The following is a 144,179-nucleotide window of genomic DNA, read 5'->3' as shown; positions in this document are numbered from 1 at the left end:
GCTTCCTTCTTTGGCAACGTTTTGGAGATTCTCCCAGTTCCCCTGCATTTAAAATAGAAAATGTTATTTTGGATACATCTGTGTTTTCCCTCTTCTACTGTACTGTTGCTTCTTCCTTGCCTAAACCATAATGATGGGTTTTCATACCTCCTCAATATGCCAGGTCACACTGTATACCAGTTCATATTTTCTATTGATTTATTAAATTTGCTGTTTTAATTTTTGGACACATAAGCCCAGCAAATTTAGGAATACTCATCTCTGGGTCTTACCTGTCCTCCACATCTTGTATTGTGTCGGGTAGGGGTGAGCCAAGTGTTTCTGGTAGAAATATTGCAACCACCCCACTTAGGATTGGAGCTGCTCCATAGATTAAACCTGGTAGCCAAGCTATATAGTCCCCAGTGAGAAGCACCATGGGTGCCACCATGGCCCCTACGCGAGCCGTCATGGACACCCAACCCATGCCATTCTGTCTGTTGAACAAAAAGAAAGCCATACCATAAAAAAACAGGAACGGCCAAACCATAACATTCTTCAGGATCGATGCTCATAGAATATCAATGTCAGTCAATAGAAGTGGAGAGATTAATAATTTAGTGTGTGAAAACATTCATTCTCTTTTGTCTAATTTTCAATAGATTTGAATACAGATGCCCTCAGATGAAATCAATAGTAACCATACCACAGGAAGTCCAAGAGCCTATCAAGTCTCTGAAATTGATTCAGTCCCTATTTTTTTTTCTTCTGTTATTCAAGAAACAATAAGCACAACATCTTTCCTAAAGGTCAGTATCAACAGTCATATCAAACAACCCCAATATATACAACAGGTCATAGAGGCATGTCCCTAAAAGTAGTTAGCTTAAAAATGCTGTCTATCCAATCGAATTGAAAATCACAACCAAACTTCACAATGTGAACCCAAGAATTTACATAGAAACAATTCATTACATCCCTCCTTGTTCTGCTCTTTAGAGAAAAGACTTACCGAATGACGGTTGGGAACAGTTCCCCAGAGTACAGATAGCAGCAGCTGAAGGAGGCAGCAAGGCAACCTTTACCCATCACAGCTAGACAGGTGCGCACAGTGTGTTGGTCTGCACAGTAATGAAACATCTATCTCAGACCACTCCACCGCTGCAGCAGTATAACACTATAGTGGTATGGTAATCATACTGTGTGCTGTGTAGTCTTCACTGGTATCATACATACCAGAGGGCACCAGCAGGTTGGTTAGAATAGTGACTCCAGACAGGATGAGTGCACCACTTTGTGAAAGCCGCCGCCCAACAAAACTCATAGACACAGTGACGACTACTTTAGCAGGGATATCAACCGCTCCGAAGATCACTTGGATTAAGTAGATGTCCACTCCAAACTTTTGCAGATCCATGGCAAGACCATAGTAGGCAAAACTGGTTGATAACCTATAATTAGGAACATACAGATGTTACTCATTTAGTTTTGCAGTACTGCTGCCACAGTGGGACTTTTATTATGCAGGGAGCTTTTATTAAGGACAAAGAAAACATTTAAATAACCAAAGCCCCCACGTGTACCTGTGAAACTAAATGGGTAACATCTGTATCAAAGCTATTTATGGTGTAATGTGATACATACTAAATGAGTAACATCTGTATCAAAGCTATTTATGGTGTAATTTGATACACTAGGCATCTCGCGCGCTACGTGCGCTCGATTCCTAGGCTCACCGGCTGTGCGGCCTCGCCTGTCCTGCAGTTCGCATACGCAGCTCGGCCGCTGCGCGGCCTCACAGCTCAGCTGTTTCGTGGCCTATGGTGTCATTTGATACATACAGAGTAACATCTGTATCAAAGCAATTTATGGTGTCATTTTATACATACTACTACTAAACTCTCCCATAGTACAGTTCATCGTCACTGAGTTCTAGCACAAAAGCAGGGAATCTACCAGACAGCACTGAGACAGATGGTCATCTTCCTCATGGTGGGGGTGCGGAGCAGGTCCAAGATGGAGTAGTTTCCCTTTGAACAGGACATCTCTTTCTTCATGGACTCCTGCAGCATCTATACAGGAAGACAGATCATTGTCAGTCCAAATTCATTTTTAGACATAACTGTGTACGCAGATAGCTGTTGCGATGACAGAAACACACACTGCACCGCCTTACTTCAATGTCAATTTTATCTCCTTCTTCATGGCGTCCATTCACCCTGGCCACATATTTAAGGGCTTTAACGGCTTGCTCAGACTTATTGTTCAGGACTAACCATCTGGCAGATTCAAGAAACCACCTGTAAGACAAATTTGCTTAGTTCTTTAAGACTCTGACTTTTTAAATTCAAATAATCTTACATTACGCAAGCTGCTAGAAAACTGCTTTGTGTTTGTGTTTGTTTTGGTAACGCAACTTTTCAGTGAAGTTCAGTGCTCAACAAACATCTCACCATGCGTAGAGGAAGGAGACATAGTAGGGCAAAGACACAGCCAAGGTTAACCACCTCCAGTCCCGAATGAAGTAGGCTACAGCTGCCAGGAACAACTGTCCCAATGTGTAACAGTAACCTGTCCCTGTGCCCACCACTGTTCGCACACGAGTGGGAATCCACTCCACAACTTGATATGAGAGAATCACAGAACAAGAGATATTTCAGAGGTCTTCATATTGTTTATTACTGTGACTGTAGCATGTGTTGGGATTAGCTGATTGGCCTATTGACCTAATTCCAATGAGGGGCGTAGTGGGGGTGGGGGACGGGGAAGGGGGGGGGGGGGGGTTGGTAAACACCCAAGTAAACTCAGGGGCCCTTTACACGAGGACAGTTTCTGAAAGAAACGACACAATAGCGTTTCCTTCACACCTTTTCCTTCACACCTTCTCCCTGTTTACATGAGCGCTGTTGAATTTTTAAAACGCCGTAATGTACATGCCAGGTCGCTAGGTGGCAGTGTGATCACCTTATTCTTTGCCCATACAAGGACGCTTACTGCATGACGTAATTTCGCTTTAAACGCGGAAGTAGAGTACACTTTCCGCAGTCATTTAGACTTGCCAAAAAGCTTTTTTCAAGCTAAAAAAAACCCCAAAACTGTTAAAGTTTTAATATTTGTCGGGTGAGAATGTAACATATATGTGACCAGTTTATCAGAATAACGCCTATTGGAAATCTTTAACGAGCAGCGAGGACCGGGAGCGCTGACTGTGATCTGTCACCCTACTGCTACTGGCAGTGAGAAAACACTGTCGACGTGCTTTGTAACTATAACGTTAAATGCCGACCGGGTACAGCCATCGGCTCCTCGCAGCAGTAACGTTATGAACATGTAACTGAAGTTGGCCGCAGTGTAGCTTAATTCTGAATGTTGCCAAACTTAATTCATACTGACGTTTTATTTGGTTGCCAACTCGCGCACGGCATCGCGTGTGTCGCCTGTGCAGGCACGTCAGAGTTTCTGAAATGTGCCGTTCCAAAGTGATTACATGGAGCGCTCAGCGGGGAGCGTCACCAAGAATTTCACTCTGGAGGGTGGTTTTAAAATGTGTCGTTTCCTAAGCGCGAATTCGCCGTCGTCGTCTAAAAGGGAGGCACTAACGATAAAATAATTCCCCGTTTCCATAGGAAACCGTCCTCGTGTAAAGTGCCCCTCAGTGTACCCACCTGTATGAAATAAGGCTGAGAGTTTACCAATCTATTTTCAGATCAACTGTATCAATCAATAAGGGGAGGAACACCTTGAGGGAATTTCTTCAAATTTGGGTCAAACATTCACTTGGCCTCAAGGATAAACTGATTAGATTTTGGTGGTCAAAGGTCAAATTCAAGGTCACTGTGACCACATGTCCATCCGCTCCATCAAGGAAGGGGGGTGGGGCTAGGTAAAAGTGGCCATAGGTATGGATAGGCAGGCCATAGAGAGTTTGGATTCGAGGGGTGGCTAGGGAGAGTGGCTAGGGGGTGTGGTCAGGGTAAGGGTGGGGCTAGGGAAAAGAGGCCATAGCTAGGGATAGGAAGGTCATAGAGAGTCGGGGTTCAAGGGGTGGGTAGAGAGAGTGGCTAGGGGGATTTGGTTGGTGGGAGGGGGGTGTGATCAGTAAGGGGCAGTGTTGGGGGTAACTCATTACAAAAGTAATATATTACATGTAATATATTACTTTTAGCAGTAACTCAGTAATATAACTTATTACCAATAGGATTTCAGTAATATTATACCAGTTACTTTGTCAAGTAACAAGTTACAAATTGAGTTACATTTTCCTACTCAAATTGTGTGTGTTTTATGCAAGTAACTAACCTTGCTTGCAAGATGGATAACCTCGCGAGATCAAAAGAGATTCTCTCGACGTAATCCATCTTGTCATGCACAGGCAGTTAGGATGATTGGCCGAACCATGCCGGCTCGACGAATCAGCGGCAGCCTTAGGCGGGCTTTCTGTGTGTAGTGAGTACATGGTCTTTGTAGTTCTTTTCACTCGTCAACATGGCTGCCGCCGCGGAAGTGACAGGCAGTCTGAATGAAATTGAATGTAACGTTCCCAATTCTATGTATTAAATTCTAAAAAACGACCCTCAACATTTGGGAAGGCTAAGCCACACTTCTAGTTCGTTATAATCTAACGTCATGCTTCGAAGGCGACTTTACGACGATGAGGACGGTGAGAACTCAATCATAGACTACCACGGAGATCTCTTACAGGCACAGGCACAGGCACCTTCCTCCGGTCGCAAACGTGACGTCAGAGGCATGGCGATCTGATTGGTTGAAGCTAACACGCACCAGCGTTGATAGACAGATGAGTCATCCAATCACCTGCCAAGTAGCTTGGAAAAAGTGCCCGCCTCCGTCAGCGCGTTGGATTACTGCATTGCCAGATGGACTGGTTTAGTGAAACGTAATGTGAAGCTAACCATCCATCTGGCAGCGTCAGGTTAGCAAATAACCACTATAGATGACAATATCAAAGGAAAAGGATAATGTTTAGAATGTTGGACCGTTTACAGACACTGACTTCAAGACGGTTTAAATTATTTTTCAGGATGGTTCTGGGGCAGCGATGTCATTCTGCTACTGCAGTTTTTCTGTTGAAAGTAATGCAAAAGTAGTGTAATAAGTGACAAGTTACTCTACACAGACAGTAATATTGTAAAGTAACTTTCAAATGAAAGTAACTAGTAATATGTAGTATATTACATTTTGAAAGTAATTTGCCCAACACTGGCAGGGCTAGGGAAAAATGTGCCATAGCTAGGGATAGGAATGAAGGTCGTAGAGAGTCGGGGTTCAAGGGGTGGGTAGGGGGGTAGCTGGGGGGATGTGGGTGGTTTAGGGGTAGGGGGGTAGCTGGGGGGATGTGGGTGGTTTAGGGGTAGGGGGGTAGCTGGGGGGATGTGGGTGGTTTAGGGGTAGGGGTAGGGGTAGGGGTAGGATAATTTCCTATGTTGACAACTATTAGCTATGTTGTTGAGGTATCCCCAAACATTGCCTAAAGTGCCATAATGCTGAATGGCCACACCACTGCACCGTGGGCTTCAAGGTATTTGTGCTTGTCTGAGTCTGGGCAGCCATGCATGTAGACTGCTTGTTGGCGGAGGTATACAACCGCAAGCCGGTTATTTCTAGTTCACAATACTGTACAATGCTGACTGCTGTCCCTCCCACTAACTTACTGAGGGAGAAGGTGTTGAGCCCCATGCCAGACAGAGCCATGCCACAAGCAAACCGGAACAGGCAGAAGAGGGAGAAGCGGGTAGAGAAGGCAGCACAGGTCCCCCCCACTGCCATGAGCAGGTTAGCGATTAGCAGACAATATCGGCGGCCATATCTAGGAGCCAGGTGCATTTGTAAAGTCAGGTTAGAGCGGTCATATTAATGATAATTGCTGTCACAATATATTTGGACTGTTACATAACATGAACAAGCTGGGACCTGCAGAACCTGCACCAACAAAATAAAATAAATTCTACTTGTCAAAGATGCAACAGAAAATGTAAAAAAAGAAAGAAGTAATAGTGATACATGGCTGTTTTATAAATAACATAGGCCTACTCTAAATGTAAAAACAGTAGTATCTTGGATGTTACCTGTCTGACAGACTTCCAAAGACAAGAGCTCCCACAAGCACACCTCCCATGTAGATGGTCTGTCCCATCTCCTTCAAAGGGCGCTGATCACACACCAAATGCCACTGACACCAAATTAAATAGAAAAGACAAAAGAAGGAAACCGAACATTTAAACGCCTGCACCGTGTCAAATGATGACTCCAAAGCTTTGAAGGGAGAAAAAAAATACGCATAATAGTCCTACGTCGGATATTATTGTGGTAGTCATCTCAGTCATATTGTATGACCATCCATCTGTGCATCCTTGCAGGTCAATATCCAAACCATCCTCAGCGTCTCTCTCCCCCTCTGGGCTGGAGGTCCCGTTCTTATCCAGGAGGTGCCACTGTGGAGCAACGTAACGCTGGCACCTCTCCAGCTTCCCGCTCTTGTCTAGAGGCACTGTGATCAGCAGTGCATCCTGTGGGCTCAGCAGGGGGCCAGACAGGTTCCTGTGTGCGCTGCAGTAGTGAGGGGGCACACTGGCCACAAAGTTCTGCAGCAGGTTGTGACTGGCCATCATGAGGACCGGCATGCAGAGGAGGGAGACATGCATGACCTGGAAGCGGCCCGTGCTGCCCACCTGCTCCAGGAGGTCACCAAAAGCCATAGCAGCGTACAAGCAGATGTCACCAGGGAGACTTGATACTAACGTCACTAGATCCTATATCCTGTTGTGCTCAGGTCCCTTTCAAACACTGCAGAGTTCCAGGGGATGAAAACAACGTATGTTGTTCTAATGGCGATGGATTTCTGATAAACACCTGTGAAAACATTGAGGCAAACACATTAAATGCAAGAGCTGTCTAACGAGCATATTTCCATCATGCATTTATAGTTTTTTTTAAGTAATTTCCATATTTGATAGACTTACCTGCTGGAATATTCCTCTCTCATGATATAAAAATGTACAAAAAAGGAAGAGAAGAAGGCTGGCTCACAAAGTGCAACACTTTCAGAAAAAGAAGCAAAACATCATAGCATCCATGCAAAGTGCTTTAGCAAAGTTCCAGCCAAGCCGAGGTTTTGAAAAAGAAGCAAAGGTGGTCTTTTGCTGGAGCGAGTAATCAGCTCTCAAATTCCAAAGGCTTTTCTGCACTTTGGATTGTTGTTGTAATACCTCTTGGTCTTAGCAGCTCGTTTCATTAGCAGTTTGTTTCATTGAGCACTGAGGTAGAATGTGAGTCCTTGCTGCGAAGCAATAGTGCCTGGTTTGAAGTCTTTCAGTGCAAATGAACTCTGACATCAACACCATGCACATAAGTACACTAGACTTGTTCTCCCTTTGGATGAAGAGATACTCCCACTCTTTCTTGGTTACTCAGTATGAAGGACAGGGTGGTAGGGCAGTGTGTGTGAGTGTGTGTGTGTGTGTGTGTGTGTGTGTGTGTGTGTGTGTGTGTGTGTGTGTGTGTGTGTGTGTGTGTGTGTGTGTGTGTGTGTGTGTGTGTGTGTGTGTGAGAGAGAGAAAGAGAGGGGGGAAGGTAATTTTATTTTGTGTGTCTCAATTAACAACCTTTTTCAATATTTTGGAAATATTATTTGTCTGTTTTTGTTTTCCATGCCAATTTTCAAAATAGTCTACCTCATAACAGGACAAGCGCACCATTTAAGCGGTTCTGTCCATGTTTGTATCCACCAACATGGCTTGGTTTATTGGTTGACTAATAAACAGAGAACAGAGACAAATAAGCCACTGAGAGGAAAGACAAAGACAATGATTAAGCATTTGTGATGTAGTGAGATGCTGACCAATATTCAACCACTGGTGCACTGGCGCCTTTCTGTTGACTTGTTCTTATCTGCTGTCACCTTACGTTGTAAAACAGATTTTGTGGTCAATGAGTGACCATGCAATGTCTGGCCCACAGTCTCCTTCATGAACTCACTTAATGTTTGAAATTTGGAGTGGAGTGATTCAGCAAGCTCTTGGCACTCTGAAAGGAAAAGACTAATCGTCACATTAAGAGGGAATCATAATGACAGCTGGGGTGGGGGGGGGGGAGTAAAAACAATCAAATAGTTTTCAACTATTTCATACACGTTATCCAAATCATAATTATAAGCATTAGGCCTACATGTGTACTGTACATTCCTTTGTATGGGGATGCTGGAGAACATGTGCCTAAAATAGAATGGCTTTAGCCTGTTTTTGTCCTGGTGATTGGTCTTGAGGAATGTGTGCTGCCTGTGTAAGGACCAGCATGAGATGTCAGGCCCAATGAAGCTGCAGGTGCAACGAGAGTCAAGCAAAGCAACCTTTCTTTTTTCTCACACGGCAATCACGAAAACATTGTTCCATTCTACTCCTTCAGGTTATTTTGGAACTTGGGAGCCACAAAGTAAGGCATGCATACAGGAAACATCCAGAATATGGGAAACAAGCATTTTTTTTAAGTCACAGTGAATGATAACCTTGATCCCAGGCATTTAAACTGTTTCTATGCTGATGGAAATCGTCTCTGGGTGACCATACCAAAAACGATGTGAACCATTCTCTGTCTTGGTCGCTAAATCTCAGCTCTCAACGCATTGGAGACTTGCAGGAGATTCGGAAGAGAAATAGTGGTTTCCTTTACTATTAAAACTATGAAAATAAACATAAACATAAATAAATAAAATAAAACAATGAAAGTTTCTCAAAAAAGAAGGGTCACATTCTTCCAAGAGATCTTCGGAGAGATGTAGAATCATACGTTGACGTTCTTTATTTCAGCCGGTATCCAGAGCGGTTTGATACTTGATGCATGCAAGTTTGGACTTTAGACCAATAAGACTCTATGACATATATTCTGTAAATTGGACTTATCTTAATGCACCAGTTAACCCTCAGTAAAACACAGCAGTCATGTGGGCAACAGTGACCTACATGTTCTGTTACAAGCAAAGCAAAGAGATAAAACCTGTACCCTTGTGTGTCAGTGCACAACCAGGAATGTGACAAGGGGTGATGTTTATGTTTTGATGTGTGTCAGGGGTGAAAGGCTTTACAAATCACAGTTCAATAACTTTAGCTGCTGGGCTACAAGCTGCCAAGCTTGGAAATAGCCAAAGTTACAGCTTCAAAAACTCTTATTTTTAATTGCATAAATTGGACAATACCCATTTTGAATGACAATTTCACCAGTGATGACAAAGTACTTAAACTATTAGCATGTTTTTTTTTCCTTTCTTTCCCCACCCAAAAATATTTCCAGGGCATCCTGAACTGAAATACAGTATGTAATGTCTTCTTCTTCTTTCGGCTGAGTGGATCATCTGTTTCCATCACTTCATGTCCTGAATCTTCCTCTGTGGTGCCAACCACCTGCATGTTCTCCCTCACCACATCCATAAACCTCCTCTTTGACCTTCCTCTTCTCCTCTTGCCAGGCAGCTCCATGTTCAGCATTCTTCTCCCGACATAACCAGCATCTCTCCTCTGCACGTGTCCAAACCATCTCAATCTGGCCTCTCTCACCTTGTCCCCAAACCGTCCAACATGAGCTGTCCCTCTGATGTACTCATTCCTTATTCTGTCCATCCTCGTCACTCCCAATGAAAATCTTAGCATCTTCAACTCTGCCACCTCCAGCTGTGCCTCCTGTCTTTTCATCAGTGCCACTGCCTCCAAACCATACAACATAGCTGGTCTCACTACCGTCTTGTAGACCTTCCCTTTCACTCTTGCTGAAAACCTTCTGTCCCAAATCCCTTCTGACACTCTTCTCCACCCATCCCATCCTGCCTGCACTCTCTTCTTCACCACTCTTCCGCACTCCCCCTCACTTTGGAAAGTTGACCCCAAGTATTTAAACTCGTCCACCTTCGCCACCTCAACTCCTTGCATCCTCACCATTCCGCTGTCCTTCTCAGACAGGCACATGTATTCCGTCTTGTTCCTACTGACTTTCATTCCTCTTCTCTCCAGTGCATACCTCCACCTCTCCAGGCTCTCCTCAACCTGCTCCCTATTCTCACTACAGATCACAATGTCATCCGCGAACATCATAGTCCATGGAGACTCCTGCCTGGTCTCGTCCGTCAACCTGTCCATCACCATTGCAAACAAGAAAGGTCTCAGAGCCGATCCTTGATGTAATCACACCTCCACCTTGAACCCATCCGTCACTCCGACTGCACACCTCACCGCTGTCACACTGTCCTCATATTCTGCACCACTCTTACATACTTCTCTGCCACTCCTGACTTCAATATACAGTACAGTATGAATAATACAATAATACTATACTACTAATAATATAATATGTAATGTAGGTTTATTATGTTATATTGTATTGTATTGTATTTTATTGTATAGATTAGAGTTAGGTTAGATCAATTTAAATACAATACCCATGAGGCAATTGGACCTGCAGCAAGTAGTAATGGCATACATGGAAGAAAAATACATGAGGCTAGAATACAGAAAATGGTGTAAATCACTAAACCGACAAGTAGAAATGTATGAATGAAAATGTGTGTGTGTGTGTGAGAGAGAGAGAGAGAGAGAGAGAGAGAGCGAGAGAGAGAGGATGTTTGTAGCAACAGAATTTACTGAGACTGTAACATTTCATTAAGTCAATATATAACAAGAGGCATATGGGAGGGAGTATGACAAAAGACTATGTGAAAGATTACATAGCAATAGAGTGTACAGACTCAGCACAATGTGCTCTTGAGTGCCATGTGAGGTGACTAGGCATGTACTGTAGATGTCCATTGAAAGAATTATACCATGTATAGATTTTTACTTCACTAACAAATGTAGCTAATAAAGAATTTTGTATGTGGTTTAATTTGCTGGATTGTTTAATATGGCTGAAGAAAACCATTGCAGAGGATTGCATGCAGGTCAGGTCCTCATTAATTATCTCCGCCCGAGGCGAAGCCGGGGGGAGATAATGTGTGTGTATTATTATTATCATCATGTCTGTCATAAATAACTGATTCTCGAGTGACTGATGTCTCCTCACTGGGTTGTGATTTTATTATGACATCATCAGTGTCTGTCATAAATAACTGATGACATCACAATTCTCAAGTCACATCACTGATCTCTATCATTGCTGATGCTGTCACAATGGCTCTGTGAGAAGGCCTTAAACATTGCTGTAGTGCCCCCCTACCTGGCGGGGGTCTGCACTCTACTGAGTGCGTGCACTTTTTCTAGTTAAATTACTACTTTAAATTAAACTGGAAGAAAAAGGAAGCCAAGAAGGAACCCTGCAGGTTGAGCTTCACTTCTTGCTCTGATCTTACAATGGACATGTGCATATAACCTACTGTACCGATACGCCTGCTATAGACTAAACATTTATGTGAGGTTTTTGTTTCAACCACAGGACTAAAAATCTTGATACAGATCATCTTAAAAACAATCATGGTTGTCTATCATTTTATGTTGGCCATGTGTGTGCTGAATAAAAGTACCTGAAACTGTTATGTATTTAAGACAAAATTTATTCAGAATGGGTCTGAGTGGAAATACAAGAGTTTATATTTTTGAATAAAAAAAATATCACCAGTAAACTGCACAAAACCCACCACAGCTCTTCTGTCCACTTCCATGGGAGCAAATTAGCCATTACTAACAATAACTAGAGCTTTCCCATTAACCCCAGGCTTTAACTTGGCTATTGTGGGCGTGAGCTTGGCCAATCCAAGAGTGTGTATGAGGCAATGTAGTTATGCAAGCAACAATCCAAACTAAAGCCGGTGGACATGATGGGGCTGATTGTCACCAAACACAGATCTATTGGCATGGAAGGATTGGGTGTGAGCTGTTGGGCGGAGGGATTGTTTAATGGCTAACAATGTCATCGGGGGCAGGGATCTTCTCCAGGGAGGGCTCCATACCCCAGATCTCATGAGCGTACTGGGCAATGGTGCGGTCACTGGAGAACTTGCCACATCCGGCAATGTTGTAGATCACCTTCTTGGTCCATTCCTTGGGGTTCTGATGCGAAGAGGAGAAAGGTTGATAAGAAATTGATAAGAGCCTTCTTATTGCCTCAGACTCCACCTTCATAATGATCTCATAAACTTTCGGTACATACATGAGAATGACCTTTACACCCAGAGCGTCCTCACAAAGTCCTGTGTACCTACCTTGTACAGAGCATTGACTTTCTCCTGGCTTTTAATGTAGTCTTCATAGTCAGCAAACGTCTTGTATCTGTGCAGAAAATACTGCAGTTTACTTACTGAAGAAATGCAAAGTGATGCAGGGAAGATATGTCAACATTTCATTTTATAAACATGACAGGTGCACACTTCTGGCTAGAAGACTTGTACTCCTTAAATGGAAAGACAAGTTTCCTCCAACTTTCAATCACTGGGTCAGAGATCTTATGTATCATCTAACCCTAGAAAAAATCTGATACGCTACAAGGGGTTGTGCTCTCGACTTTTATACCATCTGGCAGCCAGTCCTGGACCAGGTAGATAAAATGGACGCTTCAAGCTTTTCAAATGTATAGATTTACCCCCCCCCCCTCTCTCTCATATTTATTTTCATTCATCTGTTTTTGTTGTTGTTGTTGTTGTTTTTTGTTTTTTTGTTTTTCTTTCTTTTCTTTTTTATGTGTCTTTGTGTACTGATATACTGTGATGTATGACATGATGTATGTGGTGTAATAGGCTAGGGGTTCTCATGGGATGGGTTTTTGTTTAAAAGTGTCAAGTGTATTTAAATCTGTATTTTGTATGATATACAGAAAACTAATAAAACTTTGAAAAAAAAAAAAAAACATGACAGGTGCACCTTTGTGTGTGTGTGTGTGTGTGTGTGTGTCTGTGTGTGTGTGTGTGTGTGTGTGTGTGTGTGTGTGTGTGTGCGTGTGCATGCACGTGTTGATGTTGTTTGTTTGTATGTATGTACTGTATGTATGTATGTATGTATGTATGTTTGTATGTATGTATGTATGTATGTATGTATGTATGTATGTATGTATGTATGTTGTGGTGTGCAGTATGTGTGCAGAGTTTGTTTGTGTACATGCACGTGTGTGAGATTTGTTCATTATAATATTCCAGCTAACACTCCTAATAATTGATTGGATTTATATAGCGCCTTTCTAGATACTCAAAGTGCTTCACATATCAAGGGAGGGAGGGGAGGGAACTCAACTCATCCACCACCGATGTGTAGCACCCACCTGGGTCCTGATGTTGTTGTAGTCAATGAAAATCACAGAGAGGGGTTCATCCTAGAGGTTGGCTGTACCTTTGACCACAGCCTAGAGGAGGCCTTTCTGACCAAGATGTTAAAGTATCAACAGCTGAAGTAGACCATTTCGCAGCTGGGCTACAGTTGTAAGTTTTTAGTTTTCATATTTGGTAGCCAGGGTCATGTTTACAAACTGGTTGTGAGAGGCCTCCAGATGGCTGGACTACCTAAGAGAAGGGCCAAACAGGGTGTCCACCCGCTATGCCGACCACCCGCAATGCCGACCTTAGGTTTAGGCGTGGGGGGTGGGAGAGGTTAGGTTTTGGGTTAGGGTCTGGGGGAGGTTAGGTTTAGGCATGGGGGGAGGTTAGGTTTGGCGTGGGGGCTGGGAGAGGTTAGGTTTTGGGTTAGGGTCTGGGGGAGGTTAGGTTTAGGCATGGGGGGAGGTTAGGTTTGGCATGGGGGCTGGGAGAGGTTAGCTCCACCGACACGCTGCACGCCGCCTCGCTCAGCTGGTTCTGCTTGTGGGCTATCGGCATTGCGGCCTGTCGGTACATAGACGCGGCACCCCAAACAGCTAGCAAGGTATTGCTCAGTCTCTGCTATTATTGGTAGCCACTCAATATGGAGAAGGCGTTGCTTTTTGTATCCTTGAAGTGGATACTAACCAAGCTTCAGTTCTCCATGGCTTTGGCGTATGGTGTGTTTGGCCACTAAATGGGTGAGTTATCCACCTTATTTCTAGCTGCCATGATGGTTAGTTGTTTATAACGTGACTATATTTATAACGTACTCCAGTTTCCGGTTTATAATTCGGGTCTGAATACAGCCGAGTATAACAAAGGAAATGGCAAGCTGCAACAATCAAGTCACGTTAAACCGGACCTTGTACCCATAATTATTTTACAGTGGGGCATTCAAAAATAAGGTGGATTTAAAAATGCACCCTCTGTACAGTTGTTATGAAAGATTAAATTACCTAGGGGATGTCTTTACCTGTCATGGTGCATCGTTTGCCTCAGTTTGTTCGTGTTTGATGTGTCTTTACCTGTCATGTGTAACAGTCACTTTGGTTGCAATTACATGTTGGTCCCCTGTCTGGCGCTCCTTGTTATTGTATTGGCTTTACGGCAACAACTTACTTTACGTCTCACTTCTCCAGTCTGCCTCCATGCAAGACGCAAGTCAGACTCTTCTCTGTGACAACTTGGGGTGTGCGAACTACTCTGTATTTGAGCATCTACATGTGTGTAGAAACATAGCGCCGTAGAGACCAGGCTTAAAATAGGGTCAAATAAAAAACAGTCTGTGTGAAATCCCACAACTGCCGTGGTTTGAGTCTGTCATGTTAGCTGGCTATCCAGGAGGCTAACAGAAGCTACACAACACCCCCAAACGTGTTACACATGGTGCATTGTTTGCCTCAGTTTGTTCATGTTTGATGTGTCTTTACCTGTCATGGTGCATTGTTTGTCTCAGTTTGTTCATGTTTGATGTGTCTTCACTCTTTACCTGTCATTGTGCATCAACATGTTGACAATTTCCTTAAACATGTCAGGCTGCTTTGGGCTAAAGAACCCTCCAGCAATCTGGTCAATAGCTTGTTTCAGCTCAGGCAGGCGCTGGTAGTACTCCTCAGCACAGTATCTAAGCAAGACAAGAAAAAAACAATCTGGTCAATAGCTTGTTTCAGCTCAGGCAGGCACTGGTAGTACTCCTCAGCACAGTATCTAATAAGACAAGACACAAATATAAAATAAAAATAAACATTAGAATCGGCACTTCCAGAAAAAAGGCACAACCTTCTCACTGTAGTAACCTGTGCATTCACATGGGAGTATTATTCAAAGGTCTAGCTAGCCAGTTGTCTAAACAGGTTACCCTTGGTCAAAGCATTGTACCTGAAAGCTGCTTGGATGGATAGTACAGTAGCAGTTCTCTTCACCCAGGCTACATGGATGGGAAGAGTGCGGTTAAGACAAGTGGTGACTGCCAACACTCTGAGGCCGCAGAGCTGCAGTATACCCCAGGGCATGCAGTGTTTACCGCATTAATTACAGTTGCACCATCTCGCCAGATGGACCTGGTAAAAGGACATAACACTGTGTCCTCATATGCAAAGATAACACATAGTGGCATATAAAAACAGACAAGGAGTGACAGACAGTCTCCTTTCCTTTCCTCCCTTTGATGTGCCCCAATGGGATTGAATCAGGGTTATATTGTTTGTTTTTTTGCCTTTATTTGAGAGGACAGTAGGCAGACAGGAAAGGTGGGGAGAGAGAGAGAGAGAGGGGGGATGACATGCGGCAAAGGACCACGGGTTGGATTCGAACCCGGGTCGGCCACGTGAAGGACTAAGCCTTTGTGGTACCCACTCTAACAGGTGAGCCACCAGGATGCTCCCAATTGAGCTCAAAGCTCATGGAAATTTTTTTAGATTTCTAGTTGTATATGAACTTATTTAGATGTGTGCACATATAAATTCAAATATGTGTGAATCCGGGGGGAAATTATTTCAATAATTCAATATAATTTTTGAATGAACAAGTAAAAAAAATTAAAAGAAAAAACATCAAATGTGTGATTGTATGAACCGCTTTCAACAGAGATCAAATTTGTGAATGTGTGAGAACAGGTTTAGTTGCACTTCTACCTCTGTGAATAGGTAAAAAGGAAAGTTAACACAAAACTCAGTTCAGACTATTTGTGGGTCCAGGAATTTTGACCCTTACTTTGTGTCATCTGATGAACCAGTGGGGATGCTCAGATGAACATGTTATTTATTTGCCTATGCAGTCGGGGAGCGAGTGGAGACATCTACAACAACATTTGTCGCTGCCAAGAAGTGATTGCCTGGGCATGTCTTCACAACCGCATGTATTTCAGATGAAACTATCTCAAAGCCCTAACTGTGCATTATGCCCTCTGGCCACCCCTGGTACCTTTTACATGGTCTGGGAATGCTCGGCCGTTTCTTTATTTTGGAGAGAAGTTGCCAGGAAGTTGTCCGTAGTGTTGGGAGACACTGTTCCTTGCTCTCCTGTTATTTTGATGTTGAATGATTTTACTCGGCTGAATTTATCCTTGAGGCAGAGGCATCTGTCTTTTCATTGCTGAGTGGTGGAGACTGTAAAAATGTTCTAATCTTTGTTTGTTTGCGGGGGGGGGGGGGGGGGGGGGGTATCCTGCGTGGAGGGGGATTCTTTTCTGAGTGGATCTGTTTGGGGATGTGTATGTATTGGTTTCTGTAGATGTTTGTGGTTTATATGTTTTGTTTTGTGTGTTTTTAAGGTGTTTTTTTCAATAATTTGTTTTATCAAAAAACAAACAACACGATGCAACAAGTAAACACTTCTCGAACAAGTTTAATTCCAAGATATTATGGTAGCACTGTCTTGCATTAAACTTGTTCAAACAGTTGGTTTGTTTTTTACATCTTATTTGTCCCATATGCCCCCTCCAACCTTGGACTAGCAGTGGCCACACACCCGGTTGTGATAAATGGACAATTAATTAATTACTAGGGGATGAGAGAATGTATAACCTGTAGGGCAGATGCACATCTATTTTGCCTTCAAATGAAAACAACTTGCCATATAACCTGTCTCTAGTCCATGGCAGGTTCTCTTTCTGTGAGACAGGGATCTGCTGCTTGGAGCTCATATAACCTGTCTCTAGTCCATAACAGGCAACTCATATAACCTGTCTCTAGTCCATAACAGGCAGCTCATATAACCTGTCTCTAGTGCATGGCAGGCAGCTCATATAACCTGTCTCTAGTGCATGGCAGGCAGCTCATATAACTTGTCTCTAGTGCATGGCAGGGAGCTCATATAACCTGTCTCTAGTCCATGGCAGGCAGGTCAGTACATTTAACCTGTCTCTAGTCCATGGCAGGCAGCTCATATAACCTGTCTCTAGTCCATGGCAGGCAGCTCAGTACATATAACCTGTCTCTAGTCCATGGCAGGCAGCTCAGTACAAATAACCTGTCTCTAGTCCATGGCAGGCAGCTCATATAACCTGTCTCTAGTCCATGGCAGGCAGCTCAGTACATATAACCTGTCTCTAGTCCATGGCAGGCAGCTCATATAAAATGTCTCTAGTCCATGGCGGGCAGCTCATATAAAATGTCTCTAGTCCATGGCAGGCAGCTCATATAACCTGTCTCTAGTCCATGGCAGGCAGCTCAGTACATTTAACCTGTCTCTAGTCCATGTCAGGCAGCTCATATAACATGTCTCTAGTCCATGGCAGGCAGCTCAGTACATTTAACCTGTCTCTAGTCCATGGCAGGCAGCTCAGTACATTTAACCTGTCTCTAGTCCATGGCAGGCAGCTCAGTACATTTAACCTGTCTCTAGTCCATGGCAGGCAGCTCAGTACATTTAACCTGTCTCTAGTCCATGGCAGGCAGCTCAATACATTTAACCTGTCTCTAGTCCATGGCGGGCAGCTCAGTACATATAACCTGTCTCTAGTCCATGGCAGGCAGCTCATATAACCTGTCTCTAGTCCATGGCAGGCAGCTCATATAACCTGTCTCTAGTCTATGGCAGGCAGCTCAGTACATTTAACCTGTCTCTAGTCCATGTCAGGCAGCTCATATAACATGTCTCTAGTCCATGGCGGGCAGCTCAGTACATATAACCTGTCTCTAGTCCATGGCAGGCAGCTCATATAACCTGTCTCTAGTCCATGGCAGGCAGCTCATATAACCTGTCTCTAGTCCATGGCAGGCAGCTCAGTACATATAACCTGTCTCTAGTCCATGGCAGGCAGCTCAGTACATATAACCTGTCTCTAGTCCATGGCAGGCAGCTCATATAACCTGTCTCTAGTCCATGGCAGGCAGCTCAGTACATTTAACCTGTCTCTAGTCCATGGCAGGCAGCTCATATAACCTGTCTGTAGTCCATGGCAGGCAGCTCATATAACCTGTCTCTAGTCCATGGCAGGCAGCTCATATAACCTGTCTCTAGTCCATGGCAGGCAGCTCATATAACCTGTCTCTAGTCCATGGCAGGCATCTCAGTACATATAACCTGTCTCTAGTCCATGGCAGGCAGCTCATATAACCTGTCTCTAGTCCATGGCAGGCAGCTCATATAACCTGTCTCTAGTCCATGGCAGGCAGCTCATATAACCTGTCTCTAATCCATGGCAGGCAGCTCATATAACCTGTCTCTAGTCCATGGCAGGCAGCTCATATAACCTGTCTCTAGTCCATGGCAGGCATCTCAGTACATATAACCTGTCTCTAGTCCATGGCAGGCAGTTCATATAATCTGTCTCTAGTCCATGGCAGGCAGCTCAGTACATATAACCTGTCTCTAGTCCATGGCAGGCAGCTCATAAAACCTGTATCTAGTCCATGGCAGGCAGCTCATATAACCTGTCTCTAGTCCATGGCAGGCATCTCAGTACATATAACCTGTCTCTAGTCCATGGCAGGCAGCTCATATAACATGTCTCTAGTCCATGGCAGGCATCTCAGTACATATAACCTGTCTCTAGTCCATGGCAGGCAGCTCATATAATCTGTCTCTAGTCCATGGCAGGCAGCTCATATAACCTGTCTCTAGTCCATGGCAGGCAGCTCAGTACATATAACCTGTCTCTAGTCCATGGCAGGCAGCTCATATAACCTGTCTCTAGTCCATGGCAGGCAGCTCAGTAAATATAATCTGTCTCTAGTCCATGGCAGGCAGCTCATTTAACCTGTCTCTAGTCCATGGCAGGCAGCTCATATACTGTAACCTGTCTCTAGTCCATGGCAGGCAGCTCAGTACATATAACCTGTCTCTAGTGCATGGCAGGCAGCTCATATAACCTGTCTCTAGTCCATAGCAGGCAGCTCATATAATCTGTCTCAGTCCATAGCAGGCAGCTCATATAACCTGTTTCTAGTCCATGGCAGGCAGCTCATATAATCTGTCTCTAGTCCATGGCAGGCAGCTCATAGAACCTGTCTCTAGTCCATGGCAGGCAGCTCAGTCCGTTTCAGAGTTCCGACTTTACTCAATTATGCACATTCATAATGGGTCCATGTTTCTGGCTGCCAGGCTACCAGGTCAAGCACAGAAAGAGACAAATAGGCTTCTGTGTGTTTCCCTGTCCTAACTGTCTGTTCATAAAGACGTTTGCTGAAGTACAGGCCAACATTTATTTGTACTTTGTCTTTCTTCTGGTTAAAACTCATTTCGAGTGAAAGGTTGTGTTCCTCTTATGTAAGAAGATAAACTTCAAAACAATGGCCAACAATTCCCATCATAGTCATGCCATGGGTAAAAGCAGCTTATTAAAATAAAGGTATGGTCATTTCTGTTTGCATTATGGTAATAATCCTACAGACCAGTTGCCTCTGCATATTAAGCTCTCAGACCAAGATACTGAAACGATAAGTACATCATAATTTAAAAATGAAAAATATTTAACTATGTGTTTAATAAAAAAGTAATTGTCAGGTTTTGATCACAGGATTTCAGCTGAAGTGACTTCACTTGTGCACAGTGAACAGTTGGCATGGTTTATCTTCTACTTATGGTTTTGGAAATGACATGTAGACTACCATGTACAAATACAATGATGTGGTGGTAACCGGTAAATAAAAAGGTGCATAAACTATGACATCCAGTCAGTGATCATCATACTGTAAGGCAAACCAATACCACCATAATAAGCAAAATAATCAATTATATCTTCATAGAAGCATTGCATTGTGTTTGTTTCCTACATCAGTTATCATGTGCACTGTGAATTTAGCTCCTAAAGATTTAGGTCAGCCTACAAATGTGGAAATTCAGGAATATAGCCTACTCAAATAAAACCCCTATCATTTCTTGGCCAGGTTTTAGAGCTAGCCAAATAGTACACAATAGTCTACACATCTCCAATATGTATGTGTCTGCTGGTGCCATGTGAGCCACCACTCCGCATCTCATGTCATGTCTGAGGCTGATCGGTGTTGACATGTCAGGGCCTGTCTCTCATCGAGGCTGGTTTGTCACGTTTAACTCTGGACTAGTTGTAGGACCTTGGGTGACCTACATTCGTGGTGGTGTATTGTTACAGTAGCAGAAAGTGTTTCTAGGCGTCTGGGTAGTGTAGAGGTGAACGCACTCGCCTACCACCGCAGAAACCATCGTTATAAACCAATACCACCATAATGCCGGCACCATCATGCCGGTTCAATTCTCAGCAGCGGTATTTCCAGCTTGGTCTGATGTTCTTACAGACACAGACACAGAGACACTTGGCTGTGTCTGCGAGTGGGAAGCTGGTGGGGGGGGGGGGGTAGCATGATCCTCCCACGCCACACGCTACGTCCTGCCGGTGAAACTCCTCTCTGTCTGGCGACTGCACATGTACTGTATCGCAGGAAGCATAATGCTACAGTACTCTACTCTTTCACACCGGCCTTGAAAGCCGAAAAATGCACGGAAAATAGGATTAGCGCCTCCGATGTGAAAGTCGTGAATGCGCTTTGGTGGACAATTGTTTTACGCCTTTTGTCCCGCGACGGTAGGTAGTAACAGCGCCGGGTTACCTGGCAACCCGCCTCCACTTGAAAGGTCGTCGCAGCGAGCCGGAAAAGGTGCGAATGGTCTGCTCATTCATAAAAAAAATTACAGGGGAAATCACCTCATGTAGCCTATCAAGAAAGTGCACGAGTGAAAGTAAAAAAAGTAGCCTATACAATCATGACTGCAGGGACGCCAGGAGGAATGCTCCGTGCGGTTAGGCTTTATGCCCAAACGATGTTGACATTAGTAGGAAGGCTACAATTAACGGATATAATAATAAGCTTCAGAGGGCTATAGCTGTCTGTGGCGAGTTGGTCTGAGGTTATTCCCTCTCAAAATCAGCTCTGTGCATTCCCTTACAAAAACTACTAACGGTAAGTAGTCATGTGCATTTATAGCCTATACTATTCCCCCCGACGAACGTTATGCAGACTGCAGCTGTTTGATATGCGGGCGGTCGTGTATCGTTCCAATTTTAGTAGGACACCATATCGATCTGCCCGCCCACCATGCGAGTGCACCTATCCTCCCTGCTCAGCGGACTAGGAGGGAAGTCTTGTTGAATTAATTCGTTCATCATACAGTAGCCTAGGCTACACTAACCTATGAAAATATTAATTTGGGCTAGGAGGAGCAGGGAATCCCTCCGCTCGCCTTTCAATCCGGGATCAGGGGATTTCACCTGAAAGTACACGCAGCACGGTAATGTGGCCGTGCTGCTTGGCTCTGTGTGAAAGCAATTTCTGTGGCGAGGCGGCTGGCTTTACGGGACTCCTAAACGGCAATTTTTGCGCGATCTGTGTATGAAAGAGCCCCAGAGAAAATGGGAGAGTTTTCACCCCTTTCAAATGGCCTATTGCTTGGACTGAAAACCAGTAGGTCTACAAAATCTATCTTCAAGTAATTTAATTTAAATTTTAAAACCATGGCAATTTAATTTTAATTTTAAAACCAATTAGTTCTCAAAACGGCTGTTTCTCTCCAGAAACACTGCTGAGCTGTACAAAGTGACAATGTTTGTTTGTGTCCCTGCCAGCTCAAAGGTTTGTTTCTGAAACAGTGTTGCTCTGCTGCGTGGGGAGGGACCCATGAGCTCTCCTGCTGCGTGGGGAGGGACCCATGAGCTCTCCTGCTGCGTGGGGACCCATGAGCTCTCCTGCTGCGTGGGGACCCATGAGCTCTCCTGCTGTGCAAATCCCTATTGACCCAGCTGCAGGAAGAAAACCCGCTTCCTTTCAGGCTTCAATTGTAAATATCACTTGTTTGAAGAGGCTGTTAGACTCAGGCCATTTTCACACTTTTGCTCTTTTTTTCAAGCTGCCAGCACTTATTTTACATACAAGTCAATGAGAAGCAGCTGCGAGGCGGAGAGAGAGTGGCCACATTGGGAAAAGTACTTCTCCTGGCTTCTTTTTAGGCAGAGCAGGCTGCTTTCTAAAGTTGAGAAATGTCTTTTACGTGGAACGCACATGGTCACATGGCGTCGATGGCTTTTCTTATGAGCTGACCAATCACAATGAAGAGGTGAGGTTTGACTGTATACAAGCCAGCTAACAGTTTACGACAACATGCATAAACGAGAATGAAAGAGCCAGTTGAGTCAGTTGACCGTGTTGTGGGAGTGTCTGCTTAGTGTCTGGGAGTTGTACCGTTTGCTGATAGTGCAGTTACAGTGCACTGCAAATACTGTATTTTTTTATTGCTAAACCTGGAGTTGAGGCATTGCTTTTTCTACAAAAGTATCAAAGTCAAAGGGCCCTATCGTCGTATGGCGCTATCGTTTGCGCTGCCTCTTATGCTATCTTCCCAGCGTCTTAAGCTATTGTCTGCCTCCAGTTAGCGCTGGAATCTAAGTGCAAACACAGGTGTAGGCATGGCCCAGGCGTGCCCGTGCACCTCTTAGCCTATCATCTGCCTCCCGTAAGTGTCATTTTGCGCTCTGGCGAAGATACCATCGCCATGTTCCGAGCGTAAACACAGGCTTGGGCGTTGCCCGTGCCAAAATAGGCGTTCCAGCGCAATGTGTTAGAAAAAAGGGCCTTTGGTGCTCTCAATTTTAACGCCACGTAATAGCAGGTCATAGCGCAAAAAAACCCCACTACGCCAGGCGTATGCCTGAGCGCACACAGTATTCTCCTCGCAGTGCAGGAAATCCTCGCTTGGATACATTACGCACGGCATGGATGTCTATTTCTCTAGTCTGGGCACCTTTCACCCCGCTGTTTGTCATGGGGGCGTAAACCACGGAACCAGAATGAACACCGGAAGGAAGTGCGCCAAAAAACGTCTTTGTTGCCGTTAGCTTGACGTGTCTTTCCTCGATTAATTGTCTGATGCAAAGCTCCTGTATTGGCTTAAAAGATGTGAGATTGTGAATCCGCAATGTTTCTAAAATAACTTCTTCAAAAACTTCGTTCGGTACGTCCATCTTTTGTTTTGTTGTTTGCCGTTCTGATACTTGGGTAAAATTGTCAAGTTAACGTAAAAGTTGACAAGCTAGAAACGCTGCCCATCCGGTCTAGGGCGGGCTCTAGGCCGGAACCAGGTAGGGTGACAAAATCAATTGTGAGCGGAAGCCAGGCTCTTTCTCGCCGAGAAGAGCCTGGTGATGCGAGGTTACTATTTCTCTCTCTCCAACACCTCACGCTCGCACACAATCTTCCCTCCTCAGAATGACACATTGATTTTAAACTATAGCCTACATTGCAGAAAAAACACACACCTTGATTTAAAAATGAGAATTTGTTTGTCATGGTTTTATTAGGCTACATAATTCCCGACCATACAGGTCTGTGGTGTTAGGTAACAGTAGATTACTTTAGGTAGGAGCCCTCTCTCTTTCTCTCTCTCACTCTGTCCCGCTGCTTTTAAGGGGGATGGACATAATCATGATCACACCTGCAAACACACTTTTGGGCATAAACACGCCTATATGGAGGTTTGCACCGAGATGACGCGAAGAGCAGCGGGCCGACACGCCCACAATTAGGGCTTTGCACGGCACTATTCCAGCGCAAAACGGGCGCTAACGCAAAATTACCGCCTTTGCGATGATAGGGCCCAAAGTGTTTTTATTTGTCAAATGCACAGTATAACACAAGGTTGAGCAATGAAATTCTTAGGACAAGGCAAGCAACAACTATGCAATAGGCATAAAAAATAAATCAAATATTAAATTGTTAAAAAGAATCACAAATAAGGTCAAGAATAGCAAAAATATATTATTGCCAACATGATCATAGAGGCCACACCTTTTCAAAATTAAAAGTGTACTTGTTGGCCCCTGCTTAGACAATGTATGAAGGGTGCATGCCAGATGAGAGCAGGAATTGACTGTCACTCACTGGCCTTTGATTTGGATCCATGCTTTAGTACATTTTGTACTGTAGGCATTTTACTCACAAACATGGCATGAACTCAAGCTTTCCGCTTATACAATGATCTATTTGTATCTCTTGCTTACGCAGCCAGAGGCAGATGGCTGTCTGCAACTTCTGTCTCATTGTATTGTATTGTTGTTTCCAAAGCCTGTAGCAACAAAAATGACAGTTCTACTGGAGGTATGGCCGAATGCAAAACCGAATGTAAGGTCACATTAACAGGATGGTTTTATCAGACTATCATTACATAATTTATGACAGACTTCCATCAACCTCTATCAGTGATCATTATTATGATCATTTTGTGCTCTAGGACAGTAAAGTCTTAGCTAATGCACCTTTAATTGCCCGTTTAATGGCACTCATATAGCCCTGTGTCTGGGGCCATAAGAGTGCAAGCTAGTCTCATACTGCTGTGTTTCTTGGGAAGTGATTGTAAAGTCTCCTGTTTACACACTGTGGCAATCTTGCCATCCAAATGGAATTAGTTAGTTCATGAGTTTAATGACACCTGAGTGAGGGGAGAGCTGCACAAAGGCATTTCGTCCCTCCAATACGATGAAAGGGTTGAAGTGCAGGGACGAGCTTAGTGAATAGACCTGCACGTGACCCATTCAATAGTCTCAAGGGGGCTAAAATGGTAAAGACTTCAACCCTTGTGTGAAGCCACTTTTCCACTGTCATACTGTGCACTGTGCCTCACTTCTCTCCAAATGTAATGTTTAACCACAATGAACCCAAAGGTCAAGTCAAGGTTTAACAACATTACCTAGGCTAACCTGTAATTATCACAATTGAATGAGTGTTTGTGAGTAGACATTTCGAAGTAGCTCTGACTTCACGAAGACGAAGGGGGGCACGGTGCCAGTGGTAGCGCTGTCGCCTCACAGCTAGAAGGTTCTGGGTTCGATTCCCGTCTGGGACGCTGTGAGCGCTGAAGGTGTGTTCCCCCCATGTCTTCAGTGCCCACTGTCCAGGTGGGCTATCTCGTCGAAAGGTTTGCATGTTCTCCCCGTGCTCCCTGTGGTTCCTCCATATATATAACCCCCTACTAAAACATGCAGAAGATCGTCGTCTGACAAGTGGCGGTTAGAACAAGTTGGTCCCCGGGTGCTTCAGTGCAGCTGCCCACCACTCCTGGCCTGAACCATGGAGGAGGACGAGCCAGGATGGGTCAAACGCGGAAGACAAATGTCATGGCACCTCCAAAGCATGTGTGTGTGTGGACTGGCTGTGTGCATGCCACGATGGTGTTTGTGACAAAATAAAGACGGGGTATGTCCGTCCAGATTAATTCATTTAACCTTGTAAGTCTTCAATAAGTAACTCTCTTTACCAGAGGAAATGCTTGTTTTCAGTCTAAGTATCACAAATCTAAACTGTAGTAGAGGATATTCATTGCATCTGGTCCTCTTTCCACGTCCATAACATTTCTTACCCTTTCCTGTCGAGCGCATCAACGTCGTCCACCCTCATGCCGAAGATGAAGAGGTTGTCCTCACCAGCCTCCTCAGCCATCTCCACATTGGCTCCATCCATGGTACCGATGGTCAGAGCACCATTCAACATGAACTTCATGTTGCCGGTGCCAGAGGCCTCTGTGCCTGCTGTGGAGATCTGCTGCGACAGGTCTGCTGCAGGGATGGCTGGAGGGAGGCAGAAACAAATGGTTCATGACTCTAGTAACAGTTTTTTGTTTGTTTGTTTGTTTGTTTGTTTGTTTTTTACCTTTATTCATACAGGTCTCTTTTTCAATAGCACCCTGTTCACATTCAAACACACATTCACACCTGGAAGCTGACCACTACAACTACAGTCTGATCTGTTGGCCACTGAGCAGCTCCACTGGAGCAGTTGGGGTTAATAAGGGCCTTGCTCAAGGGCACCTCAGTGGTGATAATGAGGGAGGGGCAAGCGCTGCTTTTTTACTTTCCCCATCCAGATTTATCCTGCCGGTCCGGGGATTGAACCGACGACCTTCTGGTCACAAGCTCGCTTTTCTAACGGTTAGGGAAGCTTCCCACTCAGGAAAACTGCATTTAGCCAGACTGTCTTCTCCTTCAGAGCATCCCATCAATGGAATTCACTCCCACAATCAGTTAGAGCAGGGGTTCCCAAACTTTTCCGACCAAGTACCACTACGTACCAAACCAAATTTCCCAGGGACCACTTCCACTGCGTATATCCCCCCCATAAAATGAAATTTGCTGATTTAACCATGCAATAGCAGCAAAAAGGCTAAATAACAATATAAGGCTACTAGCTGGTTCTCACTCACACACATACACACACACACACACACACACACACACACACACACACACACACACACACACACACACACACACACACACACACACACACACACACACACACACACACACCTGTCAACATTAGGCTGTGAAAAAGAGGGCCCCTTTGAAAAAGTTGCCAAATGTAGCGTAAATTTGGAGTGTTATTTAGCTACCTTCCTGACAAGCTAGCATGACATGGTTGGTACAAATCGATTCCTTAAGTCTTCTAGTTTCATATGATACCAGAAACTTCACTCTGGCTTTAAAACTGAGCCTGCTGCAGCCTCTGAAAGTAAATGTTCAAAATTGTGATCTTTCCCAAATATCGCGATATTTCAAAAAATCGGCCCAATCTGGCAACTGCTCAGGGTTAATGTGTATGTAAAAACTGTTGTCTGTAAAAAAAAACTTCTCTGGCGGACCACCAGACGGAGCCCGCACCACAGTTTGGGAACCAATGAGTTAGAGAATCTCCATAATTTTATTCATTTGAAAATATAACGTTAAGAAATGGCTTACTGAGAACAATGTCAATACTGATGCTGTTTTAACCACCAAGAACCAACAATGTCAACACTGATGCTGTTTTAACCACCAAGAACCAACAATCTCAACACTGATGCTGTTTTAACCACCAAGAACCAACAATGTCAACACTGATGCTGTTTTAACCACCAATAACCAACAATGTCAACACTGATGCTGTTTTAACCACCAAGAACCAACAATGTCAACACTGATGCTGTTTTAACCACCAATAACCAACAATGTCAACACTGATGCTGTTTTAACCACCAATAACCAACAATGTCAACACTGATGCTGTTTTAACCACCAATAACCAACAATGTCAACACTGATGCTGTTTTAACCACCATGAACCAACAATGTCAACACTGATGCTGTTTTAACCACCAAGAACCAACAATGTCAACACTGATGCTGTTTTAACCACCATGAACCAACAATGTCAACACTGATGCTGTTTTCAGCAGGGGGCACGGTGGCTCAGTGGTAGAGCTGTCGCCTCGCAGTCAGAAGGTCCTGAGTTCGATTCTCGCCTGGGACACTGTGGGCGCTGTGGTTGTGTTCCCCCCCATATCTTCAGTGCCTACTGCCCAGGTGGGGTATCTCGTCGTAAGGGCCTTTCTGTCTGTGTGGAGTTTGCATGTTCTCCCCGTGCTCCCCCAGGGGGGTTCCTCCGTATATAACCCCCCCCCCCCCCCCATTACAAACATGCAGAAGATCAGATCATCATCGTCATCCGACCAGTGACGACAACATCCGAAGTTGGTCCCTGGGCGCTGTACGAGAAAGCGACCACTGCTCCTGGCCTGCCCCCCGGGGGAAAGGACAAGCCAGGATGGGTTAAATGCAGAGGACAAATTTCACCGGCCACCGTCAGCATGTGTGTGTTTGTGGCCGTCCGTGCATGTGTTGATGTGTAATCGTGTGACAATAAAAACGGGCTTGTCCGTCTGAAATCGTGTTTAATCGTTTAACCACCATGAACCAACAATGTCAACACTGATGCTGTTTTAACCACCAAGAACCAACAATGTCAACACTGATGCTGTTTTAACCATCAAGAATGAACAATGTCAACACTGATGCTGTTTTAACCACCATGAACCAACAATGTCACCACTGATGCTGTTTCTAACCACCATGAACCAACAATGTCAACACTGATGCTGTTTTAACCACCATGAACCAACAATGTCAACACTGATGCTGTTTTAACCTAACCTTGCTTGCAAGATGGATAACCTCGCGAGATCAAAAGAGATTCTCTCGACGTACCCATCTTGTCATGCACAGGCAGTTAAGATGATTGGTCGAGCCATGCCGGCCCGACGAATCAGCGGCAGCCGTAGGCGGGCTCAGGCTCGTCTGGGCAAGTAGTGGGTACATGGTCTTTGTAGTTCTTTTCACTCGTCAACATGGCTGCCGCCGCGGAAGTGGCAGGCAGTCTGAATGAAATTGAATGTAACGTTCCCAATTCTATGTATTAAATTCTAAAAAACGACCCCCAACATTTGGGAAGGCTAAGCCACACAACTAGTTCGTTATAATCTAACTAAATGCTTCGAAGGTGACTTTACGACCGTGAGGACTCAATCAATGAATAACCACGGAGATCAGGCACAAGCACCTTCGGCGATCTGATTGGTTGAAGTTAACACCCACCAGCGGTGATAGACAGATGGGTCATCCAATCACCTGCCAAGTAGCTCGGAAAAAGTGGCCGCCTCCGTCAGCGGGTCTGGTTACTCCATTCCCAGATCGACTGGTTTAGTGAAATGTATGTGGAGCTATACCGTCCATCTGGCAGCGTCAGGTTAGTTTTAACCATCAACAACCAACAATGTCAACACTGATGCTGTTTTAACCATCAAGAACCAACAATGTCAACACTGATGCTGTTTTAACCATCAAGAACCAACAATGTCAACACTGATGCTGTTTTAACCATCAAGAACCAACAATGTCAACACTGATGCTGTTTTAACCATCAAGAACCAACAATGTCAACACTGATGCTGTTTTAACCATCAAGAACCAACAATGTCAACAGTGATGCTGTTTTAACCACCAAGAACCAACAATGTCAACACTGATGCTGTTTTAACCATCAAGAACCAACAATGTCAACACTGATGCTGTTTTAACCACCATGAACCAACAATGTCAACACTGATGCTGTTTTAACCATCAAGAACCAACAATGTCAACACTGATGCTGTTTTAACCACCATGAACCAACAATGTCAACACTGATGCTGTTTTAACCATCAAGAACCAACAATGTCAACACTGATGCTGTTTTAACCACCATGAACCAACAATGTCAACACTGATGCTGTTTTAACCATCAAGAACCAACAATGTCAACACTGATGCTGTTTTAACCATCAAGAACCAACAATGTCAACACTGATGCTGTTTTAACCACCATGAACCAACAATGTCAACACTGATGCTGTTTTAACCACCAAGAACCAACAATGTCAACACTGATGCTGTTTTAACCATCAAGAACCAACAATGTCAACACTGATGCTGCTTTAATCACCTTCATTCCTCATTTCTCGCTCATGCTGTTTGTGTTTTTAACTATTGCATGTTTTATTATTTGAGGATGCCTATCAACACCAGGCAAAGAGACTCCCGATGACAACTAGCCTTTTTGACTAACTCGCGTACATTTACATTTGTTTGAATGTTGATGAATGTACATTGTCCCTTTACAAATTGATTGATTGATTGATTGATTGATTGATTGGCCCTGCTCTAACCTTTATGCCATCACTGCCGAGATTTATGCCGTCCATCATATAGCCTCATAGCGGATATTAAAGTTTTCTAAACAATCCTCTGCAGCAGAGGAGCGGAAGAGCAGAGGGGGCAGAGGAGTAGTGAATGGTCATTACCTTTCTCAGCCAGCGTGACTCTGTAGTTCTCCAGAAAGATGACTTTGAGACGGTCTCCAACCACTGGGTCATTGTTGACCACCTCGCCAATAGCTGTGATCATACGGATGATCATCTTGGCAGTGTGGTAGCCGGGGGCGGCCTGCAAGAAAGGCACAGGTCTACTGTATGAGTTTCACAACTGTAATGGATTACAGTAAAGTGTACAGTCATGAAGGTGAGGTGTTTTTCTGTAAAACCAAGTCAGTTACAAACCTTTCCACCGATCATGACTGTTCTTGGGGTCCACTGCTTGTTGGGCTCCTTCTTGATGCCTGGATGAAATAGCAAGAGGTTACACTACTGACGTGTACGTGTGTGTGTGTGTGTGTGTGTGTGTGTGTGTGTGTGTGTGTGTGTGTGTGTGCGTGCGCGTGCGTGCGTGCGTGCATGCATGCATGTGCGTGTGTCTGTGTGTCAGTGTGTGTGTGTGTCCGTGCGTGCCTTGGGCATGTTCACAGATTTTATATTAACTCATTCCCCGGCAGAGGTTCAAAGGAAAAGTCGCCAGCCACCGCCAGTGTTTCTGATCATTTTCACTAATTTTCCAAGACCCACAGAATATTTTCTTCTATGACTATGTAAACACTGAATATCCCAAAAGAAAGAAGAGAGCCTCTACTTTCAAAAAAAGTTTGATTCTACCTTCATCTGTTCTTTAGTTATTGACACTTGAATGTAGGTAGTGTTCACTGAAAACTTCCGTCTCTCCACAAAAAGTTGAGAAAAAGCCTTTTCTTGTTAATGAAGTCACCTTCATGGGTCCTGAACCGAATAAATGTCTCTGGCGGATACTGGCCGGTGTTACACTCAACTATGAACCCCAGAATGATTTGGTTTTCCCTTCCGGTCAAACACGCCATGGGCCCAGCTGTAACACCAGTGTGAGAAAGAGATTCACCCTGCTATTGAGAGAGGGGAGCCCGGTCACGCGTTTGTTTTGCGCGGGGGGCGACTGGTTGTCTGTGTATGTCAGGAGCAATCTACCAGTTGAAATGTACATGGTGTGAGAGTTTAGGAACTGGATTACTAATCCCTGAGGACAAGTGACTTGTGGACGTGTTGTCAGGGCTTGGTGAAAACAAAATCCTTCACGTTTGAGTGACAGGCTGCCCCCCGCTGTAATGGAGTCTGAGCCCGCGTCGATAAAAGCTGCCGGACCAGCATTTGAGCAGTGCCTGGAGCTGTGTTATGGACCTGACGCGAGATTGTTGCTTTTCTCTGCTTCCTGGTTTTGTTCCTGTACGTCCCATGGCGTCAATGGTGGGGAAGCGTTGTGTGTTAAAAGACATTCAAAGATGCCAATGGCGGGGAATGAGTTAAGGACCTATCCAATACGGCTACATTATTGGCAAAGTCTTGCAGTGGGAAAGGCAATCTTTAAATAATTTTGAACATCTGAAATATTTTTGATTTGAGTAATTCATAACATAGAGGATTTAAAATGTGAGGATTTCAAAGTGTGACATACTTACGGTTATAGTAGGTGATAATGTGCAGACAGTTGAGCAGCTGTCTCTTGTATTCATGGATTCTCTTAACCTGAATGTCGAACATGGAGTTGGGGTTTATCTTCACCTTGTAGTGCTCCTCCAGGTGCACAGCAAACTTCAGCTTGTTCTCCTATATTAGCAAAAGACACACTTTGTTACAAATAGTAACATGTCACAGTATGTTCAGTTTCAACTTAATTGTATGTACTGTATATAATATAGATACACATTCATATTTGAGCAGAGCAATGCTAAATCACAATAAGATACAGCAGAGGAAGACAGAACATGTTTAAATCAATGGACAGTGGCAGCGATCTTCAGTTGGTGCCAGCCGAAGGCTCTTGGGCTACCAGCTGGCTGCCATACCAAAGAACGGAACTTTGCTTTAGAGAAACTAATGATATCTATATTGTTTATTAAGCGGTTGAATTGGTTTAAGTTATGATAAGTTAAGTTAAATTTCTGTGTTATCTTTGTTTTAATCTGCCAAGGACCTGTCAGGGACCTGCCAAGGACATGTCAAGGACCTGTCAAGGGGCTGTCAAGGACCTGTCAAGGGGCTGTCAAGGACCTGTCATGTCCCAGATGCCAATTGAAGATCGCTGCATCTATAACAGTGCTGCTCTGAGAGTTTAAAGTGCCACATTTATGACAAGTGCTAGAGTGTCATATACAGTAAGCGGATTCAGAATAGGGATCAAAATGGGGCAGAAGCTGCTATAAAAACCATTAAATGGGGGCTTTGATAGATTGTACCAACTCCCTGGTCACAGAGGAACCGAACCACCTCTGTAAGGTGCCTAAGGTTTAACAAGAGCTATTGAGCACTTTATGGAATGGTACCTGTACAGTATATGTTCTACGTCACTGAGAGATCGATTACTTTGATTATACATCTCTCTCTCCAGCCGCTTGTGTGCTGAGTAGTTGGATTTACATACCAATCTGTAATAGAGCAAGTTCAAATACTCTCTGTCATCTCTTTCCTGCAGGTTTTGGGTTTATTCCAAATTAAAAAATGAACAATCAATTAGTTACGTCACCTGCTTGACTTTGGCCACGTCACGAATGAACGCTTCATCGTTGATGTAATTCAGGAGACCCTTCAGCTGGTCCAGGTCACGGATGAAGTCCTCACCAATTCTCTAATAGGAAAAACGTGAAAGTGAGAAATTAGAATAAATCGCTTTTTGACAGTAGTGTGTGTGTGTGTGTGTGTGTGTGTGTGTGTGTGTGTGTGTGTGTGTGTGTGTGTGTGTGTGTGTGTGTGCATAAAATACTGCCAACCTCAGCGATGACCTCAGCCAGGCCAGGGTTGCACATCACCAGCCAGCGGCGTGGAGTGATGCCATTGGTCTTGTTCTGGAACTTGTTTGGTTCCATTTCATAGAAGTCCTTGAAACTGCAAGCAGAGTGAAGCATCACATATATCAGAACACACAGATGATGCAGCAGCCCATGAAGCTGGGGATTTGTGAAATAGCCAAATATCAGATAACTTATGATTGCAGTACATACATGCATGCAGTTTTGCATTAACTGTGATTTAAACAAGAAGAAATTCAGGCAGCTGTGTTTATTTTAGGGACATACATTGTAGCTTTGAGGATGTCAGAGTGTATCTGGGCCACGCCGTTGACAGCATGGGAGCCCACAATGCACAAATGGGCCATGTTGATCCTCTTCTGTCCACCTTCCTCAATGAGGGACATGCGGCGCATACGGTCATGATCACCAGGGAACTTAGCAGCAACATTCTGGGCAAATAAAGGAAAAATTCAATAAAAGGATATGTTAAGAGTTCTAACTTCCACAATTTTGTTGTTTTAATTGTCAATTATTATTATTATTATTATTATTAGGGGTCCAAGCACGAAGTGCGTGGATCCCTATTGTATCTGTTCCGTTTATTATTATTTTTCATATTCTCCGCTAAAACAGTATGCACGGCAAAAACTGTAAGGGCTACAGTAGCCAGACTTTGCACATAGGTTGGAAATGTGCCCCACTACTCAGAGACAAAAAATTAGCCATATTGACCAGATGGTGGCGCTATAACAGACCATTTCACGTATTGGACCATAACTGCTGAACCGTGAGGCGTAGAATCAAAATTCCACATCTGCTGGATTCCCTGGATCAATACGCATCTATCCATATAGACCACGCCCATTTAAGTCTGCTAGATTTTCCGCCATCTTGGACTTTCTCAAAAAAAAAAAAAACGAACTCGTCCTAGGCCATCTGCCCGAATGAGCGCAAACTTTTTGTGTGTCATCTCTGGACTTCCCTGATTAAAAATCTTAGAAAGAATTTGGATACGTGAAACCGTCTTGAAATGATAAATGTTTAAACTTTTGTGTATTTACTTTTGTTCTTTTCCTGCCCTAAAAGTGTGTGGATCTCAGAAACCATACACCCCCCATCACCCAAACTTTCCACACAGGTTCACGACATCACCCACTACTCAGAGTAAAAAAATTACACCAATCCACCAGATGGTGGCGCTATAACAGCCAACCACCACTACTACTGCCGCTGCTGCTACTACTACTACTACTATTCTTAGTACTTCTGCTGCTACTATTGCTACCACTCCCACTACTACCAACACTACTACTATTACTACTACTGCTACTACTACTACTACTAGTACTGCTTGGAAACCGTCAGGTCACCGGATCTACACACACACACACACACACACACACACACACACACACACGCGCACACACACACACACACGCGCACACACACACACACGTACACACACGCACACACATATACACCACACCTGCACCTAATTCTGGACTGATCACCACACACCTGCACTTAAGATGCTAATCAGCCTCTACACTCAGTGTGTGTCCGTTACTGCAGTAGAGGCTGTGTTGGTGTTTCAGTTGGTGTTTATCCTCCCTTCAGATGCATTATTAAGTAAGTTGTAGTTTTGTTAGCCATTGTTGAATTGCCATTCCAAGCCATCCTGATCTTAAAGGTGAATTGCATATGTTTTTCTCTTTAGCCATGGTTAAAATATATTGTTTATTGTTTGTTTGATTGTTATATTGTTTTTTATTGCTAAACATACTACTTCCTATGACTATTTTGTCTGTTTGCACACGCACACGCGCACACACACGCGCACACGCACACGCACACGCACACTAAAATGGCCACCACTGGTGTACTTCATCTCCCAGAGTGCTTCACTCACTCACTTGTGGATTGTGCCATGTGGGTGGGGAGATGGGTGGAGCTATGGCTATAAAAGAAGTGCAAAACTTGCCCCAAACCCCAGTCTGCTGCTACAGAGGTGCTGTGAGCCAGTCCAACTCATGCTGACCTTAAAGGTGAATTGCATATGTTTTTTTCTTTAGCATGGTTAAAATATATTGTTTATTGTTGCTTTAATTGATTGTTACATTGTTTGTTTATTGCTAATTTGATGTCATTTGGATTGCTTGTTAACATTGTGTATTTGGGTAAATAATTCTGTTTGTGTTCTTATCCACAGACAACATGCTGATTGCCTCACTGTCACTTTTGATGTTGGGAAAATAAAATCACCCTGCACCTTGTCCTGCTGTGTGCCTGCCATCTTTCCTTGTGGTTTTATCTGGGTCCAGTGCTGAGGGGTCACATTGCCCTCACCTGTTCATAGGTGTGACACGCATTAACCGCTCATCCTGGCTGATATTTTACCACATGTTGAGCAGAGTTGCTTTAACTTAAGAACACATAATTTGATAATTGTAAACCCAGTTCACCAATGTTTACACTGCAAAATGTATCACCAATGTATTTTACATGAAACAGAAGTTGGCGGGCTTGTAATCCTGCAGTGTGACTGACATCAATCTGAGCCAATCAGAGTTGGGCTGTGGTCAAGCTCTGTACCAGGTGCACTGAATCACTGATGAATGGAGATGGTGCAAGACAGTTGGCAGTATAGAGGGAACGTTTTTTAACATCCAATTCAACTTATCTTTGAAACCTGCTGAATGAAACCTCCAAAAGCCAAATCCGTGAGTTTAAAGGGAGGTTTACACAATCTGAAATATATTTTCAATGTTATGTAAAGGGAGGTATGAAGGTAATTTGAAGTGACGGCAATGTGTTGTGATTTGAAATGTATTCCTATCTTGTGTTTTAATTAAAGCCAACTGAGATGTTAGTTTTGGCCTTAAAGGGACACTTTATTTTGCACATCTCGCACATCCGAAAACAGTTTAGCAGGCATTCATTTAGTTTGACACTTATTGAGTTGATTTGTGAAAGGTATAGTTTGGTTTATTTGAAGTGGGGTACTATGCGGTACTTGCATGCAGTCGGTGTACTGGGTAAAGCACTCTGGACGCATCACACACAGAGATAGAACTGTACTCTAACCACAACAGGCACAGAGCTGTCTGCTGAGTGAAGTTGACCATGAGCAAAAACATAGAAAAAACAAATACATAGAATGCTTCCATACTGCTCAGCTGGTGTAATCAAACTCTCCACAAGCCCTGAGATGCCAAGTTGACTTGAAAATGTCATTTACACCCTGATTCTAGCTTAAATGTTCACTGTAGCAAGGTTGTACCTTAGTTGGTGTAATTCAGCCGCTAGCTCCAGTGCACATTGCCACACACATATACACCTATACACACACACACACACACACATATACTCACACATATACACACACATATATATACACACTTACACACATATACACTAACACTACTATTACTACTGCTACTACTGCTTGAACCCGGTCAGGTCACCAAATCTCAACCAAACTTTGTGCACTTGTGCACATACCAACTCTGATTAAATGTGCAATTCAGTGTCTATATTATCTGACATACACCCCCCAAGTCACCGGAAGCTTGGACCCCGCATCGCCGCTTGCGGCTATATTTATTATTATTATTATTATTATTAATAAGATACAACATAAGGAAGACAAGCAACAGTAAATGTGAAGCTGGGAAATGCTTGTAGTTCTGTCTGTGGTTTGGAGGTCCATGGCTACATGAGTCCATCTTATGTAACTCATCAAATAATATAATTTCCCCCATTCACTTGATGCATATTTATAATGACCTGAGCCCTGTACTACGAAGCTAGTTTAACAGATCCGCGATAAGTCCCTTTGATCTGGTTTGACTGAACAGGATCAAAGCTATCTAGTTTAAGGATACTACGACGCTGGTTTTCTAGTCGATAACTGAACCTGGGATCTGCCTGTGCACGCGCATGTTTTTCGCTCGTGCACAGGCGCGCGTCCACGCGAAAGAGGTGCGCTAGCCAATCACATTATGAACAGCTGAGTTGATCCACGCCCACACCCATTTCCACACCCATTTCCTCATTCAGCGCAGCCACAGTGTGATCAGAGATTTTTGCGGATATTTAATGTATCCGCGATTTAATGTCAGAATGAAAATCCGCGTTGGATAGTCTGCTGAAGGGCTGTCTAAAGCAGCAGCTTGTATTCACATCAGTCATTTGATTTACTTTGATCAGCGATTTCTGTCTGATACAGCTGCATTGATACAGGCAGCAGCAACAAATGTAAAAGTGTAATCTCAGTCTATACATTTCCACAATCTGTAAGCCTATTTAGACCATAGATTTAGAAACGCATGCTCAATGAATAATGATCTCTATCACTCATGTGTGTGGTTGCACTGATCGAATAATTCATATATAAAATAGCCTAGTATAAAGCCTAATAGCCTACTATAAAAGAGAAAACTGCTGAACTGAATTGAGACGATGCAGGCATAGTTATCATTGATAAAAACTAGCCTATTTTTGCTCATATATTGGCATACAGCCTACAGGACACAGTTCCAGCTGAAAGATGCAAGAATAGCCTGCATATTTAGTATTGGGGCTATCCCATATTTAAACTAATATCTATATTATATGTATAGGCTTTTCTGGCATGTAGGAGAATATCACCCTCACTCCATTTGAGGGTCCGTTCATGATATGCGCCGCGGTGATTAATAGTGATCATATTTCTCCACGCATGTTGAGCTGTTAAGACATAAAGTGGTAAGTAGGCTTAATTTAATTATGTAGCCTACAGAGCCACGAATGTTTTGCTTGTTCTATTCTCAGTTGACTGCAATCTATTTTTCATATGGCGATCTTATGAATGGTGAGTGACTCCAGAGAGCCGATATTATATGGGTCTCTCATGGATTTTGATCTTATCCTCTGAAGCTAACCTGGTCGCGACCAGGTTAGCTTTGCAGCGTCAGTTGCCATGGTGATTGAAAGTTAACTTGCTTTGTAGTACGGCTAAACCAGGTTTAAACTCAAACTTACTCGGATAAGGCATTAAACTAGCTTCGTAGTACAGGCTACTGGTCTTGTAATCTATATATAAAATTGAGTATGTGGACTTTGTTTCAAGTTCTGTGTTCGGCCACAGCTATGCCGTTTTACATGCGATCGGGCTGAAACCTTCAGGGTGTGTAAAGGGCACCCGTGCGGGTGACCTGACGGAGCCGGATTTTTTAATTAGGCTAATTAGCTAATGATGTGATGTCATCAGTGATGATGTCAAAAGTGATGTGCACACACACACACACACACACACACACACACACACACACACACACACACACACACACACACACACACACACACACACACACACACACATATCATAATGGGGCACACACACAAGGAGGCATTGTGACATCACTGATCCAATAAGATTTAGTGAGCAACACACAGTCACACACACACACGCCAATAGGGCAGGCGAGGCCACGCAGCAGCCGAGCTAGGGGCGCAGCCGCGCAGCCGAGTTTACTTAATATAAGAACAGCTCATGGCAAGCAGTATAGGTACGTCTCTCCAGCTCATGAAGAAAGTCATAATATTGTGCAGGCCTAGCAGACCTATCTTATATATCCTCTAGTCAGAAACATTGCTCCTCCTGCTGGGGTAACTTCAATTTACAGTCAATCAGTTTTTGTTTAATTATGTTTTTTCACCAGATTAAAAGTCAGTCAAAATAATTCTGTTTAGTAATTCATACAAATCCATAGAATTTAGGCACCATACTGAAATTATTTCTGGGTTCTACTCCTTTTCCACTATGGGAATCTAAAAAGTCAGAATTATTGCACTTCTTATTTTTTGGACTTCTTTATTCAATAAATGTCAATAGCTTCCCAAATATCATTGTGCACTCTGTTACACCTAAACAAAGCACTGGCACCAAGCGTGAAGTCAGTGTGAGGCCAATAGGACTACAGAGTCTGTGACCGTATACTGTAAGTGCTTGTCCATCATAGAGGATTAACATTTCTAGCATCATGTGCATGGCAGGGCATCCACAGGAATCAGAATGTGTTGCAGTGTGCACCACTAACCTCCATGTGGCGGCGGTTGATCTCATAGACAATTTCCAGGTGACGGGGCAACAGGTGAGCGAACAGGTCGATGGGCCAGCGCTCCAGAGCCTCAGGAAGAACTGTGTGGTTGGTGTAGGCACAGGTACGAACACAGATGTCCCAGGCCTGACCAGCAGCAAGGGGGAAAATAAACAAACAAACAAATACATAAAAAAAGAAAAAAAAAAGAAAAAAGAAGTAAATAAATAAATAAATGGAAAAAATAAGACTGGACAATCTGCGATTATACTGTGAACAACAGTGATGTGAAAATAATGGGCCCTATTGTCGCAAAGGCGATCATTTTGTGTTAGCGCCCGTTTTGCGCTGGAATAGCGCCGCGCAAAGCCCTAATTGTGGGCGTGTCGGCCCGCTGCTCTTCACGTCATCTCGGTGCAAATCTCCATATAGGCGTGTTTATGCCCAAAAGTATGTTTGCAGGTGTGATCATGATTATGTCCATCCCCCTTAAAAGCCACAGCCTCCTTCTCGCGTGCACAAGCAGAGGGACAGAGTGAGAGAGAGAAAGAGGGTGAGAGAGAAAAGATACTGTAGCCTAATGGTTGGAAAATATCTACATTTGCTTTTTATTTTTTCCTACCCTTTCTCCTACCTAAAGTAATCTACTATTACACCACAGACCTGTACAATAAGTAAGTACAACAATAAGTACAACAATAATCGGCCTCATCACCAACAACGACGAATCACAATACAGGAATACAGTGGACAGCACAGTCAAATGGTGTGCTGACAACAACCTCCAACTGAACACTTCCAAAACCGTAGAAATCACCATCGACTTCAGACGGAAACAAAATACAAAACTCCCGGTCTACATCAACTCCTAGCCAATAACCTCATCGGACTCCTTCAAGTTCCTAGGCACCCATATCTGCAATAACCTCAAATGGCACACCAACACAGACCATATCATTAAAAAAGGACACCAAAGACTCTATTTCCTCCGTCAACTAAAAAAGTTCAGAGTGAACAGACGCCTCCTGGTCCGTTTTTACACAGCCATCATCGAAAGCATCATCACTTCATCTATCACAGTCTGGTACAGAAACACGGACAATCACTCACGGAAAAGACTACAACGCATCGTAAATAAAGCCTCCAAAATCACCAGCTCTGCCCTCCCATCAATCCAATCCATTTACCACCAACGAGTCACAAAATGAGCAAAAAAGATCATCTCTGACCTCTCCCATCCGGCTAACCATCTCTTCCATTCCCTCCCCTCTGGTAGACGACTCAGGTCACTGGCCACCAAATCCACCCGTTTCAAAAACAGTTTTTTCCCCACAGCTATCAGAGCTCTGAACTCAGAACGTTAACACAATGCCTATGTGACTCTATGCACATGTATGTATTGTCTTGGTCTGTCAAAAGGTTGTTGTCTGTCTGTAACTTTGCACTGTCACCGGTCTTGTCTGTATGCACTTAATCGTAATGCACTTTATGTAATGTAACTGAGATGCAGTGTCTTTACACCCTGTACCGAAAACAAATACCACCAGCCCTGGTCGTGTGGCAATTAAAGTTCTATTCTATTCTATTCTATTCTGTATGGTCGGGAATTATGTAGCCTAATAAAACCAGACAAACGAATTGTGTTTTTTCTGCAATGTAGGCTATAGTTAAAAATCAACGTGGCATTTTGAGGAGGGAAGAGTGTCTGCGTGTGCGAGGTGTTGGGGAGAGAGAGAGACATCCATGCCGTGCGTAATGTATCCAAGAGAGGATTTCCTGCACTGCGAGGAGAATACTGTGTGTGCTCAGGCGTACGCCTGGCATAGTGGGGGTTTTTGCGCTAAGACCTGCTATTTAGTGGCGTTAAAATTGAGAGCACCAAAGGCCCAATTTTCTAACACATTGCGCTGGAACACCTATTTTGGCACGGGCCATGCCCAAACCTGTGTTTATGCTCAGAACATGGCGATGGTATCTTCGGCAGAGCGCAAAATGACACTTGCGGGAGGCAGATGATAGGCTAAGAGGTGCACGGACACGCCTGGGTCACGCCTACACCTGTATCTGTGCTTAGATCCCAGCGCAAAACTGGATGGTGGAGGCAGACGATAGCTTAAGACGCAGGGAAGATAGCATAAAAGGCGCGCAAACAGCAGGGCAAACGATAGCGCCGTACGACGATAGGGCCCAATAGTTATTAAAACAGAAATACAACATTTTAGGAATACTGTACATAACAGTATGCAATAGCATCTGACTTTATGGTGGTGGTAAATCTGTTCTAAATCAAACTACACTCAAATTAAATGATCTTTGTTACCCCCTGCTGTTGTTGTCCATGACACACACTACTGCAAAAGGAGCAGTGAAAAATGTGTCATGGTTTAAAATTGCTTATTTTTTTAAACAAAACCACTGAAAAATGTTGAGTTTAATTTAGCTGTTTTTTTCTTCTTCCTCACCTGGTCCCATGGCAGGTTTTCCTGATCAACCAGCACCCTCATCAGCTCAGGAATAGCCATGGCAGGGTGAGTGTCATTCAGCTGGATGGCAACCTGTATGTGCAAGACATTCAGTGACTTATTAAAAGATAACACGATATTGAATTATTATGCCATAAAATAGTTGGCAAGTACATTTCAACCATCTTCATACGATACAGTAAATTAAATCCACCTACTCCTGCTCAACTCACAATTTAACTAAAGCATAGAGTGAACATCAAGGGGAAAATCTTTTAATTTTTGACAGAAACGATGTTGCTTAGTGCTCCTCCTCACCTTGTCAGGCAGTTGGCTGAAGTCTGTGCGAACAATCTCCCTGGAGCCAAACTTAGAGGCCTTGAAACGACGGACGATGTCTTGCAGCGTGGCAGACACCACAAAGTACTCCTGCTTCAGACGCAGCTCCTTGCCCTCAAAGAACTGTGGAGGAAGACACATATTTGTCTGTTTCTGTTCTGCATGCACCCATAAAGAATACTTTCTGTTCATAACATGTTACATTTGGGGCATTATAACTATTATGCTCTCTTCATTTCAATGAAATAAATATTAACCAAGTCAAATATGGAAAGAAAGTAGTGCCACAGGTAGAGCTATACTGTAGATCTAATATCTGTAATATAATAATCAGATAATAATAAGATTTGTAGAAGATAATTATATAATTATTTTGTAGAACAATTATTTTGGCAAATGAAGGCCACATTGCAGATTTCCAACCAGCTTTGTATCATGAGTAAATCGCTAGTATATTCAAATTAATAATGTTTAACTTCCCTCCATCTTGCATGAACCGCATTATCACTATCATTATTGCTCTGTCTACCTTCATTTGCAGTACTTCCCATTTGGTGTGGGAAGTACTGTGAATGAACAGGGACCTCTCAGTCCAGGCAAGATGGTGGGAAGTTAAACATTGTTCATTTGAATATACCACTGGTTTTGTAATGATACCAAACTGGTTGAAAATTGGCAAAGTCGCCCTTTAAATGGAGAGTGGAAATGTGGAAAAAACAACATTTATCAGACAAATATTCAAGAAAATCAAACATCGTGTTGCTTTTGGATTAGAATTCACTTTGTGTATAACTCTTCTCATTGTGACTTCTATAATAATGGGGCAAACTATAATGTACAAGATTCTGATCCGTTAGTGTATTTGTGCATAGCTCAGGCTGAATTCAAACGCCCTTTCATGTCATTTGAGCCATAGCTTCTGAGCCCGCTCTCACTGCACAGAGGAGTATTATCAGAAGTCACTTGAGTTAAAGCTCAAATTAGATGGTTATCTTCCAAATCCTGCTTCTTGAACTATCCCTCGGGAGCTGGCAATTGGTGGTCAGGGCTTATGTCAGATATCAAAGACAGCTTCAGAGGCAGCCGACAAGAACAGACAGTGGCTTTAGCCCAAGACAAAGGACACTAGTTGGGGCCCAAATTATGGAAATCCATTCCTTAACTTACAGTAGCAAAGCTAAGATAGCTGCCTTAATGTCATTATATGATACTATAGCTACTGTATAGGGCAGAGTTAGGAAGCCATACCATCCACAGCTCTTGATAACTCCAATGACATACCTCAAATGTCTCCTCTAAGCCAGGTTCACACTTTGACTTTGGGAGATTCTAATGCAATTTAGGCCCAATTTCTTACATTGTCATTGGGATACAGCACACGGGAGATGTTCTCAGCCAAGTTTCTGTCCAACACTGCCTGAATGTAGCCGCCAACATTGACTGTTAAGGAAAAATAAATACACAATAAAAAACTTTTCAAGCACGTTTTCTCTACTTGAGAACTGTGACATTTGAAAGCCTTGGTGCCAGACACGTACAGTCTTTCAGGTTGAAGTCACAGGGGGCCTTAGCAGACCACAGCCTCATGGTGTTGACAACATTGTTTCTGTAGCCAGGGATAGGAGTGTCATACGGCAGAGCCAGCACCACCTGCCAAAACATTCAGAAGAGGAGACAGAAGCTTCAAACAGCTAATAATATCTAAATCACCTGATGCCATCACCTCTCATAAGACATGTTTATATATACATCCAAAGGTGCACAATTTAATATACAGCGAGAAGAAGAAATACTATTTTTATCTGTGTATAGTCAAATCCTATTGTCACCTGAGTGTCAAGCCATTTCACACCATCAGGGTGATGCTCGGTCCTGCCATAGAAGTGTACTGGACGCATGTACTCAGGGCGAGCCTTCTCCCAGGGGTTGCCATAGCGCAGCCAATCATCAGCCTCCTCAACCTGAATATCATTGATACAGAACAATTCCCTAAGTCACTGGATTTAGCTGAGCTATGAACAGAAAATGATCCAGTAGTAGTGATTGAAGGTGAAACCAAAAATGCAAGCAGCATAATCCAGATGATAGGTGCTATTCTTGCTCAGAGTAAGAAATAGAGTTTATGAATTCAGCAGGGTTACAAATATGAAGGGAGTAGCCATCACTGAAAGTTGATGACATTTCTAACCTGCCAGCCATCGACGATTTTTTGGTTGAAGATACCAAACTCATAGCGGATACCGTAGCCATAGGCAGCCAGACCCAGAGAAGCCATGGAGTCAAGGAAACAGGCTGATGGCCAGGGAGAGGAGATGAAAAAAGTATATCAGCCTTAGACTATCTCAGCTTCTTTATGAAACATTCAAGGATTTAGACAGTCAGACAACAGAGAGAGAGAGAGAAAAAATGGGGAGAAAAGCTACTTACCAGCAAGACGGCCCAGGCCGCCATTACCCAGACCGGCATCTTCCTCCATGTCTTCCAGTTCCTCCATGTCAAGACCCAACTACAGGACAACAGAGGTTAATGCTGAAGCTGAAAGCAGCCTTTTCTACTGTAGTTCAATTATAAGAGGGATAGAGTGCGAGAAAACAGTTATCAACACCCAGTCATGAGCCTTTATACCTGTTTTCACTATAAGAAGCAGATTTGATTGGCACGTTTGAAAGCCTTTGTCTCACCTGGTATGTGGCCTCATCACAGGCGTTCTCCAGCCCGAGGTTGACCATGGTGTTTTGGAGGGCCCGGCCCATGTAGAACTCTAGGGAGATGTAGTACACACGCTGCAGTTGGGGTCGGGGGAGGGAGGGCGGTGGAATATCATGCAATAACAATGAAACAGTGAGTGTCAAACTGAATGAAGAACCATTTAGATTTAATAGCAAAAAGTGCAACATGAACAGTGGTGTAACAGAGATGGTTTTGTGTCGTTAGACAGAATTGAGTTAACATTTACTGTCAGCACAGTTCCCTAGAGTAGCGTGATGGCTACAAAAAAGTAAAAACCTGTGAAATGATCTAGCAAGTGTCATAATAACATCCACAGGGTGTCAAGGAAATCTTTAGGTTTCATGATTTTGCTTCACGGTTGGCAAAGAGGAATGTGCAACCTGAGCCTGGGTTTAACCTTTGCCATTTAGTGTTTTTCTGTTTTGACATGGGAGACACACACACACACATACAGACAGACACGCGTGCGCACGCAAACACAGACACACACACACACACACACACACACACACACACACACACACACACACACACACACACACACACACACACACACACACACACACACACACACACACACACACACACACACACACACACACAGGGGGACACATAGCTTTGGGTATTGCGTAACACCAGCATTTCGGCCGGGGCAAAAATAGCTCCTGTAGAGGTCGCTGTAAAGGGCGACCTGAGCCTGATACCCAGTCATTGTGAAGTCTGGCCTCATAGCGGCTCAGATGGATGTGTAAAATAATAAAAAGTGACAGAGCCATAAAACCACTGGCTATCATGATCTCTTCAGTATTATGTTCCAAGTCTCACCTCGCTTTCACTTAAACCCTTGTATGATCCCGCAATACTGATCAAAAACATATATAGACAATGTGATTAATTTTTTGTGTGGCACCGGGCATAGAGGGTCATTCCTATGCTGGACTATTTTTGTTTTTGAAAATTGTATGTAACACAATCCATTTAATCCATTTATTGTTTTAATCGATCTATTTTATATAAAGCATTTTGGGTTACATTATATTATGAATGGTGCTATATACTGTATATAAATGTATGTATTGTTGTTGTTGTTATTATTATTATTATTATTATTATTATTATTATTATTATTATTATAGTACAGTATTAGTATTATTACTGTACAGAGCTTAGATGTTCTCCTTCCTTTTTCATTTTGACCTTTGAGGGAATCACCTTTAACCTTTCAGTCACCGGAACAAGGTGATAAAGTTAGAAGGTCAGATGGTTTCTGGAGTTTGAGGTTGCATCCCTCACACCACCACACCACTCTGAAACGTCCAATAGTTTTAATCTGTGAGACCAGGCTCTCCCAGCTGAGATGAAAAAATATTCTATATGGCTTTGGCACTAATGTTGTAGAGCAGGGATTCTCTCTCTGTGCCGATTCTCCTCCAACGTTAAGAGAAAAAAAAATCACCGTTATTCAGAAGTTAATAATGATCTTATAAACAAACGCAAGTTGACGCCATTGGGGCCAAGTTTCATTCTGTTTGCTAACCCCTTTTTGTGTGACATTTTCAAGCAATAATGTGGCGTGGTTTGCAATTTTGCTGCTCAGTTTTCTATAGAGGGATATACAGTAGCTGTTAGCGCATCAAAGGTTATCTATTGAAACCAACCACATTTTCAAAAGTTCAATTTGCGCATAGTTATAGCTTATGTGACTCGTTGTTATAGTTTATGTGAGTGTTCTGAACAAGACTGGTTTGAACTTATACACTCAACTCTGATGAGATGCACTGCTCATATGACACAAGTAGGCTACGTGAGTTACTGTACAGTCAGGCAGGATGGGAACAGAAGGTCATGGGGAGTTTTATGTTGCAACCATAGTGCTAAGAAGCAGTTGTGAAGTTTAAATGTCATGCGATGACATTACACTGACATCAGACGGCTCTTATATGAATATAGCTGTGCCACTTGGACCAGTTGTCTAGAGGCAGCCAGTAATCCCCCTACTTGAAAGTGAAGTGGAACACACGCTCTCATGGAAATGGATTGTAGCCATTATCTAATATTTGTTTAATATCGTTAGACTTGTGAGTCGCTCCACGAACAGTTTGGATTCAGGTTGGCCTAAGAGTGAACACTATGTATTGGAAAGGGCATCAAGACCAGAGAATATAGTGCAGTGTGGATGTAACAGACCTCCTTACTGATAAGGTCAAGTATGCTCTTAGGCCATGTTGAGACTAGGAGGCCAAATCTGACTTGTGAACTTTGGTGACCTATTAATGACTTTATCCAGATTGGTTTTATGAGTCTGGACGCTCCAAGTCTGATTTGTGTCACTTGTCCCAAACCACATATGGAGGTAGTTTCCAATTTGCTTTCGACTGATGTGACTTCAGTGCGGACGCGCAGATAAACCAAATCTGATTTGAATGTCACTTGCAACTCGTTATCAAATGCTTCTGCGCAGGGAAACCACTTCACCAACATACGTATTTACTGACGCCCACGTTGTTACCATAGCAACCCATGCAGATAGGCTGTTTAGGTCTGGACACACAGATCCGACTTGAGAATCAGATTTGTGGCAGTGCGGACACACTCCCAAATCAGATTTGGGAAACCAATCAAGATAATGATGATTAATGACTTTATCAGCAAATCCAATTTGCCTGTAATGTGAACATGGCCTTTAAAGAGCAAACATGACTGGAAACAAGATGGGATGTAGAGTATTATGGCAACAATGTTTCCTCTGCATGTGAAAGTATTTGATCTATCTCCTCATAATAGTACACTTGACTGTAGACCTCTTTGTGTGTGGGAGTGGGCAGTTGGTGCTGTTGGGAATGGAACTTACTTTGGGGTCTTTCTCATAGTAGTGCTGCTGGGTTCTGATCCACCTGCCAATCAAGTGGTCGCGAACGGTGTTGGCAAGAGCAAAGTAGTAATCCCTTTTCGTTGCCACATTTCTGTCCTTGACCAGTGTGAAGTGGAGATGCCTGTTGAAATTTAGCTTCAGCTCTGCAACATTTTCAACGCCGGCAAGGCCTCGCACTGAAATCTGTTTCTTCCTCTCGTGGTCTGACAAAGGTTTGGACATGGTGGCACAGGTTGTCTCTGAAACTGGCTACCTAGAATGTAAACAGTGGGACAGCAGGCAGTCCAGACACACAGCAAGAGAAGCACCCACACCACAAGATCATGTTCAGATATTTAAAGGCGTGAGTATGAATATTGAGTAGAGGGAGGAGCATGAGGTATATATTGGGTAGATGGGTGGGGCCTATACTCAGCATAGAGGGCATGATTATTCAATTATGTAACACACGTATACATGCATCTTCGTGTCATGGTTGTTGAGCTACTGAGTTCCTCTCTGTACCTCAGAGAAAATTTTTGGTTTTCATAATTCACATATCTGCTCACTAACCATAGCATCAGGTTGCATAGTTATAGTTAAGCTGTCATTAATATAGTTCAGAAGAAAGAATTGTATTGAATAAAAGGATGGCTTTACCGGTAATCAACCCACTTTGTATCATTAATAATCTCGGTAATATTAGCACATGGGCAGTGATTACCTTCTCTCTCTGTTTTCCTCACAGAGATCTCCCATTTCCTCCTCTGGCAAAGGGCTCCGTTGTGATGCGTTTTACATCACAACGGAGCTGCGGAAGTTCTGCTGGAGAGGCAGAATCTGCTCCGAGGGCGGCTGTTGTTTATTTTTTATTTATGCGCACATCCACGGAGAATCGCATGGATTGCAGCTTTCTGCAGGCAGCAGCGGTTGCATTTTTCTCCGTGAGGTAAACAGAGAGAGAAGGTAAAACACTGCCCATGTGCTTACATTACCGAGATTATATATGATACAAAGTGGGTTGATTACTGGTAAAGCCATCCTTTAATAATGTTAAATTTTTCTATATCTTCTAATTTATTGAGGCAATATGGAAGTTGTGAATCTTGCTATTCAGAAAAATGCGAAATAATTAGCCTCCCCTCCCCCCACCTCCCAATATGCATCATGTGTTTGTATATCCTCTGCCGTTACATTGTACATGTATTTGCCTGCTGTTTACGATTACGGAGCCCTGCTGATTTTCATTTGAGCTGTACAATAGGAACTAATTTACATCAGGGACACCAGATGAATGCAATGAATGATCTGGTAGGATAGAAAAGCAGCCCTACTGTACTCTGCATCACAAGGAGGTTGGAAACACTGGCTTAGAGGAATGAATGAATACAAAATTTACAAAGCTGACAGCAATGATGCATTATTCATTATTCATAATTTTAGACTATTTAATTTAGAATTACTTTAAATAAAATCAGAACTTCCCCCTTTTCTAGTCTCCTTTTGTGGGATGTTATTAATTTTGTGCATAATTATTGAATTACCCAGTGTGCAATATTCCCTGATATGAAATGTGTACCACAATCTGGTGGTGACAATTATATCCGGCAGCTACAGTAGCTAGTTTTCTTGGCAGAGCTGGCAGGACTGCCCTGACCAGCAGATGGCAATGAGATATTACATGTGAGAGATGCATTGATATTAATTTAAATGAATGTGTAAGTTACTGCATTACAGGCCAGTTGCAGTAAGAGTTTTTGTCATTATCAATCTGCCTTTCAGACATTGAAATATGACAATGCATCATTGCCATATAATGCATAATGGCCTGCTGCTGTTCCAGTCAATCATCGGTCATCAGCCTCCTTTGGAACAGAAGACCTTGGCCTGGAAGCAAGACAGTATTGCTCCAATTGACATAGCCATGCTACCACTAATTCATTTGAATCTGACCCTTGAAATGACCCTGTCAGGTAGCTTGAAATGTCCGTAGCTTGCCAGCATCTTTCTAAGAACTAAGTCGTTTTGAACCACTGATCCAGAGTCTGCATCTATTGATTCCATCCCTCCTTGCGTGGCACCAGCCCCTGAATGGCTCTCGCCAGTCCCGCCTACTCAGGAGTAATTTTGCGATTCAGAATAATGAAGTGTAAAATGAAACGGCCATTCAGTCTCAATATCAGGCGGCATCCCTCTAACAGACTGACTGACTGCATAACAGACACAACATCAGCTGAAGAACAGACTGCATAACAGACACAACATCAGCTGAAGAGGTGACTGAAACCCACTCTATTTTCAGTTATCACTCTGGTGAGCCAAACTATCCTGACCTATAAATAGTAACTCTGACCCAGTCCCAAAGGCCATGATATTTGAAAGGCATGTCTTGTTAATGTCAGCAAGAGCCGGCAGACAACACTAGTACAGTATCTTGCTCTGAAGTGAGTGGGACCTGGGCATAAGGGAACAGACAACACTAGTACAGTATCTTGCTCTGAAGTGAGTGGGACCTGGGCATAAGGGAACAGACAACACTAGTACAGTATCTTGCTCTGAAGTGAGTGGGACCTGGGCATAAGGGAACAGACAACACTAGTACAGTATCTTGCTCTGAAGTGAGTGGGACCTGGGCATAAGGGAACAGACAACACTAGTACAGTATCTTGCTCTGAAGTGAGTGGGACCTGGGCGTAAGGGAACAGACAACACTAGTACAGTATCTTGCTCTGAAGTGAGTGGGACCTGGGCGTAAGGGAACAGACAACACTAGTACAGTATCTTGCTCTGAAGTGAGTGGGACCTGGGCGTAAGGGAACAGACAACACTACAGTATCTTGCTATGAAGTGAGTGGGACCTGGGCGTAAGGGAACAGACAACACTAGTACAGTATCTTGCTCTGAAGTGAGTGGGACCTGGGAGTAAGGGAACAGACAACACTAGTACAGTATCTTGCTCTGAAGTGAGTGGGACCTGGGCGTAAGGGAACAGACAACACTAGTACAGTATCTTGCTCTGAAGTGTGTGGGACCTGGGCGTAAGGGAACAGACAACACTAGTACAGTATCTTGCTCTGAAGTGAGTGGGACCTGGGCGTAAGGGAACAGACAACACTAGTACAGTATCTTGCTCTGAAGTGAGTGGGACCTGGGCGTAAGGGAACAGACAACACTAGTACAGTATCTTGCTATGAAGTGAGTGGGACCTGGGCATAAGGGAACAGACAACACTAGTACAGTATCTTGCTATGAAGTGAGTGGGACCTGGGTGTAAGGGAACAGACAACACTAGTACAGTATCTTGCTATGAAGTGAGTGGGACCTGGGTGTAAGGGAACAGACAACACTAGTACAGTATCTTGCTATGAAGTGAGTGGGACCTGGGTGTAAGGGAACAGACAACACTAGTACAGTATCTTGCTCTGAAGTGAGTGGGACCTGGGCGTAAGGGAAAAGGCAGTGTTTGCTGAGCTGTTCCCAGTGGAATGCAGCATTGTGTGCTTATCCATTATCTTGCGGCTGCTGCTTTCGGACTGAGATTGGCTGAAAGCTGGTTGAAATGGTGACTGTTTCCTTGGTGTCAAGATGCATTGGTTTCTTCAATGAATGATGACAGGAAAAGTATTGGGAGTGCAGTTATCATGTCTACCTTAACCATTTTCCGTTCTGCATTGCATGAGTGCACAAAATGCAGCAGGAAGAAATCAAATAATGCTGTTGTCAAGCACAACACGTTAGGCAGGCAGCAAACACAAATCAAATTGCAAGAGGTGTTTGAAGTGTTTGGAGACACGTCTGAGCCGAGCCTGCATCATTTGAAGAAATCGTAGAAGATACATAATTGCTGTCTCTATCCTATCCACCCATGACAGAGATTGAAGTTGACATGCCCCTGATGTGTCCATTATGATGAGCAAATTATGTTCTTACATGTCTAGTGGCTGTTCTGTCAAATGCTAAATCAAAACAATCCAAAGACACTGAATGTAATGCCTGATGGAAAAGACAGCAGTAGCTGTCTAGCAACTGAACTAGCTACAGGTACAACTGCCAGTACAGCGTGACCAGCAGCCTTGCTCATCAAGCTATTGTAAAAACAAAGCAGGACAATGACAGTTGGTATGTGGATAGAGTATGTTTTAGAGTGATGGTGTAGAATTGAACAGTAAGGGGGATGAATTTATTTTTCTGCCTGCCTGCCTGTCTGTCTGCCTGTCTGTTTGCCTGCCTGTCTGTCTGCCTGTCTGTGTGTCTGCCTGCCTGTCTGTCTGCCTGTCTGTCTGTCTGTCTGTCTGTCTGTTTGCCTGCTTGTCTGTCTGTTTGCCTGCCTGTCTGTCTGTCTGTCTGATTGTCTGCCTGTCTGTCTGCCTGTCTGTCTGTCTGTCTGTCTGCCTGCCTGTCTGTCTGCCTGCCTGTCTGTCTGTCTGCCTGTCTGTCTGTCTGTCTGTCTGCCTGTACGTCTGTCTGTCTGTCTGCCTGCCTGTCTGTCTGTTTGTCTGCCTGCCTGTCTGTCTGTCTGCCTGCCTGCCTGTCTGCCTGCCTGTCTGTCTGTCTGTCTGTCTGTCTGTCTGTCTGTCTTTCAAGGAAATACAACTTAATTTAACTAATCTTGATCTAGGGAACAGCACATTCCATGTATGCCTCACAGTGTGGCGCTTAGCATTACATTTTTAGTTCTTACATTGGTCTGCTTGCAGTTGGGGTCAACTGATAACAACTTTTTCTACTTGGAAACTTACTGTAAATTGTTTTGGATATGCTGGGTAAACTCAATGACAACAGGGGAAAAATAGTGCTCCATCCTTGGAGAGATGGTCCCTCTTTTGCCCTCTACTGGCTCTCTGCAGAACAACTTAAAACTCCACCCACCTCAGTATAAGTCAGTGAAACCAAGGCCCATCTCCAATGTAGAAAATGTACAAATGTACTGTACGGTATAAAACAATGCAATGCAATAGAATCGGCTGCACAAAATGCCCTTAAATCTTGTGCTTACGTTTTTCTTAAACTGTTTAACCTTAAGGAGAAGATTTAAGGGTGTTTTAGGCAACCAATTTTATTTTATGGACACCTTAACTCGGACTCTAAGGAAAATCTTAACTTAAGGTGCTTTATGCAACCGGCCCCTGGTGTTGGGGTCATTAGTCTGTATGGGTGCACACCTGGACCCGGTGCACTCATTGGTCTTGAGAAGACCTTCAGCCCATTCAGTCTCTCTCCCTCCTCACCGATGCACCTTTTGTTCTGTTCATTTGTTTAATGTTGTTGGTGTTGTCTAGTTATTTTTCCATTAGTTTTAGTTAATCAATTATTGTTTTAACTTTTACTTTGGTGTATGACTCTCCTCATGTTAATTCCTTGAGCCGGGTTGTAACATATGAGGCGCATATACAGTATACACCAAAGTAAAAGTTTAAACTATTTCCTAACTAAAACTAAGGGAAAATAACTAGACAACACAAACTACATGAAACAGAAAAAAGGTGCATTGGTGAGGAGGGAGAGCGAATTAATGTTCTGAAGGTCTTCTTAAGCCCAATCACCCAACGACCCCAACACCAGGCAAGACAGGGCCCAGGAGAGTGGGAGGGTCGTGACACCTTTAGATGCTTTATGACAGAAAGTGTATGAAATCCATGATCAAAATAGTCATACATTCTGTTATTGTGTTCCTTATGGATGGAATTCTAGTGAAAATAAATTATTGCACTTTTTGATGTGGACCCACTGGCATCCCCTCAAGGACCCATGGGGGTCCCCAGACCCCACTTTGAGAACCACTGTGTTAAGTTACCCAAATATTATAACTGTCAATGTTGCAATGATTTATTTGACTAATTCCCTTGAGAAACTACTGGGTAAACAAGGTACCTAATCTATTTCCTGGAGAAAATTAGGTTGAATAAACCCCCAATTTTAATGAATGCTCTGATTGGTCAACAATGTACATATTTATTGAAGTGCTCCACTGTCTGTCAGACTGTATCCACGGACAAGGTGAAGGCGGCAAGAAGAAACACAACTGAGAAACTATTTTACCTTACATTACCTTTGTGGTTGGGGAGAGCAACGTACAGGCTTGTGCAAAAGGACAATTATCTGGGTATTGGCAAATTCTCACTTCTCTTGTTGTCTTTAACAACATGCATGCTATTTTTTATTAGACTACTAAAGTTTAGAACACCAGACGGGCAAAAAGAAAAGGACCTTATCTGTGTGTGATCTGTGTGTGCGCTGTGGGTGTGTGAGTATGGCAGATACATAAACTAGAGCAACCGTATCCTACTATCCTTGTGGCATTTAATATATTTCATGATTTTCACTGCTGCCTTTTTTGTTTTGTTTTGTTCCATTTCAATTTATTTTAGCGCTGATTAGATGCTTCCACTTCCGTCATGATGGCCAACAAAAAGTGGGTTGGGTTAAGCATGTTGACAGGACATGTCTCCTCAACTTACTGAATCTGCTATGCATGAATGAAGGTTATAACAAGTTACATGGGGGGAAAAATGCAAAGACTGAATTGAGATCATTGCACAGCATCTTTTTGTCTTTATAGAAAGGCAAGTTACCTACATGTACATCCTGTAGATCCTGCGAGTGCTGTCCTGTACGCTACTTTGTATATCTAATTTATGTAAAGATAAAAAGGTAATTTGGTTGAAGCACTTCAGGTATGTGTATTAGATGTACTTAGATGTATCTGAAACCTTTCACACAGAATAATGCATTACATTTGCATGTGTTATCTCTCACCTCCATGTCCTAATGTTGCCATGCTGTGTGCAATGTGTCGGCCTCCAATTTTTCACTGACACCCATTTACCTTTGGTCTCGGTTCCTGTGTGCCCTTGCATTTGGCTAGCCGCTGGTGATTTTTTTCATCTTCCAGGAGAAGAAGGAAGCAATGAACATTTTTGTTTCCACAGCAGGAGGGCTCAGGGGTTTGGCTCCTGCAGGAACAAGGCATGAAAAACCAATGAAAGAAAGTTCGGACTGGGCAAAATCTTGTTAAAAAAAGAAGCAATCCGTTCTCATTCCCAACTCGTCCTGTGTAGACTCTTTGTCGAATCTCATGGGTGGTATGGGTATATAGAAACTTTGTTTTGTTTTCAAATTATGCTATATTGTGGTATCTTTCAGAATACTACAACACTTTACATGTGTTATTGTTGTTTGTGTGTGTTAGCGTTTTATTATGAAATGCTCCCAGATGTATCTGTAAATAGATAGTGGATAGATACATAGGGTCTTCTCACTGGAGTTAGTGGGGGAAAACTATGAGCGTGGCACTCCTGTCACTGGTCCGTCCCACTTGGAGGTTATTGGAGGTGAGGCCCCCTCCTATTTGGAGATGTTCCAGGTTGCACCTATACATACTGTACTTGGAATTAGGAAGATGTACAGCAGGGCTATTCAACTAAATTGTTCAGGGGGCCACATTGTCAGAAACCTAAAGGACCGGGGGCCGGACCGTTCCCCGAGCCATTATATGTACACTTGACACAATGCGCCACCACATTTCCGCAGCCGCGCTGGAACTATTATTAAGTAGGGGGTGCTGCAGGGGCGTTTCTAGGTCCTGAAGGCATTGGGGGCTTTAGCCAGGTACTCCGACGGGGAGGGGGGGTAAGGGGGGAGGGGGCTCCACTCCCCCCCACTCAAATTTTTTTTGTTTTTTCCAATCCGTAAATACCCATGTTGTGAGTCATTTGAGATAGATACAGAAGAACAAGATTAGTGGGTCTCGAGGTCCAGGGACCACCAGAGGTCCTTGATAGGGTTCTGGCGGGAGTCCACTTAGCAAATTTACATATTTTATTTTATTAAATATTATATCTCAATGGTACGAACCCCCCCAGTAACTCCTGTGAAGGTATTTTATTAAGGTACACGCTTCCTGTAAACCTAAATTCTGATGGTGCCGTTTTTGTATCATATGGTACTTTTATTTTGAAACTTAGAGCGGACGTAGTGATGTTATATCTACGCTACTTGACGTAAGGTGTGCTCACCGGCCGGTCGCAAAACACATGTCGCTCTTCAACCTACGGTTCTATCTAATCAAAAGCGCCTAGCTGGAATTGGGAACAACGTATTGTTTGTTGTAATGGTTTAATGAAGCAGTGATGTGTGGTTTTGTTTAATGTAACTGTGAAGTGAAGGCATTGTTATTGTGACAGTCATGCTAACGTTAGCTTCTATAGACATTGGAGTGGATGGCTGTGGCTTCATGCTGATGCTAGCGTTGTAGGTTGTATGGTTAATAATATTCTGTGTGAAGATATTTTCTGAGATAAATGGGCCTTGAGCATCAAGGCCCATTTATCTCAGAAAATATCTTCACAACTAAACAACTAAATAACATAAGATAATTTCATAGTTGTAGCTACTGTGATGCTGTGCATGTTGGCGCATGTCATTTGTTTGAATAATTTCATAGTGAGATGATGAGCTCGTGTGGAGAGGAGGTGGTGAGGAGTGAAGCAGAAACATTATGTAATGACACACTATGACAATAGTAACTGATAATTTGGTCCTGCATAGCCTACTGATATTTTCTGTTTTTTTTTTTTAGAAAACTGTTTAGAACTCTGACTTAATGATTTTGCTTTATTTATTTTATTTTGTTGTTTATTTGATTGTCTGTTCCAATTTTGTAAATGTTTAGTCTGATTTTTTTGTATAATGTACTGATTATTAATGCCAGACTTTGTTTATTGGAAAAAAAAAGAAAAAAAAAACTAGGAAAAAAACATCCGGGGCTCTAGCCCCGGAAGCCAGGGTCTAGCGACGCCCCTGGGGTGCTGTAAGGAATTGAATCTCGACGCTGCCCGCAAGGCAAAAAAAAAGAAAATTTTATGTTTTTTGGACTTTTATCCATATTTAGAAGAATATTTAATTTGAAATTAACATTAGGATTATACTGTTGTGATGTCATTATTCAGTATCTTCTCCTTTTCTATTATTAGTATTAGTATTAGTATTAAATACTGAGTATCTCATGAAAAACTATTAATATTGCATCTTTTGTGTTTAGCTCCGTCTCACAGCATTGTAACATTGTAGTGCAGCAAGAAAGGAAAACTACTGTAAACATTTGAACCATATTTCTTGTGTAGAACCTATAGCTAGCAACATCACACATCTCCTGAAACACCATTTATAATGCATCTTTCTTGATTAGCTACATCACATCGCCATCTCCTGAAAAACATTAATATTGCACCTTTCTTGTGGCTACATCACAGCATCTACTGAAAACATTTATAGTGGATCTGACTTGTTTAGTTCACTTTAGATTCACATCACATCTGAAAAACAACCAGTCGAGTGTAATAAGTAAATGAGGTTTAATTGTAAAAAAAAAAAAAAAATAAAAAATAAATAAATAAATTGGGAACTCATTCGCGGGCCGGTCAGACTTGATTGGCGGGCCGGATTCGGCCCGTGGGCAGCCAGTTGAATAGCCCTGATGTACAGTATGCCAGACTGTGTGTTCCTGGTCCAGGAGAGAAAGTTGCAGGCATCCAATACTGACAAGAGGCTTTACCATGGAGTCTATGGAACGCCCTATAGGCTACAGACAGACGTAGAATGGTACCTTTAGCGTTGTCATAGCGATGCCGAGGGATTTGATGAATAGTGAACATAGAACGAGATGAGAATGAGAAGGCTGTGCTGTTGATATGACTGGGTTCATTTGAGGTTTCTTTAGTCCAGCACAGTGGTACAAGAGAACACACCTAATAGGTAGCAGAGGACATAGTTTGGAGAAATCCTTCCAGCACTCAGAGGTATTGCACTTTGAATGAGGCCACACCAAGGATAGGAGTCAAATTCAGACCACAAAAGAAAGTAAGTAGTCCTGGTATAGTAATAGCTAGAATAGACTTATATTGTTTTTATTCTTGAACACCCATCCACACAGACAAGGCTGAAACTGGCCAAGCTGAAAGCTACTTTAAGTGGCTGAATAAATAATACACATAGAAAACGCAGAGATCTAGCTATAATTCTCTTTTATTCCATCTCCTGCCTGATTTACAGCTTGACTCCCAGACGTTTGCATTGTTAGAAACAGTCTGTTGGTGGGAAAGCTGTTTCTCCATCTTTGTCTACATCACTAACATCTCACCAAAAAGCTGTGACCTCTTTAAGGCAACACACCTAATCGGCAAGCACTTCTTAGTATGGCAGTGATTTCTTATCAGAATATATTAAATTTAAAGTTGACTGATAGTTAAAAATAAATTTCTTTCACGAAATGATCATATTTGAAACCATTCAGTTCAATGTTCATACACTGTGACATCAATCGTCTCCAGTTGCGCTGAAATGATAAGTTAAGCATTATAATTTGCTGTGTAATGGGGAGAAAAAAGCCATTTGATTGCATTTCTGTTGTGTAGAGTTCATATGCTCTCGTGTTACCAGAATACCAAACATCTGATTTGCATGACATTTCTTCCTGGAAATAAACCATGGTCATAGGGAGCTTGTTTCCTAAGTTCATCAGGCTGCGCAGGCCTTACACAGCATCGCAAGTTCGGCCATTAATCTAGACAGGCCTCGCTGACAGAGTTGCCATGCAGCCTCTCCTCTCTCTCCCCGGAGGGTTTTCTGTCCACTTCCTTGGCTGATTCCAACTCTGCCCAGGTGCGCTTCTCCACTCTGGAGCTCTCCATGGTGCTGAACCCGTGTTTAGTAATTTTGGCCACTAATTTGCCATTTTTGCCAATTTAGTCGGCCCTAATTACCTAATTCAAAAATCTGGCTCCGTTAGGTCACCCGCAGGGGTGCTCTTTACACTTCCTGAAAGATTCAGCGTGATACCACATAAAATGGTATTGCTGAGGCCTAACACAATTTGCTCACACACACACACACACACACTCACACACACACACACACACACACACACACACACACACACACACACACACACACACACACACACACACACACACACACACACACACACTTTGCATTCTTATTATAGGATTTATCTTGCCTGTGAAGCTGCTGCAAATCTAAGGTCAGCAGAGGAGGAGTAGTGTCACCTGGTGGTAAATATTGTAATGCCCCAATGATAATCACAATGTTCGCACAGTAAGTCGATTGGACAGGGAGAAATACTCCAAAGTGCAGTATACCAACTTCTAAAACAAAGAATTGATGGACAGGTTGTCTGCTGGGACTGAGACACATCTAATCTAGTAATAAACACAACAACTGAATGTTGAGTATCACCTAAATAAAAACATTCACAGAAATCTTCCCTCACAAACTTTTGCCAAAAATTTGAACCACTTCTTCCCTATGAAAATCCCTTTAGAATTATCTCACATAGCTGAAATCCAATGTTCTCTGAGAAAGGAGTTGTGGGGAATCAATGCATTAAAATCCATTATTTGTCTCTGTTTAAGACGGCAATCATTTTAGAAATTGCCCCAGTTTTCCCTAACATGTCGATAAAATGGTCAATTACTGAAGCAGGTCATTTATCACTGGCAGGGTCTTTATGCTGTTTTGTATAATTGTTCATAGAGATTTGGTCCTACACAACCATTTTTCATTTAATATTATCTTGATTTGTCAGTGATTAAGTCACAATATTAGACCAGGAGTATATGGTATTGAGGTGAAAGTGAGTAAAAATAATGAAATAATAGCAGCATCAGCTGGTCTGATGAAGCGCAGCACCACTGCTGGTCTGATGAAGAGCAGCATGTACCACTACTGGTCTGATGAACAGCACCACTACTGGTCTGATGAATAGCACCACTACTGGTCTGATGAACAGCACCACTGCTGGTCTGATGAACAGCACCACTGCTGATCTGATGAAGAGCAGCATGCACCACTACTGGTCTGATGAACAGCACCACTGCTGGTCTGATGAAGAGCAGCATGTACCACTACTGGTCTGATGAATAGCACCACTGCTGGTCTGATTAACAGCACCACTGCTGGTCTGATTAACAGCACCACTACTGGTCTGATGAACAGCACCACTACTGGTCTGATGAACAGCACCACTGCTGATCTGATGAAGAGCAGCATGTACCACTACTGGTCTGATGAATAGCACCACTGCTGGTCTGATTAACAGCACCACTGCTGGTCTGATTAACAGCACCACTACTGGTCTGATGAACAGCACCACTACTGGTCTGATGAACAGCACCACTGCTGATCTGATGAAGAGCAGCATGCACCACTACTGGTCTGATGAACAGCACCACTGCTGGTCTGATGAAGAGCAGCATGCACCACTACTGGTCTGATGAACAGCACCACTGCTGGTCTGATGAAGAGCAGCATGCACCACTACTGGTCTGATGAACAGCACCACTACTGGTCTGATGAACAGCACCACTACTGGTCTGATGAACAGCACCACTACTGGTCTGATGAACAGCACCACTACTGGTCTGATGAACAGCACCACTGCTGGTCTGATGAAGAACAGCACCACTACTGGTCTGATGAAGAACAGCACCACTACTGGTCTGATGAACAGCGCCACTACTGGTCTGATGAACAGCACCACTGCTGGTCTGATGAACAGCACCACTACTGGTCTGATGAAGAGCACCACTACTGGTCTGATGAACAGCACCACTACTGGTCTGATGAACAGCACCACTGCTGGTCTGATGAAGAACAGCACCACTACTGGTCTGATGAACAGCACCACTGACCACTACTGGTCTGATGAACAGCACCACTACTGGTCTGATGAGCAGCACCACTACCGGTCTGATGAACAGCACCACTACTGGTCTGATGAACAGCACCACTGCTGGTCTGATGAAGAACAGCACCACTACTGGTCTGATGAACAGCACCACTGCTGGTCTGATGAAGAGCACCACTACTGGTCTGATGAAGAACAGCACCACTACTGGTCTGATGAACAGCAGCACTGCTGGTCTGATGAAGAACAGCACCACTACTGGTCTGATGAACAGCACCACTGCTGGTCTGATGAAGAGCAGTGGTGCTCCAAACGTCACCTTGGTGCAATAAATAAGTGGACATTGGAGCCCTGCAGTGTGAGCTGTTTGTTTATTTGACAATATTAGAACATGCCGTGGCAATAGACCAATCTCTTCTGTTTCAAAAGGTTATTTAACAATATGTAACATTAAAATAAACATGAAAATTAAGAGATTGTATGTTTCTTTTTTCTAAAAATGTTTAGTTGGTGAAATCCTTCATTAGTATTATTGGTAAGTACTGTACCATCAGTGGTCCCCAACCACCGTGCCGCGGACCGGTACCGGGCCGCAACGCATTTGGTACATTTGGTTTATTTATTTTTAAATAAACATAGGCTATAATATTATAGGCTGTGTGTGGTAGTTGAAACATAGTTTCAAGTTGACGTTTATTTATGTTTGTAGTTAAAACAAAAACATAAATACTGTATAGGCTACATACAGTACAACACAAAAGGCTGTTATTTACCCTTTGTCGCCACCTGGTGAGTAAATATATATGTAACTAAAACCATTAAAATTGACAACTGGTCCGCAACTTTTTTTCCCATGTATCTACCGGTCCTTGGCACAAAAAAGGTTGGGAACCCCTGCTGTACCTCATTAGAATTAATTCAAACTGAAATAGCTGAACAGATCAAATTATGAATAAAACAGTAATTATTTTGGCTATGTTTGACCAATGTTGGAGCAAAGCATTTTCTTGCAGTTTACATTGTTTACTTGCACTACACTTTTGCTGCTTTATCTGAGTTGTTTTTGTTTCAACAACTTAATTGTGATTCACAAACTACTGGAAAGTTGTCAGCTAGTTGGCCAGTGTGCTTTAGATGCAGATAGAATAACTTGCAGTTATTGTACCCCAGAAAGCAGATTCAAGTCTGGGCTTTACTGAAGTCCTGGGGGTTTTCTCATAATGTGGTCGTTCTTCAATATTTTATTACAATCATGGATCTCAGCCCAGTGGAGATCGGCTCCTCCAGCAGCACACACCCTGACACTCCTGCTTAATCACGCACGACAGAGAACTTCACCCTGCCTCCTTGTGGACTGCTTCAAAGAAGGCCAGAAAAATCAATAATTGACATAAAGATGAGACTAAAATACACTAGTGTTTGATGAGGTGGTTTTGGGGCAGAGATGTACAACATGTTGGTCTGTTGTTGGTCAGGGAAAACGAAGATTGTCCCTAAAGTTTAAAAAAATCACTGACAATCCAAGCAATTCAGAAGCTTTAGCATGAAAACATTAGTGCTAATAATTTTGCAACTGAACTCTGATTGAAAATTAGCTGGGAGAAAAAAGTGCTGAAGTTGTGCACACTGAACAAGCAGTGCATCAGTTCAAAGCACACACTGCATCACTTATTCTCTCGTAGCTCATACCATGTACTCCGTGCTGCTGGAGCGTACAGAGCCGTCACGGCTGAATCATCACACAGATATATTCAAATGCAAAAGGCTGGGATGAGAACCTGACAGTAAGATAAGAAAAAGCCACACAAGACAGGAAATTCAAATAACCATCCTCAGGCCAAACTTTGGCTCTGTGCCACCAGAAAAATCATCCATGGGCATTTAACCTGCCTAAAGTGTCTGACCTCACAGTAGCTCTTCAAGACATGATCATTAACACATTTGTTTTGAAGGGGAGAAGTAGCCGAGTCTGGAGAGTAGTCTCTCAAGCCAGTCTATCTCTTCCCCAATCTTCGAAAGCTCCAGAGACAGTCTGTACTTCAGATCATTAAAATTTGGACAGAGGAAGTTGTCATCTTGCAAAGAAAAAGAAAAAGAACTAGAAATATGCTAAATTTCTTAACGAAAATTTTATTGTGATGCTGGACACTCAACGCCCCGCCCCCTTGCAATGCCCCTGCCCTTGACCCCGCCCTTCGATCCAGTATAAATGGAGCCCCAATTGGCAATGTGTAGCTAGGATGTCTCTAGGCGGTTGAAAGGGTGTACTAACTGGTTGCTAGGGTGTTTCCAACTGGTTACTAGAGCGTTTGTAGATGGTTGCTAGGGTGTACTAAGTAGTTATGGTTGGGAAATTGGCGGGCCTATGTGAGTAGAAGTGGGAGGAGCCAAGGAATAAAGTGGCAAAATAATTTTGATTGTAGACGCTACAGTTTAAAAGTTATGGACCAAAACGTAAAGAGGGCTGTTATAGTGCCACCATCAGGCCAATGCTTCAGACCGGAAAGAAGTTTGATGGTATTCGACCAATCACGACACTCGGAAACATAACTGAGGCAGGTGATTGGATTTTGACTGGATATCCCACTATAATGTTTACAACCAGTTTAATGGCGTAAAAGTAAAGTATAATCTTTCTAGCAATATAACGTTTTAATCATTTACTTTAGATTTGTCCTTACCAAGGTCATAAAAAGGATGCTACAGATGCTGGTCATTTAGCATCGCACTAGGTTTGTCCTGAGTCGGACACCTGGCATCATGCTAGTGTAGCTAGCGTTAAATAATGCAGTTAAGTCATTAGCAATCGATTGTCGAAATTAAGTCACCCAAGTGCCTCCTCTGGCTTTCTCTTATCAAAGTCACTTTCCAAAACTATTTGGACATTTAAATGGCTACGTACATTCAAATGAATACAATTTTTGAATTTGACCTTTATTTAACCAGGTAAATATCGGTTTATAACCAGTTCTCATTTACAACGATGACCTGGTCAAGGCGGCTCAGCAAGAAAAGTCAACACAAAACAACACATACGGTACATAAAAAACGGCAAAGGCAGGGTAGGTGAATAAAATAGATCCAAGAGTGATCAGTTACTGGATGTACCTTGTTAGAATTATAAGGGAGAGAGCTAGAGAGTGGAGAGCAGATCAGCAGGTACAGCAGTCAACTATATGATTATAACCTGATGCAGGTTGTGTTTGAATGTGTTGAGTGAGTGATGTGAGAGCTGTGAAATGTTACATGTCTAAAGTAATTGCACACACTAGCTGGCATTCGCTGAAATGAATCTCCTTACAAAAACACCAGGAAGTGCGTCAGACTGGATGTGACCGACTCAGGACAATAGAGAGCCAAAGTCCCTCCCCTTCCGGACCGGTAGGCCCCTATGCAAACCATTGTCTGAAAAATATATATATGGATGGTGGTGAATGGCGAGAGATACTTTTTTTTTTAATCCCGTTTGAATTGTGCCATGAGGTACACAATGATGCAATTTAAAAGATAACTTTGCAAGTCAAGAAAGTTGCAGTTTGTCGTAAAACTGAACTGCGCTATAAGTTATAAATCAGAAAGACTACACACAACCAGTCGCATAAGTGACGTCTCTGTTCGTGTGACGTATGCGAAATGACTGATGTAGTTAATTGAGTGGTTTCACACAAAACTAAACGTTACGTTTCAGTTTGACGACAAACTACACTTTCTTGACATGCAAAGTTATCTTTTAAATACAGGAAAAATCACATGTGTACTTTGTGGCACAATTCAAACGGGGTCAAAAAAATTATTGTCTCACGTTCACCACCATTTATATTTTTTTCAAGGCTGGTGCGTAGCTGAAGGAGGAAGTAGGCGTGACTTTGGATCTCTATAGAGACAGTCCGCATGTCTGGGAACGCCCACAAAATGTTAAACGGCTGGCGTGCGAGTGGGGTAAAACCGCCCATATATCTCATGGGCTGACTCACCAAAAGACGGTGCTGCGGCTCTAAACTACAGGTTTGGGGGTTCTAGAGCAGAACACAAGACGTCTGCTCAGATGTGCGTTTACTGCGGTGGTTAAATCCCCGATCGTGTCTGCCTGGGCTGGGCTATCAGCTAAATTCTAACTTTGCTGAATGGATTTCTAGGGGTTTTTACCCCACCCTGACCACGCCCCCAGCCAGGCTGAGCCAGCTAAACCAGCATCTATGACGAGACGTGGCCTCAACCTATAGCAGCGAAGGGTGGCCGACTTAGCACACGTGACGTTAGTTGTCGGGAGCATTTGAAAATTGCGGGAGCCAACGCGTCTGTCTGGAGAGATTCCGTGTTCCAGTTGCAATGAGAACTAGGAATATCCCAGTTGAGTGATGTCACAACCGAGTTGAGAACGTTCCAGTTAAACAAGTCAGAAAACCAGCCAGAGCTCTAGGTATTTCGCGCATACAAACACGCTGAATCCAAAAATGTTTTTTTTTTTTTTTTTAGTTCACATACCTGGGTATTCAGTGCACCTACAGTATTTTGTATGCAAAAAAATCACAAAAATCAAATTTCTTTCATTTTTCACACTTTTTCACATCAAAAGTTCATTTTTCAGGATTTCATTCATAACTGTAATACAGTATGGTGACGTAATGAAGAACTATCAAATTTCTTCCCCATTTCAACCAATCATATCATCACATGGCAGCTGTCAATCAATCTTCATTTTGAGGAGAACATTCTGCAGGCAAGATGGCTGCCTAGTGCCTGACTGCCTGTAACCTGGGCATAATTTCTAGCCCATAAATGCTAATATATTTGACCAATAAGTATGTAAATAAAACAAACGGTAATGTCTTAATTTAATGTAGAATGCAAAAGACATGTAACTGGTTCGTTAAACTCGCATTCCAGGAATATTGTATTTAGTGTGGCTCCTTACCGTGGCTAGTCAATGCTCCAAGCCGGCAGGCAGCAGCACTCTTCCCACAGCGTGTCCGCACAGGTCACGAAATATCTGTTTTCAGTCTGATACGTCACCGACCCTCTCTGAGACCCGGTTCATGTGGTCTTCATGACAGAAGTGCTAAAAACAGTGTAATGGATTTTGAGGTTGAGGTTGGTGAGCTTCCCCCGAGTTTTGAAGTAGGAAATCCCAGTTCAGGTGACGTCACAATGGACGTGCCTGACCTTTGAACTGGAGATTCCTAGTTATCAGTGCATGTGGAATGCGGCATAGCCTACGTAATTAGAGTGAGTGAGGAAAGGGCTTTTTGTTTAGTTTAGGAAGTGCAGAAGAAACATAGCCTACAGCCATCCACAAACAGCACGCCTCATTCATTTAGCAATTCAGTGTTGTAGGTATAGCCCCTTTCGGGATCTGCTTCCGGGTATACGACGTCATCATCTCCCCATCCGCAGTCCCTTCTCCGCCGGTAGACTTCCCCGCCGCTGAAACTCCCAAGCAGTCTAAATCAGAGATACAGACGTATTTACAAGTGTCACAGAAACATTTCAAAGCCACCTACCAAAGCAGAAGGATTCATTGCTTCTCTGCGGCAGGGTTTGAAAGCTCGATGCTGCTAATAAGTGCCTCTTTTTAGCCGTATTCTGTGCCTGTGAGATTATTTTTTCTGGGTTAGTGCTCCCAGCCATCACATCTCTCCACAGCGCCCCTCTGGTAATAACCCGGAAGCAACCCGAAAGGGGCTATGTATGTTGTAGGCTACAACTAATTAAACCATCTGGTAACACCATCCCCAGTCTCCCCTAATAGACTACTTGCACAACTCCACTACTTCCTGAAATGAGTAGGGGGCATCTTGCAGGTTTCCTGTCCTACACTATTGGATGAACTGATTAATGTCAGGTGTGCCTGATCACTGTTGTTGTGACTGCAGCAGTCAGGCACACCTGACATTAATCAGTTCATCCAATAGTGTAGGACAGGAAACCAAGATGCCCTACTCATTTCAGGAAGTAGTGGAGTTGTGCAAGTAGTCTATTCTCCTACCTGAGACGAGAGTGAGCTTCAGAGCAGCACTGTACACCAGCAGCTGGGAGTGGGAGTCACTTCGGCAGGGCCAGGGTAGTGTGTTGTGTGCGGGCGTGCACGTGCATAGGTACGCTCCCCGCGAGAGTGGAGGGGTACTAGCATAGTAGCCAGTTGGTATCAGTGGTTAGCATAGTTGCAGTTTTTGTAGGCTACCTTTCTGCAATCCACGGATACGTAGAATGGCAACTTTTCTGAACCAAAAATACATGCATCAACATTTCAAGCACGGTGCTGTAGTCGGGCGGACCGTGTTTTACACCGGAACTTCCGGAAAGGTGTGTTCGTAGTCCCATGTTCTGTAGGCTACATTTGAACTTTTTTTAACCTAACGCTAACCAAGTTGTTTTACTTGCCTATAGTCTCTAGACATAACCAAATGTAATGCCATGGTATTATTTGCATTTAACCTTGGAAATGGTTTTGTTTCGCATTCAAATAGGCCTACATTGAGATTGGTTTGTAGACACGTAAATTGCTAACGTTTTATCCTGGCGACTGCGTTGGAAGGGGCGGGGGCGTTGAACCTGTGTCTCTAACCACTAGGTCACCCTGCCGCCCATTAATCAGATTGCTACACATAATGCTGGATACTCCGACCTTAATATGAGCTAGAATTGAGAGGAGGGAAACATCTCCTCCCATATGTGCCCACTATAGGTCGTAATTTTGTAGGTAAACGCCACTTAATCCTCCATGGCGACGCTTTGTTAGTTTGATAGGGAGCAGGATTGGTCAACAGAAGCTGACCGCGCCCTCAACCCAGATATAAGCTACCTACCTACCAAACTATTACCAGCAAGTGTCGGGGGAATGACTGCTCTGCTGCCCGCCTGCTGCGGAGAGAAGCATCTTTGTCTACAGCGAAGGTTTGGGCTTCCCCGCCTGCCTGCCGCCTTTATCGGTCCAGCAGCATCTAAGATCAGCCTCTCCTTGTGAAGACAGAGGTCGCATTCATCTGCCGCATCCATCTCTGCTCAATTTAGGATTTTTTCTTTGTTTCTCCCCCCCTTGCCTGGCTGGAATAACCTCGCTACAGTAGAAGCTGTATCCATGTGTCGGATCGTCGGTCGGATGATGTCCAGGTAAATGACACACCACACACCTCCGAGATAGAAACGACCTTATAAACGCAGGAAATCTCTTTTTAAAGCGTGTTGCAGTGGAAACCTACACGAGATAACATGCCGTGGTGTGTTGTTTCTTTCAATATCGGTGGTCTGGGACTGTTTGTATTCCAAAGCAGGAATGAATAGGCTTGCTCAGCTCAGCTCACCAATTATTGACAGAGACTTCTCTGGTGGCGGCTGGAGGAAAATGTCCTTCCTTCAGCTATATAAAAACAGCTATTGAATTAACCTTCATTGTTGTGCTTGTTTACGGTCAGTTGAGGTGGGTGCTGCTGCTGGGTGAGGGATGTTCCAAATTGATGAGGTCGCTTAATTGCCGGCAGACATGCCCCGTGGAAGGGCTACAGCCCATACAGCGGTGGCTTTCCCTTCCAATACAGGCTGCAGCTCCATGAGTAGAAGCAGCAATATGGCAAAGATAACCTACAGTCTTTTTTCCATTCGCCAGATGTCACTGGCTGTGCAGTTTGTTTGTTTTTTGTTTGTTTTTAACATAAAAGTGAAGTAAAGGTAGTCTTTGAGTCATGCAGCAGCACGGGCCTTTATATTATTGAAAGGAAAGGGGTTTCATTCTCTATGCTAAAGGATGGGCAGTTCAAAGATAGATCAAAGGATAGATATATAGACAGACAGAAACAGGAGTTGGCCTTCAGAGCCAAACAGCTGCAATATTCTGTACAGGCTACCTCATCACCTCCACACAAAAAGGCAGGTGCAGCATCAGCCAGTTATTATCGAAAAGTGGTGACCCCCCCCCCCCTCCTAAGGAATAGAATACCGGTAAGCTACATGGCCAGTTCTCAGGGCTTTGGGGTTGACCATTAAGGAGGTGCCATTACTCCAATTTAGACAGTCTATGCTATAAGTCAGTTATTCTCAACCTTTTTCATATCAAGGGCTCTATACATTCTCTAATTGCATTAACCTGTTATAAATGGAGTAATGGGAAAGTTAAAAAAAAAAAAAAAAAAAATCTGGGGACCCCATGGAACCCCCTCAAGGACCCCTGGTGGTCCCTGGACCCCATGCTGAGAACCGCTGTTTTAAATGCAAAATGTTTAGCAAAAGATGAACGATTACAAATGTCAGAAGAGTTCTCCACACTAATCACTTGCAGCATTGTGTTTCATCAGTGGATGAATCTGAGTGAATACAGAGACAATCCATGTAGTAATTGTTGTAGTTGTTGGATTGCATGTATAAGGGGATGTAAACAATGTATCCACCTTTATTGTTTGTACCATACTAATGGTGATACACGCATGTATTTTATTATTATTAGTAGTAGTAGTATTTTTACATTAGACTACTTTGTTATTTTACAGTTTCAGATGGATGGATTACCTATTCTAGTTTGTATCTACTCTTCTTTTTGCACCTCCTCAATTTTTTTGCAAATTCCAAGCAGCAACACAATGCATCTTGTTTCTGAGTTCACTGGGTGAGGGCAGCTGTATTATCAGTATCCACAGAATTGGCAAGGGAGCCACTAGCTCTGATTAAGTCCAGTACAACCGAATTAGGGGACCACTGCTCACTATTGTATGGTACACTACCTTTCAGCACCACACTTGTGGACAGCAGCACACACAGTGATGTGACTCAGATCCACTGCACAAGCTTTCAGTGCCATTTGCTGTTTGGCTGCACTCTTAAATCCCTACTGGTTGAGCCGACAGACCCAGTTAAACGCTATTGCGTTTAGTCAGCCAGTTGGCTTCCTAACTGAGAGCCACGTGGCCAGCAATGAAGTCTCAGATTGTCACGCTCCAAACAGGAACAATGACAAACTTGTACTTTCTGCACATACAGAATATTATTTTGTGTTATATTACAGTGATATCCTCAGGCTGCAAGACGAGAGCAGGGCGTGTCACAGGATTGTTGGCGTTTCTCTTCTACTATACAGCATGTTATGTTCCCTGGTCGTGCGTCATCGTTTTATATTTGCACCTGAGTCAGTACATTCCACGTATCCTAACCGGATCTATTTGGACACATAACTGGCCATTGCCAAAGTTCTACTCAGTACACCCCCATATTTGTGTTGTTCCTTCCTTCCGCTCTGTCTTCTTTACCACACTTGTATTGCTATGCTCTGACTCAGAGTGCATCTGTCTCCATAGCTACCTCGCATGAGATTTAATGTTTTGGGTAAAGCAGTGTTATCATATGAAAAAGAAAATTGTGTTGTTTGTTACACTGCTGCTGCTGCTACTACTGTCATCCTACTATTTCACCTGCTGGCCTATGGCCACTAATACTATTACTACAGTATTACTATTATTATTACTACCAGTACCACCACCAATACAACTACTACAACTACTAACTAGTACTACAGTAGTACAGTGTAGTAGTACTAATAATAATAGTGATGATACTACTACTACTACTAATATAGTCTTAAATGGAATTTAGCTACATGATTTATCATGCTAATTCACATTGAGCTTAACATTTAAACTTGTCACTCTCATGGCCATTTTCACTTGAAGTTGCAGTTAGGGGATTTTCATATGAGCGTGGCAGCTGTTAAGAGTATGAAAAGAAAACGGTTTGTTTGCAATTAGAAAGATATCCCACACAAAGCACCAGCCAGTATAATGAGAGATGGATGGGATGACATGAGGGAGGGGACGGCTTGAAGTAATGAAGACAGGGCAACTTGTTGTAATGGTGTGTCCGTCACAGCTCCATGGCTTTGGCGTGCATACAGTACAGGGGAGTTGGAAGGTTATAGATATGGCGTGGCATTGCAAATGGTGTGGCTTCCTCTCTATCATGCCCCATCAAGGTCATATCCACAGACTGAAAGTGGTGGCCCTGGCCTTTTCCACTCCTGGCTCTGGCAGAGGAAAGGGGCCCGCGGACCACTGCTGCTTCTAATCAGGGCTGATGCGTGACTCAGTTGCATGCCAGCTGCACAGCCACACAGGGATTATGTCCGTGGATGGTGAAGAGTGAAGACAAAAAAAAACTGTCACTGTTGAAATCTTTGTTTCACTACACCTTTGGCGAGCTTGGGGTATTTATTTATTTGCAGGGTTGGGAGGGTTACTTTAAAAAGTAAAAAAAATGTAATCCGATTACAATTACTGTTAAAATGTAATCAGTAACGTAATCCAAGTATCACAATATTAAAGTAATGTAACGATTACTTTCTGTTACTTTTGGATTACTTTTGAACAAATTTCCCGCATTTGACTACTGTCCAGGGGCATGCTCCTCAGGAGGACATAAAAAAAAACAGCTCTCTAATCCTGATTTCAGACCATTTCATGTGTTGGTTACAGCAGGCTTTCAGCTAATCTATCTACTGTTGCCTGTTTCTCATTAATAATAAGACAATAACAATAATATTTCCATCTTCGGATTACAGTAGGCTATACTGATATTATCTGGTTTGTAATAATTTATTTTTTGGGCGCAATGCTCCTTTTTAAGAGCCAAGTGTGTTCTTTTCTACAAGCCCTGCTATAACACTGACTGGCTTTACATGTAGATTGAAAGGGCCCATATTTTGCTAATATAATGTATTATTATTTTTAGGGCTGACAAACGATTAATTTTCTTAATCGCGATTAATCGTGCGATTAACTATAGTTAATCGCGATTAATCGCATCTTTGTATCGCATGTTTAAAATGCTATTATTTTGGATTGCAAAGCATTTTAAATTATATATTAATAATTCTTACCAGTGTGTCGTGATTGGGAATCAAATGAATGCAAATAAATGTACTTTGTGATCTGGAATTTTAGATTTATTTTCAATTCAATAGAAGTGCAATGTAGACAGGAGGTCACAAAATGTCTACAAAATGCATCTTGAATAGAAAATAAATGCACAATAATTGTAAACACTCCAGAACGCTCCAGAACCGATACTTCCGGCGGCGGCACTGTGGAGCAGTCGAAACCCAAAATGACACAGCCGAAGAAGGCTGTATCTGAGCTAAAAACTTTGGCACTTCCATGTGAATAATGGCTCGGTATTGGAAACTGTGTATTGATAACGTGTATATCGCGTGAAGCCATTGGAGCCGACCTCACAGTGGTTAGAGGACCCGCGCATCCGAGACTCTGAAGGAAGAATGAGTGATGAGTCTCGCGCTAGCTAGCTGGCTGCTAGCTGGCTGCTAGCTACTTTAGGTGGTCGCTCGCCTCAAACTCGATGTACTTCGGTGATATCTTAATTCCGTTTTACACAAGGTGCAAACTACGGCTCTTAACTTATCCACTGTGCCATTTGGGGAGTTTTCTTTTAAGTAAAACGAGCCATTTAAAAGCGTATTGCTGTCGCTCTCTGCCATGCCTGCCTGCACAAGCAGGAGACAGGAAACCGAACGGCTTGACTACAAGTACGGGTGCGACGAAGGGACAAAATAGCGGCATGCGATTAACGCGATAAAAAAAAAAAACGCGCTATGATCGGCCTGCATTAACGCGCGATTAACGCGTTAACACTGACAGCCATAATTATTTTATTGTTGGCCTCCAGTAGAGTAACTTATTGCATCATTCATAGTTCAAAAAACTCATTGTTTATCTTGTACTGGCTCTCACTGCCCCCTTCAGTTCACCCTCTGTCTGAAACGCTCTGTTTTAGGCCCTGTCCCTTTAAGAACACCCACCCTCCGGGAAATACTCCAGGCGGTCAGCGCGAGGAAGTTTGTGTTTGCAAACCTCAGAGAGCCCAGAGAGCTAGCGCTGTAGAAGCGAGTCTGTCTGTCTGTCTATCTATCGATAGATAGATAGATAGATAGACAGACAGACAGACAGACAGGCAGGCAGACAGACAGACGCCTAAACCTAACCTCCCCCAGACCCTAACCCTAAACCTACCTCTCCCACCCCCATGCCTAAACATAACGTCGGCATAGCGGGCGGACCCCGGGGCGCAACGTTACGGCGGCCGCGGTACGTGATGCCCTGCTCGGCCAGCCGCCGAAGGAAATGTCCTGGCATAGCCCGGGCTGAGCGGAGCTGTAGATCGCTAGGGGGATGTTGATATATCAATTGATAGGTTGCTTGTTACGTCCAAGTCACGTTTGTTATCGATGGTCAAATTCGTTTTGACAATCCCTTGCTCGTTTATATAATTGTTTTACAACTACCAAATTTAGTAGCCAAAGCAGAGATCTGTCTTATCTATCTATCTATCTATCTATCTATCTATCTATCTATCTATCTATCTATCTACATGTATCTACTGTATATATATATATCTATCTAATAGATAATCTATCTCTCTAGATAGAGAGATAGATAGATAGATAAATAGATAGATAGATAGAGAGTCATGCATAACAGAAACAGACAGGCGATCTCTGCTTTGGCTACTAAATTTGATAGTTGTAAAACAATTATATCAACGAGCAACGGATTGTCAAAACGAATTTGACCATCGATGAAAAACGTGACTTGGACGTAAACAAACTATCAATTGATATATCAACAACATCCCCCTAGCTATCTACAGCTCCATTAGGCCTGGACATTTCCTTCGGTGGCTGGCCGAGCAGGGATTCTATTACCGCGGCCGCCATAACGTTACACCCTGCCCGGGGAGCTTTGCACTAATTGTCGTCACATTCAAGCCACAAAACAACAGCTAATGTAGCTAGTTAGCTAACTTCCCAAATGCTTGTGACTATAAGTGTGCCTCTCCTATCAAAGGCTACACGGACCAAACCAAAATGAGGACTTGGAGAAGTCAGCAAGTTGGACTAACGTTACAAGTTCTGAAAATGTGTGCCTTCGTCATTCATCGGTTGTTCATGTCTATGAAAGGCAGCTGTGCTGCTAGGCTAATAGCAAGTGCTAACGTTACCCAGCCGGTATGTAACGTTAGCGCTTCCTAGCAGCACATTGCTACAACCGATGCTGGAATGAGACACATATTTTCAGAACTTACCACTTCAGTCCTACATCCTGGCTCACTTCCAAGTCATCTCCTTGTGTTTGCGGTCTGAAATCTGTTATTCCATGAGACTACGGTACTGTTGTTTTAGTCCCAGACAGCCAGGTTGGAGAGAGCCTGGTGACGCGGGGTTAGGTTGACAAGTCGGCAGTGTACTGGAGCAGTCAGAACAGGGAAGGGAGGGGCAGGGGGGATGGGTGAAGGCTATGGCGCGCGCCCGGGCTAGGCTTGGCATCACCATGGTAACAAGTCCAGTCCTGACGTCACTAGAACTATGGCTCTCGCACAAATCAGATTCAGATTCATTTATTTAGAGAATGGGACTTTACACATTAATGAACAGTACAGCCGTACAGTAAATATGCCAGGTTATAGCCCAAGGGCTAGTTTCCACCTGTAGTCCCATGGCAGGTTGATGTAATCATGAAAGCGAAAGAAAAATTAATAGTACAAAAAAGATTAAAAGTACAGAAGGTTAGTAAAACCAAAAATGATTAAAACACACACAATTAATAGTACCAAAAAAATTAATAGTATAAAAGGTTAGTAAAACCTAAAATAAATAAAACACACAGAGCATGCTGCAAAACATGGCAAATGATATGTTAAGTATGTTAATTGTGATCACATTGTTGGTTTGATCTGAGCCATATTTTCAACTGGCCTTTGAAGGTGGCGAGACTAGGGCATTCTCTAATCGAGGGAGGTAGATTATTCCAGAGAGTGCTTCCCATGTAGGATAAGGTCTTCTGGCTAAAGGAAGTTTTTCTAAAGGGGACCTCAATCCATGTCCTCTCGTCTACGAGACTTCATGGGGGGGAGGGGGGGTTCATGGGGGTAACATTAAAACACTTTCACATATTTATTTGAAGCTTAGCCCATGTTTAATATGACCATCCAAGATTGTAACAAATATATGATACAAAATTAAGAAATGCATAATATGGCCCCTTTAATTATAAAGTACATACAAAAACCCAGCACAGTAGGCTACCTGTTCCATTACACTAGGCTAAATGAGCCATGAACATACATGTTTCAGACAAGATGCAATCCATCCAATATGGTGAAGAATAAAGTTTAAGTTTAGCTGCAAAACAATATAGGCCTAATCACGCAGCGCTTGGAGCTGAAGCTCCCGTTTTTCATTTTATAAAGTGTTTTTAATACGTCTCTTCTGCAGTTTTTAACGATAATTAGAGCCGAAGAACTCTCTGCCACAGAGCTTTGGAAATCTCTAGAAACTTGGGAACCTAGTAATATCAGAGATTACGAACGTAGCATTAGCTACCTGGCTACGTTAGCCTCACCTGGCTGGCTGGTGGCTAGGCTAGCTATCGGGCCTGCTACCGTCGGTGCCGACGGAGTGAAAGACTGCATCGCCTTGAGAGAGCCCGGTAAGCTCCCTAGAGCTCGGCTATCCAGGAACCCTCTTCTAAAGAGCCTGCAGACCCGAGAACTCTCTGGCTGTGTTAGCGATTCCATTAGCATCCCGCTAATACACTCACTGTGCATAGCTAACTAGCCAGCTACTAGCTGGACCCTTTGCCATCCTCGCCTGCTCCTGGAGATGAGGCCGGGAGGTAGGCATCATGGGCAGGCTACTCCTGGCCTTAAACACAGACCTCGTCTAAAACCGACAATCTATGAGACTGTGGATGGGCAGGTTATTGTGGAGGACGAGTTCCTTAATTTCCTCGCCGTGAAAATTAAAACGATGACTCAGGATGAGCTAATTCTGGTAGCCTCTAGTGCTTTTGACTGGAGTGGATTGATTCTTCCAAAAAGGTGTTGTTTGAGCTATGCCAAAATACCAAACAGAGGTGTGTGTCCTACAAAGGCAACCTGAAGGACCGCAACAATATTAAAAGCTGCCTTAAAGTTGTAGTCGATGCCTCTCTCAACGTTACAGCTGAGGAGGTGCTGCTAACGTTAGCTGCGGTGCGCTGCCTGCTTCATTCACCCTCAGCCTATCTAAGACGTTACAATCTTCAGCATTTAGCTACTGTAAATATATCTTGTGTTTGACCATGCTTCCTCAAGTTTGAGGTGTTTCCCTGGCCAGCTTTGCAATTCACATCACAAATGTTGCAACCAGTGTACTGTTGTCTGAGTCTATCTTGGTAAAGTGTAGCCACATTTTTGGACTGCTTTCGGCTGGCCCTGTTTTGCTTTCAGGACCTTTCAGGTAGAGTGACGTGCTGACGTAACGCGCTCTCGGTGTTGCCTTAAGGTTCCGTCGGAATTTCTATTTTACCCACTCTCTTTCTATTACTCAGATGCGTTCAAGTACCGAAATTAGGTACCGTTCGTTTTTATGTGAACTGGTATGGGGCAGTACCGACGTATTTCGGTCGGTGCCTGTAAAAGTACCGAGTTCGGTACCCATCCCTACATTTGATTAACTATTGTAGTAGACATGTACTTTACTTCGTACATTAAAAAACCTATCTATAAGTATCCAAGAAGCTCCTTTTTTCTCCTTTCTGGTAACACCTGGATAAATCATTTTATGTACGCTGACGATCTGACCATCCTGTCTCCAAGCAGTGCTGGTTTTCAACAGCTGCTGAATATTTGTTCTGAAAGTTTACATCCTGTAACCCAATACTGTATCTGTGAGAAAATAAATCCACTTTGTAATCAAAAAATAGATCTGTAAGCAAAAACATAGATTTGAAAACAAAACTATCAACAATCCAATCAAAGAAAAATTTAAAAATAAAATAAATGTTTTTAGATTTTTCATTAATGTGAATTAAAAAAAGTTGCATGCAAACACAAACATTTTGTTCTCAACTCCAGACCATTTGTTTGCGAAACCATTACCTTTGCTTACAAAGCTCAACTTTTCTTTTGCGAAATGAAAAGTTTTGTTTGCAAAACCTGAGTTTTGCAAAACTTTTTCTGTTACAATAAGGGCGGGACCTACAGCAGAAAGAAGTAACGCACGTCCCTATTGGCCAGTGTCGATCGGAGTGATAGCTTGGCAACATCCAATCCAGTACAAGACAAGGCGGAGGGCGGGCACTTGAACGGAAGTATTTCCTGAAGGAATCTCCATTCCATTTCAGCGCCAGTTATAACCACAGATTGAAGAGAGAAGCCGTTAGGGCTGGGACGGATCACGGATAATCCGTGACCCGTACGGATCAGCCCCCACGGTTCGGCACACGGTTCGGAACGTCTTGGTCCGCGGACCCCCCCCCCCCCCCCCCCCCTTCGTTTCATTTAACGTTTAACGTTAGTGTATGAGAACGCCTGCAGCGCAGCCAGACACAGACAGGCATCATCATGGCTAGCCGCAAAACGCGACTATTTCACTCGAGTACCTCTCCCATCATAGTCGCGCTCGCCCGACCCCTTTATCGAGGGAAAGTTGCACATTTAGCGATCTACAAGCTTCAAACATGCACCAATCACTAATATAAACTACGCACCTTGTTGCCACGGATGTTGTCGAGCAGGCCGCGCTGAGGCCGCGCTTTGTTAACTCGTATTTTAAGAAAGTTTGGGTTATTTGTGTGTCCGGAAACATTATTTTCCCTTCTCCAACGACTCTTCTTCTTTTTTGCTGCTCACCGGTTCAACTGCTCAACTGCGCCACCGCATCATGGGGTATTACATCATGTGTCAAGTATGGGGTTTGCCCTGTGTCGTTCTGTCAGTCACATGATGTCATGATGCGGTGGCGCAGTTGAGCAGTTGAACCGGTGAGCAGCAAAAAAGAAGAAGAGTCGTTGGAGAAGGGAAAATAATGTTTCCGGACACACAAATAACCCAAACTTTCTTAAAATACGAGTTAACAAAGCGCGGCCTCAGCGCGGCCTGCTCGACAACATCCGTGGCAACAAGGTGCGTAGTTTATATTAGTGATTGGTGCATGTTTGAAGCTTGTAGATCGCTAAATGTGCAACTTTCCCTCGATAAAGGGGTCGGGCGAGCGCGACTATGATGGGAGAGGCACTCGAGTGAAATAGTCGCGTTTTGCGGCTACATCATGGCAAGCACAAGTGAGCTTCCTCATCCCTTCGCTGTAAAGTCTCTCTGAAGGCTGTGGCTACTGGCTACTAAACACAGCAAACTTATTTCAACACCTGAAAAAGCACAGGAATGCGAGCAGCATGTTGCGCGCTGCACAAGATAGGAGAGCCACAACACGCACACACACACACGCGCACACGTTTCACGAACACATTATCACCGACGGTGAAATGTTGCCATGGACACATAACAACAAAACAACACGTGGGGCCACCGAGTAGCATAACGTAGCATCAACGTTATGTTTCCAGACTCACCCGGTCTGGTCTGTACCCGTGTCAAGTGACTACGTTAGCAAGCAACAGGCAGGAAGTTAGGCGCAGTGCCACCTAAAACAAGTTGGAAGGAAGTTGGGTTGTTTTGCCTTCAGAGTAAAAGCATAAATTGTGTCATGAGAAAAAAATATTTTTTGAGCTGTGCAGGGCAACAAATGGTTAGAGAAGTATAATAGTATTAAAAATTCAAATCGAAAATCTAATTTTGAGAGAAAAAATCTGATATAGCCTATATATATTTTTTTTTTGCTGATCCGAAAAATCCGTGATCCGTGGCTCAAAATCCGTCACGCGATCCGATCCGTGGGTTTTCTGATCCGTCCCAGCCCTAGAAGCCGTGAGTATGTTCACACCAATGTTTTTATGTTTGGACCGGTGCATGTAACCTGACCAAACATAAAAACAGGTAATGGTTTCGCAAACAAATGGTCTGGAGTTGAGAACAAAATGTTTGTGTTTGCATGCAACTTTTTTTAATTCACATTAATGAAAAATCTAAAAACATTTTTTTAATTTAATTTTTTAATTTTTCTTTGATTGGATTGTTGATAGTTTTGTTTTCAAATCTATGCTTTTGCTTACGGATCTATTTTTTTTATTACAAAGTGGATTTATTTTCTCACAGATACACTCTTTGGTTACAGGATGTAAACTTTCAGTCACAGAATAAAGACACATACATCTCTCCATAGCATTCAAAAGCTTCAGGTTGCTTACAATGACTGTATGAGGATTCTGCTCAGAAAGCCAAGGTGTTGCAGTGCTAGTGAAATGTTTTGTGGTGCAGGAGACAGGAGTCTACACCTTTCATGCCCTGCTGAGAAATCTGACGTACAAGTTTATCTGTCGTCTTAATGTGTCTCAGAACTTGATTATCATGCTGCTGTCTCAACCTGGTCTCAGTGCTATTAAGTACCAGTCCAGCATTTGGGCACATTGATACAACTCTTTAATGTAATGTATTGGGGTATGTATATGTTATGATTTTATGTATTGTCTGTTTTTATACTGGACATTGTGTCTGTTCATAAAGTGATGATGATGATACATTGCCATTTAAAAAATCAGCACAGACGTAAATTATGTACTGTATATCAGAGAAAGATTAGCCGACATATATGCCCCTTTCATTCATTTGCTGCTCATCCTCTTTCTTTTCTCTCTCTGTTGGCACCCACAGTAGCCTTGTGTTGATTGGACATGTTGTCATTTGATTACCATGAATTTCTTCATTATGATTGACACTTTAACGGCTCTGTGCTCGCTGACTGCTCTGCTCTAGCAAATTGTAATCCTGCTGTTAGTAATCCCAGTTTTTACTAAATGTAACTGTAATCTTACATCTTTTTTCCTCTAACTGTAAGGGATTACAGTTCCCTTGTTGTTTTTAGATGTAATCTGTTACTCCCCAAGCCTGTTTATTTGTGTATTATCTCCAATGAACTTTGCTTAAAATACTGAAATGAAATACTTAAATAAGTGAAATCATGTGCACAATGGCATACATCTACGAGGCATACAGTTGGGAGCAGCATAGTCTGGGGTTTGACACCAGCAGCACACTGCTGGCTAAGTTACCATCTGGGTCATTGTGCCACTTTATTTGTGGGGGGAAAGACTAGAAGGAAGGATGGTATTTAGGGATGCACGATATGGATTTTTACAGCCGATACGATAACCGATAAATATATGCTTCTCCTGGCCGATAACCAATATGATAAACCGATAATTATTTCACATTTTTGTATTTAAAAAAATAAGTTCTTAACCTGTATTTTATGCACACCTGGGGTCAAAAAAAGAAATAAAGAAAGGGCAGATGTAGTGAGCAAAGATGGATGATTTAATATTCCATAGCTCTGACCTAACCAAATCTAACTGACATCACTATTGTGAACACAAAACAAACAACATTTCTGATATGATTGTTTTAGTAAAGTGTATCACTCAATAGTCAATACAAAAAATACAGGCTTTTATAGAACCGAAAGCCTAAAGCTGCTTAGTCAGCATGAAAAAACACAAAAGGCATAGTAATTTAGACTTATTGGCATGTTACTGGCAACTAAATGGGCAGTCTGAATTTTGCATTGGGGCCAGTTCTATTGAAGTGAATGGGGCAGGCATGGAAAGCCTCACTATAAGCCATCATATCTGTGTCGTTTCACTTTTTACTGAAAAATGCTCCCTCTAGATTAAAGAAAAGACACGATGTGATGTTGACTGGTGTTTTTTTTATGTATATGTGCGCATTTGTTTTCCTTATTATTTGTCTCTATATAACTAGATCATGACTGCCCAGCACCTAGCTATCTACGTTAGCTTCATGTTAGCTTACATGTAACCTTGTAACATTACATTAGCAGGTTGCTTTTGGAGTTAAGACACAAACCTTGGACGTTTCATTTCGGGTAAAGCATGAGGTTCTCTATAGTTTATGCCAGCTCTGGGAGTATGAAGTGCTTTAAAAGCGGGGATGTTGTGTGGTCACAACAAGCTTGAGGACTGCTGCCTGCTGAACTACTAGGTACGCCACAACCAGCTAGCTAACGTTAGCCACCACAACAGCTAACGTTAGGGTTGCCAACCGTCCCTTAAAATACAGAATCATCCCGTATTTGTAAACAAAAATACGTGTTCCGTATTGAACTGATACGGGACGCGCTTTGTCTCGTATTCGAGAGACACTGCAGTACAAAGCTATTTGTATGGGCGAGTAAACTCTCCGAGAGCGAGTCTCCACTCAGTCCGCTTGCACCGCTGCCTGCTCTCCCCCTATGTAGCCAGTGTCATGTTACAACAGCCTGAGCGAGAGTCTGTGGACAGTGCTCAGGACACAGGGAGCACTCAAAGTTCCTCACTCACCAGGCATGACAATGCCATTTGTTTTTTCAAATTGTCAATATATTTAGATGTGATAATAAAGGCTTCGGGAGCCTGGTTTAGGTACCTTGAAACTTGAAAGTGCTTGAATTTTACTCTTAAAAGCTGTACAAACCCTGCTTACAACAGTAGACTATTGCAGGTGTAAGACTTGTTATAGGCTACAGTAATCAGAGATATCCTCAGTCTAAATCAGGGGTGTCAGACTCATATTAGGTAGAGGGCCGGATTTGTTCAACTGAGACCTCATGGGGGCCGGATTTTTTTTTTTACTAAAATCAATTCGACTCATTTACCCATTTACTTCACAAAAGAAATACTGCTCTTTCCATTTCTCTTGAAACTGCCTGCATTCCGTGTCAACCTTTCTCTTTTTCGACAGCATCTTGTTCAGGGGCGGACTGGGATCATAGTTCAGGCCGGGCATTAGATACCAAGCAGGCCAGGCCGATACGGGCCGACGCGCATGCAGGCGTCCGAAAAATTTGGGCCGTTTAAAGCTCAATTTGGGCCGTTTGAAGCCAGATTTGGGCCGTTTGAAGCCCAATTTGGGTCGTTTAAAGCCAGATTTGGGCCGTTTGAAGCCCAATTTGGGCCGTTTGAAGCCCAATTTGGGCCAAGTCCAATTTTACAATGAGATGCACCCACTTTAACCCTGAATAAAGTAATAAAACCACTAGTAAACCAGTAGGCGGCGCCTGGCCTGCTGTTCAGTGAGTGGCCTGACTGCGGGCACAATTTTTTTTTTTTTTTTTTTTTTTTTTGCAGGCCAGGCCAGGCCACCGGGCATTTGCCCGACGTGCCGGATTATGCAGTCCGCGCCTGATCTTGTTGATTCTTTTGTTTTTTGGTAGGTAGCTGAATGCGCGATTCAATTCCAGCATGGCATCATGGCGGCTTTGTTTACACCTGATGACCTACTGACATACTTCCTTGTAGTGCAGGTTAATTAACTTATGAATGAACTCTTAGCTTGCTTATTAGCCACACGTAGTTCATGATAATGGGGTGCGAATTTAATAATAATAATTAAAAATTATAATAATAATAATAATAATAATATCTGACATCCACAATATCTCTGACATCCCTGGTCTAAATCCATACTTTTCAATAATTGTACTTTTATTCAGAAGATTTCATCTGAAATCTAAAATGTTTTTGCACTAATGATGTAAACTCTTGCAGGTCTGTTCTCAAAAGAATAGCTATGTAAAATTGCTGTTTGCACTGTTGAAAGAAATTTCTTTAGGCTACATGCCACATGCCAATGTGAAGATTAATTATAGACGGTTTTAACTTGACAACAATAACAACCGTCACAACCCACCTGAATATCCGGCTTACTTCCCGTATACATAGCTGAGCGCAGGCTGATATTCGGCTCATATTAAATGTTAATGTTAGGCCGTGTCTCCGACAGACACAGGCAAGACACAGACAAGGTAGCCTATTTCGGTCTTTATGTCTTGTAGTAGTTAGTAGTAGTAGTTGTTGTTGTTGTTGATGATAGTTGCCATAACAACCACCCCTGTCGGAAAGACGTGCACACGCTGGTTACTAGGAACCGTTGTTGTCTGGTCCGGAGCTAGCCTGAGAGGCTAATAAAAGCTACATGTTACAGAGTAAGCTGACTATCAGTACGTTATTGCACGCATAGGCCTATATTTACATTTAAACGTGTAGCAAATATAAAAAAATAGAAATAGAAGTAGGCTATATGTCAGTGTAGCGAAGCTTATGGGCTTGCTGGGGGCAAAGCTTTTGGGCTTGCCTCGTGAAGGGTGCTGGATCGTGGATGAGGGCTCACGGGCTGTGATCGATCAGAATCACAGGGATGGATGTAGGGACCGAGATGTCGGTCCTGGGACGCGGTTGAAATACCACTGGTGACCTGGCTGGGTGTAAGGCAGTCGGTCACCAGGGCCTGGCTGGTTGTAAGATAGCCAGGATTCAGCTCGGGTTCGGATTTGGTTGTGCTAATGGTTGACATTATGAAGGTAGAGTAGGAAGTCAGAATACCTGAAGAAGTATGGAAGTAGAAGGAATCTATAGCGTCACAGAACCCTTTGTTTATATCCCCGCATTAATGGGTAAATGGTTGAAGCCGAAGCCATTACAGTTAGACTCCCCTGCCACCACAAAAAAAAAAAAATCTTTTTTTTTTTTTTTTTTTTTTTTTTCAAGCAGGGCTCCCGAGTGTGGCCCATAACTGTCTGTAGTGCAACTTCAGTCCACCTGATAGTAGGGGTGGGGGGAAAAATCGATTCACCTAAGTATCGCGATTTTTAATGTCACGATTTTTTGGATCGATCTTTTATTCCAGAATCGATAATCGCAAATTTCAAAAAAAAAAAAAAAAAAAAATTTTTTTTTTTTTTTTTTGGGTGCTTGCAGTCAGGCCACTCACTGAACAGCAGGCCAGGCGCCGCCTACTGGTTTACTAGTGGTTTTATTACTTTATTAGTTAGTCTGAAGTAATAATTACACTTCAGGGTTAAAGTGGGTGCATCTCATTGTAAAATTGGACCCAAATCTGGCTTCAAACGGCCCAAATTTCACGCGCGTTGGCCCATATCGGCCTGGCCTGCTTGGTATCTAATGCCCGGCCTGAATTATGATCCCAGTCCGCCCCTGTTTTTAACTATATCGCCCAGCCCTACTCATGATATATAATATACAGTCTCTAGTGTATGATTCAACTTTTCCCATGTTCTAATCTAGTGTAAAAAAGCAAACAAACTGAAAAAATAAAAGAAAAAAATAAACAAAAATCGCAATAAATCGTAATATCGAATCGCAATAATCGTAGAATCGCAATAATCGTGAATCGCAATATATATCGAATCGGCACCAAAGTATCGTGATAGTATCGAATCGGGAGATAAGTGAATCGGCACAGCCCTACCTGATAGCGATAATACACCTCTAAGCTGGTATTGTCAACCAGCAATGATACTGAATAAAAAGAAGCAGGACACCTGTGTAACAAACACCCTGTATTTATTTCTCATAACGATTCAGCTCAACTTTTCTTCTAAACATCAAAATAATAAATGAAATAAGACTTCTGCCTATAGTGCAACTTGAGAAAAAGGCTAATAAAAACACAAGCAGTGCAATCAGAATGGATTGGCTTACAGCTGAGCTGCCTTATAAACTTCAAAACTCACAAATTCACACAATATAGGGCCTAGGCATGGGTCGGTTTGAACATTTTGAAACCGGTTCGATATTCCCCAAAAAAACGTATCAAAGCGGCTGCAGTTGGTGGCGATAATGCACCTCTAAGCTGGTATGCTGCCAACCAGCACGAACACTGAATACAAATAAGCAGAACCTTTTAACTGTAACAACACACTGTTTTTATTTCTCATAACTATTCAGCTTAACTTTTCTTCAAACATCAACATAATAAACAAAATAAGACTTTTGCCTACTAGTGCAACTTGAGAAGAGGCTAATACGAACAATAGTGCAATCAGAATGGACTGGCAAAAAAAAAAAAAAAAAAAACTTAATTTTTTTTTTTTTTTTTATAGGTTTTTTCGGTTTGCACGTGATCAAACCGGTTTGGGCTCGTATACCGAACCGAACCGGTAAAACCGGAAATCGACCCATGCCTAGTTAACGCCAAACAAATCTGCTGCCTCCTCCCCATGTTTGGTTTAACGTAACGCCAGCTCAGACTTCCCCTCATCTCAGAAACCTTGCGGGACATGTATTGCAAATTGCAATAGCGTTGTTTTGTTATCAACTGAAACTGAACAGCCACACTGGAGGCGGCCATGTTTCGCGCAGCTGCCTGTGACATTACGAGCATGTGACAACAATGCTCCGCTTCCAGTGGAAAACAAAGCCAAGTTGGCGCCATATTATCGGGGGCTATTTATCGGCTAAAATGTCATTATTGGAATAATAAATAATAACGCAAAATGGCCATATTGGCCGATAATTTATCGGTCCGATAAATATCGTGCATCCCTAATGGTTTTAAAACCAGCAGTATTACATTATTACTGTCCAGGCATGGACATTGAAAACGACTGGAAAAAAGCAGCATTTAAAACGGCAACTGATTTGGAATGCTTGATTGATATTGTTATAAACCTGCGGAATAATAGTCAGTTAAATTGGCAGTCATTTTCACACCAGGAGGGAGGTGGAATGGGAGGGAATAGGGCCTGCAATTTTCTGTAGGCGGAATTCTCCCCAGGGTGCAGCATGTTGTACAAGAGAGCGTGTCTACTTGGAAACACGGTGATAACCATGTTTATGAAAACCTGAGCTGTGTGTCAATACAGACACAGTAGCTACCAGATATATGCACTTATCTTTTTGCTTGAACCAATGCTACCATTATACTGTACAGGGCCACATTTCTTGTGTATTTTGTTCACCTTAAATTCATATCTTACAGTAAAATAAATAATAATAATAATATGAACGTGCAACATGTACAAAAGATGTGATAAAAAATCAACAACTAAGACAACTTGCAAAACGCATGGTGTTGGCTGATGTGGCAAGCAGTTAGAAACGGGAAGGTCGCAACCAAGTGGACTGAAATGTGGACCCTATTTCTTCTTCTTGGGACCTGTTGACGTATGACAGTCCTCACCCTAGAGCAGAGGTTTTCAAAGTGGGAGGCGGGCCTCCCGAGGGACGCTCCAAGCAGTTTCAGGGGAGGCTCAATCAATGGAAGTGAAAAAAGATTACATTACTTATTAGTTATCAAAAGGAGATCACATAGAATAGCCTAAATGTGTGTGATTTGGTTAAAGATAGTTCAGAGATTGGGGAATTTGACTGTTGCCCAGAGTCAGAAACAAAGAAATGCCATCAGACAGACCTTAATGTATTATTGGGTGTAGTCTGAAGTACAGTATGTCAAACTAACAGTAATATCAGGCAATTTTGGCTCCATAGAGACACTGCGGAGCACGTCATCATTCAGAAACATGCCCAAAACAGGGGAAAACACAAACTCCCCCCCAATCCTGGCGTTCTCCTATGTCGTGTGTATGGTCGGGTGTTGCACACAAAGATCCATATGAACACTCCAAATTACTTCACTGACAGCTAGATCCACATTTTTCTTCTCACCAATTCTCAATGGCTTCCTTGTTTTGCTCGGGAGTACAAAAAAACTTTAACGGGCTATTTTTTACATTTGTTGTCTGCGCAGCCCACCACGCAACAGCTTTTAGCTATGTTTAATTCAAGGAAAATGACGCTGGTGTGTGGAAGTGAACGGAGAGCTTTTCCCTGTGATGGGTGTGGCCTATTTCATGCAGTGTCTCTATTCATAGTATTCCCATGACTCACAAGCATTTTCCTACCAATATGGCGCTACAATACACACAGTTCATTGGCTGTTTGTGTCACTTGATTCAGATTCAGATTCAGACAACTTTATTTATCCCAGAAGGGCAATTCAGTTTCACAGCCTACCCAACACCTTCAAAAGCTCACAGTGAGCTACAAACTTCAGACATGACAGGACGTAACGTAACAGCATGACATAACATAAACAAACAAATAATGTCAGAAATAACAGATCAGCCTCATATAAACATGAACAAGAAATAAAAAGTATACATATATTTCTATATGTAAAGACATGGGAACATGTATAAGAAATAAAAGATATATATCTATATATGTATGAACGAGCCTATCCTGTTCGTCACAGACAGATGCTTGATTGTAATCACCTGTTAATTGATTACAATCACCTGTTATTTTCCTACCAAGATGGCCGTGTGGTGATGTAACAGAATACTATCAATTGTTGGGTGTCTCTATTCACCTTATGTTGCTGCGCCCACTTTTTCTCTTCCGTGTAAGACGCAATTGTATTTGTTCTTCCGGTTCAGCGTTAGCCGGCTGGTTGGCAACATTCAGCAGCTACACTGCGGTCAACTTCAGACATGCTCATAGCGTTACTGCTGCGAGGAGCCGATGGCTGTACCCGGTCGGCATTTAACGTTAGTTACAAAAGCTTGGGTTTGGTTGGGTTGCCAGGTATCTCGTCACATATCCTACAGTCTGGACATGTTACAGAAACTGTGAAACATCCATTTGAGTTGTATCACTATGAAATCGGGAGATTAGCGTGAGAAATTACCAATCGGGAGCACAGCAGGAGAACGAGTTAAAAATAGGGAGACTCCTGTGTAAATCGAGAGTGCTGGCAGATATGCAGGGTTCCAGTTACAGTATGGGGGCCAAAGGGGGCTGAGAGAGTCTGAGACCCCATTCACCTGTGGGGGTCTAACATATGTACCAACAACCATTATTTAATCACAAATAATGCATTTTTCACTGTAATTAGTATTATTTATGTTAACGAGATAGATAGGCTAAAATAATCTTGTTGTGAATGACAGTATGGCTGCACTTCACCACCTTGGACAGCGCCATTTGTTGTGTGGGCCGTGAAAATGTGTTGCTGTGTGTGTGTACGTGTATGGGTGTGTGGCCTAATGTGGTCAAATAGATCCAAAATATATCAAAAAATTATAATGAAGAAGGAGGTTTTAGAGTAAACTCCACCATGACTCATCAATATGCAAAGTCCACCTCTACTTCCTCCTCCTGTCCCTTTAAATACTGTGTTCACCGTTTGCTCTGGGAGTCTGCTGTATAATATCTTGCTGAACAGAGCTCCCGCGCGTGTTTCAGAATAAATCATAGATAATTGAAGCAATATTGTTGTTACTTATTCATTAGGTAAGATATTTCTTACGACTCTAACCGACCGCTTAAAAAAGTACCCTTTTATTTAAACCCCCGTGTGCCACTAACATCAGTTTGCCTATTTTAGAGGGGTGTTCCTACATTTTCTGGTAGTTAACAATATTATTTTTGTATACTTTAATATACTTTCCCATGAGGAAATGTATCCTCTTTGACCCATCCTATACTAGGTACCTACCTAGAACTTGGGAGCAGTGGGCAACTGCAGTACAGCGTCCGGGGACCAACTCCAGTTCTTTTGCCAGCGCCTTGGTCTCCATACCACGAATGGAGGATAAACAGATCCAGGATCTGTCCCTTGAGCTGGTTTGGCTTAATCAGATCAAAGCAACTGCGCAATTCTGTACCACGATGCCAGTTATCAGCTGGGTCTGTCAATTTGGATTTCTTTATCCAGCTCTGAGCTTGGGCACCTGAACATGCTCATGAACAGGAGCTTGTCCCTACGAAAGAGGCGTGGTTTGTAACAACTAGTCAATCACAACGCAATATGGACAGCTTCGTATTTTACAGCGTCAGACACGCCTATTTCCTCATTCATTGAAAGCCACATCAAAGTGGCAAATTAACGGAGCTTTACTGCATGTGCATAGATTTAACGTTAGAAATATAGGCTCTTGAGTCAACATGGTGCGGGCGTAGTTTTAATTTAATAAAAAAATAGCCTATAAAAATAGCAGCTCCGTCGCACACAGCGCACCTTAGTGCGCTTTGGAGACGTTTATGGTAACCTTTTTACGCAGGGGATTTAGTGATATTTCTCCATGCACGCAGCGTTCAGCTGCACTCGGCAGGGTCAAACGTGCTTGGGAGCAAATAAAAATGAATATTTGACGCTGGAGGAACAAACCATAATCTTAAGGACATATGAAGAATTCAAAGGCTAATAAAAACCAAAGGCAACACTGCTGCACCTAATAATCACAGAAAGGAGGGCTGGCAAAAAATGCAGATTGTCTCAATGCGTAAGTTATTCAGCTTGCTTGATTTCGCCACTGATGTTCAGCATCTCCATTGCGCACACTGTGCGCTTTGGAGACATATATGATTAAATGGGTCTTGGCGGTCGCAAGACTCTTCTCTCCTTTTCCAGGAAGCTCATTGGTTCGTGAGCGGTGCCTTTTAAGGTTTAATCTTATCCTTGCAACTTAACCTGCTATCGACCTGGTAGTGTGAAGCATAAGTTTCTATGGAAATATATCTCGGTAAGAAGTTGTAGTAGCACAGCAAACCCAGGGTTAATCCTGAAGTTACCTCGCTAAGCCACTAATCTTGCTTCGTGGTATAGGCCTCTGGGGTGTCCTTGAGGAGTCATTGGAACTTGCTGTACTTAAACGGCGGATTCGGTGGCTCCTCAGGGACATTCCGGGACATTTTGTTGAATTTTGTTATTTTGAATACCGCTGAATGCAGGTCCTGGTTGATACCCCTGCATTGTTGTTGTTGTTATTATTATTTTATCTGTGTTGCCTGGATTTGTAGTGTTGTTGTTGTTGTTTTTTGTCTAATATGTGTCTTATATAAAAATAGAAATTGACAATAAAAATTTAAATATCAACAAGAGCAGTTTGTCTGTGGAGCAGCTGCAATTTTTATAACTTGATCGCATCCCAAGGTTGATGCTTTTGATGATCATATCCTTGCGTTTTGTTTTTAGTCTGCTGGTTTTCTTGAGGCGTAAAAGAGAATTGTTCATGATTTACAAACACTTGAGTTGCCTGTTGGCTGGAAATCTAAAATTGAGTTGTTGGTTTTCATAATCATAAAGTTGAATGCACACTATTATAATTTGACTGATAGATCATAGATAAAAATGTGTTATAATAAGCATTCAGTACTCCAGGTAGGAGAAATTACCCATCAGTTTAAAAAAGCAGGTTTGTCTTATAGGACAAAACAGTTCCATCCAGGTTTCTTTTGCACATTCAGAAGTGTTGCATTACATTGCAATTGTAAGTATTTCAGCTCATCCATCGTTGTTATTGTGTGACAGTAGGAGAAAGGGAAGCTGGAGCTGTTAACCAAAATGTGCCCATGCAGCATAATCAGTGCCCTTAGAGATACGAAACACAATATCACCCTGTCAGGATATACATTATGCAGTTACCGTGCTCTGCTCAGAAGATGGCAATACAACCAGGCAAGCATTCATATTGGCCCACGTCTGCACACAGCATCAATAGTAAAAATCTAGATTTTGTAACTAATGTCAGCTACTCTATGCTTTACTTGAGTGCATTTTATGAATAACACCTTTTTTGTGTGCATTTTTCATCATCATTTGAATCTGAAACTTTACCTCCAAAACTAGCAATAGTAATTATCCGTTCCCTCCTTTCACCTGAGTAAGTTTTTAATTTTAAACATGACAGTAGGCCTATTTCACAGAACATGGAGGGATGACTTCAAGGTACAGTAAAGGCAATGTTTTACTCTTTAAACAGCAAAACTGTATTTTGCTTCCACTTAATTCAAGGTGCAAGGTATTAACGCGAGGTTAGGTGAGAGGAGTTTGTGATAATCGTGTGTCAGTGTGTGCGCTGCTGTGCACTGATATAGCGCGTGTGTTTTACTAATACATCTAGTTTGAAAGAGCGAGTGGGCAATAGCTGTGTGACTGAACCGACTGAACCCGGGCTGAACCATGTTCGCCCTTTGGCGTGATGACGTATAATATCCCCGTCGACTCGACAGTGTAGTCTCATTTAGCCGTTTTCTAGCTAGCCGCCCTTTTAACGGCACGTAAAAGCTTCAAAACTCATAAAAGAGGTCCTCAAGTGTGAAGATTATCCTGCTGAACACTAGTTCAGCAGTGGTTTGAAGCTGGTTTGAAGCATCGCGCCAAAAACCCATTCAAAAATCCCATAGGCGGAAACAGTGAAGAACCGGGAAGTGTTAGCCTCCATGTTTTCCGGACTCATTCCTGCGCAAAAGAAAAACGCCCCAATTTTTTTCAGCAGCGACCTCTGGTGGCCAGTTGAAACGGTTTGATCGAACTTGCATCAAATCCATTGCCAGAGACTTCTAACAGAGCTGCCGAGGAGTCACACTGTCTCAGCTGCTTAGCGGTTTGAGAATGTGTCTCTCTCATTAGCTACTTTCAGCGGCATTCATCCTTTCTAGTTAATATCCACAGAACTGTCACCCGGGTGGTTACATGATGGTGCGCGGCGAGGGGGGACTTGTGTGGGTGAGAGAAAAGAAAGAGCGGAAAGCTATCCAATGAACCATTGTAAAACAAGCTATCAGGGCCGAGGTGAAAAGAGCACAGTCTCACATGCTTTGCTGTCTTCTCCCTTATCGTGTCACATTAGGTCGAGCTGCAGATCTACATGGATTCAATCGATCGGTGAGTGGCGTATCAGGCTGGGTGTGAATCAAGAGAATTCTAGCAGCTGTCTGACCGTTCATCCATCAGGGCTGATCTCTGCTGTGCCTGAACCGGGCCTGTCACACATAGATGGCCAACTGACTGCAGCATGGGGGGATGGTGTGGTAACTGGTAAACACTGCAACTGCCATTTATTTCAATTCACTCTCCCGCTGTGTCTGCCAGCTTCTCTCAAGGGGAAAAAGATTCACGCTAATTCGTTATAGTACGCATTGGAAATCTCATCTAATGCTGTATTGCAAAATCAATCTTATACTTGTCGGAGGCCGCTTCATCTGAAGCTGTTTGTCTCATGTGTCGTCCTACCTGTGTGAGGAGGCTCTGTGCTGTATCAATGACACTCATTGGACCTTAGTGGGCCTCTCTGATCCTGGCCAGGAAGCTCCCAAGATGTTCTGTTGCATTGCTGGGGAAGAGGAGACGTGCGTGTGTGTGTGTGTGTGTGTGTGTGTGTGTGTGTGTGTGAGAGAGAAAGAGATTGAAGCTTGCTTGCTCCCAATATCTTTTTTGTCTGGTGGCATCTTCCTGCACTGGATGATCCAATCATGGATGTCATAGCATAGCTGCTTATTAACTGAGATTTCAAGGGCAGACATTTCCATCATTAGTAGTACAGTATGTATGGGAGAGTCGTATGTGCAAGTCAGTGGCGGCTCCTGAGCTTGAAAGCAAGGGAGGTTACTCGCTTACTCGGAAAAAATGTGGGTGTTTTTTTTCTTTTCTTTTGCAGTTTTAAGACAGATTCAGAGGAATATCTCAGTTTAATTTAGCATTAGGATTAGACTGTTGTGATGTCATTATTTAGTTTTAACTAGGGGTGTCACAATATATCGTCCCACGAAACTTCGCGATAGTAAAACGTCACGATATGTATCGTTGAGATGAAATCTCATATCGTGATTTTTTTTTTTTTTTTTCCCCCCCCCAAAAATAGACAAAGAAACGTCTTTGTTTGTTGAAGTTCAATGTGTGGAAAGTAGTTCAGTTGAACAAGTCTCTGGAGAGACACATGAGAAGTTATACAGGAGAGAAACCATTCAATTGAGTTTCTGGCAAAACTGTTTACTTGACAGGAAAAACTGAAGATGCATAAAAAATAGACTAAGAAAAGTCTTGTTGTTTGAGTTTGAAGAAAAACTGAAGATGCATAATGAGAATTTATACTGCTGAGAAACCTTTTAGTTCAAAGTAAATCTAAGTGACGGTGTAACTCATTCTATTTCAAGATAAGCCTTATCTCCAATCTCATGTTTTTTCTAGTTGTTATTGTAATAACAATTTCCCACAACAGCATGTTTTGTATTTGTGCATTTCAAATAAAATACTACTTTTCCAGTCATATATTGTCATTATTCAAGTTTAAAAAAATATTGTTAAAATCGTATCGTATCGTATCGTTATCGTGAACCCAGTATCGTGATACGTATCGTATCGTGAACTGAGTGTATCGTGACACCCCTAGTTTTAACCATCAATAATTGTTCCTATTCTCATTATTTCATTTCTCAGAGTAAATACTGTATATTTATTTGGAGATTTTTGTCAATTATTTGTGCTGTTATGGTTATTATTAGCTTAGTTACTCACTTCTACACTAGCTTACATTGTGTTACTTATGGATGGAATTATAGTGAAAATAGATTATCCCCCCTTTTTGCTGGGGACCCCCCTTTGAAAACCACTGGCTTATAGGCTACAACTGGTGAATTTTTGGACATTTTCAATGCCGATTGATTAAACAATCTGCATTATTTAAACAAACAAATAAGATGGATTAAACAGCTGTCATCTGGTGCATTTTAGGGCCAGGGGAAACAGAGTTGATCTGGGAATCATTTCTGGTTGAGCAATGCAATGCACCTCAAAATAAAGTAATCCATTTACAGTTAGTTTGTCAGTAAAAGGTTTGATGAATAAATAAATCAAAACCACTCCACTGGTGACAGTAGCTGTCGTATAGACAGGGGGAGTGACTATCAGCTACTGTCATCAACTTAATACCAACATACTAGTTTAGTTACATTCAATTGCATGGAGGGGAAAGTTACGACAAATTCATCAACTTTGAAGCGTTATTTACCCCCCTTCCCAACATGCTAGGTTGACATGCTTGGGCCCAATCGATTCCTTACTTCTTCTACTTTCATATGGTATAAAGATCATCACTCTAGCTTTAAAACTGAGCTCGCTGTCAGCCGTAGATGTACCGGCCAAATTCTGTTTAAAAATGTGGGAGTTTAAGGTCGCCATTTTTATTTGCAAAATGACAGGCTATGCAGCATGAAACATATTAATACGAAAAAAATAGCGCTGCTTGGTGGACCATTTGCACGCCGAATTTACTAGAAGGCCCAGATAACTTGAACTTAATTGATTTACTTGCATAATACGTCCATGCCGTCTGTAACCGCGTGCAGCTGAGACGTTGCAGTATCCCAGTGTTTGCGGAGACTGAAATCTGCGGGCGGCCGCGGTATGTGGCTGCCCGCAGATGTAAACTCGTGTTGGCTCGCGTAATACAATGCAACGACTGCCTGGCTTGTGAGCTAACTTACTGCTTGATAAAAGAAAAAGAAGAAGGGGCATATAATATGCTGTTACTCTCGTGTAAATATATCTATTACTGTCAGGTCATCACAGCAAAGTGGAATTTTGATGTCATCATCATTCACTTCCTATAGTGAAGCTGGATTCAGCGTTGAGAGTCTGACTCATTCATCATTGGACAATACAATGTCAATCTTACCGATCTATCCAATCAACAACCAATTTGGTTGAATAAATTAATTGATTGGTAGTGATTGGTGAGGGCGGTTTAGGCTTCACTGTTCCCTGTGAATTGCATGTTTTTCAACCAATCATAGATTTGCCTGAGATAAATTACCAAGGAATTGAACAGCCCAAGAGGGGAATGTTATTGTAGTGTACCCCTGTGGGCACGACAGACAGACCCACTGGCACAGACTTTGTCTGCATGCCGCTCCATCAGTGCCCTGTCGAAGCATTTAAGAAAAAACACATTTAATTGATATTTTATTAAAAAAAAATATATATTATATAAAATCCCCCATCTCTTCTAAAAAGTAAGGGAGGACCATCCTCCCTTGTACTACATTTAGAACCTCCACTGGTGCAAGTACAGCTGAATGATGGCTCATCTAATCATTGGGTGTAAAATTCAAAGTATTCTCTTTATGTGGGGCTGTTTTATAGAACATAATATTGTACTTTTCTTTTTAATACACATTGTTGCACTAGAGGATGCTTTGAAATAAATCGCTGTGGCAATTTTAAACTTCTTGGGATTGTGCTCTCATATGGAAAGTCACTTGAGTTTCCATCAGAATGCTTGTTCAGACATTCTAACTATTTGCACATTCTGAATCCCGAAGCAGCGGTTTGATGGATGTGAAAATTGATGAAGTTTCACAGCAAGAGAAGGGCTACATTGATTTTTGATATCTGTAAACGGTAACTCTCAGGCTGTGTATTTTTCTCTCCATTTCTCTTGGATCAGTGTATGTTTTGACAGTTTACATTATGTGTTGTAAAGAACCATATTTCAAGCGTATCATCTTTGCGTGTGCGGATGCAAGATGATTCCTGAGTGCAACTGCTTCAGAATATCATCCTTCAGAAGTTCCAGGGAGCCGACTGATGTCAGCTAAAAATGTCCATCAAAAAGTATCCCAACTGTACATTTATATGTTGGTTTTATTTGTTTAAAATTTACCCCCTTTATTTGCTACACCTATAGCAACTTCAATCTTATTTTCTTTTAAGTTTTAGTATTTGAGACAAGGAAGGTAGTTTGGTTGCTTAAAGATACATTCTGTTTCTGTGTGACTGTGGACCTGATCCTAGCACAGGATCCATAGTTGATTGTAGCAGGTTCATTCTGCAGTTAACAAACTTCTGGAATGGATGGATGATGTTCTGTTCTGTGTTTTATATTGCCATGTATTCCCTTATATCACCTGCAACTGGCCTCGGGGACCTGATGTAATTGCATTCATTATATATATATATATATATATATATATATATATATATATATATCCCATTTTTATCCCCAATTAGTGCTAATTTTAATTTATTTATCCTGGTTGCTGCTCCACCCTCTGCCGATCTGGGGAGAGCCGAAACTGGCTCCATGCTTCCTCCGAGACATGCGCAGTAGCCAGCCGCTTCTTCTCACCTGACAGGGGAAGCTTCACCGGTAGGACATAGCACATGGGAGGATCATGCTATTCCAACGAGTTCCCCTACCTCCGAACAGGTGCCCAGAGGATGTGCCCAGAGGAGGCACCACTTCAGCGACCAGGATATTGCATGTTTTGGTGAGGGGTTCCTATATGAAGGAAACCCCCAGGGGGCACGGGGAGAAAATGCAAGGAAATTGCATTCTTTAAGACATTTCAGTGGCAACAACTGGAATAACTATTGTGGTTGTATAAAAGGGGGTGTACCTTCATTTTGCATCTACTTTTAGATTTTTCTTTCTTATTTTCCTCCCATTTTCTCCCCAATTGTACTTGGCCTATTCCCCCTGCTGTCCTGGGTGTTGCTGTTCTGGGGAGAGTTGCAGCATACATGTGCAGTCATCAGCCGCATCTTTTCACCTGACAGTGAGGAGTTACACTGGCAGGATGTAGCATATTGGAACATCACGCTATTCCCCCCAGTTCCCCTCCCCCCGAACAGGCGCCCGACTGACCAGAGGAGGCACTAGTGCACCGACCAGGACTCATACCCCACCGGCTTCCCACCCACAGACACAGCCCGTTGTGTCTTTGAAGGGAACAGCTGACTACCGCTGCTGGGAATTGAACCCGGGTCTCTGCGGTGGTAGGCCAGGCCTTTTACCTCTACACTACCCAGACGCCCACAGTATTGAAAACACTACCCTATTTACACCTGTAGTTTTATGTAGTTAGCTACCTAATTAGCTAGCTTGCTGATTTGTGAAACTATTAGCTGCTGCATTTTGCATTTGCTACTGAGAAAACGGATAAACTAATGCTACAAATTATCTGTTCTGCCTGAGTCTAGTTCAAGCACATTTATCACACTGGAGTCTACAGGTGCAGTAAAAATTCTCTCCTCTCTGTGTCTGTGTCGCTCTAATTCAAAGAGCTACATCAGCATGACAAATTGGTAATATGAAGAAAAAAATGACCTAAATTGAAATAATAAAGTGCAATAATAACTTTGTCTGCAGTGCACACACAGACATAGACCACCAACCACACCAACAAAAAAGCAAGGTTTTAGAATATTTTCTTTGACATATTAAAAAATTTCTACTTTTATGTCACTAAGAAAAATCACCATGTTTTTTGCAACATAATTATGTGAAGAACAGTAGAAGATAGGGCTGGGCAATTAACCAAAAATGTATTGAAACCGACATTTAGAACCTCTAACCGACTTAATTGTGCTCATGTCAATTCATTCAATTAATTAAAGGATGGCTTTACTGGTAATCAACCCACTTTGTATCATTAATAATCTCGGTAATATAAGCACATGAGCAGTGATTACCTTCTCTCTCTGTTTTCCTCACGGAGATCTCCAATTTCCTCCTCTGGCAAAGCGCTCCATTGTGATATGTTTTACGTCACAACGCGTCACAACGGGGCTGCGTTGCCAGCAAAGCTCTCCGCTTTGCTGGAGAGGCAGAATCTGCTCCGAGGGCGGCTGTTATTGTTTATTTTTATTTTAAGTATGCGCACATCCACGGAGAATCACATGGAGAGCCTTAACAAGCCTTAATGACTTGCAGCTGGTGGAGGCGGAGTTTCTGCAGGCAGCAACAGGAGCATTTTTCTCTGAGGTAAACGGAGAGAAAAGGTGAAACACTGCCCATGTGCTTACCGAGATTATATACCGGTAAAGCCATCCTTTAATGTTGGGGCGTCTGGGTAGTGTAGAGGTAAAAGCACTCTCCTGCTGTACCACCACGGGTCAGACGTTCCTCCAGACACAATTGTCTGTGTCTGCGGGTGGGAAGCCGGTGGGGTATCTGTCCTGGTCGCTGCACTAGTGCCCCCTCTGGTCGGCCGGGGCGCCTGGGGGGAATAGCATGATCTCCTGCCAGTGAAACGCCTCGCTGTCAGGGGAAAAGAAGGGGCTGGCGACTGCACATGTATCGAAGGAAGCATGTGCTTGTCTACGGCTCTCCCCAGATTGGCAGAGGGGGTGGAGCAACGCCCGGGACAGCAGGGGCCAAGTACAATTGGGGAGAAAATGGGAGAAAAATCTGTAGAAAAAAATAATCATGTTAATTTGGTTAATACTTTGCCCAATGCGTGCGATCATGATCAAAGACAATGGGTGCAAGCAAGACACGTCAACTTCAAATCACTTCCTGTATTTATGTCACGTGGGTTTTGCCCATGGTTTTGCACGCCCACTTAGGAGACTTTCGGCAAGTCTGAGTCAATGGGAGGAGTGAACGTGATCTCAGATTATGACAGATTCTTTCGCTCCCATAGTCATCAAAGTAAATATTCTGCCTATTTTTGGACACCACAGAACATTCTGACACTAAAATGGCATTTTTTAGACAGACAGATCAGGAGAAATTTAATTTGTTTCAAGACCTGTCTCAATCTCAGCAACACACTCGCGAGATTTGGCAACAGTTGCTTACGTTAGCAGGGAGTCATTAGCTAAAGCTACATGTGAAGCTTGTTGATGTAGTAGCTAAATCTGTGGTTGGAAAAAATATTTTTGTAATCGAATATCTTAGTTACAACAATATTGAGCTAACAAGGGGCAGCTTTGTGTTTTATGTGTGTTTGTGTGGAGTTGGTGAAGTCACAATCTCTAGTTCAAGTTCGCTTGCTAGGTCAGCACTAAACCCCGCGTCACCAGGCTCTCTCACAACACTCCAGGGAAGAGGTGACCACGTGACCATTTCAATCATGAGAGACTCTTAATATAATTTTAACAAACTTTATTGAATCAGAATAGTATGGCGTATGACTCCATGATGTGACGCTCCTCTTGCTTATGAGAGAGGGCGTCGGTGCTGTAAGAGGGGGGGGGGGGGGGTGGTCCCCTCCCGGGGGGGTCCTCCCTTCAACAACTGGGCCGCTGTCCTCATCAGCCATGCGTCCTACATCCATCCAGAGCAAGCTGCTATATTATCAGCCCAAAGATGCCTCCTTCCATGATTGGTAGGAAGTATTAATGCATTTCGTTGGTGGCGGTCTTCTCTCCCAATCCCCGTTTGGTGCCCATGCCCGGGCAATTTGCATATAACCCCATAAGTGTCCTTGCCATTGCTTAACCTCAGTCAGCCCACGTCCTGACAATTTGCACAACCCATCATCCCTGCATTCTGCTTAAACATCAGTCAGCCCATGTCCTGACAAGTCAGCCCCCGTCCTGACAATTTGCTCAACCCATTATCTCTGCATTCTGCTTAAACCCGTCAGCCCACGTCCCGAGAAGTCAGTCCACATCCTGACAACTTGCTCAACCCATTATCCCTGCATCCTGCTTAAACTTCAGTCAGCCCACGTCCTGACAAGTCAGCCAATGTCCCGACAATCTGCATAACCCATCATTCCGGCATTTGCATAAACCTCAATCAGCCCTTGGCCCCCTTTTCCTCATCTCTCCCCATCATCACATGACAGGATCCTGGTTCATCCTTCACTTCAAGACCACACTCCAGAAATGCAACATCCCTGCAGAGAACTATTCCAGTCACTCCTTCAGGATCGGAGCAGCCACATCAGCAGCCATGCAGGGGGCGTCCTCCGCCTCCCTTCAACAACTGGGGCGCTGGTCCTCATCCGCCTATGCATCTTTCATTCGACCAGAGCAAGACACCATATTATCAGCCCAAAGATCCCTCCTTCCATGACTAAAGAGGCAACAAGCACTTCGTTGGTGGTGATCAAACTCTCCTTTTCCTCATCAATGCGCCCATGCCCGGGCTATCCACATCCACGCCCTTGCAACCCCGCTTTGCCTTAAAAAACCCCGGTCAGCCCCTCATCTCCCGACATGCCTAAATTCTCCCCCCGTCAGCCCACGACCTGACTAAAGCATACCCCAGGCGAGCTCCATGACCCCCGTTTTCACTCTCCCAGTTCCTGAAATAACTTTAAATTCCTTTGGGGGATGTCCTATCTCATACAGCACTGACGCCCCTCTCTCATAAGCAAGAGGAGCGTCACATCATGGAGTCATACGCCATACTCAAACTGTCTATTCTGATTCAATAAAGTTTGTTAAAATTATATTACGAGTCTCTCATGATTGAAGTGTAGTCATAGACTGAATTTCAATCATGGAAGACCAAATAAGGCATTACTAGAGCACCCCATGCTGTCATAACCCTCAGCCCAAATGACGTCACTAAATGACGTCTCCATCTCCGACGTCACCTTCTCCATGACGTCACCTTTGCAGTGTGACGTCAGTTGCCCAAATGACGTCAGTTATGACATCATAAATGCCCTTCTCCTGGTACTATATAAAGCCCCCATCACCACAGCTTAAATCACACTTGTGCAGTCATCACTCACCTCGTGTCAGCATCACGCATTCATCCAGCATCTCCAGAGCAAGAAGCTTCATCCCACCACCTCCCCAGATCACCACCAATGTTATGACTCCTGTTGGAAACAGATCCCCTTAAGGGGGATGTCCTATCTCATACAGCACTGACGCCCCTCTCTCATAAGCAAGAGGAGCGTCACATCATGGAGTCATACGCCATGGCCCCCTTTTCCTCATCTCTCCCCATCATCACATGACAGGATCCTGGTTCATCCTTCACTTCAAGACCACACTCCAGAAATGCAACATCCCTGCAGAGAACTATTCCAGTCACTCCTTCAGGATCGGAGCAGCCACATCAGCAGCCATGCAGGGGGCGTCCTCCGCCTCCCTTCAACAACTGGGGCGCTGGTCCTCATCCGCCTATGCATCTTTCATTCGACCAGAGCAAGACACCATATTATCAGCCCAAAGATCCCTCCTTCCATGACTAAAGAGGCAACAAGCACTTCGTTGGTGGTGATCAAACTCTCCTTTTCCTCATCAATGCGCCCATGCCCGGGCTATCCACATCCACGCCCTTGCAACCCCGCTTTGCCTTAAAAAACCCCGGTCAGCCCCTCATCTCCCGACATGCCTAAATTCTCCCCCCGTCAGCCCACGACCTGACTAAAGCATACCCCAGGCGAGCTCCATGACCCCCGTTTTCACTCTCCCAGTTCCTGAAATAACTTTAAATTCCTTTGGGGGATGTCCTATCTCATACAGCACTGACGCCCCTCTCTCATAAGCAAGAGGAGCGTCACATCATGGAGTCATACGCCATACTCAAACTGTCTATTCTGATTCAATAAAGTTTGTTAAAATTATATTACGAGTCTCTCATGATTGAAGTGTAGTCATAGACTGAATTTCAATCATGGAAGACCAAATAAGGCATTACTAGAGCACCCCATGCTGTCATAACCCTCAGCCCAAATGACGTCACTAAATGACGTCTCCATCTCCGACGTCACCTTCTCCATGACGTCACCTTTGCAGTGTGACGTCAGTTGCCCAAATGACGTCAGTTATGACATCATAAATGCCCTTCTCCTGGTACTATATAAAGCCCCCATCACCACAGCTTAAATCACACTTGTGCAGTCATCACTCACCTCGTGTCAGCATCACGCATTCATCCAGCATCTCCAGAGCAAGAAGCTTCATCCCACCACCTCCCCAGATCACCACCAATGTTATGACTCCTGTTGGAAACAGATCCCCTTAAGGGGGATGTCCTATCTCATACAGCACTGACGGGGAGGTGGTGGGATGAAGCTTCTTGCCTGGAGATGCTGGATGGATGCGTGATGCTGACACAAGGTGAGTGATGACTGCACGAGTGTGATTTAAGCTGTGGTGATGGGGGCCTTATATAGTACCAGGAGAAGGGCATTTATGATGTCATAACTGACGTCATTTGGGCAACTGACGTCACGCTGCAAAGGTGACGTCATGGAGAAGGTGACGTCGGAGATGGTGACGTCATTTAGTGACGTCATTTGGGCTGAGGGTTATGACAGCATGGGGTGCTCTATTAATGCCTTATTTGGTCTTCCATGATTGAACTTCAGTCTGCGACTACACTTCAATCATGAGAGACTCTTAATATAATTTTAACAAACTTTATTGAATCAGAATAGTATGGCGTATGACTCCATGATGTGACGCTCCTCTTGCTTATGAGAGAGGGCGTCGGTGCTGTAAGAGATAGGACATCCCCCAAAGGAATTTAAAGTTATTTCGGGAACAGGGAGAGTGAAAACGGGGGTCATCCCCCAAAGGAATTTAAAGTTATTTCAGGAACTGGGAGAGTGAAAACGGGGGTCATGGAGCTCGCCTGGGGTATGCTTTAGTCAGGTCGTGGGCTGACAGGGGGAGAATTTATGCATGTCGGGAGATGAGGGGCTGACCGGGGTTTTTTAAGGCAAAGCGGGGATGCAAGGGAGTGGATGTGGATAGCCCGGGCATGGGCGCATCGATGAGAAAAGGAGAGTTTGATCACCACCAACGAAGTGCCTGCTGCCTCTTTAGTCATGGAAGAAGGGATCTCTGGGCTGATAGTATGGCGTCTTGCTCTGGTCGAATGTAGGATGCATAGGCGGTTGAGGACCAGCGCCCCAGTTGTTGAAGGGAGGCGGAGGACACCCCCTGCGTGGCTGCTGATGTGGCTGCTCCGATCCTGAAGGAGTGGCTGGAATAGTTCTCCGCAGGGATGTTGCATTTCTGGAGTGTGGTCTTGAAGTGGAGGATGAACCAGGATCTCGTCATGTGATGATGGGGAGAGATGAGGAAAAGGGGGGCCGAGGGACTAGTTGGGGGCCTGACTCTAAGGTATCGAATCATGGCCGAGAAGGGGCAGAAGGGAGATTGGATGCGAGCAATGATTATAGAGCAAGCTCCGCCTACTTTGGTATGTTTCAGGGAGATGCTATAGTGGTCGGGGTGGAATTTTAAATCGGAGAGAGTTATGTCGCGTGAGGGTTGAAACGTGGCGGGGGATGTAAACTCGCTGATTCTGAGGAACCCATAAAAGGCCAGGGAAAATACGCACTCTAAGAGGCTGTCTAAAAAGGTGGAGTGAATGCCTTGTCTGAGGCTGGTTAACAAGTGCCGTAATATGGGGAGAGTAATGGGACGCCGGGAGTCGGGGGCAGACGGAAAAGCTTTTGAAATGCCTTTTAATAGTAGTTTAACAACTGGATTTGTAAATAGACTGGGAAAAGCCGGGTCGAGGCCCCTGGCGTAAAATTGGATGCCTGCCACTAGGCTGCGGATGTAAGGAGGGCGGAGGTGGCGGACATCTACGCAGAAAGAAATGAAGGCGCATACTGTGGGAATTAGAACGGGGTGAACGGGCTGGTTGACGGAGAGGCAGAACATGGCAAACATTCGCCAAGCCGCGTCGTAAGCTTTGATGGTGGAACTGGCCAGTCCTTGCCTAATGTAGGACTGGGCCGAGTGGAGAAAAGGGGTGAGGTGGGGATTGCTCTCTATGAGAGCGTGAGGGCGGAAAAGGAGGGGTGAGGTGTCGGAGTCGAGTCTGCTTCGGGGTAGAGTCTGCGGAACGCCTGGAAATTGAAACGGGAGAGGTGATCAGCGATTATGTTAATATGCCCGGGGATGTGCCTGGCGACCATGATAAAATTATGGGTGACGGAAAGCCAGGTTAGGCGCCTAACAAAAGGCATAATGGCCGGGGAAGATGATCGCCCTTTATTGATGATGGCGACTACTGCAGCATTATCGCATTTGACTGCTATCCTTTTATGTGCCCAGAAGCGCCCCCATATGTGACAGGCAGCCACTATCGGGTATATTTCGTATAGAGCGGAGGACTGATCCAAGCCGGCAAACTGCTGCGGCCAAGTGCCAGCGAACCAGTGGCCTTGGTAGACCCCCCCGAAACCCACGGATGGGGCTGCATCTGTGAACAGTTTTAGGTCGTCGGCAGACGAGACGATTTCATCATAGAAGAATGAGATTCCGTTCCAATTTTCTAAGAGGTGAGCCCAGAATTTGAGATCGGATCGGCATCCCTCGTTGAGGGTAACGGAGTCAAGGAGTTAGTTAGTTTGTTAAATGTCCCTCGCGCACACACGCGCTCATACATGCACACATACACTCACTCCATTTGCTTCACGTCAAGGACCACAATGGAAATAAGCCCTCGGGCTTTGTTGTGTTTTATTCCTTTTGTTTCAATGAATCTGGTCTTACGCTGTATTTCTCGTGCCATTGTTTCAATAAAGTATTCAATCAAAAAAAAAAGGAGGCTGGGGACTGACGATGCTAAATCGAGCAGCCTGGAAATGAATGACCTCCCTTGGGGAATAATGTGCATAGCAAAATTCAGGTGGCCGAGCAGAGACAGAAGGTCTCGTTTTGAAATGTGGCTGGCTGCTGAATAGGACTGAGCTATTTTGCGGATGCGAGACAATTTCTCGAGGGGGAGGGAAGCTTGCATAAGCTTGGTGTCGAGATTAATGCCCAGGAATTCAAGAGATGATGAGGGCCCGGAGGTTTTTTCCTCAGCTAGAGGGACGCCCAGCCTGTGAAACGTCTCTTTGAGTTTAACTAGGGAGATTGAGGGGACGGACGGAGGGTCGATGAGCAGAAAATCATCTAGCAGGTGTAGCACTGCGGGGAGACGGATATTGTTTAGCAATATCCAGCATAGAGCTTCTGCTAGTGAATTAAAGATGGCGGGGCTGCTTCTGCACCCAAACGTGAGCCTTACGGAAAAATAGAATTTTGAATCCCATTTTATTCCGAATAGATGCCATTGGGAGGGATGGATAGGGATGACTTTGAAGGCGTCTGAGATATCGGCTTTAGAAAGCCACGCACCTTTGCCTGCCAGTTTGATTAGACGAATGGCGTGGTCTATTTTTGCATAGTGGAGGGAATAAGGTTCGGGAGGAATGAGGCTGTTTATGCTTGGAGTGGGGCCATGATGAGGCGCTGACAGACAGGTCTATAATTAGGCGCTTTTTGCCGCAATATTTGCGAGTGGCGACGCCTACTGGACTTGTTCGGAACACCGGGAAGGGGGGAGAATCAAATGGGCCGATTATGAATCCTTTTGATAATTCCCTGCTAAGGAGTTGAGAAACTACTTTGGGCTCTTTTTGAGCCGTTTGCAGATTTTTAGAGACGTGGGAAATTGTGGGGGGAGAAATTACTCCTATTTTGAACCCCTGGGAGAGGCCGGTTAAGAGATGATCGGTAAATACGCGATCAGGGTGGCAGGCTAATTCGAGGCCCAGGGCTGGGATGTCGATGGGGGTGGATGGAAGGGATTTTATGATTGTTAGCCCAACCTTTCTTTTTTGGGGAACTGCCTTGGGGGGCGGATCCTGCGGGGGCAGACGGAGCGGGGGTGCGCTTCCCTGCAGGCGCTTGCGCCCCTGGCGGTCAGATTGAGATGGCTGGAAGGTTTCCTGCTGGAGGAGGGGGGGTGGACCGGCCGGAAACGGTGTGTTGCTCCCGGAAGCCTGGAAGGCGGCCGCAGCGCATAGGGGCGCTGTGTGGCCTATTTCGCCGCAGGAAAAACAGGTGATCGCCTGATGACCACCCGTGACCAGTACCAATAGCTCGGTATCCAACATGGACCAGTCTAGACGGATGTTGGAACGAGTTATGTACAGCGCCGCTTTTGTAGAGAACGCTTTGTGGTACTGGTAAAATATGTTTTTCCCGTACCTGAGGTGGAGGTCTCCCATCAGAGCCAAGTACTCGTCTAACTCGACGCGACGGCTGGGGTACACTGAGCATATGATGTCGCGGAAAACCCGGCGAGACGGGGGTCGGAAGATTTCAGGACGGCCGATATATCTTGGCCGCCCGTTAACTTTTTGCTGCACTCAGCAGACGGCAGGATAATGCTGACTAGATTGATATCCCTGCCTTGAAGGATCATGGCTCGAAGCCTGGGCGATATGTTTGCTGAGAGTGGGATATACGGCCTCCCGTGTCCGGGGGAGTGGATGGCCGAGGCGAGGGTATTCATAGGGGGGATGAGTGCGGGGAGGGGAGGGAACTCGGCGCACGCACCTGGATTTTGGAGCGGGGCTGGCTGGGCTGATATCGCCGGAAGAAATGCGGGCTGAGAAGGGGGATACAAGCCTGAAACCTGGTGCGCTGTTTGGGCTGCTGCCGTGGGGAGCGTGGGGCTCGTGAGCAGCCTCAGCCGGGCATCGATGTCGGTGAGGGACCCGACCAGTGAAGACATCGTTGCGATCAGGGGATCATGGAGGCCTGGAGGGGCTGGAAGCCTTGGCGCGTCCGCCGAGGAGCCGGCGGTCTTGGTGCGCTTCGCTGGGCCTTTCTTGGAGGTGGACTTCTGGGCTCTTTTGCCACGGCCACGGCCTTCGGAGTGCTGCGCGGACTGCGATCCGGGCGAGACGAGGACCTCCGGGACGTTGGGTCTTCTTTTGCGGCCGCGGCCCCTGGTGCGGGGAGCGTCCAGTGAGACGCCTGAGACGCCCGGAGATGAAGCCTGGGGATCGGGGATTTGCCCGGGGCTGGCCGGGGCGTTGAATGTGCTCTGGAGGAAGGCGTCCACGGTGGAGCTGAACATTTGCTGCTCGTCTTCGGACTCGGACATGGTGCTGGACTGAATGAAGCTTCTTGCCTGGAGATGCTGGATGGATGCGTGATGCTGACACAAGGTGAGTGATGACTGCACGAGTGTGATTTAAGCTGTGGTGATGGGGGCCTTATATAGTACCAGGAGAAGGGCATTTATGATGTCATAACTGACGTCATTTGGGCAACTGACGTCACGCTGCAAAGGTGACGTCATGGAGAAGGTGACGTCGGAGATGGTGACGTCATTTAGTGACGTCATTTGGGCTGAGGGTTATGACAGCATGGGGTGCTCTATTAATGCCTTATTTGGTCTTCCATGATTGAACTTCAGTCTGCGACTACACTTAGGAGACTTGCTAGGACCATTTCTCACAACTAGGGTATTGGCCCCTTCGCTGCGTGGGCTCGCCGCACGCAGCTCGGCCGCTGCACGGCCTCACCCGCAGCTCTGCTGCTACGTAGCCTCTCGTCTGTTCTATTGGCATGCCAGCGCACAATTGCCTGCTGATTGGAATTTGGAAACCCTCATTAGTGTTTTGCTTGCACCTGTGTTTACCCTGGCTTCTCGACACAAAATGGCCCCCGTGAGAAGGGTCTATTGCTCAACTTCGCGTGATTTCTAACCCCACATAGGATAAGCAATAACCACGCCCTGTGGCGCCGGGATTGGCCAGGAGCAACACTGGAGGGCACGCAGCCCAGCGATTTCATGAACCAACTGAATAGCTCTTGAGAACAGACAGCGATATTGAGAGCGGACATTGAAATGAATTATGGTCACCTACCTTCCTTAGCATAGTAATAATAATAATAAACATAATAATTGTAATCTACACAATGTACACAATCTACAAAAACATGCAATAATATAAACGGTGTTGTGTTCACGTTCATAGCTCATATAATATAATGTATCGTTAATTTCAAGCTCAATTCTTACCCAGAGAAAAGGTACAGCACTGAAAATGTAACAAGCAATAGTTTTTTAAACATCTTTATTTTAAAAGATGAAAAACCCAGGTGCTTTAGTCCCAAACTTCAATGCTCCTGGCCAATCCCGGCGCCACAGGGCGTGGTTATTGCTTATCCTATGTGGGGTTAGAAATCACGCCTCAACTTCGTATCACTGATGACATCACAATGCCTATGACATCACTGATGATGTCACAATGCCTATGACATCATTGATGTCATAAGATGGTTTTTGTCAATGGTGTCACTGATGACATCACTGATGATGTCATAGACATTATGGCATCATCAGTGATGTCATCAGTGACAACATTATTGACCAAAATCATCTTATGACATCACTGATGATGTCTCTGGCCCCATCCAACTACTGTACATTAGTCCTGGTTCTGGCGTTCACTCAAAGTGAAGCTGTCAGCATGGAGGATGACACGAGCGAAAACACAGACAAACAGTACAGTACAGATCTCGTCAGAGAACTATAAGGGCAGTGTTCAAACAAAACCAAAAAGCATATAAAATCATAGAGGTAAAAGTTTGACATAATCGTGATATTGTATTGATTTGAGGTCATATCGCCCAGCCCTAGTACAGGACATCTCACGTTTTCACCACCACATATATCAGAGTATTTTTTGCTTCTCTGGAAATGATGCAGGATGTAAATCATCAGGATAAGAGCTGATACAGGACTATGGGTTGTGTTAACGGTCAAGAAGAGGATCAAGTGGATGATGAGGACAAGGACAATAATGGCTGTGAAGATAATGAAGCCTTTCTGCCGGATGGCAGGGGTGATGAGACTGCTGATGCAGATGATGATGAGGATGGTGATTGTGTCATTACATCAGATTAACTTCCTGCTGAAGTTAAAAGCATCTGGGAGAGCATCTGTGTGTGTGTGTGTGTGTGTGTGGGGGGGGTGATCAGCCTTGTCGCAAGAAAAAAATGTCAGCATTGTACGTTTCTGCAATCCACAGATATGTAGAATATCACATTTCTGAGCCAAAATGACGTTGCATATCACATTTCTAGATCCATGCCGCATATCAACGTTATACACGTCATAGAATCTGCTAATGAAATACTGTAGGTTGACCCTTTGGTTCATTAATGGTGATTTTCCTCCTAGCTCTCGCTTTGAAGTGTGCCCCTGAAAAATCTCCCATTTGGAGGGCCAGATAGCCCTCCCACTTCACCCTAGGTCTGATGCCAAAAAGAATGGGGACAGCTTACCCTCACGCGTGAATGCACAAAACGGAGGGTAAAGTGTCAGTCAGTCAGTTTTGTAATTTTTAAGCTATTTCATGTGTAGCTGTGTTTTTTCCTGCTCTGCTAATTAGCCAAAAAGTTTGCCACTGTATTTTGTTGACAAATAACCTAATTTTGGGCTCAAACTCTTACATTGGCTCACGTGCTAGAAAAGGGTGCTGATGTCAGACTTTAGGGTTGTCAACGCCGGCCGGTCTGAAAATATGCCACATAAATAAATTCATTATATAAAATAATATTGTGTGACCTATAGCCTAAGTGATGTTGCCAATAAGCCACGACTTAAATAGAGACTTACATAATCTTTTTTCCACCCCCTGTTATGTTGAGTGTTTGGTGAAGAAGAAAAATATAGCAGACGCTTTCTTTACTGTAGCGCCTCATTTAAAAGCCGCACACGCAGCATCAGTCCCGCCGGCCAGCGCTGGACCCGCTGTGACTTGACGCAGGACTCAGAGGAAACCCTTTGCTAGGCCAGTCCTTTTTTTAATCTAGATCGTGCAACGACAAGTACTTCAGCCGAGGCCAGCAAGACGGCAGGAAAGCGTCAAGCACCTGCTATTCTTCCTCATGAAGAAACAGAAGTGTGCCTGCTGCCGTCAAAAGCGAAAGAGACATAGAATCACAGCATACCACAAAACCTACAGTATGTGACAAACAACAGAAAGTTGACCCAAGGGAAGAAGAACACCATCTCTGTAGTGTTGCATGATGGCAGAAATGCAGTTGGTGGCATCAGCCAGGGATTCTGCTACGATTTTTTTCTGGCCGGCCAATGGAGCCGGCAACATTCCAGAATTCCGGCCTTATAGAATATTTACCGGGCCAGTCAAAATGTAGCCTATTGAAAGATAGATGTAGCCTGATCATTTCTTAAATACATAACATATTATTGCATAATTTTTAGCAAACGAAATCTTAATTTTAAATCATTTTTTGATTTCAAAATAATTATCTAACTATTCACTGCGGTCTGCGCTTGCGAGTGCAAAGGGAGCGAGCTGCACACTGCTCCTTATTTAATTAATTAATGCAGTTCGGGTTTGCAGACCCATTAAGATTAATCAATAAAACACAAAAAACAAAAGCTATTATCCAATCATCCAACAAATGTATTTTATTATAGTGAATGAACTCGTCACAAACTTTGTGAACTGAGTTTGTCATATATTCCCGTTTAATTAAGCCTAAAGAAAGACACTGGCGGGCCTACATTAAATGTCTCTTTGCATCCAAGAACGTGAAATTAAATAACTTGAAAGATAATCTAAATTAAGAAGTTGCCTACCTGCAACAAGCCAGAGATGAGACGTGCAGTCAGTCAAACTTTATAGCCTATATTTTCTGAAGCGGGTCTATATTGACAACGATGACGAGGGACTGCAGCTGGTTGACATGCGGGCGGGCATCCAACTCGCTTTCAGAACGGACTTATAGGGCTCTATCGTTGCAACGGCCATTTTGGTGTCTGCGCTACATGCGGCCTTAAGCATTTTAACCACGGCTACTTGAGCCGGCGACTTTTTAATTTGCCGGCCCACGTCAACAAATACCGGCTAAAAGCCGGCAAATACCGGCTAACGGAATCCCTGGCGTCAGCCATACTGAAGAGCAAGCAAGTTAATGGCCTGATAATTGCATGGTACCAAATGAAAAAAGGAGCACTGTTTACACAGTAGAGTATAGGGACCCGGGCCCGGATCCCAGCACTCTTTACGCCAAAGTCCAGTTCGTTTGATTAGTGTGAACAATGCATTGTGTACCTGGGAACAGATCAATGAACCTGTCCTGGGTCCACTTGAAAATGTGTTCTCGAGAGTGGTTCAGGTGTGCTCGGCGATGGTTCACATCTGTGAAACGCATGTGTATCCGAGAACAGAACAACATTACTAATGTGAAAGCTGACCGGCCGGGGAGTGGAGAGGGGGGGCAATCATTATTGGGCACGGAATGAAGCAATCGTTCCTAATATGAAAATACCCTAAATGGCAAATCTTCTGGTTAGGGATGTGATCGTCAAATATATTTGATATGCGTTCAAATTCAACATACATTTTGAGGCTGGTACCATCTTCAAGTAACCCTGCAAGGCAGCTGGATTCACACAAGATCACGATCACACGACAAATCCATCTTGCAACGTTCCAATGGGCTCCGTGCTCCCCTAGCTAGGAAAAACAGGTACACAAATTAATTTGTGCCTGTTTCCATTAAAGCACTAAAATGTTTCTGAGACTAGAAGGTAAGGCCTTTATGACGATGATGTTCAATTTGGCTGAACTCATCTTATACTAGCATATAATGCAAGTGGCAAACTGTGAATCTTCCTTGAATCTTGGCCTTCTCCGTTCTTTTATACAATATGTATTATTGTAGCATTTTTTATTTCTTGTAATGAGTACTTGAGTAGCACTGTAAAGAGCACCACTTTGGCCTTTGGTCTGCTGCGTTCTTTTATACAATATGTACTGTTGTAGTTTTTTTTCTCCTTAATAATAATAATAATTATTATAATAAAAAAATTATAAAAATAAAAAAGTGATAATAATAAATCACTTTTTTTTCTCCTGGACAAAACGACCACTTTGGCCTATAGCCTTGCACTTTGCACTGATCACTGGAACTTTAAACTGCTACTTTGTACTTATATTGTGTTTAACTTTGTCTGCACTTTATGTTTTAATATCCAGGATGTTGTTGATGTTATGCCTGTTTTCTATGTTTTTATGTTTTGCTGCAACCCAAAGTGCCCTTCTGGGACATATAAACTTGAACTTGAACTTGAACAATCTATTGGTTTGAATCTGAACCACCAGTTGTTCACACCAATCAGCATCCAGAGGCAGCTACAGACGGGATTCAGGTGTGACGACAGTGAGAAGCGAGCCCATGATAGACAGATGGCTCATTCAATCACCTGCGAGGTCTTTTTTGAAAGTGCCTGCCTGTTTTAAATTGTTTTGCAGAGCGGCGAGTGGTTATGTGAAAACAAACCATCGGGCAGGGTTAGGTTAATCTTCAAGATGGGACCAGCGAAAGGACAGAGAAAGACATGAAGAGGCAAACTACAGAGGCGGTCTTCTGCAAAGCAATTTTGTCCTCAAAGTCAGGAAGGGCGAAATAAAAACAAACATGGCAGTGAAATCAGCAGCTCATAAATATGACTCAAGTTAACATCTTACAGTTAGTCAGTGCTATTTTCTAACTTGTGAGATCACTAGTTAACATCTTACAGTTAGTCAGTGCTATTTTCTAACTTGTGAGATCACTAGTTAACATCTTACAGTTAGTCAGTGCTATTTTCTAACTTGTGAGATCACTAGTTAACATCAGCGGCTTCTTGTTCATGTGCAAGCAGTGCATAAATCTGGCTGCTAATTGTATTGTGGGTTTGGGCTCTGTCAGCATAGGGCCATTTCATTAATAAAAGACGTCTATTTATAATGATGGAGAAGCAAATAAACTGTCCCAAATGGCCTCCACTTTCCCTCCATTACATGCTCCCCTCAGCTCATCAAGTTACTTTGTGGTAGCAGAGGAGTGATGGAGAGGGACGGGAGGGAGGGAAAGGAGGCGTGAATCAGCAGCTTCAAAGTTTGCAAACTCTATCGAAACCTGTCATCGTTTCTGTTGTCATAAAAGAGGAATCTTTCCGCCTTAGATGAAAAGTAAATACATACATTATCCCATCTAGTGATTATGCATGAGTGGCCTTCTGCTTGAAATATGGTCTGGAGACCTCACTTCAATCATGAGAGGCCAGTTGGTAGGATTTGACAAACTTTATTTCGCAATCGGCATGCATGGCAAATACTTTGGCGCATGACTCCATTGGCCAGTGGCACTCCTCTTGAGGCAAGAGGAGGGCACCTGCATAGGCTAGGAGATCCCCCAAAAGGAAGATCTGATTACCGGAGGTTAATTGAGATCTGCAGGCGCCGGTAGTTGATGGTACTTTTCTGGCCTTCGACCTTTTAGCGACTTACAGCTATTTGCGGCTGGCGCTCCCAACTCGGTCGGGCCTTCGATCTTGATACATTAATGTTTAACTTGGCGCTTCCCGGCTTGGCCTTCCTGGCCGCCATGGCGCCTTACCTGACTTAAGGCGCTTCCCGGCTTGGCCTTCCTCGCCGCCATGGCGCCTTACCTGACTTAAGGCGCTTCCCGCCTTGGCCTTCCTGGCCGCCATGGCGCCTCACCTTTATTTTACCTGACTTGGCGCTTCCCAGCTTGGCCTACTTGGCCGCCTTGGCGCCTCACCATTTTAACTTGGCCTCCTTGGCCCCCTGACTGGCCCTGACTTTCTCTGGCTTTCTCTGGCTCTCTCTCTTTCCCCCGCACTCAGCAGTCAGCAGCAGCCCGGAGATCTGAAATCTCCGACACCCAAAATCAGATTTTCGTACAGGCGTCATTTTGATAAACTGATCTCGTAGTGGGAATCTTCCTGGTTACTTTCGGCGAGACAAAAATATTACAACTTAAAGTGTAATATTTACGGAGCTAGACTGTATATAAATACGCAACGCACTGTGCGCATTCTAGAAACAGCAGCTCAGAGGGGCGTGGAGCTCTCAGAGGTTCTCAATCAAGGGCGCTACTGCGCAGACTCTGGTTCACTGATCTGGCCGGATTTTGGCTTCAAAAACATACGGGGAGGAGATAGGGACACTCCCTCCATTCATATTATAACTCAATGGCTGCAACTCGCAGTGATATGTTATGGTTGGCCAACGTATAACAATGGGATTCGCTGCCTCTTGTTACGTGACTAGCGTGACACTGTATTAATTATTTTAGCTTTGGTATTATTTATGGTTAAAAGAAACGCCAAGGCATTTCACTTTGAAATTCGTTAAGAACAGGAAGTGGTGTATTAAGACTGGGTAGCTTGACACGGAAAAAGACGTCAGCATCCCCTGGGCCGTCTGACTTCGGTCTGAAAGTTATAACACTCATTCGAACTGATGCTCGGACATGCTCCATGGGCCAAGGGTGTTTTGAATAACCCGTTGCGTGATTTTTTTTTTTTTTTTTTACCGGCATATCACGTGATCTCAACAACGTGCTGTCAAGAAGAATTGTGAATGAAATATACGATGTGCGGTGATGACGTCATCGTCATCAGGCAGCGACATGACATCTTTCAACTCACACAAACTCCCGTTTATTTACGGTTAAAGACTTAACTGCCCGGTGATAGCAGAGGGATCCGCGCCTGCTGTACAATTGACCACGGGCGAGGTGGAGGGGACTGCCTGGTGCTGCCTGCTTGCCTGGAGAAGCCTGGGGACGCGATGATCGCGGTGCGGAAGCCTGAATGCTTGGACGCCTGGACACCCGTCCGATGAAGAATAGTGGGGCTGCATGCATGCTGCTTGCTGAACGAAAATGTTAGTCACTGATTGTCAGTCTGAAAGTCTGTTGATGACTTGGGGCGGACTCCTGGCTGGAGGGAAATGGCCGCTTTGCTTGAGCCGATTTGCTCAGTGAATGGAGATAGCAAGGAAAAGATTGACGATGTGCAAGACAACGTAGAACATGGCGTCTCACGGCGGCCCCTCGCAGTGGAGCGCCCCGCGTTGGCAGCCTGCGGCCCGGCCGTCTCGGAAGGCCAATGCGCTCCGTGCCGATCCGGAACAGGGTATCGTTGTTTGAGCTGTCGTCACTGCCCATGGACTGTTCTGGCTCGGGATCCGACATACCAGGAGTGGGGAGCGTTGAGAGATCCGCTGGGATTGTCCACGGGTAGAGAGGACTTGGGGGTGCTGATTCGGTCTGCAGATATGGTGCAAAACAACGCTTCGCAGGACGGCTTCAAGGGAGATGGACTGCCGTGAAGCTAGCTGCTGCTATGATCGGCCAGAGAGAGAGAGGTGGCATAGAACCCTTGCTATATATATGAGGATTAACTGACGTCATATTTGACGTCATAGCAGACGTCATACTAGGACTTTGACTGACCACGTTATGCTAGAACTTGACTGACGTCAGGGGATGATCGGATTATGCATGAGTGGCCTTCTGCTTGAAATATGGTCTGGAGACCTCACAAGTGCCAGATGTAAATGTGAAGGGCGTGATCAGGTTGTTAATTACCTGGATGGCACACCGGATCAGATCCCATTTTAATAGCAGGAAGAAAATTGAGCCTTAGTTTATCTTAATGCCATCAACTAACAGCTGTTTTGAATTTTTGAATTTAAATATCTCAACTTTCAATGTCAAAATGAAATTATAAATCACCTCGTTAACTCATTTTCCATGCCATTTAATAATAAATCACTTTAAATCTTCTTGTATTTTTACATCAAAATACTGTTACTTTTACATCTTTAATGGTTACCTCATGCTGAACCAGGAGGCATACATACAAATTGCAACCAATAAAATTAACATACACAGCTTTTGGAACAGTCCCACCCCTCAGCACCCCTCAGACAAAATGCCTTTCTCTCTCTAACTGATATCCTATATGAGGGATCAGCCGAGCAGCATTTTGGTAAACAAACCGCGTCACTGGGTGGCAACGGCAATGGAACCCTATGGAGCCCAAGTGGCGCGATGCTTGAGTGTCTGACTCTAGCCGGCTAACTCTGTTTACATTTTAAAAACTGCGACAGTTCACACAACTTTAACACAACATTATATTATACATCAAACTCTTGAGCTAATTCTGCTCTCACTCAGAATGTCAAAATATAAGCGATGTGATGTATAGTTTTTGAGATATTAACGTTTGTTTGGCACAACTGCCATGGGGTTCCGCATTTCTGGGTGGCAAGTGACGTCACGCTGATTCGTCCTATTGGTTTACACTTTTAAATGATCCCTCTCTGACATGTCCCGCCTAATATCTTGTTTCAACAGGGAATACAGACGATCTCAAAATGCTTTCTCATTTGCTGAATCCCATTTCACTGGTGTGTAAAGAGCCTCTCTGAGAGGCAGCCTCCGTGTGATGGATTATGTACATCAGCAGTTCGGTTCCCAACCTTTTCCGACTTATGGCCCAGCCGCAAACAGTATGGAGGCCAAATAATGCATTCTCAGAGCACTTTTTATATTCATGATAAAAGGAGCTGTCCAGTAGCACCACACAGAAGTCAGAAACTACAAGTGAGGGGCTGTCTGCAATAGGCTAATTAATGAATAATTGATCACAAATTAAATAACAGTACCATTCAACAATGGAGAAATGCATTCCCATACATAATACCATAATAATAATAAAAAATTGTGAAAATAATAATGTTTTGCAAATGATTTGGCAGCCCACTTGCCATACTTTCGCGGCCCACCAATGGTCCCTGCCCCACAGGTTGGGAATGGCTGATGTGCATCATGTGGAGGGACAGTCACACAGAACCACAGTTACTGTAATAGGAATACAAAAGCGAATGCAACTGCATCATTCCTTTGTGACTTCATCCTCTGTTGCCATGGAGAACACTATAAAATAATCTTTGCCATCGATCAATCCATTCATGTGTTTGTGTATGTCAACAATTTCAATTTGAATAAAATATCTTTATCTATCTATCTATCTATCTATCGATCTATCTATCTTTTGTAGATAGTTTTGCCTCCATTCATTATTCATATTCATCATCAGTCAATAAAATACTCAAAATGTTGGGCTGTCCAAAATAAATCAAGAGACTGGCTGAAGACCACATCAGAAGGAGGATAATCGAGAGGGAGGGAACATGGGGGTGTATAGCAGGGGAGAGCAAAATGAAACAACATAATGTTAAACAATGAGATTCAACCATCGTGACTTTGAAAACTGTGCAATTCTGTTTCCGCGTGACATTTCGTCCAGTAGATCCACTTTCAGTAACCAGTGTTGTTGGATTTTGAATTGAATTATGATGAATCAATGAATTATCCTCCAATCGTTAAATTCACTAAAGGTCCTCCTATTAAGCTATGTAACATGGAAACAAACTCAGAAGAAACCCTCCTTAAGGCAAAACCAAACATATTTTGGTTTAAATTTAGGCTATGTCATATATTATTATTAGTCATGCATTCATATTTTAGATTTGTATACAGTATTAGGAGTGCATCATATTGGAAAACATATTGTGATTAAGTTCATTTAAAATGGGATTTGAACTACAATAGATAAACATTTACATTTCTTCTTACATTGTTAAATGGCCTAATAGCACAGATTTGATGGTCTATTGGAAATACGTACATTATGAAAACTGACTATATCAGCATATCATTATAACTGAAACATTTTAGGCAATTTTCATGTTTATTTGCCATAATTGGATGAAGCACTCAATAAGTGCTGAAAAATTAAAAAAAGAAAAAGAAAAAAGAGTCTTAAATAAATAGCACAGCAGTACCTACTGTATAATAATTGCAATATCATTAATATTTCCACTTTATTAAACACTTTTCAGGTTAGCTGCTATTTAAAGCCCCATTCAGTAAGTTTTCCAAGTTTTGCTATTGGAGAAACTGCGCCCTCTGGGTGCAATAGTATCGATAACGATATCGCCGTTCAAAGTCAACAAAACACAGCGCCAGAAAGCTCTATGTACATCTTGTGACATCGGGTACTCACCATAGTTCCGTGAAACATCATTTTCGTAGCAAATCCGAATCGACTTCCTTGTTTTCATGAAGACAGCGCTTCCGCTGTACAGCGCATGCGCGCATCCTTTTCTTTTTTCTTTTTTCTTGCCACGGGACGTGGCAGACAACCTGCTTAGTCCCAGGGCTGGCCAATGGAGGGCGGTGTGGGATAAATAAAGTCGAGAGTCTCCCTATTACAAGTCAATCTACCATGTCCTAAGACTAAAAAGCTCTTATATTACAGTAAAAAATGTCAAAAATCTTACTGATTGGGGCTTTAACAAGGCATCAGATGTTGAATCTGAGCATGGGGTTGTACTTTAACTGGTTTTGTATGACTTTGTTGTTGTGTTCAGTCATGTTTATTTGTATAGCCCTAATTCACAAGGATGTCTCAGAGGGCTTTACAGAGAATATGTCTAGCTAAGTCTAGCTAAGCACTATCAATAAATTGATTGAATAAATTGGATTGAACAATCTTATTAGAGAGAGGGGAGAGAATGGGGGAGAAGGGAGAGAGAGGGGAGCAAGAGAAGGGAGAGAACAAGGGGGAGGGAGGCAATACAGTTGAAATCAATATCACGATAATTACAGGGGTCAGTTTCAATACCAATGTATATATCTCACAATATGGTTCATGTAAGCACACGTTTACTAATCCTATTATCATATATTATAATTACCTGGCAATTGTCATATCATTGCAATATGATACCATTGAAAGACAACGGGCCCTATCTTCCCAAAAGCGCTAATTTAGCATTTGCGCTCATTTAACGCCGTGCGCAGACAAACCAAACGAGCAAAAGCTGCAGACATTCTGACTACTCTAACCTCAACCAGAACTAACTAGCAAACAAGGAAACTGGCTAATCTACAGCCTAGTCTGCCCTGTCCTAATCTAATCTACGCTAATCTTATCCTGAAGTATACACTGTAATATTAAAAAAATAAAATAAAATAAATCTAGCTAATCTACAGCCTAACCTGAACTATTCTAACCAACCCTGGCCTGTTGTATTCCTCATACTATTCTGTATGGGATTGTTCTATATGTATCACAGCTGTCCAGCATTTTTTGCTTATAACACCTGAGTTTGCGATGGGAGCATCCCAGCCCTGTCCCCTCCCTCACTATCCTCTAGTACCAGGAAGTAACTACTCCATCATCAAACCTGGACGTCTGTTATTGATGAAGTGGCTGTCATAACTGACCCAGCCCACAATATGCCCCATAGCCAGTTTTTAGGTTTTTATGCACACCCAGCACAAAATATGAATGTCATATTCATATTTTGCTTGTGCTGCCATAGGCTATACAGTTAGGTCTGTATAGTCTAACTCACTTGCATGCATGGATGAACCCTTTTCCTCAGCCTAGATTGGTGAATGAATTTTCTTAGTTGGCCCATAAGTTGTATCATAATCCTCTAATGCTGTCTGGAATCCAACCTAGGCTAGTGCCAAACTATAGACAGTTTTCACGGAATCGTGTTGATAGGGAACAGTTTGGAACCTAGCTTATGTCCTATCAGTTATTGTACTCACAAACCCTGCAACCGGAAGTAAGCTGAGGACAATTTAGAATGTTTATGTTGTCGAATTGAAACCATCTATACTATAGAATTCTCTTTCGGGATCAAATCGATACCCTGGGTCAACCCAGCCCTCAACGTGACGTCACAGACTATGTCTGTAATGCAAGTTTCTACGTGACTGATAGTACATGGAGGTCACATGGAGGCTGGGTTTACCCAGTCTACCAAATCGACGTCCTCTTTCATTTAACATGTTTTACCGAGGACCTCCCCTCCTCAGTGTCATCCCTTTCTATCATTTGGATGCTTTTCTTCTCCACTCTTCTAGCTATCTGTTGCTACTGATTGGTCAACACCTAGTAAAGAGGGTTCTGATTGGCCACCAATACAAGGCAACATCAGTTGTACATGTCCCTAGGACACAGGTCAGTGTAGTTTGTTCAATAGACCTTATTCGATTGACGTAACTCATGTACGGGCACGCCCACCGCCGCCAAGTTGTCAACATAGGGCTGCAGCTCTCAAGTGACAGTCTATGTAAGAGCAGCATTATAGGAAGCTAGCCGCCCTAGCGTTACCTGTATAACGGCAGCATACAAACAACAACTCTGGGGTTTTTATTGCTGTCATCACTATCGCTATTTTGTAATGGAACAGAAACGACAATAGTGCGTGCAGGACGGTATGTCAACAATATGGCACCATCCTGGGTTAGCGAATAAGGTCTATAGACCCTTTTCACAGGGGCCATTTTGTGTGAAATGGCAGGGTAAACACAGGTGCAAGCAAAACACTAATGAGGTTTTCCAACTTCCATGAGTATAAGTTGGAAACGCTCATTACTGTTTTGCCTGCACCTGTGTTTACCCTGCCTTTTCCACACAAAATGCCCCCCGTCAAAAGGGTCTATTGGTTTGGTGTGTGATCACTTATTTTTTAAGACACAGCCTCTCATAGTTCCAATATTGCACATGTTCAAAACACAATTGGATTTCAGTTAATTGGGCCCTCTGCATGAAGATAGAAGGGAGAGACAAGGTTGAATGTCTAATAGAAACATTTTTTTATTGCCAGCTCTCCCAATACAGCTTGAGGTAAAATATACTTAGAGGGAACTCTTCTTCCAGGCTGGTGTGGTTTCAGCTGGTTGCAGCGTGACCAGTCGCTTCTTTCACAGCACATAAAGAGAGGTTAATCCAGCCTGAAACCACCAACAGACGCTGACTGCAGCTGCTGTTAGGAGCCAAGCAGCTGCAGCTGGGCCAGACTGGGGCAGCAGCTCGTTACAGCTGAGCACTGAGCTGGCTGGCTCTGTCCGGGGCAGGGTGGAGGGAGGGCACTGAAACTTGGCATCGCCGGCCCCCAGGCACAGTGTCGGGGCCTGAGTGACAACCCCCTGCCACTCCCTGCCGACTCACTTTACAGTATATCCTGTTTCCAGGGCAGCAGAATCCATGGCCAACCATTTTAAACAATTTTCACTACACTCACCATGTTTCATTGTGTTCCTTGTTAAAAGAGAAATTATTTTCTTGTTAAACAATTTTCACAATATGATGTATAGTTTTTGAGATATTAACGTTTGTTTGGAACAACTCATACTAGTTAACTGCTGCGGGGTTACGCATTTTTGGGTGGCAGTGACGTCACGCTGATTCGTCCTATACCCCCTGTATGTGGCATTAATATACATTAGCAATTTCTAGAATGTATTGCGCTCACTGTGAAAAATGAAGTGTGTGGGCTAATTCGATACTGACTTGATACATGACTGTACATATGTCATGTATGGAGGCATTATATCCTTATGGGGGTGGAGCAAAGGAATGCTCCTCCGCACCCTATGGTGGTATGGTGATCACTGAAGGTGCTTGTCGTGGAGTGCACTGCCGGTTTAGGTGTTTATGATAGCACAAATTTTTCCTTTTATCCAAAACTGGATCTAGTGTGTTCAGCTTGCGGCCAACCCTTGAGTTGATATTGCCACACCATGAAATAGTAGAATATGACAATGCTGGCCACAACAGACTGGTGGAACATAGAATAATGAACGCACTGAAATAAAAAGTATTCTTATTATGTCACTGAACACACGGATGTACAAAAAATCGATACGGAGATATATCACAATATTTTTCTGAAATATCGATAGCCTACAGTATTACGGAAAAAGTATTGCGATATATTGCCGTATAGATTTTATTGCACAGCCCTAATAAAAACGTAGAGGCATAACTTTTAGACATGTCAACATTTGCCCAGAATCCGCGCCACGGCCGCTGCCTAGGTCCAACAGGGGCTCACTTACCACAAATTGTTTATTTTTTCTCTTAAACGCTAATGCCGAGTTGCTCAACTCGTCTAGGTGAGACTAGGATCCAGGCAATTTATCCGAATGAACATTGTTCAAGTGATTGTTGTTGTAGATGTACAGTACACCGAATCACAGCTCACTTACGTTGTTTATTGTTTATTTTTTCTGCTCACCGTGGGTCACAGCTCTTAAACGCTGATGCCGAGTTGATGGGCGTGTTTTCCTCTTAACGTAGCAGCTAGCTACCCAAAGCAAGCCAAGTCTACTATTATCTAGTACTCTACAATTAGCCTGACTCATTTGTAATGTGTGTTTGTACGGCTAAAGTTTTGCATGCTATGCTATCGTCTGAGAACTCATTCCAACGTCTGCTGTAGCCTGATGCTAATGAATGTAGAGGCTAGTGTTTTCCGCCTGCTTGCTAATGTAGAGGCTAGTCTTTTCCACCTGCTTGTTAACGTGGATGCTAGTGTTTTCTGTTTGCTTGCTAACGTGGATGCTAGTGTTTTCTGTTTGCTTGCTAACGTGGAGGCTAGTGTTTTCCGCCTGGAAGAGACAACCAGCTGGACCATCGCCACACCAATTAGTGCACCGTGTGACCGGAAAAGCAGGGTTGCCCCCCTGGAAATGATAGGCTAATTGAGTCTTATTGGCTGTTTATACTTTCAAATAAAAAATATAAATCTACATGCCTAATTATGTCATTCTTTAGATAGCCTAAGCCTATATCAATTGTATTTAAGATCAATAAACACAGATTTAGGCCTCTATCTTCCCACCGGCGGTATTTTGTTTTGCGCTGGAATAGCGCCACGCAAAGCCCTAATTGTGGGCGTTTCGGCCTGCTGCGCTTCACGTCATCTCGATGCACATCTCTGTATAGGCGTGTTTATGGCCAAAAGCATTGTGGAGGTGTGGTCATGCCCATAAAACCACAGCGTCACGTCAGCAGCTTCCTCCTCACTCAGAGGGACTAGAGTGAGAGAGAGAAAGTGGGAGAGAAAAGATAGCCTAGATGGGGAGAGGGAGGGAGAGAGAGAGATGTGAGAATGTCATGCATAGAAATCAAATAACGTGCTCATGCCCACCTGTGAATCACCTGTGTATTATTGCCATTTCACACGCTGAAAAAGGGCTGCTGCCCAAACGTCTGTATGCTTATTCCTTTTCGGGCTCTCTTCTATCTCCGCTGCGTAATTACGCAGCGTACTGAGAGGCGATGAGTGATGCTGCTCTATTTGAAGAAGTTGAATTTCGTTCCACCAGCACACATTTTATTAATCAGCTATTTTCTATTCGTTTCTATTAATATACTGTATATACATCGAATCCCACCAATTTCATTGTCATTTTCCCCTTGGCGCACATAAAGACACATGCTTCCGTCACTGTCTGCTTGATGGCGAGAGGGACTTCAGCTGCCATCTGCGCTGTTGAGAAGATGGTCTTACATGCAATTGCAGGGAAATAGGTTTTCTGCAATGTAGGCTATAGTTGAAAATCAACGTGGCAGTACGTTACCATTTTACAATTTCGGAGCTGAAATTGTAAAATAGCAACGTTGCTCCACAAACGTTGCTATTTTACAATTTTTTTGGAGATTGGGTTGGGCATTCCGAGGAGAGAAGAGTGTGTGCAGGCGCGAGTAGAGAGTGACATCCATGCCGTGCATAAATGGATCCAAGCAAGGATTCCTGCACTGCACGGAGATGTGGAGACTGTCTGCGCTCAGGCGTACTTCTGCGTTTGCGCTAAGACCAGCTATTTCCTGGCGTTAAAATTGAGAGCACCCAAGGCAATTTTTTTCTGACACATTGCGCTGGAACGCCTATTTTGGAACGGCAACTCCCAAACCTCTCTTTGCGCTCGGCACATACCGATGGTATCTTCCCCACAGCGCTACAGTAAATGACACTTGCGTGAGACACATGATAGGCTAGAGGCCCACCGACACGCCTGGGCCACGCCTACACCTGGCAAAACTGGACGGTGGAGGCAGACGATAGCTTAGACGCTGGGAAGATAGCAATAAGGGCCTCGCAAACGCAGCGCAAAGGCAGCGCAAATGATAGCGCCGTACAACGATAGGGCCCTTAATGTGTCCTGAATCTATCCCACTTGTCCTGCATTTGAAATCTTAAAGGGCACGTTGTCCTGCAGCTGTTTTGTCTAGCGGAACAATATATCTAGTGTGCAGAATTTTTGTTTTGTTGTGTCAGTCACGTTTACACATTGACTACGAAACTTTTGTCTGTCATTAAAGTTTTCTGAACAGGTTTGATTTTCTGCGTTTTTCGCATCTGTCTAATGAAAATGTTTAAAAAGGTTCTGGACGGGATGAAATCCCTGGGGTCGTGAGTCGTGACGGATTAAAATAACTCATACGAAGAAAAAAAACTACTATATTATGTGCAAAGGCCTTTACTGTGATGCCTTTAATACAAAGTTTCCATCAAAAAGAGAAGGTCCAAGCATGTAAACTAAACCATCCCTTGTCCCATATTATATTAGAAATAGTCATTTTGAAATTGGTACATGAAAAGTGTCTATCACAGTTGCAGTTATTTCTTCCGTTTCTTAATAATACGCCTCAGATGTCTGTTCGTTTGACATGAAATGCTTCACAGAGTTTCTACAGACTTTGTTTTAGTTAGAGAGATGTCCTAATGAGAAGATACTTTTTTTCTCTGTCTGAATTTGTTATTCACAAAAGGCTATGGAACTTAAAAAAGCATACAGTCAGTGATACAGTATGCATGCCCCACTTTCTCCCATCATGAATACATTTAATATTAATTAGTACTTCACCCTATACCATGCGTTGCAACCAACCAGATGTAGATATCAATATGGAGCACAGTTTGTGGATCAAGGTTCATGATGGCATGATGACAAACTGATTAAGTTATGACAGATTTTTCATAGACTACAGACCCTTGCACGTTAACTGGTTGATAGTGGCCATGTTGTTTATCCAATAGAGGGTATGCACACTAGGGATGTTCATCAATTATCGAAAATCGATAATCGATCGTTAAGGATTGGAATCGATCCTGTGGCATTTGGATCGATTTTTTAATTATTAAAAAAAAAAAAAAAAAAATTTTTTTTTTTTTTTTTTTGGACTAGGTTTGGGTGGAATTCGTTCCTCCTCGCCCCACTCCATTGCACAGCCGACTAACGTGAGGTGGAGCTTCATATAGTCTCTAGTTTTCTGGCTGGGCACGGGCCTTTGTGCCAACAAAACTGTTTTAAACATGGGAAATTCACACCGGCATGCGCCGGGGACAGCAGTGTTGGAGAGGAGACACATTGAAATAAAGAGTTCATTGAGGAGAACACGTTGTCTTTCGTATTTTCTGGCATAGGCATTCATTTTGTAAAAAAAAAAAAAAAAAAATATTGAAAATTTTCTAAGTATTAATAAAATCGATAATCGATAATTGATCGTTAATTTTCACCGATTATCGATTTTGGAAAATTTTCAAAATGAACATCCCTAATGCACACCCACTGGAACACGCCCCCTCAATCGGGAACGAGTGTCAAAATGAGTGTCAAATTCCTCCCTGAGCAGCAGGTGTCACTTATCTAGGCTGATTACTGCATTCAAGCTCAGTCTTGCTGTGACTCAGTGGGCGTGACCCCACAGTGACTTCTGCCTCTGTGACATCACATGCATACCCTCTATTGGTCTGGAAAATAATGCAGCAGCTTCTTGCTCCATTTGAAATTAAATTCAAACGGGCTTATGCAGCATTACTAACATTTTAGTGGTTGCACTAACTGAAATAGTGACAAACAGACAATGTTATTTAACATAACATTTATTCTTACATACATACACATGATACAGGACAGTCAGATCACCTTCACACACCCGCACTGTCACACTACAAATAACCAATTTTCAATATGCTACAGTACAGAGATTCTGTGCTATGGAACAATCACATGATTAATATAGCCAAACAAGCACTATCTCTTAACTCCTTCAAATCCAAACTCAAAATCTCCTTGTTGAGTCACACATAGCCCACACATCATACATACACCTCACACTGCCTTCTTAACTGTCGGTGTCTACTAGGGATGCCACGGTGTGGACATTTTCCCACCGGGTAATAAACACGTGACAACACCGGTGTTACCGGTTACACCGTAAAAATAAATGTAAACAATAGGATTGTTAGTTCCTACTAGTGCATGTTGTTCCCGGGAACAATAACAGTGAGACACCAGTCGGGTATCCTTAGCAGCTAGACTAGAGCAAACGTTACGTTATATGTATGTTGATAATACAAGTTTTAAAGTAAGCAAGAGTCTATGCTTTAACCGTCCATTCTGTAGGTTCATAGAGACAAGACGCACGCTGCTGCTGTTTAAAGTACTAACGTTAGCATGGACGCTCACAGTCATACAACACTGGCTGCATTACAACTCATGGCTGCATCTGACTCGACAACTTTTCAGACGACCGTGGAGACAATCTTTCTCAAAAGAAACTAACATTAGCGACACATCTGGAGACTTTTTCTGACATGGGATTAACAATACCAGCAAGCAGCAGTAAGCAGCAGGCAATGACTGAATGCTGGTAAGTCCTCCCTCCCTCCCGCTAGCATTGATGCTAAGTTAGCATCGACTTTTCGCTGTGGAAAAAAAGGCACATTTCCAGAGATGGCCCACAGTGACAACAGAATGCACACGCAGGCTTAGCTAAGGGTCTTACCTACTAGGGATGGGCATCGAATTTCGAATTTTCGAATAATCGTTGTTATTATCAAGGTCGACTTTTATTATTGAAATTCGAAATTCGAAAAAAAAACTAAAAAACCTTTTTTTTTTTTTTTTTGAGTGAAATGTTGCATTGTCTCCCCTGATTCTAAGTATAGTCAAATCGCTTGGTTTGAGCAAGTAAAACAATTTTTATAAGCATTTTAAGCAAGGTTTATGGAAAAATGAATGGCGGATGAAATCCCATGAAGAGGGAGAGGGGGTGACTTTGGCACCCCTTTGGCACTCAGACCTGAGCCTACTAAATATTTAATGAACCACTCATGATTGTCAAAACTGTTTTTTATTTTCGAAAATGTCAATGTCATGTAACATGTTCTTTACTTCAGTGGTGCAATGCTTGTTTGAGCTAAAAATCCACAGCAGAAGCTTTTTATATTAATTAATAAAGCCGTAGACTTAGAATCAGGGGAGACAATGCAACATTTCACTCACAAAAAAAAAAAAGAAAAAAAAAAAAGAAATTACATTTTTAATTTTTTTTACATTTTTATTTTTATTTTCGAATTTCGAATTAAATTCGAATTTGGCCAGCGAATTTCGAATAGTGTTTTTGCTAGAAATGCCCATCCCTATTACCTACATGTGTATGAGGAGGCATAATGTGTGTTCATAAGCTGCATAGCGTTAACTAACGTTAGTTGCTGGTCTAACCAGAACAGTGGAGCCACACTGCAGCCCAGAGGGAGCGCTTGTAATTTATACCGGCGCACGCTGAAACGGCAGAGTTTTCCTTTCAATTCTTCCTCCATAAAAACAAAAGGTGTTACCGGTGGGCACGTTATGTAATCGGTGTATGTGTCACCACCGGGTAACCCCGGTAACACCGAATACCGCACTAAGCCTACTGTCTACTTGTCTCTTTTGTTTTCCTGTTTCTTTTCTCTTGTTTTCATTAATATTGTATGCTTTGTAAGGATCATTTTGAATATTGGTAGAGACCCAGAATAAGCCCATGTAGGGTTTCCTGTCTCTACCGGCACATGCTTTTTCTCCGATACATGAACGTGAAGTTACCAGCCCCTTCTTTTCACCTGACAGCGAGGAGTTTCACTGGCAGGACATAGTGTGTGGAAGCATCATGTTATCCCCCCAGTTCCCCTCCCCCCTGAACAGGAGTTTCACTGGCAGGATGTTGTGCATGGAAGGATCACGCTATTCCCCCCAGTTCCCCTCCCCCTGAACGGGCGCCCCGACCAACCAGAGGAATGGCCCCACTGGGTGGGAGGTTCTTGCTGACGACAGACGCCCAGGAGAACGACCTGTTTTCCTCTGGAGCGGTGGTGGTGGGGACGGCGCCGGGCTCTGCAGTGGGCGTGGCCATGGCGGGGTTTTTCTCTGTCTGCTCGTCGTCTGCCTGCATCTCCATCTTCAGCTCCACCACGGCAGCCTCGGCCTCCTTCTCCGGCTCAGGGCCCACCGCCTCCCCTTCGTCCTCATCAGGAACTGCTGGCTCCGGACAAGGTGTCTGTTCGTAGAAGGCAGCAGACTCTTCCTGTGGACCGCCGGGACCCCTGGGCCGGAAGTCCCGCCTGTCGCCCTCCCTGGCCAACCAGGTGTTAATTTCCTCCACGTTCAGACGCACATCACCTCTGAACTTGATGGGCCTGTTGCTGAGGATCTTCTGTACAGATTCAGAGTCATCAAACACCACAAAGCCAAAGTTTGGATGCTTCCCTCCGCTTTTGAGGCTCAGCTCCAGGACCGTACCATACTGTTCAAATAACTCATTGAGCTCGGCCTTGTCCATGTCATGTGGAACGTTTCCCACGAACAGCTTGTGGGCGTCGGGGTACCGGACGACTCTGTACACCTCTGACTCGCCCTGCTTGCCCTCCCACACTGGCCTGGGCCCTCGGATGTCCCACCTGTCGCCCTCCCTGGCTGGCAGGGTCTTCATCTCCTCCACGTTTAGACGCACGTCACCTCTGAACTTGATGGGCCTGTTGCTGAGGATCTTCTGTACGGATTCAGAGTCATCAAACACCACAAAGCCAAAGTTTGGATGTTTCCCACCGCTTTTGAGCCTCAGCTCCAGGACTGTACCATACTGTTCAAAGAACTCCTTGAGTTCGGCCTTGTCCATGTCATGTGGGACGTTTCCCACGAACAGCTTGTGGGCGTCGGGGTACCGGATGACCCTGCGCACCTCAGACCACTCACCCTGCTTGCCCTCCCACACTGGCCTGGGCCCTCTGTGTACAGGATGAGGACCTCCAGGCCTCTGATCCCTTGGCCTCCGGTCTCTCTGTGGTCTCTGTGCTGCTGACTTCACTTCCACTCTGGGCGCTGCTGTTGGATTGACTGTGACGTGTGGGGAGAGTCCTGAGACTGGGACTGCCCTGCTGGCTGGGAGGTTCTTCCTGGTGACCAACACCCAGGAGAATGACCTGTTTTTCTCTGGAGCAGTGGCGGTGGGTTTGGCGGTGGGCTCTGCAGTGGGCGTGATGTCGGGAGAGCTTTTCTTTGTCTCCTCGTCGGCTGTGTGCATCTCTGCCTGTGTCTCCATCATCGTCTCCATCTTCATCTCCTCCTCGGCTTCCTTCTCGACCTCCGGCACAGGGCTCACCGCCTCTCCGTCCTCCTCACTGGGAACCGCCGGCTCAGGGCAGGGTGTTTGTTCATAGAGGGCAGCAGGTGTCTGTTCATAGAGGGCAGCAGGTGTCTGTTCATAGAGGGTAGCAGGTGTCTGTTCATAGAGGGTAGCAGGTGTTTGTTCATAGAGGGCAGCAGGTGTCTGTTCATAGAGGGCAGCAGGTGTCTGTTCATAGAGGGCAGCAGGTGTCTGTTCATAGAGGGTAGCAGGTGTCTGTTCATAGATGGTAGTAGGTATCTGTTCATAGAGGGCAGCAGGTGTCTGTTCATAGAGGGTAGCAGGTATCTGTTCATAGAGGGCAGCAGGTGACTGTTCATAGAGGGTAGCAGGTGTCTGTTCATAGAGGGTAGCAGGTGTCTGTTCATAGGGAGTAGCAGGTGTCTGTTCATAGAGGGTAGCAGGTGTCTGTTCATAGAGGGTAGCAGGTGACTGTTCATAGAGGGTAGCAGGTGTCTGTTCATAGAGGGTAGCAGGGGTAGCAGGTGTCTGTTCATAGAGGGCAGCAGGTGTCTGTTCATAGATGGTAGTAGGTGTCTGTTCATAGAGGGTAGCAGGTGTCTGTTCATAGATGGTAGTAGGTGTCTGTTCATAGGGAGTAGCAGGTGTCTGTTCATACAGGGTAGCAGGTATCTGTTCATAGAGGGTAGCAGGTGTCTGTTCATAGAGGGTAGCAGGTGTCTGTTCATACAGGGTAGCAGGTGTCTGTTCATAGAGGGTAGCAGGTATCTGTTCATAGAAGGTAGCAGGTGTCTGTTCATAGAGGGTAGCAGGTGTCTGTTCATAGAGGGCAGCAGGTGACTGTTTGTAGAAGGCAGCAGATTCTTCCTGAGGACCTCTGGGACCCCTGAGCCGGATGTCCCGCCTGTTGCCCTCCCTGGCAGACCAGGTCTTTATCTCCTCCACCTTCAGATGCACGTCGCCTCTGAACTTGATGGGCCTGTTGCTGAGGATCTTATGTACGGGTTCAGAGTCCTCAAACACCATGAACCCAAAGTTTGATTGCATCCCTCTGCTTTTGATCCTCAGCTCCAGGACTGTCCCATACTGTTCAAAGAACTCCTTGAGCTCAGCCTTGTCTACGTAATGCGGGAGGTTTCCCACGAACAGTTGGTGGGCATTGGGGTACCGGACGACCCTGCGCACCTCCGACTTGCCCTGTCCGCCCTCCCGCACTGGTCTGGACCTTCGGATGTCCCGCCTGTCACCCTCCCTGGCCAAGCGGGTCTTCTTCTCCTCGACATTCAGAAGGACATCTCCTCTGAACTTGATGGGCCTGTTGCTGAGGATCTTCTGTACGGGTTCAGAGTCATCAAACACCAGAAAGCAAAAGTTTGGCATTCTCCCTCCACTTTTGATCCTCAGCTCAAGGACTGTACCATACTGTTCAAAGAACTCCTTGAGCACGGCCTTGTCCACATCATGCGGGACGTTTCCTACGAACAGCTGGTGGTGGTTGGGATACCGGACGACCCTGCGCTCCTCCGAGTCGCATTGCTCGCCAGCATGCATTGTCACAATTGCAGGCGTCTGTCTGTAGAAGGCAGCAGGCATCTGTCCATAGAAGGCAGCAGGCATCTGTTCATATAAGGCAGCAGGCATCTGTCCATAGAAGGCAGCAGGCGTCTGTCCATAGAAGGCAGCAGGCATCTGTCCATAGAAGGCAGCAGGCGTCTGTCCATATAAGGCAGCAGGCGTCTGTCCATATAAGGCAGCAGGCGTCTGTCCATAGAAGGCAGCAGGCATCTGTCCATAGAAGGCAGCAGGCATCTGTCCATAGAAGGCAGCAGGCATCTGTCCATAGAAGGCAGCAGGCGTCTGTCCATATAAGGCAGCAGGCGTCTGTCCATAGAAGGCAGCAGGCGTCTGTCCATAGAAGGCAGCAGGCATCTGTCCATAGAAGGCAGCAGGCATCTGTTCATATAAGGCAGCAGGCACCTGTTTGTAGAAGGCAGCAGATGTCTCTTCATATAAGGGAACCCTCTCCTCCATCTCCTTTACCTCTTCCTCAGACTCTTTTGGAGGCTCGGCATCTGAGTCGCCAAACACATCATCTTGGTAACGAAACATGTTGCTGTGGATGTAGAATTTGTTGTTGACGATATTGTCAGGTGCCAGCACAAAGGTCTGCATGAACTTCCTCATGGGCTGCATGTTGTTGGATAGCTCGCCCATCACCTGCACCAGCACGCCTTCGTTCAGTGTGGCGTGGGCGTCCACGTGCCTGATCTTGGTGCGACAATCCCGTAAAGTAAGCGCCATCACCTTCTGGATCTCAGATTGGCCATAAACGACTTCCACTGGTTTGCCATTGCTGTCCAGGCTGCCATGCACGTAGGAGGAGTACAGGTAGTCAGGGGCCTGGTCCAGGAGTGTGTAGTAGTGTCGGACAAACTCTCGCCCAACCAGCTCTGCACTTAACTTCTCCATTACCTTTTCTTTGGTCAGCTGGAAAGATCAGTGATCAGTCAATTATAAAAGTAGATATTGTTCAAAAAATGAATGCAATGTGAGTTTTCTGTCTCAATGTGCAGATGAACTAGCCTGGTAACAAACTATGATTCATACAGTATGGGGCTGATACCAGGCTATAGATGAACAGCGATCACAGATGAAACTGTGAGTCTGGAAAGATCAGTGGGTCAATGATCAAACAAGACAGTCTAATAACGGCATGGCTTCTCTCCCACCACTTAAATCCCCCACACATGACCCGCAGTAAAATAGCTCTGCGCCCGCTGTGCCATCGTTTTCGTATGGGGAGAGGCGTGCCATCCAACTATGCGGCAGCGCTACCCTTGGCGTCACACACCGATCGAATTTGCCACCGTGCGCGGCACCCAAAGTTGAAATTGTTTAAACTTTGAGCTACTTACCCCCTAGTGAGCTTTCTCCACTCTACCTTGCAGTGAGAGAAGGCAGCTTTACTGTAGCCTTAGCCAGGATGATTTATGACATCACTGATGATGTCAGGCATTGTGACATCATTAGTGATGTCATAAATCCTCCCTTGCAGGGGCTGATGTAATCAGTTATGTCATTCGAGCAATTGTGATATCATTAGTGATGATGTAATCATCATCATCAGGTCGAGTGGGTTCCTCAGGCAATGATGGATCTCCATTCCTCCCTCGCCTGCATACACGTTCCAATTTCTCCTGCAGTCAGCCCGGTGTCCCGCCTTAAAGTGTCCACATATGTTAGTTGCTGTCTTCCCCTTCTTTTAGTTCCGTGTGTCGGCTCCCACAGTACCAGCTTCTGTGCTGCTAGCTCCGGATGTCTATAACAGTGTCCAGCAAGCCTCAGCCGCCTGAATCAGTGAGTGATGTCATCAGTGATGATGTAATCCAAGCCTAAACATAGATTTATTTCCATGACGTTTTCAATCAACCAACATTTGTTTAAAAATGTACATTGAGATTCAACAATTTTACACCCATTATTGTCTCAGGAGAGACCATATAATATTGATCTCGTCTATGGAAACATGAATGGAGAATGAAATCTCTTCGGTTGTATGCCGAAGAGGGAGTGACTTTAGCACCCAGGGTATTTGTAGGAAAGTCTACTGGTTTCTGTTTTGTTCTTTGTTGTCAAGCCCTGTATTTTTGTGAGTTTAAGTTTTGTCCTAGTGCACTTGCCGTAGTTGATGATCTCATAGGCCACGCCTCTAAGGCGATCCTTGTTTCTGGAATTTAAAATGGGTGAGCAGCAGTGGATGTCTGTTGTGTGCGTTCATTCACAAATGTGAGTCAAACTTTCAGTTGATACTAGACCACAAAATATTATTATAACTATTATCTGGTTATTATTATGCCTGAAATTGTTCTTTTGAGAGTTTAAGGTTTGCAATATGAATAATTTTATCTGGTAGAATATGTGTTTCGCCATGTGGCCATTTTCAGTACTGCAGTTATTTATTTGGCCACTAGAGGGCTCCAGACTTGTTCATTCTGGCCAGTAATTAAGCTGTAGTGTATTTTTAATTTAACCAGTCTATTTTATTTTACTATTGGAGAATAATACTGTATTTTTTATTTCTTCTGTTTTCTTTAGCACCACACATAACCAGGGCTCGACGCTTACCATTTTCCCAAGGAGCACATGTGCTACTGAGTTGAAAAAGTTATTAGCACATAATTTTTAATTAGCACATAATTTTAGGAGCACAATTAAAATTTGATACAGAACAATATATAGCATGTATTCGATATGATTCTATTAATCTCTGATAAGTTACAATTGAGTTTAATTCAATTCAAAGTATTATGATGCAACATGAATTTCCTACCAGAAGGGCTCAATACAGCTCATTGGCTATTATTCTAATTGAATTATAATAAACCTTTATGTAGTCATGTTTGCCTAATAATATTATGTCCGTTCCACTTTTTAAAACTATTTTTTTTTTATAAAAATGGCTTTCCATTTGTATTTGCAGCTTATTATAATTCTTCTATGCTTGTTGGTTGTTTAAAATTGTTTATCCTTATTATACCATTGGTCATTGGTGTGTTTTGCCCTGCATGATGCAGACTGCATCCAGTGAAAATCACTGACCAGTCTAGTAGTAACTCTCTCGTAACGGACAAGCCCGTCTTTTATTGTCACACGAACACCACAATACATGCATGCGGCCACAACACACTCATGTTGACGGTGGCCGGTGAAAAGTGTCCTCTGCATTTAACCCATCCAGGCATGTCCTTTCCTCCGAGGGGCAGGCCAGGAGCAGTGGTCGCTTTCTCGTACAGCGCCCGGGGACCAACTTCGGATGTTGTCGTCACTGGTCGGATGACGATGACGATCTGATCTTCTGCATGTTTTTAGTGGGGGGGTTATATACGGAGGAACCCCCTGGGGGAGCACAGGGAGAACATGCAAACTCCACACAGAGAGAAAGGCCCTTACGACGAGATAACCCAACTGGGCAGTAGGCACTGAAGATATGGGGGGGAACACAACCACAGCGCCCACAGTGTCCCAGGCGAGAATCGAACCCAGGACCTTCCAACTGTGAGGCGACAGCGCTACCGACTGCGCCACCGTACCCCAACGTTGGATATCATACTGGGTGTTAAGGACTGTTGAAAACCATAGCTGTGTAACGTTATCAGATAGCTGATATCAGATAGCGTTAGATGGTCTATCTAATAACAGACAGCATAACGTTAGCCAGATTGTCAACAGGTATTTTTGAAGACGTTAGCGAGTGGCATGTTAACGCTTGCGTTGCTAACGCAAACATTAGCTGCTAAATAACTAGCAGTGTCATTCATACAAGCCAGCTAACGCTGCTGCAGCGGTAGCTTTGTCTCCCATGTACAAATCCATCGTCTTGACACATTTTAATCTCATCTGTTTATGTGACTGTTGTCTTGCCAGCCAGTAACTGGCTAACGGGTATCATTACAGAGTAGACACTTTTCTGGCTGTCGATCTTTCGTCTAAACAGCCAGCCGACTGACTGACTGTGACTGAGCCGAGCCAGGGCCCTTCCGGTGACGAGTCGATCACATGTTTTTTTCAACGGACACCATTGGTTCTGCGCAGTGCTGCCTTCACTACACACACTGCACACTGCAACAACATTGAAACTGAGCGTGACATTCAAAATGAATTGAACGGTTGAATTCTGTATTCACACACGTGCCCCTTATTGCGTTTTACAATTCGCACTGTTCTATTTTTAGCAGCAAATTCAATCAAAATGATGGCACTGTCGAGCCCTGCACATAACACCCAGATATCCAGACCAATGCCTTGTAATTTCCAATGAGTGATCATTAAAGTCATTTTGGATAAAATTCTCCGTGCCCTACTCTCTGATCGGAGTCCCTGTCCTTAAAGAGATATGCAACCCCACGAAATCAGAGCGACCACTCACGTTCATCATGTCAGTTTTTCAAAAAAGGGCTGGGAGTTTTCAGGCTTTCGAATCCGCCCACTCCACATTTGGATAGGATGATCTTTTGTGGGGCGGGCAAATTTCAGAACCAATGGCAGAGCTCTGTGCATTTCCTGCTCGCGCATGTATACTGTAGTTTCAGTTAAAGCCAGCTAGCACTGTGAATGGATCTGCTGCTCCTGTTCCTCCCTTCTGCCCATCCACCACCTCCTCCCTTCTCAAGATTCAAGATTCAAGATTTTTATTGTCACTCCATGGTACAAGTATCACGTGTGAAATTCTTGTGCTGTGGACTCCGTTTACAACATAGTACAAATATAGCAGGGCATATGAGTGCAAAAAAACAACAAGAGACACAACAAGCAATAAGGCAGTATAGTGATAAGACAAGTCAGAGACAGTGGCATATTCACTGCACATAGGTGCACATGTCATGTGCATACTTTAGACGTGCTTAAACATTTTAAATTTGGCGTATTTGACATACAGGTGCAAATAGCATATTCCTTATTAAACATACAATTAAACTCAGCGTTTTAAATTCGGCGTATTTGACATACAGGTGCAAATAGCATATTCCTTATTAAACATACAATTAACTCATTGAATGCCATGGACGTCCTTCGACGTCCAATTAAATAGTGACGTAGAATGCCACGGACGTCCTTCGACGTCCAATGCGTTTTTTGACGGTGGGACGTCGATCAAAGCCTTCCGCAGCTCCTGTACAACTATAGTAGCTATTGGAGGTGTATAACCTATTTTACGGACTCATTAGGTGGCGACAGTGCTTGCTCGGTGCAGTCCAGATTAGAGACAGGTCCGAGAAACAGCCTAAAAGCCGTGGATCAAAGACAACCCGATGCATGCTCCCAGAGCCATTTGCTCTGTCGCGGGAGCTGACATTGGCTCCGAACAGGAGTCAATCCGCGCTCACAACTGAGCCCCTCTGTCCCTGTCTGTCTGTCTGTCTGTCTGTATAGTTTCTCCAACCGATTAGCAGCCAGGAAAGCAGCCCCTGACGCCAAACCATTCAGCAATCCGGGTTGGCTCTTCCCTGCTGTGGCGCTGAGAGCCGACAGCAGCACACAAACGCAGCACTCCGAAAATATAATGGTTGCGTGAGGCTGTGTGCAGTGTGGGGAGGAGTTTACGGGGGGAGGGGGGGGAGGGGGGTGGTGCACGCAGGGCATCACACAACAACTACGTCACTACATCAGAAAATATTATCTTCAGACTCAGTGAATGTGCTTGAAATGCTGCATTTCACAAAAGGCGGATTATCTCAGCTAATAATTTGAAAAGCCTGAAAACGCTGAAAACAACCTATCTTCTCCGGCTCATAACTAAAGAACGGAAAATGGTATCAATAAACTTTTTTTTGCTGATGATACAATAGAGCCAGCTCGTTCTTGTGCGTGTTCGGTGTTTACATAGTAATATCACACAATATTCTGTGGGCCTCGAGAAATCACTGAAAACGCTCTGAAAACTCTGGCACTGGGAGCATCCGTTCTCCAAAAGTGGCTGGCACTGAATGAGTTAAACATTAGACATACGTAATGGTAGCAGCTACAGTACGGTACAGTACGGCTACTACACTATTTGTGTATGTTAAGGAGTCTCGTGGCCTGCGGGAAGAAACTGTTCCTCAAGCGATTTGTGCGTGCTTTTGGAACCCTGTATCTTCTCCCTGAGGGTAACAGGGAGAACAGGCTGTTGTGGGGGTGATTTGTGTCTTTGATGATCTTCAGGGACCTCCTGAGGCACCGCTGTTTATATAGTTCATGCAGTTCTGGCAACTCACGTGCTGGGCCGCGCGTCTCACTCTCCGTAGCGCCCTGCGGTCCATGGTGGTACAGTTCCCGTACCAGGTGGTGAAGCAGCCAGTCAGCAGGCTTTCAATGGTGCCTCTGTAGAAGTCACTAAGGATTTCTGGCCTTAGCCCAAATTTCTTCAGGCGCCTGAGTCCGTGTATTCGCTGTTGGGCCTTTTTGACAACAGTGGCGGTGTGGCCGGCCCAAGTCAGGTCCTGGTGGATGTTGACTCCCAGGTACTTGAAGCTGTCCACCCTTTCCACCACTGTGCCGTTGATGGTGATTGGGGGGTGTGTGCCCCCCCCCCCCCCCCCCCCCATTCCTGTAGTCTACAATGACCTCCTTGGTCTTGGAGACGTTCAGAGAGAGGTGGTTGTCCTGGCACCATTGTTCCAGGGCCCCCACCTCCTCTCTGTAGGCCGTCAACGCTCCTGTCCAAACACCAGCGTTGTTTGGATATTTCCCAGAAAGCTTTGAAAACTTTTTACAAGAAAACCGTCAAATCTGGCTAAAAGTTAGATAGAAATAATATTTATTTTTAACACAACATTCAATTCTGGAATATTTGAATATTGGACAAAATAAAATGAAATGAAATGTAAACCCTAAGAGAAACACACATACAGCGATGGGTGTATACTGTATATACCCCTTGCAAATACAACGGGATATAGTGAAGTGGGAAGTTTGACCGTAACATGGTTGCACTGTGATATCCAGTCCAACAAGACTTGCTTACTTGACGCACACTTTTTCAATAAAAACATTTATGCCATGACTTTACGTAATGTATATTTATGTCGCATCATTTAGCCTGTGCTATGATGTGTAGGAGCAGCAGGTAAAAGTTATAAAACTAAGCCTGCCATGAATGAGCCTTGTTCGTTATTGTGAAAGTTAGCGTTAGGGTTCCAAAATGTTGCCGATACGCTGGGATGTGTTTACAACATGTCTAAAGATCATGGAAGTGGATGGTATCAGGAATGTCACCGATAGTTACAGGTGAGCTTACAACCTTTATCTGAAGGTAATAGAAGTATGGATGCATCGGGACCACTGGGCGAGCGAGCCAACACCAGTCAAAGCTGTCGGGGTCTGTGTTATTCAGTGTAGCTCGAGGCTAAATTAGCCTCGGGCATATTAGCCTGGCTAATATGCTAGCGTGATGGCATGGCAGGCAGACAGGAGTCGGCTAATTAGCATTGGCCGAAGTTTTGCAATGAAAGCTAGAACAGTTTCTTGAAATGCATTCTAACCAGCCGAAATATTCACATAAAACAACACAGCGTATTGCTGGTGGTGGCCGTGACACCGGCGCTGCCCTACTGGGGCAGTGGGTTAAAGAAACTATCTGGGGGAGAATGCAGGATTGCAGCCAAACACCCTCTCGAGGCAGCGGATCTGCTAGGCCCAGTTGTCGCAGCCATTCCAGCCTGATGTCAGAGTCTCCGGGAAACTGATGCACTGCACACCGGTCTAGCTTTTACACCCGGGAACACAACACTTTCGACCCATGACTAAACTCAACTCAACAAACAAACAGACGGACATTTATTTTTATTTTTACAAACAAACACAACTTAGGCTATCTGATGTACTCTAAAACTAAACCTAAACCTAAGCTACTAAATACTACAAAGAGATAACACTTTTTCCACTTTTTTTCTGCTGAAAATCAATATATATTGGAAATTAGCTGTGTTCTTGATGAATCCAGTTCAAAGTCCTGACATTTACTGTAAAACTGAGTAATTCCTCATCTCTTCTCACATACCTATGCAAACAGACAAAAAAAAATTCACAAACAAACACAACCTAGGCTGACATACTCTAAAACTAAACCTAAACTACTAAATTCCTATAATTTACACAATGCACTCTAATCAAAACGCTCCACAAATCTCTCTCTCTCTCTATTCAACAATTCTCCACACTCCATAGGCCCAGCGTGGTGTGCAGGCACTTTTATAAACTTTGGCTGGCAGGGGCCTAGGCACGAGAGATGGGCGGGCTGGATTTGGTGACGTCACTGATCAAGCTACGTCACTGATCAAGAGCTCTGCCAATAGAAAGAGAGGGAAATGTGAATCTACAGCTGGCCTTTTTGCCTTTTTGGATTGTATGGAACTGCATAGGTATCTGAGAAGAGATGAGGAATTACTCAGATGTACAGTAAATGTCAGGACTTTGACCTGGATTCACAGCTAATTTCAAATATATATTGATATTCAGCAGAAAAAAAGTGGAAAAAGTGTCTCTATCTCAGTATTCAAGTCAACCTCTGCTGTTTCTCTGACAGGACGGGTGGCAGGTGACAACACAAGACACTGATGAGATCAGAGTTGCTCGAGTGGCATCAAGGCTTTAATCCCGAGAAATGGGACTCCCGGGAATTGCCATCCAACCCATTTCCCATTTCCCGGGAAATGAATGACGGGAAACCGGGATTTCCTTTAAAAAAAAATTACAGAATGCAGAACATATTGCATGTTGCAGGTTTACTTTCTTAAAAGATTTAGCCTATGTTTTAAAATAACATGTAATATTTTTAGAGACATCAATCAGTGAATGAATCAACCAACAATCAATTTTATATAGTGCCAAATAACGAGTTATCTCAAGGCAGATTTTAAGATTAAATAGGCCGCAACAATGCTACACCCAGTAATTTGAAATTTGATATATCCTTTGCAGAGTGAAATTAATTTCTGATTTTATTTCGGCGTGTTTTGCGGCTTTGTGCACTGTGCGCTGGTGGAACACACAAAGCTTATTGCACCGAGCCTAATTAATAAACACACAAGCCCACAATGTTTCTTTTCTACTATATATACTTCTGACCTGCTTGCTTGAGGGGATTGTGCCATGACCGTTAATGCAGTACGACACGGCGACCTGCTCCAGCACCGTGCAAACTTCACCAGCGGTGAAGACTACAATCATTCCAGCCCAGCCGCGTGTCTTCGGTTTGTGTGCCTCAGGTTGGACAATGGGTATGATGGTCTGGTGTAGGCGATGTCCGTGCACAGGGGGGTGGAGATGGACTGATAAAAGCCGTGCTCCGCCAGGCCCGGATCTAGGGTGAGGTTACTGGGTGGGCAATTGAAAATTTTGGGTGGGCAATGAAAATAGCCATACCAAAAAGAAACTCGCCAAAAATGTGCCTAACTTTGGAACATTATTGCCGACAAGCTAGTATGCCATACAGTAGCTGGTACCAGGTCCGTTTTTAGCCTGTTACATCTTTGGCGGTAGGTTGCCCAAAGGTTCTCGGTTTGGGGATGGGGATTAAGTTGCATTATATTCTAACACTAAACTGTTCCACTAGGTGTCCACATTGTGCTATGGGTAACCTAAGTTAGTTAGTTAGTTAGTTAGTTAGTTAGTTAGTTTATTTCGATCAGAAAGCAAAGAATATTCACAGAATAGGAAAAAAAACAGAAGAAAACAAAAGATACATAAGGCTGACCGAAAGGGTTTTTTAGGGCTGAAGCTAGCTAGCTTATTAAATGCCCTTACCCTTTTTCCTTTACGTTATATGTAAACATATGCAGTACATATGCATACACATGGATACATACATGCATTGATTTACACACACAAATAGCACATGCTCCTAATTATTCATACATGCCTATACACACATAGGCTACCTACCACATATAATTACACATACATAGCTAATACCAAACATACTACAGGAAATACAAGTGACCCATAAGTCCTGATTATGTACCATCACGTCTATACTTCTCCAGAATAATGTTTCTATACTTTTTTTTGAATTGCACAAGATTTTTACTTTCTTTGATCTCGTCAGGTAATTTATTCCACAGTTTCACACCACAGACAGATACGCACATGCTTTTCAGAGTGCTATGAACAATTTGTTGTTTGAAATTCAATCTCCCTCTCAGCTCATAATCACCTTCTCTTATCACTGAACTGTTTTTGTATATTACCAGGAAGTAAATTATGTCGCGCTTTATACAGAGTTTTGAACTCCACCAGATCCCAAAACTTCAGCGTCTTTGATTTATGAAACAGTACATTTGTGTGTTCATGATAACCTACCTTATTCACTATCCTTATTGCTCTCTTTTGCATGTTGCATATTGTCTGTAAGTTGCTTCTATAGGTGTTTCCCCATACTTCAACACAATAAGTCAGGTATGGTAAGAAGAGTGTACAGTACAGTGTTTGCAATGATTTGATGTTCAAAAAGTGCCTTGTTTTGCATAGAATCCCCACAGTGCTTGCTAACTTGGACCTGATATATCTGATATGTGGTTTCCAGCTAAAGTTGTGGTCGATTATTACTCCTAAAAATGTGTTCTCATGTACTCTTTCTAGTTTAACACTGTCAATCATTAATTCTACGGGAGTATTCAGATGTTTATTAGTTTTGCCAAAGATCATAAATTTTGTTTTTTTTGTGTTTAATGATAGTTTATTTGCATCAAACCACAACTTTAGCTTCCCCAATTCTACTGTGACAGCCTCTAACAGCTGCTGAAGATTTTCACCTACACAGAATATATTTGTGTCATCAGCAAAAATTACATATTTCAATATTTTTGAAACATTGCATATGTCATTGATGTACAGTATAAACAGTTTTGGTCCTAAAATCGACCCTTGTGGTACACCGCAAGTAATATCTAAGGGAGAAGATGTTGTAATGCCCACCTGCACAAACTGTTTTCTGTTTTCAATGTAGCTTTTTAGCCAATTTAGCCCCACCCCTCTGATCCCATACCTCTCTAGTTTTTGTATTAGAATATCATGATTTATTGTGTCAAACGCTTTCTTCAGATCAATGAAAACACCCACTGCATATTTCTTATTGTCAATTGTACTTGTTAACTCTTCCACTAAATCCGTTAGAGCCATGGCAGTTGATCTGTTTGTTCTAAAGCCATACTGACTGTCTGTAAGCAGTTCATATTTTTCAATGAAGCTGTCCAACCGTGCAACAAAGAGTTTCTCCAGAATTTTAGAAAACTGGGAGAGTAATGAGATTGGCCTATAGTAGAAGTATTAACTTTCACTCAGGGGACAGGCCAATGTTTACAAAACTCCTATTATTAAAACTATTTGCAAACTATGTACATACAAACTAACTAACAAACTAACTATTTACAAAACTGTTATTATATTCACAAGACTTTTAGTCTTAAAAGTGAAAAGAAAACAACTTTGAAAGCAGATTGATTTACCATAAATCAATCTGCTTGGGCTGTCAAACGATTAATTTTATTAATCGCGATTAATCGTGCGATTAACTATAGTTAATCGCGATTAATCGCATCTTTGTATCGCATGTTTAAAATGCCATTATTTTGCATTTCAAAGCATTTTTAATTAGAATTAGAATTTTAGATTTGGAATGTAGACAGGAGGTAACAATGTCTACAAAATATATCTAGAACCGATACTTCCGGCGGCGGCGCTGTGGAGCAGTCGAAACCCAAGATGACACAGCCGAAGAACGCTTTGTCTGAGCTAAAAACGTTGGCACTTCCATGTGAATAATGGCTCGGTATTGGAAACTATGTATTGATAACGTGTATATCGCGTGAAGCCATTGGAGCCGACCTCCCAGTGGTTAGAGGACGCGCGCATCCGAGACTCTGAAGGAAGAATGAGTGATGAGTGACGAGTCTCGGGCTAGCTAGCTGGCTGCTAGCTGGCCGCTAGCTACTTTTAGGTGATGGCTCGCCTCAAACTCGATGTACTTCGGTGATATTTTAATTCTGTTTTACACAAGGTGCAAACTACGGCTCTTGGCTTGTCCACTGTGCCATTTGGAGAGATTAACGTGTTAATGCTGACAGCCCTATTAAAAACATCCTTCATCCATAATTTCAATAATCAACTCCATAACAGTTATTTTTATTGGATGACCTTATTTCTCAAATCAAATTAAAGACTAGTGCAGTGAGACTTAACCATAGCTAAAAACTATTTGCCATTTAGCCTTCAAACCTATATTTACAAGACTTTTAGTCTTATTCAAACTCAAACTGAAATTAAAACTTTGAAAGCAGATTTACTTCGTTACCCTAACAAATAAATAACAATCCTTCATCCATAGTTTAAAATAATCAACTCCATAATATTCTTTTCATTGGATGAGCTTATTTCTCAAATCAAATTAAAGCTATAACTACTGTTAGGTGCCCTAAACTAACAACCCAGTGGTCTCCACTTAGGGTCGCGACCCTAAGTGGGGTCGCCTGGAATTCAAAAAGGGTCGCCTGAGATTATTATTATTATTATTTTTTATTTTTTTTTTGTGGGCAAGATTCATTTTTGGGTGGGCATAGCCCACCCCTGCCCCCCTCTAGATCCGGCCCTGTGCTCCGCTATGCAGTATAAAGATGATGGCATGGGCTCAGCTGGAAGACGAGTGCACGGCTGCCAGAGTGCCGCAGCCCATATCCAAATGCACCGCGGTGCCAGGTATGACAGCATGATTCAAGGATGCGTTTACGGCTGCATTCCTTCCACAGCAGTTTCCACAACTCTCTAAGAAAATGGTTAGCCTACTACAGGATTCATTCATACTCCAATCCACTATTGGTATTAACTTTAACAGCACTATAGGCTGTGTTCATTTCTAATGTTAAATTACGCTGTTTTGCCTTAATTGATCATTATTAATGCCACCAAATAATACACTCAGTCAGGTTGGGAACTTTATATTTCTCCTTGATGCATAAAAAAAACGATCAATTTCCTGGGATTCCTGGGAAAGAGGGCTTCATTTCCCGTTTCCCAGTATGCTTCATTCATTCGGGAAAAATATTAAACCCTAGGCTAGGCATCACTGATGACATCACAACAATTGCTCGAGTGACATCACTGATGACATCACAATTGCTCAAGTGACATCACTGAGGACATCACTGATGACATCACAATTGCTCAAGTGACATCACTGATGACATCATCACTGATGAGATCACAATTGTGACTGAACCACACAGCCACACAGAGCCCACAGACACCACCCACTTACTGTAGCTAATTTTAACTAAGATAGACCATCATAATTTGACATAAGATTTTGATAGATACTGTATATTAATATTATCGTGACATTGTTCAAATTTGTGCAAGGGCAGGCACGTGTGGTCCACCTACATGGATACATGCTCATGTTCAGTAACTCTGGACTTGGACCCACATAATGGGGAATCGACTCGACATTGGGGACTTGAGACTTGACTTGGACTTGAGATATAGTGACTTGACTACAACACTGATGTTGGGGTGCAGAATAAAAAAGGGATTGCCAACCAAGGCAACACCTGTCACGTGGGTCAGCCTATTTGGCTTTATTTGTGGTGAGCATTTTGATTCACCTCCTCATATCATACTAGCACTTTTTACTTCCGCTAAATTGTTAACTAGCCTACGTCTGGTGAATCAATCAATCAGTTGTTTGCGCTTGTTGCTCAATTGCATTTCGTTCCAGAATCACGTTTGTTAGACTTTGGAGGGCCATTTGCGCTTCGTTGCCACTAATGGGCTATATTGTGCGCATTACCTGGCCCTTCTATTAGCACTGTTGCAATTCTAATTAATTATCTGCGTCTGCTCGTTTGTGAAGCGGTAGCCTAATCAGCTTGACTCTGCGGTAGGCCTGACAACATAGCCTATATACGTAGGTCACCGCAATATTAGGATAGCGTATTTAATATGCTATTAATGATTGCATTTTATTTGGCACATTTCCAACCGGCCACTTTTTTTTTTTTTTTTTCCAATATTTTATTTTCAGTTTTTTATAGAACAGTAAACAACGTGTACTACCAGCTGCTTATGTATTTGTAAGAAATAATGTGTATGGGATCTCGCACAAGAGGTCCATTAGATACCCACCGAGCGAGCTATCTGTTACCCCCAACCCCAGTCACTAGTCATTCTTAACCTCGTCAAAGTAGGCAAAAAACGGATCCCAGATAGCCGGGAACCTTCTAAGTGAGTTGGTTCTCAGGGACCAGCTGTAGGGTTATTTTGTAGGCCTTAGAGTACCAATCAAATATTTTGGCCCAGAATCCCGTTTTATTTTTATTTTTAGAGAACAATATACAAACAAGACAAACAGGCTCAGACACAGGAAAAGAAAGGGGAAAAAAAACATACATCAACATTCAGGGAGTTCCCCAAGCCCCGGTAGCCGGCGATTTCTCCGCCTACTGGCCTCTGGCCTACCGGTTACTTTATACACTGTATATACTTTTTTTTTTCAGTGCACCTGAACTGTGCTGAATAAGTGTCCAAATGTTCATGTCATTCTGGCCAATACTCCACTTCTGTTATAACATTTCAGTCTGGAATATGGAATATCTTTCAATAATCTTTATGACTAAAAGGCTAAAAGTAATCTCATGTGTAAGAAATGACTGTTCTACATTGAAGTAAAAAATGTAAATAATTAACTTGTTGGTTTTGGATTTATTTAGCTTCAAGAGTGCATTTCTGTTCGTGTGACCCTCAACACAGGCTTTGAGAATCCCGGGCCACTTACTGATACTTATGCTTACATTAACCCACTCATATTCTGGTTTATTTCAAGAAAAACATTTTGGCTAGTGGAAATTCTAATTGGCTGGTAACTTCTAGCAGCCATATTGGCAGGTGGTCAAAAAAGCTAATTTCAAGCCCTGCAGGGAGAGCAAGTGGTGACATAGGAGCGAGTGAGAAAAGGATCAAATATTGGTGTTTAAGACTGAATAATGACATCACAACTGTTAATTTAAAATGAGTTATTCCTCTAAACCTGACTTCAAATGCCCCAAATTTTTCCGCGCAGCGCCGTTCGGCCCCCAATCCTCAGCAAAATCTGGCCCTCTGGTGGCGAGGACATTTTTTTGTGGTCCTCTCTATCATCAAAGTTCCTGGGTTACGGCAATATTTATTTATATTTGTTCGGCCCCCGGCAACAATCTGGGTTTCTCATGTGGCCCTCCATGAAAAATAATTGCCCACCCCTGATCTAGCCTCTTAAATTGGTTCTCAAAGTGAACCAGATTCATGCATTTTAGTTTAAAATGTACAAATTTTTCTTACAGTGGGCATGGCCCCCGAACCCCCCAAGAGGGTCCAAGTAAGGTCTACACACCCACCCACCCTCTCCAAATCCTGTGGGAAACATACATTTATTAGTATTTTCTTTGTTCTTAAAAATATACATTGCCTGTTTGTGTTTTGCAATATGGATATTGTTTTATTTATAATTAAATTGAGCATTGGGCCTTTATAAGAATGTTTATTTGTATTATTTCAATTGTCACACTCATGGATACATATTTGAGGTTTGTTTATTAATTGGGAAAACGACCACCGGAACAAACGCCACAAACATGATCCGGCTACTTTTTCAATCTGACTGGCT

General features: G+C 43.6%; 3 protein-coding genes across 3 annotated transcripts in view; all 3 read right to left on the bottom strand.

Annotated features, from left to right (window-relative positions):
- slc22a6l (solute carrier family 22 member 6, like) overlaps window positions 1-6,695 on the bottom strand; it is a gene marked incomplete at both ends in the record, with an annotated part of 6,744 nt that extends 49 nt beyond the window's left edge. The window contains 10 exons of the mRNA XM_083636590.1: window positions 1-42; window positions 273-476; window positions 992-1,100; window positions 1,216-1,430; window positions 1,936-2,051; window positions 2,156-2,279; window positions 2,433-2,601; window positions 5,652-5,806; window positions 6,066-6,169; window positions 6,291-6,695. The exon at window positions 1-42 is cut by the window's left edge and continues 49 nt beyond it. Of these exons, the coding sequence (XP_083492716.1) occupies window positions 1-42; window positions 273-476; window positions 992-1,100; window positions 1,216-1,430; window positions 1,936-2,051; window positions 2,156-2,279; window positions 2,433-2,601; window positions 5,652-5,806; window positions 6,066-6,169; window positions 6,291-6,695 (1,643 nt within the window). The remainder of the gene's footprint in view (window positions 43-272; window positions 477-991; window positions 1,101-1,215; window positions 1,431-1,935; window positions 2,052-2,155; window positions 2,280-2,432; window positions 2,602-5,651; window positions 5,807-6,065; window positions 6,170-6,290) is intronic.
- A 4,901-nt stretch (window positions 6,696-11,596) lies between these two features.
- LOC310782441 (glycogen phosphorylase, muscle form) lies at window positions 11,597-47,420 on the bottom strand (the record flags this gene model as incomplete). The annotated part of the gene is made up of 20 exons (XM_083643109.1): window positions 11,597-12,023; window positions 12,176-12,242; window positions 14,748-14,882; window positions 25,583-25,790; window positions 29,873-30,014; window positions 30,128-30,186; window positions 31,387-31,534; window positions 32,451-32,552; window positions 32,695-32,809; window positions 33,001-33,164; window positions 38,796-38,942; window positions 41,258-41,350; window positions 41,576-41,719; window positions 42,954-43,036; window positions 43,135-43,246; window positions 43,426-43,557; window positions 43,785-43,888; window positions 44,024-44,102; window positions 44,278-44,379; window positions 47,178-47,420. 20 exons carry the CDS (start codon window positions 47,418-47,420, stop codon window positions 11,868-11,870), a joined length of 2,535 nt encoding a protein of 844 aa, XP_083499235.1. The 3' UTR covers window positions 11,597-11,867.
- A 17,836-nt stretch (window positions 47,421-65,256) lies between these two features.
- On the bottom strand, window positions 65,257-137,716 carry LOC310771047 (ras GTPase-activating protein-binding protein 1-like; the record flags this gene model as incomplete). The annotated part of the gene is made up of 5 exons (XM_083631877.1): window positions 65,257-65,322; window positions 125,657-125,987; window positions 126,324-127,096; window positions 128,987-129,496; window positions 137,615-137,716. The coding sequence occupies 5 exons, from the start codon at window positions 137,714-137,716 to the stop codon at window positions 65,257-65,259; spliced, it is 1,782 nt and encodes a 593-aa protein (XP_083488003.1).
- Between the last annotated feature and the right edge of the window lie 6,463 nt (window positions 137,717-144,179).

This window comes from Poromitra crassiceps (genome assembly GCF_964638095.1).
Source record: "Poromitra crassiceps genome assembly, chromosome: 1".
In the NCBI taxonomy this organism is placed as follows: Eukaryota; Metazoa; Chordata; class Actinopteri; order Beryciformes; family Melamphaidae; genus Poromitra; species Poromitra crassiceps.
The sequence above is the reverse complement of the archived record's forward strand: the minus strand, read 5'-3'. Positions and strand labels throughout refer to the sequence as shown.